Source organism: Idiotropiscis lumnitzeri, chromosome 9 (genome assembly GCF_059441095.1).
Source record: "Idiotropiscis lumnitzeri isolate Australia: NSW breed Sydney's pygmy pipehorse chromosome 9, RoL_Ilum_1.0, whole genome shotgun sequence".
In the NCBI taxonomy this organism is placed as follows: domain Eukaryota; kingdom Metazoa; phylum Chordata; class Actinopteri; order Syngnathiformes; family Syngnathidae; genus Idiotropiscis; species Idiotropiscis lumnitzeri.
The window spans coordinates 15,091,813-15,219,957 of record NC_142399.1 but is presented as its reverse complement, the minus strand read 5'-3'; the positions used below and the strand labels follow the sequence as shown (position 1 = coordinate 15,219,957).

Here is a 128,145-nt window from a genome sequence, read left to right as displayed (position 1 = left end):
AGTGATAGCACACTGAGCAGTGACAGCACCTTCTCAAGCGATAGTACCCTTTCCAGTGAGAGCACTCTTTCCAGCGATAGCACACTGAGCAGTGACAGCACCTTCTCAAGCGATAGCACTCTTTCGAGTGATAGCACGCTACCCAGCGATAGCACACTGAGCAGTGACAGCACCGTCTCAAGCGATAGCACCCTTTCCAGTGATAGCACCCTTTCCAGCGAAAGCACACTGAGCAGTGGCAGCACCATCTCAAGTGATAGCACCCTTTCCAGTGAGAGCACTCTTTCCAGCGATAGCACGCTGAGCAGCGACAGCACCTTCTCAAGTGATAGCACCCTTTCCAGCGAAAGCACACTGAGCAGTGACAGCACCGTCTCAAGTGATAGCACTCTTTCGAGTGATAGCACCCTTTCGAGTGATAGCACACTTTCCAGTGATAGCACACTGAGCAGTGACAGCACCGTCTCAAGCGATAGCACTCTTTCCAGCGATAGCACACTGAGAAGTGACAGCACCTTCTCAAGTGATAGCACTCTTTCGAGTGATACCACCCTTTCCAGCGATAGCACACTGAGCAGTGACAGCACCGTCTCAAGTGATAGCACTCTTTCGAGTGATAGCACCCTTTCGAGTGAGAGCACCCTTTCGAGTGATAGCACACTTTCCAGTGATAGCACACTGAGCAGTGACAGCACCGTCTCAAGCGATAGCACACTCTCCAGTGATAGCACACTGAGCAGTGACAGCACCTTCTCAAGTGATAGCACCCTTTCCAGTGATAGCACCCTTTCCAGCGAAAGCACACTGAGCAGTGACAGCACCTTCTCAAGCGATAGCACTCTTTCGAGTGATAGCACACTAACCAGCGATAGCACACTGAGCAGTGACAGCACCGTCTCAAGCGATAGCACTCTTTCGAGTGAAAGCACACTATCCAGCGATAGCACACTGAGCAGTGACAGCACCTTCTCAAGCGATAGCACTCTTTCGAGTGAAAGCACACTAACCAGCGATAGCACACTGAGCAGTGACAGCACCGTCTCAAGCGATAGCACTCTTTCGAGTGATAGCACACTAACCAGCGATAGCACACTGAGCAGTGACAGCACCGTCTCAAGCGATAGCACTCTTTCCAGCGATAGCACACTGAGCAGTGACAGCACCTTCTCAAGCGATAGCACACTCTCCAGCGAAAGCACACTGAGCAGTGACAGCACCTTCTCAAGTGATAGCACCCTTTCGAGTGATAGCACCCTTTCCAGCGAAAGCACACTGAGCAGTGACAGCACCTTCTCAAGCGATAGCACTCTTTCGAGTGATAGCACACTAACCAGCGATAGCACACTGAGCAGTGACAGCACCTTCTCAAGTGATAGCACCCTTTCGAGTGATAGCACCCTTTCGAGTGATAGCACCCTTTCCAGTGATAGCACACTGAGCAGTGACAGCACCGTCTCAAGCGATAGCACTCTTTCCAGCGATAGCACACTGAGCAGTGACAGCACCTTCTCAAGCGATAGTACCCTTTCCAGTGAGAGCACTCTTTCCAGCGATAGCACACTGAGCAGTGACAGCACCTTCTCAAGCGATAGCACTCTTTCGAGTGAAAGCACACTGAGCAGTGACAGCACCTTCTCAAGCGATAGCACACTCTCCAGCGATAGCACACTGAGCAGTGACAGCACCTTCTCAAGCGATAGCACACTCTCCAGCGATAGCACACTGAGCAGTGACAGCACCTTCTCAAGCGATAGCACACTGAGCAGTGACAGCACCTTCTCAAGCGATAGCACACTCTCCAGCGATAGCACACTGAGCAGTGTCAGCACTCTCTCAAGCGATAGCACTCTTTCCAGTGATAGCACACTCTCCAGTGATAGCACGCTTTCCAGCGATAGCACACTGAGCAGTGATAGCACTCTTTCCAGCGATAGCACACTGAGCAGTGACAGCACCCTCTCAAGTGATAGCACTGTTTCGAGTGATAGCACACTTTCCAGCGATAGCACACTGAGCAGTGATAGCACCCTCTCAAGTGATAGCACTCTTTCGAGTGATAGCACACTATCCAGTGATAGCACATTGAGCAGTGACAGCACTCTCTCAAGTGATAGCACTCTTTCGAGTGACAGCACTCTTTCCATCGATAGCACGCTGAGCAGTGACAGCACGATCTCAAGTGACAGCACTCTTTTGAGTGATAGCACAGTTTCCAGTGATAGCACACTGAGCAGTGATAGCACACTGAGCAGTGAGAGCACCCTCTCAAGTGATAGCACTCTTTCGAGTGATAGCACACTTTCCAGCGATAGCACGCTGAGCAGTGACAGCACCGTCTCAAGTGATAGCACTCTTTCCAGCGATAGCACACTGAGCAGTGTCAGCACTCTCTCAAGCGATAGCACACTGAGCAGTGACAGCACCCTCTCAAGTGATAGCACCCTTTCCAGCGATAGCACGCTGAGCAGTGACAGCACCTTCTCAAGTGATAGCACCCTTTCGAGTGATAGCACACTTTCCAGCGATAGCACACTGAGCAGTGATAGCACCCTTTCCAGCGATAGCACACTGAGCAGTGACAGCACTCTCTCAAGTGATAGCACCCTTTCCAGCGATAGCACGCTGAGCAGTGATAGCACCCTCTCAAGTGATAGCACTCTTTTGAGTGATAGCACACTTTCCAGCGATAGCACACTGAGCAGTGATAGCACACTCTCAAGTGATAGCACACTTTCCAGTGTTAGCACGCTGAGCAGTGATAGCACCCTCTCAAGTGATAGCACTCTTTCGAGTGATAGCACACTTTCCAGCGATAGCACACTGAGCAGTGATAGCACACTCTCAAGTGATAGCACACTTTCCAGCGATAGCACGCTGAGCAGTGACAGCACCCTCTCAAGTGATAGCACCCTTTCCAGCGATAGCACACTGAGCAGTGACAGCACCTTCTCAAGTGATAGCACCCTTTCGAGTGATAGCACACTTTCCAGTGATAGCACACTGAGCAGTGAGAGCACCCTCTCAAGTGATAGCACTCTTTCGAGTGATAGCACACTTTCCAGCGATAGCACGCTGAGCAGTGACAGCACCGTCTCAAGTGATAGCACTCTTTCGAGTGATAGCACACTATCCAGTGATAGCACGCTGAGCAGTGACAGCACGCTGTCCAGTGATAGCACACTGAGCAGTGACAGCACCCTCTCAAGTGATAGCACTCTTTCGAGTGATAGCACACTTTCCAGCGATAGCACACTGAGCAGTGACAGCACATTCTCAAGTGATAGCACCCTTTCCAGCGATAGCACACTGAGCAGTGACAGCACTCTCTCAAGCGATAGCACTCTTTCCAGCGATAGCACACTGAGCAGTGATAGCACACTCTCCAGTGATAGCACACTGAGCAGTGACAGCACCCTCTCAAGTGATAGCACTCTCTTAAGCGATAGCACACTTTCCAGCGATAGCACGCTGAGCAGTGACAGCACTCTTTCAAGCGATAGCACTCTTTCCAGCGATAGCACGCCGAGCAGTGACAGCACCCTCTCAAGTGATAGCACGCTTTCCAGTGATAGCACCCTTTCCAGCGATAGCACACTGAGCAGTGACAGCACCCTCTCAAGCGATAGCACTCTTTCCAGCGATAGCACACTGAGCAGTGATAGCACTCTTTCCAGCGATAGCACACTGAGCAGTGATAGCACTCTTTCCAGCGATAGCACACTGAGCAGTGACAGCACTCTCTCAAGCGATAGCACTCTTTCCAGCGATAGCACACTGAGCAGTGACAGCACTCTCGCAAGCGATAGCACTCTATCCAGCGACAGCACACTTAGCAGTGATAGCACTCTTTCCAGCGATAGCACACTGAGCAGTGACAGCACATTCTTAAGTGATAGCACCCTTTCCAGCGATAGCACACTGAGCAGTGTCAGCACTCTCTCAAGCGATAGCACTCTTTCCAGTGATAGCACACTCTCCAGTGATAGCACGCTTTCCAGCGATAGCACACTGAGCAGTGATAGCACTCTTTCCAGCGATAGCACACTGAGCAGTGACAGCACCCTCTCAAGTGATAGCACTGTTTCGAGTGATAGCACACTTTCCAGCGATAGCACACTGAGCAGTGATAGCACCCTCTCAAGTGATAGCACTCTTTCGAGTGATAGCACACTATCCAGTGATAGCACACTGAGCAGTGACAGCACTCTCTCAAGTGATAGCACTCTTTCGAGTGACAGCACTCTTTCCATCGATAGCACGCTGAGCAGTGACAGCACGATCTCAAGTGACAGCACTCTTTTGAGTGATAGCACAGTTTCCAGTGATAGCACACTGAGCAGTGATAGCACACTGAGCAGTGACAGCACCGTCTCAAGTGATAGCACTCTTTCCAGCGATAGCACACTGAGCAGTGTCAGCACTCTCTCAAGCGATAGCACTCTTTCCAGTGATAGCACACTCTCCAGTGATAGCACGCTTTCCAGCGATAGCACACTGAGCAGTGATAGCACTCTTTCCAGCGATAGCACACTGAGCAGTGACAGCACCCTCTCAAGTGATAGCACCCTTTCCAGCGATAGCACGCTGAGCAGTGACAGCACCTTCTCAAGTGATAGCACCCTTTCGAGTGATAGCACACTTTCCAGCGATAGCACACTGAGCAGTGATAGCACCCTTTCCAGCGATAGCACACTGAGCAGTGACAGCACTCTCTCAAGTGATAGCACCCTTTCCAGCGATAGCACGCTGAGCAGTGATAGCACCCTCTCAAGTGATAGCACTCTTTCGAGTGATAGCACACTTTCCAGCGATAGCACACTGAGCAGTGATAGCACACTCTCAAGTGATAGCACACTTTCCAGCGATAGCACGCTGAGCAGTGACAGCACCCTCTCAAGTGATAGCACCCTTTCCAGCGATAGCACGCTGAGCAGTGACAGCACCTTCTCAAGTGATAGCACCCTTTCGAGTGATAGCACACTTTCCAGTGATAGCACACTGAGCAGTGAGAGCACCCTCTCAAGTGATAGCACTCTTTCGAGTGATAGCACACTTTCCAGCGATAGCACGCTGAGCAGTGACAGCACCGTCTCAAGTGATAGCACTCTTTCGAGTGATAGCACCCTCTCAAGTGATAGCACTCTTTCGAGTGATAGCACACTTTCCAGCGATAGCACACTGAGCAGTGATAGCACACTCTCAAGTGATAGCACACTTTCCAGCGATAGCACGCTGAGCAGTGACAGCACCCTCTCAAGTGATAGTACCCTTTCCAGCGATAGCACGCTGAGCAGTGACAGCACCTTCTCAAGTGACAGCACCCTTTCGAGTGATAGCACACTTTCCAGTGATAGCACACTGAGCAGTGAGAGCACCCTCTCAAGTGATAGCACTCTTTCGAGTGATAGCACACTTTCCAGCGATAGCACGCTGAGCAGTGACAGCACCGTCTCAAGTGATAGCACTCTTTCGAGTGATAGCACACTATCCAGTGATAGCACGCTGAGCAGTGACAGCACGCTGTCCAGTGATAGCACACTGAGCAGTGACAGCACCCTCTCAAGTGATAGCACTCTTTCGAGTGATAGCACACTTTCCAGCGATAGCACACTGAGCAGTGACAGCACATTCTCAAGTGATAGCACCCTTTCCAGCGATAGCACACTGAGCAGTGACAGCACTCTCTCAAGCGATAGCACTCTTTCCAGCGATAGCACACTGAGCAGTGATAGCACACTCTCCAGTGATAGCACACTGAGCAGTGACAGCACCCTCTCAAGTGATAGCACTCTCTTAAGCGATAGCACACTTTCCAGCGATAGCACGCTGAGCAGTGACAGCACTCTTTCAAGCGATAGCACTCTTTCCAGCGATAGCACGCCGAGCAGTGACAGCACCCTCTCAAGTGATAGCACGCTTTCCAGTGATAGCACCCTTTCCAGCGATAGCACACTGAGCAGTGACAGCACCCTCTCAAGCGATAGCACTCTTTCCAGCGATAGCACACTGAGCAGTGATAGCACTCTTTCCAGCGATAGCACACTGAGCAGTGACAGCACTCTCTCAAGCGATAGCACTCTTTCCAGCGATAGCACACTGAGCAGTGACAGCACTCTCGCAAGCGATAGCACTCTATCCAGCGACAGCACACTTAGCAGTGATAGCACTCTTTCCAGCGATAGCACACTGAGCAGTGACAGCACATTCTTAAGTGATAGCACCCTTTCCAGCGATAGCACACTGAGCAGTGTCAGCACTCTCTCAAGCGATAGCACTCTTTCCAGTGATAGCACACTCTCCAGTGATAGCACGCTTTCCAGCGATAGCACACTGAGCAGTGATAGCACTCTTTCCAGCGATAGCACACTGAGCAGTGACAGCACCCTCTCAAGTGATAGCACTGTTTCGAGTGATAGCACACTTTCCAGCGATAGCACACTGAGCAGTGATAGCACCCTCTCAAGTGATAGCACTCTTTCGAGTGATAGCACACTATCCAGTGATAGCACATTGAGCAGTGACAGCACTCTCTCAAGTGATAGCACTCTTTCGAGTGACAGCACTCTTTCCATCGATAGCACGCTGAGCAGTGACAGCACGATCTCAAGTGACAGCACTCTTTTGAGTGATAGCACAGTTTCCAGTGATAGCACACTGAGCAGTGATAGCACACTGAGCAGTGAGAGCACCCTCTCAAGTGATAGCACTCTTTCGAGTGATAGCACACTTTCCAGCGATAGCACGCTGAGCAGTGACAGCACCGTCTCAAGTGATAGCACTCTTTCCAGCGATAGCACACTGAGCAGTGTCAGCACTCTCTCAAGCGATAGCACACTGAGCAGTGACAGCACCCTCTCAAGTGATAGCACCCTTTCCAGCGATAGCACGCTGAGCAGTGACAGCACCTTCTCAAGTGATAGCACCCTTTCGAGTGATAGTACACTTTCCAGCGATAGCACACTGAGCAGTGATAGCACCCTTTCCAGCGATAGCACACTGAGCAGTGACAGCACTCTCTCAAGTGATAGCACCCTTTCCAGCGATAGCACGCTGAGCAGTGATAGCACCCTCTCAAGTGATAGCACTCTTTCGAGTGATAGCACACTTTCCAGCGATAGCACACTGAGCAGTGATAGCACACTCTCAAGTGATAGCACACTTTCCAGTGATAGCACGCTGAGCAGTGATAGCACCCTCTCAAGTGATAGCACTCTTTCGAGTGATAGCACACTTTCCAGCGATAGCACACTGAGCAGTGATAGCACACTCTCAAGTGATAGCACACTTTCCAGCGATAGCACGCTGAGCAGTGACAGCACCCTCTCAAGTGATAGCACCCTTTCCAGCGATAGCACACTGAGCAGTGACAGCACCTTCTCAAGTGATAGCACCCTTTCGAGTGATAGCACACTTTCCAGTGATAGCACACTGAGCAGTGAGAGCACCCTCTCAAGTGATAGCACTCTTTCGAGTGATAGCACACTTTCCAGCGATAGCACGCTGAGCAGTGACAGCACCGTCTCAAGTGATAGCACTCTTTCGAGTGATAGCACACTATCCAGTGATAGCACGCTGAGCAGTGACAGCACGCTGTCCAGTGATAGCACACTGAGCAGTGACAGCACACTCTCAAGTGATAGCACTCTTTCGAGTGATAGCACACTTTCCAGCGATAGCACACTGAGCAGTGACAGCACATTCTCAAGTGATAGCACCCTTTCCAGCGATAGCACACTGAGCAGTGACAGCACTCTCTCAAGCGATAGCACTCTTTCCAGCGATAGCACACTGAGCAGTGACAGCACCTTCTCAAGTGATAGCACCCTTTCGAGTGATAGCACACTTTCCAGCGATAGCACACTGAGCAGTGATAGCACCCTTTCCAGCGATAGCACACTGAGCAGTGACAGCACTCTCTCAAGCGATAGCACTCTTTCCAGCGATAGCACACTGAGCAGTGACAGCACCGTCTCAAGTGATAGCACTCTTTCGAGTGATAGCACACTATCCAGTGATAGCACGCTGAGCAGTGACAGCACGCTGTCCAGTGATAGCACACTGAGCAGTGACAGCACACTCTCAAGTGATAGCACTCTTTCGAGTGATAGCACACTTTCCAGCGATAGCACACTGAGCAGTGACAGCACATTCTCAAGCGATAGCACTCTTTCCAGCGATAGCACACTGAGCAGTGATAGCACACTCTCCAGTGATAGCACACTGAGCAGTGACAGCACCCTCTCAAGTGATAGCACTCTCTTAAGCGATAGCACACTTTCCAGCGATAGCACGCTGAGCAGTGACAGCACTCTTTCAAGCGATAGCACTCTTTCCAGCGATAGCACGCCGAGCAGTGACAGCACCCTCTCAAGTGATAGCACGCTTTCCAGTGATAGCACCCTTTCCAGCGATAGCACACTGAGCAGTGACAGCACCCTCTCAAGCGATAGCACTCTTTCCAGCGATAGCACACTGAGCAGTGATAGCACTCTTTCCAGCGATAGCACACTGAGCAGTGACAGCACTCTCTCAAGCGATAGCACTCTTTCCAGCGATAGCACACTGAGCAGTGACAGCACTCTCGCAAGCGATAGCACTCTATCCAGCGACAGCACACTTAGCAGTGATAGCACTCTTTCCAGCGATAGCACACTGAGCAGTGACAGCACATTCTTAAGTGATAGCACCCTTTCCAGCGATAGCACACTGAGCAGTGTCAGCACTCTCTCAAGCGATAGCACTCTTTCCAGTGATAGCACACTCTCCAGTGATAGCACGCTTTCCAGCGATAGCACACTGAGCAGTGATAGCACTCTTTCCAGCGATAGCACACTGAGCAGTGACAGCACCCTCTCAAGTGATAGCACTGTTTCGAGTGATAGCACACTTTCCAGCGATAGCACACTGAGCAGTGATAGCACCCTCTCAAGTGATAGCACTCTTTCGAGTGATAGCACACTATCCAGTGATAGCACACTGAGCAGTGACAGCACTCTCTCAAGTGATAGCACTCTTTCGAGTGATAGCACAGTTTCCAGTGATAGCACACTGAGCAGTGATAGCACACTGAGCAGTGACAGCACCGTCTCAAGTGATAGCACTCTTTCCAGCGATAGCACACTGAGCAGTGTCAGCACTCTCTCAAGCGATAGCACTCTTTCCAGTGATAGCACACTCTCCAGTGATAGCACACTTTCCAGCGATAGCACACTGAGCAGTGATAGCACCCTTTCCAGCGATAGCACACTGAGCAGTGACAGCACTCTCTCAAGTGATAGCACCCTTTCCAGCGATAGCACGCTGAGCAGTGATAGCACCCTCTCAAGTGATAGCACTCTTTCGAGTGATAGCACACTTTCCAGCGATAGCACACTGAGCAGTGATAGCACACTCTCAAGTGATAGCACACTTTCCAGCGATAGCACGCTGAGCAGTGACAGCACCCTCTCAAGTGATAGCACCCTTTCCAGCGATAGCACGCTGAGCAGTGACAGCACCTTCTCAAGTGATAGCACCCTTTCGAGTGATAGCACACTTTCCAGTGATAGCACACTGAGCAGTGAGAGCACCCTCTCAAGTGATAGCACTCTTTCGAGTGATAGCACACTTTCCAGCGATAGCACGCTGAGCAGTGACAGCACCGTCTCAAGTGATAGCACTCTTTCGAGTGATAGCACCCTCTCAAGTGATAGCACTCTTTCGAGTGATAGCACACTTTCCAGCGATAGCACACTGAGCAGTGATAGCACACTCTCAAGTGATAGCACACTTTCCAGCGATAGCACGCTGAGCAGTGACAGCACCCTCTCAAGTGATAGTACCCTTTCCAGCGATAGCACGCTGAGCAGTGACAGCACCTTCTCAAGTGACAGCACCCTTTCGAGTGATAGCACACTTTCCAGTGATAGCACACTGAGCAGTGAGAGCACCCTCTCAAGTGATAGCACTCTTTCGAGTGATAGCACACTTTCCAGCGATAGCACGCTGAGCAGTGACAGCACCGTCTCAAGTGATAGCACTCTTTCGAGTGATAGCACACTATCCAGTGATAGCACGCTGAGCAGTGACAGCACGCTGTCCAGTGATAGCACACTGAGCAGTGACAGCACCCTCTCAAGTGATAGCACTCTTTCGAGTGATAGCACACTTTCCAGCGATAGCACACTGAGCAGTGACAGCACATTCTCAAGTGATAGCACCCTTTCCAGCAATAGCACACTGAGCAGTGACAGCACTCTCTCAAGCGATAGCACTCTTTCCAGCGATAGCACACTGAGCAGTGATAGCACACTCTCCAGTGATAGCACACTGAGCAGTGACAGCACCCTCTCAAGTGATAGCACTCTCTTAAGCGATAGCACACTTTCCAGCGATAGCACGCTGAGCAGTGACAGCACTCTTTCAAGCGATAGCACTCTTTCCAGCGATAGCACGCCGAGCAGTGACAGCACCCTCTCAAGTGATAGCACGCTTTCCAGTGATAGCACCCTTTCCAGCGATAGCACACTGAGCAGTGACAGCACCCTCTCAAGCGATAGCACTCTTTCCAGCGATAGCACACTGAGCAGTGATAGCACTCTTTCCAGCGATAGCACACTGAGCAGTGACAGCACTCTCTCAAGCGATAGCACTCTTTCCAGCGATAGCACACTGAGCAGTGACAGCACTCTCGCAAGCGATAGCACTCTATCCAGCGACAGCACACTTAGCAGTGATAGCACTCTTTCCAGCGATAGCACACTGAGCAGTGACAGCACATTCTTAAGTGATAGCACCCTTTCCAGCGATAGCACACTGAGCAGTGTCAGCACTCTCTCAAGCGATAGCACTCTTTCCAGTGATAGCACACTCTCCAGTGATAGCACGCTTTCCAGCGATAGCACACTGAGCAGTGATAGCACTCTTTCCAGCGATAGCACACTGAGCAGTGACAGCACCCTCTCAAGTGATAGCACTGTTTCGAGTGATAGCACACTTTCCAGCGATAGCACACTGAGCAGTGATAGCACCCTCTCAAGTGATAGCACTCTTTCGAGTGATAGCACACTATCCAGTGATAGCACATTGAGCAGTGACAGCACTCTCTCAAGTGATAGCACTCTTTCGAGTGACAGCACTCTTTCCATCGATAGCACGCTGAGCAGTGACAGCACGATCTCAAGTGACAGCACTCTTTTGAGTGATAGCACAGTTTCCAGTGATAGCACACTGAGCAGTGATAGCACACTGAGCAGTGAGAGCACCCTCTCAAGTGATAGCACTCTTTCGAGTGATAGCACACTTTCCAGCGATAGCACGCTGAGCAGTGACAGCACCGTCTCAAGTGATAGCACTCTTTCCAGCGATAGCACACTGAGCAGTGTCAGCACTCTCTCAAGCGATAGCACACTGAGCAGTGACAGCACCCTCTCAAGTGATAGCACCCTTTCCAGCGATAGCACGCTGAGCAGTGACAGCACCTTCTCAAGTGATAGCACCCTTTCGAGTGATAGCACACTTTCCAGCGATAGCACACTGAGCAGTGATAGCACCCTTTCCAGCGATAGCACACTGAGCAGTGACAGCACTCTCTCAAGTGATAGCACCCTTTCCAGCGATAGCACGCTGAGCAGTGATAGCACCCTCTCAAGTGATAGCACTCTTTCGAGTGATAGCACACTTTCCAGCGATAGCACACTGAGCAGTGATAGCACACTCTCAAGTGATAGCACACTTTCCAGTGATAGCACGCTGAGCAGTGATAGCACCCTCTCAAGTGATAGCACACTTTCCAGCGATAGCACACTGAGCAGTGACAGCACTCTCTCAAGCGATAGCACTCTTTCCAGCGATAGCACACTGAGCAGTGACAGCACTCTCGCAAGCGATAGCACTCTATCCAGCGACAGCACACTTAGCAGTGATAGCACTCTTTCCAGCGATAGCACACTGAGCAGTGACAGCACATTCTTAAGTGATAGCACCCTTTCCAGCGATAGCACACTGAGCAGTGTCAGCACTCTCTCAAGCGATAGCACTCTTTCCAGTGATAGCACACTCTCCAGTGATAGCACGCTTTCCAGCGATAGCACACTGAGCAGTGATAGCACTCTTTCCAGCGATAGCACACTGAGCAGTGACAGCACCCTCTCAAGTGATAGCACTGTTTCGAGTGATAGCACACTTTCCAGCGATAGCACACTGAGCAGTGATAGCACCCTCTCAAGTGATAGCACTCTTTCGAGTGATAGCACACTATCCAGTGATAGCACATTGAGCAGTGACAGCACTCTCTCAAGTGATAGCACTCTTTCGAGTGACAGCACTCTTTCCATCGATAGCACGCTGAGCAGTGACAGCACGATCTCAAGTGACAGCACTCTTTTGAGTGATAGCACAGTTTCCAGTGATAGCACACTGAGCAGTGATAGCACACTGAGCAGTGAGAGCACCCTCTCAAGTGATAGCACTCTTTCGAGTGATAGCACACTTTCCAGCGATAGCACGCTGAGCAGTGACAGCACCGTCTCAAGTGATAGCACTCTTTCCAGCGATAGCACACTGAGCAGTGTCAGCACTCTCTCAAGCGATAGCACACTGAGCAGTGACAGCACCCTCTCAAGTGATAGCACCCTTTCCAGCGATAGCACGCTGAGCAGTGACAGCACCTTCTCAAGTGATAGCACCCTTTCGAGTGATAGCACACTTTCCAGCGATAGCACACTGAGCAGTGATAGCACCCTTTCCAGCGATAGCACACTGAGCAGTGACAGCACTCTCTCAAGTGATAGCACCCTTTCCAGCGATAGCACGCTGAGCAGTGATAGCACCCTCTCAAGTGATAGCACTCTTTCGAGTGATAGCACACTTTCCAGCGATAGCACACTGAGCAGTGATAGCACACTCTCAAGTGATAGCACACTTTCCAGTGATAGCACGCTGAGCAGTGATAGCACCCTCTCAAGTGATAGCACTCTTTCGAGTGATAGCACACTTTCCAGCGATAGCACACTGAGCAGTGATAGCACACTCTCAAGTGATAGCACACTTTCCAGCGATAGCACGCTGAGCAGTGACAGCACCCTCTCAAGTGATAGCACCCTTTCCAGCGATAGCACACTGAGCAGTGACAGCACCTTCTCAAGTGATAGCACCCTTTCGAGTGATAGCACACTTTCCAGTGATAGCACACTGAGCAGTGAGAGCACCCTCTCAAGTGATAGCACTCTTTCGAGTGATAGCACACTTTCCAGCGATAGCACGCTGAGCAGTGACAGCACAGTCTCAAGTGATAGCACTCTTTCGAGTGATAGCACACTATCCAGTGATAGCACGCTGAGCAGTGACAGCACGCTGTCCAGCGATAGCACACTGAGCAGTGATAGCACTCTTTCCAGCGATAGCACACTGAGCAGTGACAGCACTCTCTCAAGCGATAGCACTCTTTCCAGCGATAGCACACTGAGCAGTGACAGCACTCTCGCAAGCGATAGCACTCTATCCAGCGACAGCACACTTAGCAGTGATAGCACTCTTTCCAGCGATAGCACACTGAGCAGTGACAGCACATTCTTAAGTGATAGCACCCTTTCCAGCGATAGCACACTGAGCAGTGTCAGCACTCTCTCAAGCGATAGCACTCTTTCCAGTGATAGCACACTCTCCAGTGATAGCACGCTTTCCAGCGATAGCACACTGAGCAGTGATAGCACTCTTTCCAGCGATAGCACACTGAGCAGTGACAGCACCCTCTCAAGTGATAGCACTGTTTCGAGTGATAGCACACTTTCCAGCGATAGCACACTGAGCAGTGATAGCACCCTCTCAAGTGATAGCACTCTTTCGAGTGATAGCACACTATCCAGTGATAGCACATTGAGCAGTGACAGCACTCTCTCAAGTGATAGCACTCTTTCGAGTGACAGCACTCTTTCCATCGATAGCACGCTGAGCAGTGACAGCACGATCTCAAGTGACAGCACTCTTTTGAGTGATAGCACAGTTTCCAGTGATAGCACACTGAGCAGTGATAGCACACTGAGCAGTGAGAGCACCCTCTCAAGTGATAGCACTCTTTCGAGTGATAGCACACTTTCCAGCGATAGCACGCTGAGCAGTGACAGCACCGTCTCAAGTGATAGCACTCTTTCCAGCGATAGCACACTGAGCAGTGTCAGCACTCTCTCAAGCGATAGCACACTGAGCAGTGACAGCACCCTCTCAAGTGATAGCACCCTTTCCAGCGATAGCACGCTGAGCAGTGACAGCACCTTCTCAAGTGATAGCACCCTTTCGAGTGATAGCACACTTTCCAGCGATAGCACACTGAGCAGTGATAGCACCCTTTCCAGCGATAGCACACTGAGCAGTGACAGCACTCTCTCAAGTGATAGCACCCTTTCCAGCGATAGCACGCTGAGCAGTGATAGCACCCTCTCAAGTGATAGCACTCTTTCGAGTGATAGCACACTTTCCAGCGATAGCACACTGAGCAGTGATAGCACACTCTCAAGTGATAGCACACTTTCCAGTGATAGCACGCTGAGCAGTGATAGCACCCTCTCAAGTGATAGCACTCTTTCGAGTGATAGCACACTTTCCAGCGATAGCACACTGAGCAGTGATAGCACACTCTCAAGTGATAGCACACTTTCCAGCGATAGCACGCTGAGCAGTGACAGCACCCTCTCAAGTGATAGCACCCTTTCCAGCGATAGCACACTGAGCAGTGACAGCACCTTCTCAAGTGATAGCACCCTTTCGAGTGATAGCACACTTTCCAGTGATAGCACACTGAGCAGTGAGAGCACCCTCTCAAGTGATAGCACTCTTTCGAGTGATAGCACACTTTCCAGCGATAGCACGCTGAGCAGTGACAGCACCGTCTCAAGTGATAGCACTCTTTCGAGTGATAGCACACTATCCAGTGATAGCACGCTGAGCAGTGACAGCACGCTGTCCAGTGATAGCACACTGAGCAGTGACAGCACCCTCTCAAGTGATAGCACTCTTTCGAGTGATAGCACACTTTCCAGCGATAGCACACTGAGCAGTGACAGCACATTCTCAAGTGATAGCACCCTTTCCAGCGATAGCACACTGAGCAGTGACAGCACTCTCTCAAGCGATAGCACTCTTTCCAGCGATAGCACACTGAGCAGTGATAGCACACTCTCCAGTGATAGCACACTGAGCAGTGACAGCACCCTCTCAAGTGATAGCACTCTCTTAAGCGATAGCACACTTTCCAGCGATAGCACGCTGAGCAGTGACAGCACTCTTTCAAGCGATAGCACTCTTTCCAGCGATAGCACGCCGAGCAGTGACAGCACCCTCTCAAGTGATAGCACGCTTTCCAGTGATAGCACCCTTTCCAGCGATAGCACACTGAGCAGTGACAGCACCCTCTCAAGCGATAGCACTCTTTCCAGCGATAGCACACTGAGCAGTGATAGCACTCTTTCCAGCGATAGCACACTGAGCAGTGACAGCACTCTCTCAAGCGATAGCACTCTTTCCAGCGATAGCACACTGAGCAGTGACAGCACTCTCGCAATCGATAGCACTCTATCCAGCGACAGCACACTTAGCAGTGATAGCACTCTTTCCAGCGATAGCACACTGAGCAGTGACAGCACATTCTTAAGTGATAGCACCCTTTCCAGCGATAGCACACTGAGCAGTGTCAGCACTCTCTCAAGCGATAGCACTCTTTCCAGTGATAGCACACTCTCCAGTGATAGCACGCTTTCCAGCGATAGCACACTGAGCAGTGATAGCACTCTTTCCAGCGATAGCACACTGAGCAGTGACAGCACCCTCTCAAGTGATAGCACTGTTTCGAGTGATAGCACACTTTCCAGCGATAGCACACTGAGCAGTGATAGCACCCTCTCAAGTGATAGCACTCTTTCGAGTGATAGCACACTATCCAGTGATAGCACACTGAGCAGTGACAGCACTCTCTCAAGTGATAGCACTCTTTCGAGTGACAGCACTCTTTCCATCGATAGCACGCTGAGCAGTGACAGCACGATCTCAAGTGACAGCACTCTTTTGAGTGATAGCACAGTTTCCAGTGATAGCACACTGAGCAGTGATAGCACACTGAGCAGTGACAGCACCGTCTCAAGTGATAGCACTCTTTCCAGCGATAGCACACTGAGCAGTGTCAGCACTCTCTCAAGCGATAGCACTCTTTCCAGTGATAGCACACTCTCCAGTGATAGCACGCTTTCCAGCGATAGCACACTGAGCAGTGATAGCACTCTTTCCAGCGATAGCACACTGAGCAGTGACAGCACCCTCTCAAGTGATAGCACCCTTTCCAGCGATAGCACGCTGAGCAGTGACAGCACCTTCTCAAGTGATAGCACCCTTTCGAGTGATAGCACACTTTCCAGCGATAGCACACTGAGCAGTGATAGCACCCTTTCCAGCGATAGCACACTGAGCAGTGACAGCACTCTCTCAAGTGATAGCACCCTTTCCAGCGATAGCACGCTGAGCAGTGATAGCACCCTCTCAAGTGATAGCACTCTTTCGAGTGATAGCACACTTTCCAGCGATAGCACACTGAGCAGTGATAGCACACTCTCAAGTGATAGCACATTTTCCAGCGATAGCACGCTGAGCAGTGACAGCACCCTCTCAAGTGATAGCACCCTTTCCAGCGATAGCACGCTGAGCAGTGACAGCACCTTCTCAAGTGATAGCACCCTTTCGAGTGATAGCACACTTTCCAGTGATAGCACACTGAGCAGTGAGAGCACCCTCTCAAGTGATAGCACTCTTTCGAGTGATAGCACACTTTCCAGCGATAGCACGCTGAGCAGTGACAGCACCGTCTCAAGTGATAGCACTCTTTCGAGTGATAGCACACTATCCAGTGATAGCACGCTGAGCAGTGACAGCACGCTGTCCAGTGATAGCACACTGAGCAGTGACAGCACCCTCTCAAGTGATAGCACTCTTTCGAGTGATAGCACACTTTCCAGCGATAGCACACTGAGCAGTGACAGCACATTCTCAAGTGATAGCACCCTTTCCAGCGATAGCACACTGAGCAGTGACAGCACTCTCTCAAGCGATAGCACTCTTTCCAGCGATAGCACACTGAGCAGTGATAGCACACTCTCCAGTGATAGCACACTGAGCAGTGACAGCACCCTCTCAAGTGATAGCACTCTCTTAAGCGATAGCACACTTTCCAGCGATAGCACGCTGAGCAGTGACAGCACTCTTTCCAGCGATAGCACGCCGAGCAGTGACAGCACCCTCTCAAGTGATAGCACGCTTTCCAGTGATAGCACCCTTTCCAGCGATAGCACACTGAGCAGTGACAGCACATTCTCAAGTGATAGCACCCTTTCCAGCGATAGCACACTGAGCAGTGACAGCACTCTCTCAAGCGATAGCACTCTTTCCAGCGATAGCACACTGAGCAGTGATAGCACACTCTCCAGTGATAGCACACTGAGCAGTGACAGCACCCTCTCAAGTGATAGCACTCTCTTAAGCGATAGCACACTTTCCAGCGATAGCACGCTGAGCAGTGACAGCACTCTTTCAAGCGATAGCACTCTTTCCAGCGATAGCACGCCGAGCAGTGACAGCACCCTCTCAAGTGATAGCACGCTTTCCAGTGATAGCACCCTTTCCAGCGATAGCACACTGAGCAGTGACAGCACCCTCTCAAGCGATAGCACTCTTTCCAGCGATAGCACACTGAGCAGTGATAGCACTCTTTCCAGCGATAGCACACTGAGCAGTGACAGCACTCTCTCAAGCGATAGCACTCTTTCCAGCGATAGCACACTGAGCAGTGACAGCACTCTCTCAAGTGATAGCACTCTTTCGAGTGACAGCACTCTTTCCCTCGATAGCACGCTGAGCAGTGACAGCACGATCTCAAGTGACAGCACTCTTTTGAGTGATAGCACAGTTTCCAGTGATAGCACACTGAGCAGTGATAGCACACTGAGCAGTGACAGCACCGTCTCAAGTGATAGCACGCTTTCCAGCGATAGCACACTGAGCAGTGATAGCACTCTTTCCAGCGATAGCACACTGAGCAGTGACAGCACTCTCTCAAGTGATAGCACTCTTTCGAGTGACAGCACTCTTTCCCTCGATAGCACGCTGAGCAGTGACAGCACCTTCTCAAGTGATAGCACCCTTTCGAGTGATAGCACACTTTCCAGCGATAGCACACTGAGCAGTGATAGCACCCTTTCCAGCGATAGCACACTGAGCAGTGACAGCACTCTCTCAAGTGATAGCACCCTTTCCAGCGATAGCACGCTGAGCAGTGATAGCACCCTCTCAAGTGATAGCACTCTTTCGAGTGATAGCACACTTTCCAGCGATAGCACACTGAGCAGTGATAGCACACTCTCAAGTGATAGCACACTTTCCAGTGATAGCACGCTGAGCAGTGATAGCACCCTCTCAAGTGATAGCACTCTTTCGAGTGATAGCACACTTTCCAGCGATAGCACACTGAGCAGTGATAGCACACTCTCAAGTGATAGCACACTTTCCAGCGATAGCACGCTGAGCAGTGACAGCACCCTCTCAAGTGATAGCACCCTTTCCAGCGATAGCACGCTGAGCAGTGACAGCACCTTCTCAAGTGATAGCACCCTTTCGAGTGATAGCACACTTTCCAGTGATAGCACACTGAGCAGTGAGAGCACCCTCTCAAGTGATAGCACTCTTTCGAGTGATAGCACACTTTCCAGCGATAGCACGCTGAGCAGTGACAGCACCGTCTCAAGTGATAGCACTCTTTCGAGTGATAGCACACTATCCAGTGATAGCACGCTGAGCAGTGACAGCACGCTGTCCAGTGATAGCACACTGAGCAGTGACAGCACCCTCTCAAGTGATAGCACTCTTTCGAGTGATAGCACACTTTCCAGCGATAGCACACTGAGCAGTGACAGCACATTCTCAAGTGATAGCACCCTTTCCAGCGATAGCACACTGAGCAGTGACAGCACTCTCTCAAGCGATAGCACTCTTTCCAGCGATAGCACACTGAGCAGTGATAGCACACTCTCCAGTGATAGCACACTGAGCAGTGACAGCACCCTCTCAAGTGATAGCACTCTCTTAAGCGATAGCACACTTTCCAGCGATAGCACGCTGAGCAGTGACAGCACTCTTTCCAGCGATAGCACGCCGAGCAGTGACAGCACCCTCTCAAGTGATAGCACGCTTTCCAGTGATAGCACCCTTTCCAGCGATAGCACACTGAGCAGTGACAGCACATTCTCAAGTGATAGCACCCTTTCCAGCGATAGCACACTGAGCAGTGACAGCACTCTCTCAAGCGATAGCACTCTTTCCAGCGATAGCACACTGAGCAGTGATAGCACACTCTCCAGTGATAGCACACTGAGCAGTGACAGCACCCTCTCAAGTGATAGCACTCTCTTAAGCGATAGCACACTTTCCAGCGATAGCACGCTGAGCAGTGACAGCACTCTTTCAAGCGATAGCACTCTTTCCAGCGATAGCACGCCGAGCAGTGACAGCACCCTCTCAAGTGATAGCACGCTTTCCAGTGATAGCACCCTTTCCAGCGATAGCACACTGAGCAGTGACAGCACCCTCTCAAGCGATAGCACTCTTTCCAGCGATAGCACACTGAGCAGTGATAGCACTCTTTCCAGCGATAGCACACTGAGCAGTGACAGCACCCTCTCAAGTGATAGCACTCTTTCGAGTGATAGCACACTTTCCAGCGATAGCACACTGAGCAGTGATAGCACACTCTCAAGTGATAGCACACTTTCCAGTGATAGCACGCTGAGCAGTGATAGCACCCTCTCAAGTGATAGCACTCTTTCGAGTGATAGCACACTTTCCAGCGATAGCACACTGAGCAGTGATAGCACACTCTCAAGTGATAGCACACTTTCCAGCGATAGCACGCTGAGCAGTGACAGCACCCTCTCAAGTGATAGCACCCTTTCCAGCGATAGCACGCTGAGCAGTGACAGCACCTTCTCAAGTGATAGCACCCTTTCGAGTGATAGCACACTTTCCAGTGATAGCACACTGAGCAGTGAGAGCACCCTCTCAAGTGATAGCACTCTTTCGAGTGATAGCACACTTTCCAGCGATAGCACGCTGAGCAGTGACAGCACCGTCTCAAGTGATAGCACTCTTTCGAGTGATAGCACACTATCCAGTGATAGCACGCTGAGCAGTGACAGCACGCTGTCCAGTGATAGCACACTGAGCAGTGACAGCACCCTCTCAAGTGATAGCACTCTTTCGAGTGATAGCACACTTTCCAGCGATAGCACACTGAGCAGTGACAGCACATTCTCAAGTGATAGCACCCTTTCCAGCGATAGCACACTGAGCAGTGACAGCACTCTCTCAAGCGATAGCACTCTTTCCAGCGATAGCACACTGAGCAGTGATAGCACACTCTCCAGTGATAGCACACTGAGCAGTGACAGCACCCTCTCAAGTGATAGCACTCTCTTAAGCGATAGCACACTTTCCAGCGATAGCACGCTGAGCAGTGACAGCACTCTTTCAAGCGATAGCACTCTTTCCAGCGATAGCACGCCGAGCAGTGACAGCACCCTCTCAAGTGATAGCACGCTTTCCAGCGATAGCACACTGAGCAGTGAAAGCACATTCTCAAGTGATAGCACCCTTTCCAGCGATAGCACAGTGAGCAGTGACAGCACTCTCTCAAGCGATAGCACTCTTTCCAGCGATAGCACACTGAGCAGTGATAGCACACTCTCCAGTGATAGCACACTGAGCAGTGACAGCACCCTCTCAAGTGATAGCACTCTCTTAAGCGATAGCACACTTTCCAGCGATAGCACGCTGAGCAGTGACAGCACTCTTTCAAGCGATAGCACTCTTTCCAGCGATAGCACGCCGAGCAGTGACAGCACCCTCTCAAGTGATAGCACGCTTTCCAGTGATAGCACCCTTTCCAGCGATAGCACACTGAGCAGTGACAGCACCCTCTCAAGCGATAGCACTCTTTCCAGCGATAGCACACTGAGCAGTGATAGCACTCTTTCCAGCGATAGCACACTGAGCAGTGACAGCACTCTCTCAAGCGATAGCACTCTTTCCAGCGATAGCACACTGAGCAGTGACAGCACTCTCGCAAGCGATAGCACTCTATCCAGCGACAGCACACTTAGCAGTGATAGCACTCTTTCCAGCGATAGCACACTGAGCAGTGACAGCACATTCTTAAGTGATAGCACCCTTTCCAGCGATAGCACACTGAGCAGTGTCAGCACTCTCTCAAGCGATAGCACTCTTTCCAGTGATAGCACACTCTCCAGTGATAGCACGCTTTCCAGCGATAGCACACTGAGCAGTGATAGCACTCTTTCCAGCGATAGCACACTGAGCAGTGACAGCACCCTCTCAAGTGATAGCACTGTTTCGAGTGATAGCACACTTTCCAGCGATAGCACACTGAGCAGTGATAGCACCCTCTCAAGTAATAGCACTCTTTCGAGTGATAGCACACTATCCAGTGATAGCACACTGAGCAGTGACAGCACTCTCTCAAGTGATAGCACTCTTTCGAGTGACAGCACACTATCCATCGATAGCACGCTGAGCAGTGACAGCACGATCTCAAGTGACAGCACTCTTTTGAGTGATAGCACAGTTTCCAGTGATAGCACACTGAGCAGTGACAGCACCCTCTCAAGTGACAGCACCCTTTCCAGCGATAGCACACTGAGCAGTGATAGCACTATTTCCAGCGATAGCACACTGAGCAGTGACAGCACGCTCTCAAGTGAAAGCACCCTTTCGAGTGATAGCACACTGAGCAGTGACAGCACCCTCTCAAGTGATAGCACTCTTTTGAGCGATAGCACACTTTCCAGTGATAGCACGCTGAGCAGTGACAGCACCGTCTCAAGTGATAGCACTCTTTTGAGTGATAGCACACTTTCCAGTGATAGCACGCTGAGCAGTGACAGCACCGTCTCAAGTGATAGCACCCTTTCCAGCGATAGCACGCTGAGCAGTGACAGCACGATCTCAAGTGATAGCACTCTTTCGGGTGATAGCACATTTTCCAGCGATAGCACGCTGAGCAGTGACAGCACCCTCTCAAGTGATAGCACACTGAGCAGTGACAGCACCCTCTCAAGTGATAGCAGCCTTTCCAGTGATAGCACACTGAGCAGTGATAGCACTCTTTCCAGCGGTAGCACGCTGAGCAGTGACAGCACCGTCTCCAGCGATAGCACCCTTTCCAGCGATAGCACACTAAGCAGTGACAGCACCCTCTCAAGTGACCCCACCCTTTCCAGCGATAGCACGATGAGCAGTGACAGCACTCTCTCAAGCGATAGCACTCTTTCCAGCGATAGCACACTGAGCATTGATAGCACCCTTTCCAGCGATAGCACACTAAGCAGCGATAGCACACTCTCCAGCGATAGCACGCCGAGCAGTGAAAGCACTCTCTCAAGCGATAGCACTCTTTCCAGCGATAGCACACTGAGCAGTGACAGCACAATCTCAAGTGATAGCACTCTTTCGAGTGATAGCACACTTTCCAGTGATAGCACACTGAGCAGTGATAGCACCCTTTCCAGCGATAGCACACTCTCCAGCGATAGCACATTGATCAGTGACAGCCCCCTCTCAAGTGATAGCACACTTTCCAGCGATAGCACGCTGAGCAGTGACAGCACCGTCTCCAGCGATAGCACCCTTTCCAGTGATAGCACATTGAGCAGTGACAGCACTCTCTCAAGTGATAGCACCCTTTCCAGCGATAGCACACTGAGCAGTGACAGCACTCTCTCAAGTGATAGCACCCTTTCGAGTGATAGCACACTGAGCAGTGACAGCACCCTCTCAAGTGATAGCACTCTTTCGAGTGATAGCACACTTTCCAGTGATAGCACACTGAGCAGTGATAGCACCCTTTCCAGCGATAGCACACTTTCCAGCGATAGCACATTGATCAGTGACAGCCCCCTCTCAAGTGATAGCACACTTTCCAGCGATAGCACGCTGAGCAGTGACAGCACCGTCTCCAGCGATAGCACCCTTTCCAGTGATAGCACATTGAGCAGTGACAGCACTCTCTCAAGTGATAGCACCCTTTCCAGCGATAGCACACTGAGCAGTGACAGCACTCTCTCAAGTGATAGCACTCTTTCGAGTGATAGCACTCTTTCCAGTGATAGCACACTCTCCAGTGATAGCACGCTTTCCAGCGATAGCACACTGAGCAGTGATAGCACTCTTTCCAGCGATAGCACACTGAGCAGTGACAGCACCCTCTCAAGTGATAGCACTGTTTCGAGTGATAGCACACTTTCCAGCGATAGCACACTGAGCAGTGATAGCACCCTCTCAAGTGATAGCACTCTTTCGAGTGATAGCACACTATCCAGTGATAGCACACTGAGCAGTGACAGCACTCTCTCAAGTGATAGCACTCTTTCGAGTGACAGCACTCTTTCCATCGATAGCACGCTGAGCAGTGACAGCACGATCTCAAGTGACAGCACTCTTTTGAGTGATAGCACAGTTTCCAGTGATAGCACACTGAGCAGTGACAGCACCCTCTCAAGTGACAGCACCCTTTCCAGCGATAGCACACTGAGCAGTGATAGCACTATTTCCAGCGATAGCACACTGAGCAGTGACAGCACGCTCTCAAGTGAAAGCACCCTTTCGAGTGATAGCACACTGAGCAGTGACAGCACCCTCTCAAGTGATAGCACTCTTTTGAGCGATAGCACACTTTCCAGTGATAGCACGCTGAGCAGTGACAGCACCGTCTCAAGTGATAGCACTCTTTTGAGTGATAGCACACTTTCCAGTGATAGCACGCTGAGCAGTGACAGCACCGTCTCAAGTGATAGCACCCTTTCCAGCGATAGCACGCTGAGCAGTGACAGCACGATATCAAGTGATAGCACTCTTTCGGGTGATAGCACATTTTCCAGCGATAGCACGCTGAGCAGTGACAGCACCCTCTCAAGTGATAGCACACTGAGCAGTGACAGCACCCTCTCAAGTGATAGCAGCCTTTCCAGTGATAGCACACTGAGCAGTGACAGCACTCTCTCAAGTGATAGCACCCTTTCGAGCGATAGCACACTGAGCAGTGACAGCACCCTCTCAAGTGATAGCACTCTTTCGAGTGATAGCACACTTTCCAGTGATAGCACACTGAGCAGTGATAGCACCCTTTCCAGCGATAGCACACTCTCCAGCGATAGCACATTGATCAGTGACAGCCCCCACTCAAGTGATAGCACACTTTCCAGTGATAGCACACTGAGCAGTGACAGCACTCTTTCCAGCGATAGCACGCTGAGCAGTGACAGCACCGTCTCCAGCGATAGCACCCTTTCCAGTGATAGCACATTGAGCAGTGACAGCACTCTCTCAAGTGATAGCACCCTTTCGAGTGATAGCACACTGAGCAGTGACAGCACCCTCTCAAGTGATAGCACTCTTTTGAGTGATAGCACACTTTCCAGTGACAGCACCTTCTCAAGTGATAGCACCCTTTCTAGCAATAGCACGCTGAGCAGTAACAGCCCTCTTTTAAGCGACAGCACACTTTCCAGTGACAGCACTCTTGCAAGCGGTAGTAGCGGCCTTACCACCAATGACATAGCTACCACTGTCAGCACCGGCACCGCAGATGAAGTCACAGTGATTGAAACAATAGCAGAAGTTGCAATCCGAAGATCAGCAGAGACAGCCGTGGCAGCATCCACAACTGCTGCTTCAGCAGCAGCATCATTGGCAAGCTTAGCTGCATCAGCAACAGCTGCAGTATCAGGAGGATCTTCTCAAACAGAAGCAGGTGTAGAAAATGCTTCATCTGCTGCAGATGAAGCAGCCACTGCTGCATCTTTATTTTCACTTGGTACAATCAATGCAGCTGCAGCAGCAGCAGCAGCAAACAATGCAGCAAATGCTTCTGAAATTGCTGCAACCAGAGCACAAGAAGCTGCGGAGGCTGTGAGCGGGGACTTGGCCCTTTTTGCTCGACAACTCTCTAGAGCAGCACAAAATGCAGCATCCGTAGCGAGATCAGCCGCAACTACAACTGCCTTAGCAGTGGATATCATCACTACGTCTTGTTGTGCTTCTGCAGAAAACGTAGAATCTGTCATAGAAGATGCAAGAAATGCAAACCAAGAGGCTAAGATAGCGGCACAAGAACTACAAGCTTTACTCAATATGGAGGACCTACCAGCAGATGTAGAGGCCAGCATAATACAAGCTATAAAGGCGGCTGAAAGCTCAACTGTTTTGGCAGAACAAACAGCAGCTCAGGCTCAAGCTGCACTCGACACAGCAGAACAAGCTGCTGCACCGATTGAAGGAGATACAGAAGCAGAGTTAGCTGGGGAATTAGCTATCCTACAAATACAAAATGCAGCACAAAGCGCAGCTGCAACAGCAGAAGCTGCGGGAGTACCAACAGCAGTTGTCCAAGCTTCAAGACAAGCCTCCCTGGCGGCAGCAGCGGCGTCCCTTGCAGCTTCAGCAGCGACGGTTACCGGGGCAGTTACTGGAGCAGATCTAGACGATCTCATCAATACCGCCTATGACAGCGCAGAGGCAGCAAATCGTGCAGCTATATCAGTTGTAAATGGAGAAGCAGAGCCAGGGGAGGCTAGAGATGCTGCAGCAAGGGCAGCAGACGTGGCAAAAGCAGTGTCTGAAGCAGCAGAAGCAGCATCGTTGTCAGGAAGGGTTGATGTGGAAGCAGCACAGGTGTCGCTCGACGCAGCAGCGGTGGCCAGACAAGCGGTGACAGCAGGACCAGATGAATTTTCCGACATTGCGGCACAATTTGTGACGGCATCCAGAAATGCTGCAGAACTGTTTGCAAGTCCGATGCCATCTATGCTGACACCAGAAATGCGTGCAGCAATTCGGAATGCAGAACAGGTTGCATTATTGGCAGAAGCTGCCGGAGTTGTTGCAGGAACCACTAACAATTTTGAGGGCGCAAGACTCTTGGTGAGATCGGCAAGCACAACAACGCAGGTAGCGATAGAAATTATGCGAGACCTTCCGGAAAGAACGGCATTCAGCTTGGCACAAGACTCATTAGTGGTCTGCTTGACAGCCTCAGCTGCAGCTGTAACTGCAACAAGCTCAGCAGCGGCAGCTGGAGCCGGGCCGGGGGCAGAATTAGCAGCCAGAGCCGCATTAATTGCTGCAGAGGAAGCTGCGAGAGCCGCCACCTCACTGAGTAACAGGGACATCACCCTGAACTCAACAGTGAATGCCGGAATTGCAGCGTCAATCGAAGCCAATAACGCAGCCGATGCAGCCATCACAGCATCACAAAATGGCTTGGCTGTGGAAATGCAGTTGGCCGGCCTGTCGTTGGAGGCAGCAGGAATAGCGTCAAGAGCAACAGGAGCTGCCCAAAACGTCGCCTCCGCTGAAGCAACAACGCAAACAATAATGGATGCCCGCCAAGTGGCTATAGAAGTCGACGACGACTTGAGAGCATTGACTTCAAGGGTGCAAGACATGCTGACAGGTGCCTTGCAGGAATGCTTGGGGGAGCGAGTGGACCAGCAGGCGATCCTGAATGTGGCGTCTACAGGGCAGGTGGGCACTGACTTTACCAGACAGGTGGCAGAGTTGGCTGTGACGACAACCATGGCGGGCCAACGCCTCAAAACAGAGACGGACACGATGCAAGCTCTGGCATCTGCGACAGCCTCGGCCGCAAATGTCGCAGTACGAACAGCAAACATATCATTGGCCACAGCTTCGCAGGGAAATGGAGCTAACGTCCAGATGCTCTCACTCACTACCATGCTCGCCACCACTGTGCTCACACTGATATTGTAAAGTGTGTTTTAAATCAAAGACTTGTGAATTTAGTGAAGACATCTATTTATTCTTGTGACATAATGTATATTTCATATATTCACCTCATCATATATTAAGAAACGCCAGCTAAATGTACTTATCTGTTGTCATGAAAGCCAGTACAAATAAAAGTAACAGGGAAGCACATGAATTGTGCTTCAACTTCTTCTGTGAGACACTACAAAGAGTGTTTTGCAATTGTGTGTAAAATGAAAATCCGACTAAAGAAGTGATAAATTAGTGATAAGCGACCCCACACAAGACCGTGAAGCCACGCAGCGCATCTCAAAGGATTATATGCGTTTGCAAACACGTCACGTGAAAATTGGGTGACGTTCAGCTGATCTGTTTCACACATCTGCATTTTTTGTAGCATTCTGGCACTGTTGTTCCTTTTGTGACACACCACAATAAAAAACACTGGACTGATTGATTCCTGTCTGCCTCTGCATCCACACCACAGTGACATTACTGCAGCTGTCGCTACATCAAAGCTTGCTAACCTTTTGAAAAGGAGAGCTCATTCATACTTACTTCCAGAATGCATGGCAGAGAATTGTTAGGGAGTGTCAAGCCTGGTAAGCATATTGACAATTGGGCTGGTTCTGTACTGATTTTGCCACTTCCTAACCAAGTGTGTCAAACAGCAGACCCGCTTCTGTCTTAAATTGTCCAACAAGATGATTTTTCTGCCTAAGGTAGGAGAGGATTTGCCCCGATAGGTCCAAAAAAGCTTTGGGTCCAACAATCGCAATAACCAGTCGGCATGATGTCAATTGTGATGATTTGGACGTCATTATGATGTTGAATTGGCAGTCATGAACCCATGAACTGTTACGTGAATGGACAGTAGCCAATCAAAGAAACACCCTAACTGGTGAACAGGGAAGCTGCAGTAAATGAAATATACAAGATATATATCTCTAAGGTCTAGTTTAGAGATTAGTGGTGATAGATGATCTTAATGTGTGTGGTGGTCTGTGTTTAGATTATCGGAGCTCACTATACAAAGTACAAGCAAAACTGTTAAATGTCTGATTTTGTTTTCTTTGTAAACTGTCTTTTAAGATTTGAAAAATCCTTACGTGTGCGCCAGGCCTTAGACTTCCATTGGGTTACTTGCGAACTTTAATTCTAGTTGGAAATCCATCTTTTATGACCCACCTTTTCTGCGTTTGATTGACAAGTAAAATATCAAACCAAAGAGTTAGTATTGTCATATGAGCGCAAACTAGGAATAGCTTATCATGAGTTTAGGATTCACCCGTCAATCAGGTAAACCCATCCGTCTATGGAGAAGCACACCCTCTAATTAAAAAAACAAAAACAAAAGACATATTCACTACCAATTCTACTGTGAAAGATGATAAATTATATTTTGCCTTATTGTGGCCTAAGATTACCTTTGGGGTAAATTTTGTTTGAGTTGTCTCCTTGTGGGCGATCATTTTCTTTGCTGAAAAATGCTTTGTCGTGGAACAAAGGCATCGGCTTGATAAGCTTTAGCTTCATTCTACATCTTTCCATTGGCTTGTTTTCTTGAAAAACTCTGTATTGCCTATTCTGTTCTCTGTATTTGAAGCTGATTGAATAGAATAACCAAACATAAATATCAGAGAGACGGCTTTGTCATCTCTTGTTGGGGTGCTGCTGAGTGTTATTCCTTTTAGCTGGAAAAAAAGTATTAAGTATTTTCTAATATGGCGGAAAACAAAATGCAAAATTTCCTCAGACAATGGTCTTCCCAGTTACAATATCAAAGACCCAATCTGACCAGTAAATTGAATTGACCAACAGTAAGAACATAGATTAAGTAACTTGCTTGGAATTTGCTTGTGTGACTTAATCTGATCTTTGCTAATTTGTCAACATGCGATCATATTCAGGGCCCTCGAGCTTTAAAGAGTGTCACCTTGTTTTGGCTCTGAATGTGGAGATCTGCTCAGGGGCAGACATATTCCTGTGAGGTTCAGGGCCACGGGGGAGCCACCCAAAAATCGTGGGATTTCCAAAACCATTAGCTTTATCTATCCACAGTATCTAGTCATGCATAAGTGTTTGTAGTATTTGTTTGCTTTTGCTTAGACTTACCCAACTGCACTGACAGCACTGTGGATTTAAATTAGTACAGTGTCTTAGTGTCCGTGTAAAAATTAAACATTCTGTGGTACAGGACTGGGGCCACATAGCCACACACAGCAATTGAGGCCTTTGTAGATGTGCACGGACATGTGTAAGGGTGTGTGTGCCTGTGTGTGCACGTAGGAGTGGTTGCCGTTAAACTGCATTCTATAGATTGTAATTCCATTCTAGTCTTTTCATGTGATGAGCCCCAGGTACACACCTACGAGAGTCATAAATAGGTACACAGACACACGAGCCATACATTGGGGAACTCAACAGCCAAGATTTCAAAATGAAGAAAGGCTTTTATTGTCATCCCGCAATACGTGAGAAACATAGAGAATAGAGATTACATTTTCAAGGGCTTTAAAACAAACAAAAACATCACAATTATAACCAACAAAATTACCTTCATTCAGATATTCTTGGCAATTTGAAGGAGTTAGTGATCAAAGGTGTTTTTTTTTTTTTTTTGGGTCAGTGAAATTGCAATATTTTCAACAACCAAAAAGTTCAATTTATATTAAGGTTGGAGCACTCTTCTAGCCAAATTGTCCAAGAACTCCTCAACCATAATTTCATTGAATGTTGTCGCCATTCACAGGGATTTTTCTTCAGAAATTCGGACAGCGAGATGGCAGCGTACTAGGACGCTAGGAACCCAATCCTGTCCTGAAAAAGTCGACAACTCATTATTATCAGATATCGTGTCGCTTTGTGGCAAGATCGGGTTGGCCTTAGTTTACCCACAGAATCATGTGATCTCTGGGACGTCATACCGGCACATTTGTTTCTCCGTTCAGTTGTCATGGCTGAGGATTGTTTTTCTTATGTCGCGCATTAGCGGTTCAGAAAATGAATGAGTGCGTCAACAAATATTCAAATGCCACCTGCAATTAAGTGGAGGAAGGCCACCAAACTGGTTTGCCATTTCTTTCATGTGTTGAAAAGCACGTTCTCCATCTCAGCTGTAAATATTCTTAGGTCGGCTACTGCACCCCAGGCTACTGGATTTGATTTCCTTTTTGATCTGTCATTCGTTCTTGCCTTGAAATTACTCTGAAGGACTTCTTGCTCTCCTTGACCTTGCTGGGTGTTTGGCCCCATGTTGTCTTTCGGGTGGTCTTCCTTGCCTTCATGGCTTTTCGATACAATTTCTGCCAGGAACAATACAACATATGTGAAGTATTAAAATACCTTTCTGACACAAGTTCATTTAGACTAAAGTTAACCTTGCGTCCTTTGGCTACCGTTTTAGAAAAGAATGACTTCTCGCAGAAATTCCGGCTAATCTTCATCTACATTTTATGTTTACTCCAACATATTGTTTATTATAGTCTCATAGATTGGTTATCGGCATGTGTGATAGAAGTATTTCCTGAAAGAATTATTTAGCTTTGATACAATTGGGTAAAAATTTAGGCATGAAAACGTCATTTTACATGCAATACAAGTCATTTACAATTTCTGTCCTTACTTTACTTTGATGACTTTGATGAATGGAAACAGCCAGGGATGGAGTCCGGACAGGTCCTGGTGATAGCGAGCCGCAAGCGCATTTCAATGAACATCAGTCACATTGCAACGGAACTTGGACTTAATGTTTTTAATTAATGGCCTGAAAATGCTACTCCACATTTCCTTCCTTGGGCGGGCCAGCAAGCGCACCAGTCAAGCCGATCATCCCAGTCACCACCCCCACCAGCACTTAACCATCCAGCAGCCGCAATAAGCTATCGGAGGGATCGGGCCTCCGTCCCACGAGTCATTCTCCAGCACCCGCAAAAAAACGAAAAAAAAAAAAAAAAAAACTCCTTTTACTCTGTAGAGAATTACTCGGCTTACCTGGTTCCCTGGTTATTTTATACTTCCAAAGGGTTCAGGCACACCACAAATGTGTGGCGCAGGTCGGCACAATTTTCTTAATGTGTTACGCATCTAAATATTATCTATGTTGTTGCCAAATCCTAATGTGATTTTGTTTTCCCATTTCCACTCTTGTTCCGTGTGCTGGTCATACTACTGAGAATGGCACATGCACAAGATTGAGCCAGCCTGGTTGTTGGAGCTGAGGGTGGAGTGGGGAGAGACTTCATAATGAAAAAGCTGTTGGTGAGTCTGGTGGTGCGGGACTCGGTTTTCCTGTACCTTTTCCCAGAAGGCAGGACACTGAACCTATTGTGTGTGGGGATGGCTTATATCACCTACGATTGTGGTCGCTTTTCAGATGAGGCGGGTTATGTGTGTGTCTTTCAGGCATCGGAATTGTGTACAAATTATTTTTCCAGCTGTGTTCACTACTTGCTGCAGGGTTTTTCTGTTGTAGTGAGTGCAGCTCCCGCCCCACACAGTGATGCAGATGGAAATATGCAATGGTTTGTCTGTAGAATGCAGAATTATGCTGTCAAAGGTTCTACAGAGGGGAGAGTCTGAACCATAGTTACACCAGCTGGAGAAATCACTGATGCGAGAACCTATTTTGCAGAGGTGGGATTAAGTCAGAAATAAATCTCAAGTCGTAACCTTCAAGTGTCAAACAAGTCCCAAGAAAAATACAAATCGAGCAAGGCAAGTTTAGCGGCCATCAAATTTCAAGCAAGTCTAGTTGTTACTTGGTTCAAGCCAGAAGTTGTCAAATGTTGGAGTAATATTATTTTTTTCCACTGATCAGATGACAAAGAGTGCATTATCTCTAAAAATTCAATAAACTTTTACACCTCTCAAAATTAAATGTAAAACAATTTAACTCATAAAATGGCACATGATATATAAATAAAACATTTTTTCAGGCTAAAATGTATGAGTGGCACACTGCTCATGTGGTGATAAATATTGAACTATAATAAACAATATGTTGGAGCAAGCATAAAAATGATGCGTTTCTGGTGCAAATCTGTTACCCAAATCTAATTAGTGTGAGTAAATGAGTGAAGGAAAGGCATTCACTTTGTAGGTGGTCACTTTTTGAAGTTAAGTGAAGGTGGCTCTGCCACATCAAATATGGCGGACGCACTCAGACCCAGAAAAATACTTTATGTAAGTACCCTATGCCAGAAATGGACTGTGTATCGATGTCTGTGCTTGAATAACGATTGCTGTTTTAATGAGATAATTACAAGATTACAGTCGCCATGGTGTCTAATCTCCCACTTTATTGGCTTTTCAATTAAATGCAGAACTGACACAAAGAATTTGACCAGCGATTGGTGAGCTGAATTGTCGAGCTAACCTAGCTATCTTAAATTAACCTACAAGCCAACCTATGAAAAAAGTGTGATTTATAATCCGGAAAAGTAACAGTTCAAAACTACTAATGAGGCCACTTGAAGTTCTACACTAAGTCTGTGCAGAATGACACGTTGAATAGTCTTGTAAACAGTCAAATGTCACATCTGACTCCTCTTCCAACTCGTGAACAAACCACAATATACACCCAACACTAAAACACCACTAGAGTACTTCACAAAGAACGCTGACCACAAGAGCACCAGCCACCATGAAAACAACGACCAGAACACCAGCCACTGAAAGACCCATTACAAGAACATCACTGAACCACCAAGGACCAGACCAACCACCGTTTAAACACCCACCGTTATGACGAGGAGCACCGCTGCCCGACATGATCAGCATTACACTTTTGTGGTCACGCCACCTGAAATTCTCCAGGTGCTCCAACCTCAGATGAGGACAGACAGTCCTGTTACTGAAATAATAATGAACTGAAATAAATCACATCAAATAGGGCATCATAATATCGTACTTTATTTGACATGCTTAAGTTTACTTGCATTTCCAAATGATTTAGAGCGTCATTTTTGCCTTAAAGGCTTACGCTTTTGTTGCGAATTTACTATCTATCCATCCATTATCTGGGCCGCTTATCTTCACAAGGTTCGCTGTCTATAGGCAGCAGGCGGGATGCACCCTGCACTCTGGACTGGCTGCCAGCCAATCACAGGGCACACACAGACAAACAACCACGCAGGGACAAGTTAGAGAATCCAATCAACCTACCATACCTATCTTTGGAATGTGGGAGGAAACTAAAGCACACCGAGAAAACCCACGCATGCACGGGGAACACATGCAAACTCCACACAGGAAGGCCGGAGCCCGGAATCGAAACCTGCATCTCTCTAGTGTGGCCACCGTGAAGCCTCTATTTATTATCCATTATATATTTATTTACAACGAAACTTAATGATCTGTTGTTACCCACCTCTTAATTTACCTGGCAACAATTCGAATAAGTGGAGTACTGGTACTTTTTTGCCATTTAAAGCACTGACATAACCACATTTCCCGAACATAACTAATGAATGCTAACAAACTTGATTGATTGATTTATTGAACAAATAAACATAAGATAAAAAACAAAAAATGGAGGAAAGATAATCATCAGTAGATGTTATAGCTCAACTCGGTTTGCATGTTCAAAGGAGAAGGAAGAAGTACAATTCTTTTCTAACTGTAAAAACAAATTTGAACTAATTGAATTTACAAAGCAAAAGTCAAAAAGAAATACAAACGATACTGCAGAATTGGAAACTCTTCTAAGCCTGGTGTACGTCAGCTTTGTGTCTTCATTCAGCTGTGACGCAGTGCAGCTAAGATGTGCTACGTAACAATGCTTCTCATAGTTTAGTTGAGTTCTAACCAGATAATGAGAGGCAGAGCGCAACATTTTTTTTAAGAGGGCGGTTTATTCAAAGAAAACGATGAAATGACAAATGACTGTGATTTTACTTCTTGGAGACTCCCACAGTGCGATTAGGGCGGCGGTTAAATATGTGTGTTGATAACAACAGGGTTATTATAGTTTTGGAATTTCAATAATGGTTAGTTTTTATTTCGTTTTGAGTTATGCTTTGAGTAAGTATTAATTAGTTTTCAGGACGGGTTTATGAGTTTTAGTTCTATCAAAAACACTTAGTTTTAGTTTAGTTTTAAATAGTTTTACATGTGTTGCATTTTTTTCGTGTATGAAGCAAGAAAAGAAAAGCAAGTAAACAACTTAGCGTTGCGTTTCGAGTTAATTGACAAGAGCAGGTGAGCCTTTCAAGCCAATGTCACACACAGACTTGTCTCAGAGGAGCAACGTTATTATTTTCTTCACTGGCTGCAGCTTGAAGATGTCGATCCTGAGCGAAAAACATTAGGAGGACAACTCTCAGTTGACTTTTCGACCTTCTCTTCTTCCGGGAAATGGCCGTGCCATTAAATATTGAAATAAATGCTTTTGAAAATCAACCCCAATGGCTGGTGTATCAAATTAATTTATTTCGTTTGTTTTCGTTTAACAAAATAACCTTGGACCACAAATGCATGAGCTGGAAGGGAAGGGAGAGTGAGCGAAGAGGAGTGCTCCACAGGGTTCAAACCCCAAAATTGTCAGAGCCCACGATGAGCTTGGATCTTCTTCAGCCTCTCCAGACATGGGCATCACCAGACCCTTTTTACTGAGGCACATGCCGGAGTGGGAAAAATATATATTTAAATTGTTGCACAGTGGTTCATGTCAAGGGCAATCACCCACAATGATTCTCGCCATTCGTTAATTTGCGACCTGTTCGCGATGATTGCTCTGTTTTCCCCTCCACTCCCCGGCTAGTGGTGTGGAGAGCAGCGCTGGCAACTCTCATAAGTAAAAAGTCATTGTGCAGAAATGATAAGCATTGGCAAATGCCATCCTTGCAGGGTTGCTGAAAATACATTAGCGCATCTAAATTAAGCAATTTTAAAGATCGTTGCGTCCAAAAAAAGAGGAAAATCCCAAAGAGGATGAAGAAAAGAACAAAGAGATGGTAATAAGTGTTTCGCATAAAAAAAGTACTGCTGCCAGTTTGTCCGAGTATCAGAGTATTGTCTCCTCCTGAGTTGCTCATATTTAGAGGTGGGCATTCCATCCCAGGGACGGAACGGTCCGTACGGCTGTCCCAGACAGATGCCCAATTTCCTGATAGAGGGCGAGAAGTTTATTTGAAAAGGACAGACTAAGCAAGAACGGAAGTGGGTTTTTATCTCTCCCTGAAATAGTCCCTTATCACGTCAAGTACCCATGGACGTGTTGTGTTGGGTTCTTTTAAAAAGAAAAATAATTGTTCCCTTTTACTTTATCAGGAGTCGCTCTTATTAACTGTATTGACATTTTCTTTTTCTTGTGCGTTCCTTTCCCCAGTCACAATGTACTCGCATAGTCTGCCCTCTAGTGGGCCAACACATGAAATACACCACAGAACAACACGCCCAGCCTGTATTGTGTGTGTAATTACTTCAGACTGTCTGCATGACTCAGAATGTATGGGGTGTAGGAAAAAGGTGCTTTATAATTTTGTTTTCTTAACTAATTGTTAACACTTAGTACATACCTTATCCCTTTGCATGTGAATTGTCTGGGACAGCTCTTGAGTCTACGTGGAAGTCTTTTGTTCTCATTTTAAAGTAATTGCGTTACAAGATACCCCCAGCAGATAAGTGGATGTGAATAGGAACTAGGCCAGCTAATGAGATTTAAGATGCATTGGACACGAAAAAGACTTACCCTACAATATATTAGGGAGTAGTGCAAATACCAATAAGATTCCAATGATTGCTTTGGTAAAAACGAAATACAACGACCTTAAAAACTCAACATTCTAGTGAGCTGGGTCCACCCACTGCCCAGTTGACACGCTGCGTGAGCGATGTCACTGGCCCAACGGGCTGAAGATGGCAATGACTAGCTGTCAATAAGTATTGGTCACTCCCTTTTTATCGTTTAAAGAAGAAACTAAATGAAAACACACAACGAGCACACTTCACAGCCAGAAAGTCAGAGATGATGTCACAGTCACTTTTTTTCCCCGGACGATGATGATGTATGGACGGAAAAGGTCGGAGGATGGACCGGCAAAATGGGGTAAAATGCCCATCTCTGCTCATATTAAACAGTAAGTATGGAGTAATAAATGTATTTATTTTGCCCTGTAAGACCACTGTTACTGGAAAGAGCTGGAATACATCATTTTCCGCCGCATTGTAAAGATTTGATTAAACTTCATCTGTATGACCCCAAACAATTACGGTAAACAGGTCACACTAACCAGCGCCGAACTAGTTAAAAAAATAAAATAAAATAAAAAACAGCACGGAATTTATTTATACTATATGCAAGTCCGCACACAGCAACAGCGACGAGCTACGTGATGCGGAACATCTCCAACGTGACAAATAAACGATCACACTAACAAGTAGTGTTTTCACCGAGGAGGCGCTAAGCGTGCTAATTGCAAAACCGAAACGCAAAGTCGGTAAAGACTCATAATAAGTGCTTTGGTGTACAGTCGACTTTTAACCGGTTTGACTAGAACTGCTTTCGGGCGGAGAGCCAACAGCTATAAACAGACATTTTGTATTACAATAAATATCATCAACATCAACATAAAATAAGATGACGGCTACATTAGCAATTTAGCAGGCGCTCTTAGACCGGAACACGTAACCGGCTGACGTCATCATGATGAAGAAGTTTGATATCAAACAAGTATGAAATGTTTATAATCTCCTCGTTATTTGCACTATTTTACTCCAAAGAGTACTGAGTTTTGAGATCTACACAGTAATAGATTGCAAAATTATACTTTTCAGTAATAGATCGCAAAATTATACTTTTGATCAATTTAGCTCTGCTAAAGGACTTTGTTTTTTGACATCTGTTTTCATTTATGTACAAAGAAAATGTACATTAGTACAAAATGTAAAACAATTTTGGGTGTAAAAAAAAAAAACTGCATGTTCATAAACAGAATTAGAAATTCAAAAGTCGACTTGACGGCAAGTAGTACAGTAGGTCTTGCCTTACTTGAACCATCTTTCACAACTTGAAAAAGGACTGCCTCCCAAGCAAAACGTCTTTCCCGTCCATGCGGTTTTTTTTTTTTTTTTAGAATAACAGCTTTCATGGTCTTTAATGGTATAATAGCATTTTCTGTCATGTTTATAAACGTCACTGTACATTATGAAAAAAATAGCAAAAAAAAAATCAAAATCGAAATATCTGTCAGAAAATCGCAATACTATTTTCTCCTAAAATCATTCAACCCTAACGGACACATGCATGTGTAAATGTAAACATGAAAGAAAAGCAGGTTGGGGTTATTCAAATGAAAAAAGAATGCTGATGGAACAAAAAATACACAAGGTAGTGTATTGCACTCATGGCGAGGAATTCCAGTTCCACTGCAGCTATTCACATTTAAATAACCACCTCAACGTAAAGTATGTGTTTGTTGTAAATATGTATGTGTAAAATATGGCATATTTTGGAGAGAGTTCGATTTGCTATTTATTATGATTAATTAATTTTTGAGCTGTGATTACCTCGATTAAAATGTATAATTGACACTCCTAATGTTTGTACATTCTTTAATAGTTCCAAGTATAGTTTTACTGAAACTGTTTTAGTAAGAGTGCAGCAGTGGGATTTCGGCTGTGTGTGTGTGGGGGTTAGGAGGGCAATGGCTAGATTTATATATATGCCCTTTTTTTCCACCACAGCCTGGTTCATGGCCCAACTCATTCCTTCCATGGCGATTAGGTACTTTTATGGCATATATTGTCCATTAGAGAATTGTTATTATTTTTCAAAAATCTGTGTGGCGGTGGTTGCGATTGGCCTGCAGACTGGTCCCAGTGGTTGTGGATCACTGTATGGTGACTGTACTTGCCTGACTTTGTACTGTTGTTGATTCTACATGGTCACCACTCGCTCTACCAGCACAGAAAGTGCTCATTCCGGCCGGGCATTGCGCTGTTCACCTCCTCTTCGGCCAGGACCACTTGCTGAGAAGAAAATAAAACCACACCAATGGATGCGCACCAAAAAAAAAAAAAAAATACAACAACAGAAGGACAGATCAGCACCAGCAGCCTTCTAGCTTTCTTCCTCACCTTGATGGCAGTGACTGTGTCATCATGTGGTACTGCTGTGACTGTTTTCCGCAAGTCAAAAAGCAGGTTACACTTGCGTCATACTGACAACAATTGACAGTTCAAACCACTTGCCACTCATGCGGACCACCTGTGAAACAAGTAAACCTCAAACTGCACAGACAGTCTTCACTCAACAAAGCTTTATGATGACAATTAGGATTTCAACACATTTATTTAAATGAAGAAAAATATTAATGCAGATAACATACCAATAAAACTGAGTCTAAAACAGAAATTAAAAAAAAGAAAAAAGTAAATCAGCATGTGAGTACCCCTGAGATGTCTTTTTGAAACTACCTTAAGTTGAAATTAAAAAAAATAATAATAAATTATTTTTTTATGGGTGAGGTTCTTCATGGTAAGCTGATTAAAAATAGCTCAAAAGGGTCCCAACATTTTAATAGATTAAAAAGAAAATCACGCGAGGACTAAAACCATTGCAATGAGGCAGATGACGAACATGACGATGAGTAAAAAGTTCTTTGTCGGGTGATGTCTAGCTCCTCTACAAAAAGCTTATACAGGACTGTGACATCATTATTGAAGTGTTGCATCTCCTGTTCAACTTGAACATGAGGCTCTACCATAAATCACAGCAATGGTGACCTGTGTTTCTCTATTACGCACATTTGTTTCCAAGCATCTCCTTCTAGTGGATCCAGCCTGCTTGCTCACACATTCATATGTACTCCACTAAACAACACACACACACATGCAGGTTCAGTCAGATCCGAGTCTTCCCGACATTGCGTGGCGGCACGGACCCAGCGCGTGGACGCGCCCTGGCTTGCTCACAGTTTGGCTGCCATTAAGTTGATGTGAGGCCTGACCAGAGGAAAGAGAGGCAGACTCCTCTTGAACTCCGTCATGTCCCGGACCACCAACGGCTGCAGAAACACATCAACAGATCCATCTTTAAGAATTGTCTTTTTTTTACTGCAGAGGCCATTATTACTATATTGTTATTTTTTTTCAATATATTGTGCAGCCCTAGATCTTTCATAAGTGGACCTCGTTTAGATTGTGTACTTTAGGTTGGGGCTGGTGGGAATACATAACCATAACACTAGGAAGAAGCTTGGCATGCATTCATTCCGTTTTTTGCGTTGGTGTAAATAGTGTTCACCTGGGGCAGAGAGGGCGCAGGGGCCAAGTTGACATCATTCTGAGCAGGAAATTCTCCAACGAGGGGACCTAAGAGACACATGGTGAGGTCATCCCAGACTGTACTGGGTGTTGTCCTTCCAATTGGTCAAGAGACAGATACTTACATGTGTCCATCTCTCTGGACAATACGTGAACTGACATCTTGTGTCTTTTGGGGGCGTCCAGGGTCAGGCGCTCCTGTGGGGTTGGAGGCACGAAGAGTCAATGAAAAATGAAAATGAAACAGTCAGCCCTATACAGATCCATGGAGATTTTGTTAGGGAAAAATACTGTGTCTCCTTGAGTGAAGGATTATATTGGCTTCATCACAGAAAAGGACTGTCACCAAAAGCAAACACAAGCATCAGGTGCTATTTTAAAAACATTAATCAGGGGAGTTGATGGGAAGGTGACTGGATTGCCTATAGCAGTGGCAAATACATAATGCTTTTTTTTTTTGCTGTGGGGTCCTAACAGATATACTTGAAAATTTTGAACAGTCCGGCTGGGTGCGAACCCAATCCGAAACATCTTAACAGGGTAGTTACAGTTTAATATTTGAAAGAAAGACGAAATAAAGTTTTGTTCTAATTCCAGCGAGGCTCGTTCGTATTTTTTGGGCAGAAAGCCTGATATGACCTTCAGCACTGAGCATGAAAATAGGGGCCTCCCAGACTAACAAAGGAATGGTTTAATAGTTAAATTAAACACCATTCAGACATTTGTCTCACTCTCAGTTCACATTTACTAATGTGCAATGGAGTTAAAACTTTGTTTTCCAGGACATTTTTACTTTAGAGTATTTTTATAATGTGAATTTATTACATGTGTGGTCTGGAATTTCTGGCATTAGTGTACTCTCAACAAGGGGTGGAAGTCATTCCGTCACTTATTTGATAGCAGCTTTGCAATTCTCACATCCATTGAAATCCATTTCCAGGATGCCAGAAAAATCGCAGATGTGAACATCTCTCCAACCTCATAGATGTGCTACTACATCCTACCCTCATAGAACATTTGCATAAGATTGCTTCAAAAGTTCTCATTAGGATTGATCGAGAGGGGAAGTTTCAAGAGGCTATTTTGATATCTCTCCAAATAAACTCAAGCAGAGAATCTGCAAAAACTCTTAAGTTCAATGGATGCAAGCCATGGAGTGCCTTGTAAAAGTATTCATCCCATTTGAACTTTTGCCACATTTCAGGCTTCAAACAAACATGTTTTTTTTTAAATAGAAAAACTGAAAAGTAGGGCATACAAACTCCTTCGTCAGCCGCACGACAGGATGAATAGAAATGAAAAGATCTACTTACACGGTAGAATTGCGTAATGTCTTCTTTAGTTAACGTCTTCAGGTGGGCCACCTCAATATTATCTGTGACAAGACAAAATTGCCCCCCGAAAAAATAAGTGACCAAAATGAATCATTTTGAATGTTTTTCTACCTTTAATTCTACGTACTGCATAACTAATACAACTCAACAGGAAAAAAAGCGAAATCTTTGAAAGGGGGGGGGGAATAAACATGATATAACCTGGTTGCATAAATATACACTCTCGCAAACTCATACGGCACTTGATTGGCTTTTGCACCTTCATGATGGCACTCAGCCTTAGGGGAAGGAGTCTATCAGTGTCATATCTTGATGTGCCAACTATTTGAACTCTTTTTTGAGGAGACACTGCCAGATTGTGAGGGCATCTTCAAAAAAAATAAAAATAAAACAGCATTATGCTGCTATTAACGCTCTTTTCTGTAGCTATGGTGTTCCTTTGGTGTTTGTGCAAAGCATATCTGTTCCTGCTTTCGTGTGGTTTTGCATACTGTTGACATGCTTGGATGTTTTTCTTTTGTACATTAAAGCTACTTAAAGCTGATACATGTGCTGGAACAGTGGTTCTCAGATGGGGGTACTCGTACCGCCATCGGGGGGCTACGCAAGATTTTAAATAAAACAAACAAACAAACATGCAAAAATCCTAATTATTAAATTAAAATATAAGCTCATAAAACAAATTTTATGTTCAGTAGGTTAATCATTGTCATTATTTTAAAAATGCAGATTCCCCGCCAACCTAGAATGGCTCGGCCCAACTTGTCACGTGCCACCTCTTGTTACCTGTCAATCACTTGAAGAGGGGTACTTTGGCTGGAAAAAAAACATTTCACGGGGGTACATCACTGAAAAAAGTTTGAGAACCACCGTGCTAGATGATGCAACTAAAAATGTCAAGAAAGCCTACTTAAACATCTGAACTTGGTTCAGGGCTAATCAGAGGTACCGTAGATGGTGGCACGTGCTTGATTGGTTTACTCTAAACACGGCCACATCCTCATTAATAAGGGTGTGCAAATTTGTTTTTCAAATAAGTCGAAAAGGTTTTAGGCCACCTTAACAATGGAAAAAGCTCAATCATCTTGGTCTGACTTTTTTTTTTTTTAAATCATAAAAACCTGCCATTTGAACCGGGGTGTGTAGACTTTGCATGCCCAGTGCACGGACGCAAGTATTGGGGCACCTTCTGGAAAGAGTTTCCAAGTTTGAGTGTGTCTTTAGGACACTGCATCCAGAAGAATGTTTGTGAAGTCATTAATGGTGCCCCTGAGAGGGTGTGGCTCAGTTTCGGTTCGCCCGCATCAAACTCATCCAAGCATGCCTTTGCGGAGTTTGCCTGGTACATTTGGTGGCCGTAATGCTTCTACAGAAGAGAGACTTCCACCAACTGTTCAACTGTTGAAGTCTCAAAACATTTGTCCATGTAATTCGTGCAGTTGTGCATTTTTTTTTTTTAAAAGCTGAAGTAAATAGAAAATAGAAAAGAGCAGAAGAACTTTCTGTTAAGCATCTTAAATCTTTTCAAAACCAGGGTAAGTCGTCAAACCAGTTATTAGCCTTTGCCTACTTGACTCATTGTAAAAGATTGTACAATAACTTGGAAACAATTCAAATGAGTTGATTATAATTGCACAAGTAGTAATTTTCTCCAAAATGAAAAGTCTATTCGTCATCTCACAGCAGAAGTGGGCAGTGGCTGACTGTTTCATTAATCTGCACAGGAAGATGAGATCTGTGAAGATTGGTTTTATTTTAAAGGACCAGTCAATCACAGATCCCCCAAAATTAAGAAAATTGGCACCAATACCACTCCCGTTCGATCGATCGGTGCACCCCTAACTGTAATACGATACACAAGCTCCCATATAAGAGCTCGGACAGGATTTTAATTAAATCTATTTGACTCAAATGGAAGTCATGTGACAGAAAGGTGAGGAAGACCCTTTGCAGCAGCTCACCTCGATCAAAATTATACTGTTGGGAGATGATCTCTCCCCAGTACTTGGCACACTCGGCAGAAAGCTTTTTGGGCTTGTCCAGCCGGCGGATGGCCAAGGCCTGGATGTGCTTCTGGAAGGCTTCCTCACTCATCTCCTCCACTGATCTCTCCATGGTGCAAAGGAATGCCTCGATACGGCTCTCCAGGTAGTGCGGCGCCTTTTCTGACTGGATGATAAAGCGAAGGCCTTGGACCCCATTGGCCCGCCTTGGACCGCTGAACACAATGTAGCCTTTGGAGTGCAAAGGAGAAATTGGGTTAGGGGTCATAGTGTAAAGCGAAGTTAACATAAATCATCAAGCGCCTTTTCAACAGTAAACGCTGATCTCGCTATTCGTTTCCCATTGCAAATGAATGTGGTAAAATATGATAAACACAGAAATACAATGTGTAAAGGCCATCTGATCAAGTGTTGGCTTCTCACCCAGCTGCTCTTTAGTTCGTAGCGTGTTGAAGCACGGCTCAGAGATGATCTGACAAAATAGCTCCAGCAGCATGTTCTCGCGGGTGGTCTGCATGTCAGTCTGGTAGTAGATCTCAATGCCACAGTTGTTATGTACCTCATTCCTCTGCTGATAAACGTACCAGCCACCTGCCAGGAACATGATAATGTTCACTTTTTTAACACCAGTGTGAGTATCAAAAAAGAAGCAACATGCTCTTCAACTTCATTGCATTAGCGTTGAATGCATATAACTCGTTTCCATTTTTCCACACATTGTTTTGGTACAGCTTCATTATACAAAATTGAATACATTCATTACAATCCTTAATATTCTACACAATACACCCCCATATAGACTATATGCATAGAGTGATGTGACATACTTCTCGTAAAATCTAAGGCATTGTCCTTTCCGGTAATGCCAAGCCCCATTGTTTTAAAAACCCTTTACTTCAGATGATTTATTTTACAGTTGTTAATGCCTTGGGGTATTTCTTCGGTCTTGTTTTTTTGTATGTGGTTGCGAGTATTCGTGAAGAAGAGAAGAGAGAACAGTAAATCGAACTATCAGTGCTGCTGCAGAGAGCACTAAAGTCTGTTCTCAGCATTTTCTTCCCACTGATAATTTTAATGCAGCCGTGAACACCACATGGGCCCCGTTTGTTGACACTAGAACTCCAGCTGCCGTATTTTGACAGTTGTCAAGCTTCATGTGTTATTTTGTTTACATATATTGAACATGTTCCTGGACTTTTAACTGGCCCTTTGAGTATGTCTATTATTCCCATGCTGCCATTGTACCTAATAAAAAAATGTGAAGATATTTTAGAGGCCTTATTCCTGCCCTGGGTTTCCATAGCAACCACTTTTCAGCGTCAGAATTGATTTTTGAGAAGTAAATCAATTTGAAAATACTGTTAAACAGTAAAGGACGCATTACATCTGTTTCAAAATGTTGACCAGGCTAAGTCTAAGGAAGAAATTGAGACAGCTCGTCCAAGCAAAAGTAGCCTCTCCCCAGCGAAGGAGACGTACAGCGTCAAAGTTCAAGGTATTATTGTCTTGTAGCAAATTATTGGCTAGCAGATGTGACAGAGGGGACAACGGCAGGCAGGAGTTATCATTTAAACGTGGCTGAAATCTCAAACAAGTTGATTTCGCATGATAAAGCAATCTAGACAATTTTGTGGGATGGTTTGAAATACCGCAAGACAGTTCAGCAGTGAATGCCAGCATCATAGGTTCACTCCCTAGATGCCATCAACTCATTTGGAGGCCCAGGTGGGGTCCATGTTCGTCATTTACAGTCCGTGGCCCCCCTTTTTAGAAGCTTCACATTTTCCTTACTAGGTCTAATTCAGGTCAACAGTTCTTTTTTGCAGAGCTTTTTACTGCAAGGCAGCAACAGACCGTTTCAGGTTCACATTCACAGGACACACCGGTTCAGATGGCGGACAATCGTGACTAGGTACGCTTAACTCAAAAAAACAGTCCAACAAAAAGTGGACTCTAAAGGCTTTACATCTGACAATATTTTCTTTAGTGAGAATTGTGGCGACATGCTGGGTAAATTAGGTCCCTTTTGAACTCAACTTCACTTAGCGACAGGCACTGTGATCAAACTCGCTGCCGTGGAATAGAGTTTCACTCATGCACTCTACAGGCATCACGCTCCCTAACATCCTATGGTACTTTAGTCAAAATATAATGAGGTGAAAGACCGGTTTTGCAGATGTTTATTTGAATTTCATTAAATCACTCAAACTTGAGGACAGTGCGTTGAAACAAACTTCTAATTCGTTGTTTTTTTTATTTTATTATTTTTTTTTTTTTTACATAGCTAGGCAGTGACTTGGCAAAGCATCGTTGGGTTTACATCCTGTATTGCTGCCACCTGGAACCAAGCAAGGAATCCTCTCTCCTTCCCTTGGTGGAACACAGGATGTCTCCTGGTGGCCCCACACAACCCTGGTTGTCCTCTACAAACCACTCGATGTGCTTAACATGATCAGGGCCGCAGCAGAGGTGACTTGCTTCGTGTGTGAGTGTTATTTGCCATGTAGAATGTGTGTACTTGTTTTGGCTCAATGACGTCAATTCACACTTTGTGATCAGGAGTCTCCTCAGTTAAAAATCCGAAATTTCAATTGAACTGAAACAACGTAACGCTTCGTGACAAACACGGATGATGTGAACATGCAAGCGGGATGAGGGGCCTTCTGTGGGGCTGCAGTGGAGACTGACTGGGTGTTGATTACGAGTACTTCACTTGAGTGGGATGGTGTACAAGACCTACCGTCTGGAACCTGCACCTCTCTGTAGCGAATCAGTTGGCTCGGTAGGAGTGGCTTTGTGCGGGCGTGCTCAATGAGAGTGTCCTCCACCATTTGTATCATGCCAAGGGCAGACTAAAAACATCACAAAGAGGAGGGAATACATAAACATCTGTGATGAAAGTTTTACAACCAGAAAACATCAAGCAACAAACACGGGGCTCCCATTTCATGTTCTTCCTCAATTCGGCACCGGTTTGTAATGATGAAACTCTTAAAAAAAATAAAAATAAAAGGTACCAACACTATATAAATGGTCTAAGAGTAATTGAAAAAACTGTCTGCGTGGGCAAAGGTTTTATTTACCATTAAGTGGGAACGCAATGGCTAAGAATTCATATTGTCTCAAAGGTTCGGTGCAGAATCTGTCCTGATTTGAATCCATCTACATTCATATTCAAGGTACCTAATGCTGTTGGTCTTCACCAGCAGCTATTCCACTTCTACATTTCACTCCCTGGCCAAAATACAGCATACCTTTAAAAGTGTTCCATTACTTAGGATTATTATAAAGGCAGCCAGAGCTCAGGACGTAGAGTGGGCCATCCAGTAACCGAAGGGTCCGCTGTTAAAATCACGTTCTGTCTGACACATGCGTCGGTATATCCTTGGGGAGGACACTACACCCACCTTGCCACCAGTGCCACTCACACTGGTATATGGCTGGATGTGAATGTTTGATAGTGGTCGGAGGGGCCATAAGCGCACACTGGCAACCACATTTCCGTCAGCCTCACTCTGGGCAACTGGGGCTACATATGTAATTTATTATAATAACATATATTATAATTTGTTTAATGTTGTGAATGTGCAAGTGCATGATTAATGTATCCATTAAAGGTGCTTTGAATGTGTTACAGAAAAATGTTATGTAAAGCTGATGCGTTATCATCATTATCATAACAATGACAACGATTATTATTATTATTATTATAAGAATGGTATTGAATTGTAGGAAACAGGAATACTGATGACCAAACTGAGGAAGACAGTCAGTCAGTTTTGCTGCAGTAATGCAGATAATATTGCACCATAATTGTGTTCATTTGATCACTTCTACTTTTGATGAGTTTTATATAAATATCACGAGTCATCTTTGTAAGGTTGTCTATCAAGTGAATGTTCTCCAACAAAATATTATTTTCCACAAGATTGATATTCAATGTAAAGACCAGAAAGTTAATACAATTTTTATAAGGAGTAAAACAAAAACGAACCTTCTTGGTGATGTTGCCATGGAGAAGGGCTTCAATATGTAACCGTGACAACAGCTGAGGTATGAAAGCCTTCAGGAGCGGGAGAGTTACATCTAGAATACAGATCACAGCTATCATTCCAAGAGCAACAACACAATGAAATGACCCACTTGTTGCAATCGGTTCAGAAAAAAAAGAGCTCAACTTTTGTATTTGAAGATGAGCCTCTATATCAGGGGTCTCAAACTTAAGTTGACAAAAGAGATAGGCATGTATTGGCCACATCCATGTTCTCCACAAGAGAAGGTTCCAAGTTTAAAAAAAAAAAAAAAAAAGTATAGTCAGCGTACAAGTTTGAGCTGCATTTACAGCAGAGAACTCACTTCGGCCGCAGTAGTAAAAGATCAGCTATTACCACATTCCAGAAAAACGAAAATGTCACTCCAAGTATTACTTACTTGTGAAATCTAAATAGCCTGACTTCACTAAGACACTGATTAATTTCAAATTGAAAAAAAAAAAAAAAAGCTCAGCTGACATGTTTATTTTTGTTTATGTACAACAGTTATGCTTTCCAGTCAGACCTTCGAGGAATAAATATTTGAATATTGACAGGATATTTAGCATTCTTGCTCTGTACAACACTTAAATTAATTAGAAATGAATGAATCAAGAAGTGTAGACTATGGGCTTTATTTAGATGGTCTTTACATCTAAATCAGGTGAACAGTGTAAGAACTACAACACATTTCATATGTGCCTTTTAGACTTTTAAAGTGACCAAAAGTATTTGGACAAAGTCATGAATCAAATAATTATTCTTCAAAACTTTGTTTCAAATCTTTGCAATCAAGGACAGCCTGAAATCTCAAACACATGGACATCACCAGACGCTGGGTTTCATCTCTGCTGACGCTTTGCAGCTTCTTGATTTTTCAGCCTAATGAGGGTTTGCTTCACTGATAGTGACAGCTCTTTGGATTTTATATTGAAAGATGGTCTCACCAGACTCCAAATAACTATTCCACACATGAATGAGGGAATGACATACGTTTGTCCATTGAACACAGCCGAGTAGCCAATCCTCCAAATACCTTTGGTCCTTTAAAAAGTGGAATGCACATAAAATGGGTTGTAAACCCAACAAAGTTAATCTAATTTGGATGTAAAACCCCTCAAATTAAAGCACAGAGTTTGCACTTTGGGGGCGATTGTTTCATTTCAAGACAAATTAAAATCAATTGGGGTGTTGTAAAGAGCTGGAATGCTGAAAATTGGGTCAATGTCCAAATAATTATGGACATGACTGCATTTCCTAATTTCCAGCTTTCTCAAAAAGAACCTAACAAAGGAGTAATAAGATTGTGAGAATAAAAAAAAAATAGGAATTGTTTAAAAGTAACATTTCAGAAAGAAAATATAAAATATTGATTGAAGTGTCTACGGACCTCCATCAAGTAGCCAGTGTTGTCAGACTTAAATTGATTAAAGTATAAGCCTTTTCTTTGAGTTTGTTTATGACTGCTAGAAAAAAAATTGTTTTGAGGATTTTATTATTGACATTATGTATAAAATAACTTCGCAATAAAAATACATTAAAAAAAAGTTTTATTTCACCTTCTAAAGCATCTCTCAGTTCATCTTTGGTCCAAGCCACCTCAGTCATAAGTAGACGAAGGTAGTACATGGCATGCTGGTGCGGTTGTTCTGCTCTGAAGTTATTCAAAGACCTCATGTACTGAAGAAAGAAAATATTGTAACGTAGGATAATGGCCTCGCTTGAACACAGCAAATGGTGATAATAACAAGAGTGATTACCGCTTCCTTGATGATGTCAAAACGCTTCTCATCGATCTCAAATGTGGCCATCTTCTCAATGATCTTCTTCAAAAGGATGTCCTGCTTGTCATTGTAACCTTTAACAGAGAGCTGGCACAGTGACAAAGAGCAAAGGGTTTAACATCATGATCAATTGGGGTGTCATTCATTTATGAATTTGATGGTCATCTCTTGCACTATGTGGGACTATTGGGTCTCTAGACTATACAATACAACTTTATATATAGCACATTTCAAAACAGCAGGCTAGATACAGAGCTGATACAGAAGGCGACGAATAAAATGGCTGCTCAACAGCTTATGTACACAGTCTGTTGCTAAAGACAATAGGTCTGTCTTTCATGATCTGACTTTTTTTTTTGGATAGCTGTTCATAGGTAATCTTGTTATGGTCAAATATACAATTTTTAACATGGTGGTTTGCTGTATAGGGAGAAAGAAACATCACTTGGAAACAAAAAATTAAAAATTGAAGAACCAAGGAGAGAAAAAAGGGAGAATGACACATTACAGGGTCATCTACACCCTTCAAGAGCCTTCATGATTCAGCAATTACACCAACCTAATTCCGACCAACATCAAAGTCCCTTAGGGGATATCTGTTTGGGTGATTCATGTTTCAAAGTCATCTCTCCTAACGTCATAAAACTTGACAAATGGCCAGCTGTGCACATTGCAAGCGCTGATTTCAACCAATTAGTCACAGCTCACAGATAGACCAAAGTGATGCCCCCAAGGAGAGACCACCATCCTTTTCAGTAAAAAGTTGTTAATGATCAATACCAGCAAACAGAGATTATCGGGTTACTCCAAACAATGCAGAATATTAGTGATAGAGAGAAGTTACTAGTAAAGCACCCTTAAAATGCTGAGGATCATTTTGTGTTGTTAGGTGTAAGAGAATGAGCCCAAACAGAACAAAAAAAAAAAAAAAAAAATCACAGTGACTTCCCAGCAAAGTGAAGCAAGGAGATTTGAAATAAAAAAAAGGAAAACTCCGAAACTATTTCAAAGCTACGCTGGCCAGAGATGACGTGATAATGAGAGGGAAGTTGATCAAAACGCGGATGACAAAGCGAAGACATTGGTGCTGATGTGAAACATAAATCGAGACAGTGCAGTGGACTGCTAGCAATATGTGTTGAGACAAGCATTTTGTTGTTTAAAAGTTTTGCAGTACATTGGTGGTTAATTTTGCACAATTGTGTGACAGTTGATGTCATGAAAACTGAGACAGGCTATCGAAACATTTGTGACTGCAAATGTTATGACCCATCTCAGTTCAAAAGTCATAAAAAAAAGAGAAAAATGTTATTGTAATTAATGTTGTGGCCGACTGGTTATCACAAAGGCGTCACAGTTTAGAGGTCGAGGATTCGAGTCCAGCTCCGGCCTTCCTGTGTGGAGTTTGCATGTTCTCCCCGTGCCTGCGTGGGTTTTCTACGGGTACTCCGGTTCCCTCCCACATTCCAAAAACATGCATGGCGGGTTGATTGGGCACTCTAAATTGCCCCTACGTATGAGTGGGAGCGCGGATGGTTGTTCGTCTCTGTGAGCCCTGCAATTGGCCAGCAACTGCTTCAGGGTGTACCCCGCCTACTGCCCGAAGATAGCTGGGATAGGCTCCAGCACCCCCACGCGACCGTTGTGAGGAGAAGCGATACAGATAATGGATGGATGAATGTAATTACTGTGACAATGGTTGACTCACTTTGACAGTAATAGTACAATAGTAAAGAAAATTATAACGTTAAAAATCTAAATAAGAAAACAACAAACCAAAGTAAGCAAGGCCAAGCAAGCAATTTTACTTTCACACACTTGAAATGCCTCAAAGCGCTCCACAACATTTGCTCCACTTCCCAGCAGGACTCAAACAGCTTACTTACGAGGATGGCATTCATCCCTGAGGCTATGCCATACACCAGCCCTGCCAGGCGGGCTGCATATGTATACTCTCTTAAATCATCCTTCAGTAACCTGAGCAACAGGTAGGTCATATTGCAGTGCAATGGATCTACATAAAAGGAGCGACTACAGAAAGGGGTGGGGGTGGGGGGCAAAAACAACAAAAAAAACAATGAGAGATGTGAAGAATGACAGAAGAGTATGTATATGCAGCCTCGTGCCTGGCTTTGTGTGCCGCATAAACATCTGAAGAAGCCTTAAGCTTACTTTGTTAGTTTCACAGCACAGGTATAACAACTACGCTGTTCCTGACTATGTGAGGCACGAAGAAAACGATTCATAGGAATGAGTGTTTTGTGGGAGGTGAACGATTGAAGAGGAGGGAAAATGATTGATGAAGGATGAAAAGATGGGAATATAACAAAGGCTATACTGACATTAGCCAGGTCTGGGTTGTACAGATTAATTGTGTTATTTGTCACAATTAATGCCATTGAGGCATGGCAAAGCCACTATAGCCCAGTCGGGGGAAGTGTAGGAGGGGGTTCTTTAGGTTTGGGATGCAACAGGAATCTTACAGCAAGGGAATCAGAATACTTACATACATCCCATAGACTGTATTTTGAAGGTCATAGTTCAAACCAGCTAGCTCAGCTGCATATGCATACTCGTTGAGCGAGTCCTTCAGGAGCTCCAGGTATAAATAAGCCATGTTACAATGTAATGGGTCCACATAAGCAAACGGGCTGTAGGAAAATAGCAGGGGTCAAAAGAAAGAAAATTCACTGAGTACAAGTTGCAAGAATTTGCTTCTTTGGCCTAAGGGACAAAATCCAGCAAAAAAACATTAAGCACATTTGGTTCCATATTCAGCTTTTGCATGCTTTGAACCATCCAAGAATGAAGTGGTTAAAAAAATAAAAAACAGATACATGAAGAAATCAGCTGTTAAATGAAGAAAGAATAGGCCTGCACGTCCAAATAAAAGTTACATTTTGGATGCTTGTACGTTTCCTTGGAAATGTTTTATTGCTGGCAGTATTTCAATGAAAAGTGAAGCGCCCACAAAAACAGAGGTGAGGAATGAAAGCAGATTTTCTGATTGTGCTAAAACCAACTAATTTGCAATATAAATTAAAAAACATATTTCATGTTCTTAAAAAGATGTTAATTTTACTGGATAGTTTGTAAATGTGCAGTACTTCCATCTGCAACTAAATATTGACATACCTGAAGAACTCAAAGTTCAGACATGCTTTGGGAAGAAAGAATTTATCATCCTGCTTGAACCACACCTTGCTCATTGCTGTGTCCTAAAAGAAGACCGCACATAAGTGAGTCTCATTCAGATACACCATGATCACAAAGGCAGAAACCGAGAATGCAGTTTCAGTTAAAACTAATTGTGCAAAATTAATTTGGTGAAACATAAAACATGCCTTCAGCATTATTTTATCAAAATGAATAACTCAGCGTATTTATGTTTTTTTTTTTTAATTCAGCAGTTAAAAATCAGGCTCCTCGAGTATGTAATGAAAAGTGTCACTACCTGGCAGTCAAACACAGCAGCAAACACACTTACCTTGATTAAAGCAGGGACGGCAGGAGAGTCTTTCTCAAGAGGGTAAATTTCAAAGTTGGTTGGGATGAACTCATTTTTCATTGGTAACTTGAACTTGCCATTGAGGTCCGCACCGGCCCATTTCTGAAACAAATGCATGACTTAACCTTATGTCGTTCATCAAGAGCAATTCTCTCAAGAAGAAGAATTAGATTGCCAGCAAACTGATTTGATTGGTACTGTATTTGCAGTGGCTCACCTTGATGGTCTCCTTAGAGATAGCCTCCTGTTTGTATTGCGTACCATACCATTCTTCTGCCTTGTCTGTTTGACCATCAAATGATTTTGATACCAAAACAACCCTAGAGGGAAAAAAAACAAAAAAAAACTTAAGTAACTCATATGCAACATGACACACTCATTTACTGTTGCGGGAATTCATGTGTAGTTAAGTCGTATTAATAGTGTTGCAGCCAAATTAGCTGTAAAGTGCAGAAATATATGCTTGTTACTGAGTAACGTTATATGTTGACATGTGTTTTTTCTACACCACTAAGACTTGTCGCCAGTCAGTCACAGGGCATACCAAAGTCATGCGAATGTATCACTGTACCATCAGGGAGGGCCAAATTTCAATTGGTTTACAAACATGAACACATTTGAAAACTTAAAAAGTTGAATTGAGCTCTCACCAATGGGGGACAAATAATTGTTTCTACACTCTATAGCATATATTTTTTTTATGCACAGATAATGAGTTGCAAGCTTATAATGGCACTTTGGATCTCCAACTGGCCATGACTGACAGGGGAAAGACAAAAGAGTATTTTCAATTTGTGACAAATTAGAAGTTGTATTTTTCTAAATATTCTTGTGCTGACCTGACATATTCTGGTCTCAGCTTGTCCAGCACCATTTCAATTAAGTCTGGCCTAAAGTCTTCTAAAAGGTACTCAGCTGCTAGAACCTCCTCAAGCGGGTAATACTGAAAAACAAACAAAATATTAACATAAACTCGCTTGTGTCACAGAGCCTCCAAATTAAGAGCAGCATTAGGCGGCATGTGACAATCAGGATATGAGCCATAAGCTGCAAACTTTATTCAATGAAATCAACTTTTACAGGTGGAGAGGACACGTACGTGTAGTAAACCTGACACTTTGGAGGTATAGCCACGGGGTCGCTCCTTGTCTTTAAACCGGAAGGCTACCTTGTTTAAATCCTGCAGAGAAACACAAAACTTGAGTCATACACGTTGTGATTTCAGATTTAGAGTCAGTGACATTACATTCTCCAAAACAAAAATTATAAAATAACGTGTGCAATACTGTTACCTTGCACTCCTGAAAAACCCACTCCTGGGGGCCCTCTGTGCGCAGTTTCTGGATATACTGGAACATGTGAAAGATGATGTCCTCCACGTGCACTGTTGGTGACACCCACACAAAGAGGTTATTTAGAATTCAGATTCATCCTCAAACACCAGACTGGAAAACACTCCTTGAGTAAACACCTAGCTACTAAACTACTTACAAAGGCCTTCTTCAGTCAGGTCTACATTGATGATGAAGAACATGAAGCCTCTGGCCCCTTCTTTTTGACCTCCGACAAGAGTATTCACCCATCCTTAACAGAATGACAATTTCACTACTTGTGCATCACTTTTGATGAAACATTTTGAACGCTCAACTTCTCAAACGTCTGACTATGTAAACATTCTTTGTGCCGCACCTTTACTTTTTAGTTCAGATAACAAACTTCCAGGTCCTTCATGACCTATCAGATGTCCCAGATAATGTCCTGGGTTTGATTTATAGTATTTCTGCAGGTCTGGAATGGGGAACGTCACATACAGATTCCGTATGTCTTTTATGGGCACCACTTTGTAGAATTGCTGGCACATCAAACAGGAAAATTAATGTGAATTATTTAAACGTTATCTGAAAAAAAAAAATTAAAAGCTAGGACAAAGAACAGATGCTCACTTTTAGATACTCATCTTGAAAGGGGTGATCAGGAAATTCCGGGATAGGCACATTCTTGTTCTCCACTTCAGCAAATAACTTGACCACCATAGACGTCAGCTCATCGAGAGATTCTGTGGATGAGGACATGGTTTAACACTATTGTTTTCGAGTAACCAAAGTTTGTTGAAATGGAAAAAAATATGTATCCTCTTACCAGCAAAAGGACTTTGCTGAACTATTTTGATGACACGAGTTCATTTTCTTTGAAATGCATTATCATAAAATTACGATTGCTGTTTAACATAAATATTGTGGGGTAATTAAGTGGTACCCAACATATTTTCCGCCGCGGACCGGTTCATACAACTCCATAACTTTTGCGAACTGGGTGCTGGCAGCATAGCTTGACGAGCAAAAAAAAACTCTTATTTAAAAAAAAATGAATGAAATCATAAAGTTGTCCTCCCTGTTGTCGTACCTCTCCCTAAAACGCAGAGGCCCATTAGATTTGAGGAGTAATATGCAGAGTGAAACTCGAGGAGCTCCTGGCGGACATCAACGGCGTCATTAGATGGTCTCGTCTCAAGGGTCAGCTTGTTACCTAGAACAGAGGAGTACATTTTATTTGTTCCTTGAACGCACTGGTATATTTGCAAATGAGCATAAATGCTACCTAATGTCCTTACAAGACACATGAGCAATTTGACAGGTCTTATTTGTAAACAATTTTTAATTTCAAGCTCTTAGATTGTTAAACCACTTACACAAACCTTTTTTTGGCCATATCTAAAAACTACTATGGATCTGATCTTCATAATGGAATTGCAAATATCAAATTGGCTTAAGAAATGATAAGAACCAGTGCACATGGCGCAAATCTCTGCCGTAGAGATAAGGACCAAACCCATCTACAATTTCTTCCATGTAGTATTGTACCGTACAACTTACTGGCATCTCTTAAGGTACAAGACTGCCTTCAGGTGTTCATTTACAAGTATAACGTTAAAGGGACACTTGGATGAGCTCAACATTGGCACTTATAAAATGGGTTTGCGTGTAAAAATGACATTCGTACTAAAAATGAAGTCTCCTCAAGAAAGGTTACCTGTCCCAAATTTACTGAAGGGGTGATTTGGGTTGCCAGTGGCCTTCTCAAGTTGAAAGAGCCTCCAAGCATCATTCATCAGGTTCTTGTCATGCTCAGAGTCAACAGCATTTACCTCACGGTCCTTACAGCTCTCATCAAACAGCGGGCACAAGAAGAACTGGGCAAACCTAAAAATTACAACATGTCAACTGATGTGATCACTATACAGAAGACACTTAATGGCAGTAGTACTAAACTGGGAATGACATTTAAAACACTGAAGTGAAGATTTTTTTCAGTGGAAGCCAAATCTTTTTTTGTTAAGAGAGCGTTATAATGCAAGTCTGCTTAGACTTGGTAGATATAAAGTACCCCAAAAAATTAACAAAATGAAAGAAAAAAAGATGTTTAGTAGTGCTGTCAAGTGATTTTTTTAAACTAATTAATCACAAAAAAATTCCATGATTAATCGGATTAATCACAGTTTTCAACTACTATATTTTGCAAAGCTTGTAACAGGTATTTACTTGAATAATATCTTGGAATTGATGCAAAATCACCAAAATATTAAGTATATTTGACTGTTCTAATAGCGTTCTTTGATTGTTGAAAACGATCTAAATGGAGACATCTTTGCAGGCATATTTCTCTGAAACATTTCTCAAAACTGCCCATAAGCGCCACACTCCGGCAGTGTTGGTTTGCAAGGCTAATATGGCACAATATTTTTGAAGTAAACCAAACTGAGTTAACTGAGTTAAAATATTTAACAGAGTTAAAAAAAATTGGATTAATCACCTGAGTTAACGCTTTAATTTTGACAGCCCTAATTTTTATGTTTTATGAGTCACACAACTTGATGCACATCAAGATGTGTGTACATAATTACATAATTAATATTTCATTATCGACTGCAGCTTCCACTATTGTATTCCTGAGACCGCAAGGGCCACACATTACACCAGTACTGGACAACAAGTACTGAGAGCCCCTTCCAAACAGGTGTCAGCTAGAATAGCGCTCATTTATAAAGAAGGTAATCCAATATCCCTCAATTGAGTGAGTGCCTATTCCAAAAAAACACAGCTGATATGTGAGCAGAACCCCCTGCAAAGCGGAGAACATCAGCTTCACCCTGAGCCTAAAATGGTTGGTAGTGGCAGGATTCAAAGTGGAAAATGAAGACTAACAAGTGAATTACAAAGTATAACATGTTCACCGACTATCCCTTTTTGTGCTTCTGAGTATTTTTCAAACTATTGAGATAGCATGAGCTCCAAGCTCATATAAATCATTCTACAAGAACAAACCGAATTAAAATAATCCTGTGACAAACATAAACAAATTACAACAAAATAACAAATAATGGAGGACCATTATTTGCTTTTGTTTGGTATCTGGCTATTCCCTGGTTCATGGCTAGAAGTGACTTTGGCAAAAAATTCTTTATGGAAGACTGAATACTATTTTAAGGATGAAACAATCATATAAATAGTCCATTACCTATCCAGAGCTCCTTCTAAGTGCTCATGAGACACGTCAAAGTAATAGTTCGTGTGCTCTCCGCTGGTGAAGGCATTGGAGCTGCCAGCATGTTCACTCAAGAACTGGCTGTACTCATTCTCTTTTGGGTATTTCTTTGTCCCCAGGAACAGCATGTGTTCACAAAAGTGCGCCAGACCTGCGATATTCGCCGGGTCAGATAATGAACCTGAAATTTGAAGGGAGAGTGATTACTGAGATACAGTCAAACAAGCCGTGGATACATTTTCAATTTGAATATACTAGAATTCGTTAGTTTTAGTAGTCACCTATTTATGATGCACACAACTAAAATGCAACAACATTGCAGCACACCAAAATGAAATAGAAATGTAGTAAATAAGTGTGTTCCATTCCAAAACATTTCAATAATAGAAGTATGCATATCTACAAATAAATAACGACAAAAGACTAATGCCTGAAGAGTCTTTACTGTGCAATACAACTGTTGGTTGTACCGCATAGCAGTGTTCTTCATTTCTTACCGATGTGGACATCCAAAGCAGCGGAGGATTTGTCAGTCGTTGGGTCACTGATGAGCATGGCCCTCAATCCATTGTTAAACTCCAGGCCTCTGTAAACTCTCTTGTCCTCCGGAGAACGAATTATGTCTGCGACCACACTCTTTAGAGCTGGGTCAGCCATTCTGAGTGGAGAAGATGACACCAACCTATCATAGAGACAATGACATGCACATCATTTGCACATGTATTCATACATACATGAACCCGAATTCCAATGAAGTTGGGATGTTGTGTAGAGTGTCTGTATTGAACCGAATAGTAGAAAAAAACATTTAATGTTTAAACTGATAAACTTTGCTTTTTTGCAAATATTCACTCATTTAGGGATTTCAGCCATTGTCAGTGAACACCGTTTAACGCTACAGCTACAAGTACAAGTTAAAACTTTAGCATGCAAAGCAAAACCCACATACCAACAACACACAGAAACGCCACCAGCTTCTCAGGGACAGAGCTCATATGAGATGGACTGAGGAAAAGTAGAAAAGTGCGCTGTGGTCTGACGAGTCCACATTTTAAATTGATTTTGGAAATCATGGCCGCCATGTATGACGGGCGAAAGAGGAAAAGCACCATCTGGATTTTTATCAGCACAGAGTCCAAAAGCCATAATTTGTGATCGGATGTGGTATCTGTGAAGGCAACATTAATGCATATACAGGTGTTGGAGCAATATTGTGTGTTAGACCTTTGTCAGTTAAGCAAAACCCAAAATTGCAAACCTGGCCAGATAAGAGATTTCATTAGTTTCTAAATCCTGGGATGGCCACGTCGTCAATATGTAGGGAGTGGAGGGATGCTCGATTTTGAAAAAAAATATATAGATATTTTAGTAATAACTAAAATCACAATTATTCAAAAGCTATTTTTTTGGATGGGGCAACAAAAATTTTTTTAAACGAAAACAATATTAAGACAAATCAAATTCTTTGAGACAGGATGATTAAGATTGTTTCTAAAACTCGTTATTTTAATAGAGATGTCATAGGCATTCGCCTTCCTATTACAAGGGATATAACATTTGTTGAACTGAACAGTGATTACAACAGCTTACTTTGCAAATTACCACTGATCAAGTTATACACTCTTAAGAACACAACGTCTGCAATTAAAGCTTGTATGTAATGATTAAAGCACGGTGTAGGACATTGAACTATACTGTGTACAGAGATGTGGGGAACCACCCACTGTGGAGCGAGTACCTGACTCATCAACAATAATGTTGGGCCATCACGCGTGAAACAAACTATATGACAGTCGAATAGTATAATGCAGTTCACCGAAAAATATAAACACACGAATGCTTAAGAGTTTTTAAACCAAAATCGATATAAGGCAGACCATTTATAAAGTAACACATTCGCGTTTAAGATAGAGAGCTGAGGTCAACCACCCGGCTTAGCGGCCCGACCGGTGCCTTCCATTGGTTCAGTAGCTAGGACAAGCTAGCTTGACTAATGCGATAACAACACATTTACTCCTAATAACTGCATAAATCGCCAGTCAACACTTACGTAGTTCCTTTGTTTAGATAGGGGCCGCTTCCAGCTGCTTGGAAATATCTCGTGCAGTGTGCCGTTCGGTTGATGCATTTAAACATACTTCGACAACAAACCTTGCCTTTCACACCGCCATCTTAAATCAGACAAAAGAAGTCGATCTCAGATGTCAATGGGAATTTGTGAAACGTGTTAAATATCCCAACGTTTATTCTTGTAATAATTAGGCATGCCTTTGAAGGTAATTAAAACTTGATCCTAACATACGCAAAAATTTACGAACCAATAAAACGATATTACTTACGTGCATATCGATTACAACGCCTGCACGTCGAGTGTAATGTACAGGTCTGGTTTCAAAGCTTTGTCTTGTCCTGCGCTTTCACCAGCCATTTCACAGTTGCCAACAGACAAATGAATTGGTCACGTACTTCTTGAATATACAACGCGACGTTTATAACATGGAGTCGTCATAAATTCATAATCTGTTGCGACATGTACAAATGAAAAGGATCTTAGACTGTCAGTGACTACAGTTGCGTCCAATTTGGCGAATTTTCTTTGTCTTTTGAGCGCATTAAGAGGCTGCAAAATTAGCGAATCATACTATGAATATCTCGAAACCACAGTGCAATGAAAGAAACATTTCATATTTGCCTTGATGTAAAAATAAGTAAAGTATACACCTATATTCTCTGTTCACAATGACCCTGTATTACGGCAAATTACTGTGTTTAATCCCCCACATGGAAACAATAATTATAACATAATCATCACAAAAAAACAAACAACAACGATTAAACGTTAATTTGAAACTCTAAAAATCCCTTAAAATGGGTTGAGTTTGCTTTAATGGACGTCAAGACACGTCATCGTCTCACGTTACCACACTTAACCACTAGATAGAGACATTTCATTACTGTCGCAAACCAAGACGAATAGTTATACCTCAATGAAACTGTACTAACGCTAGTCTGAGGAAACCTCTGAATATCCAGAGAATAATTATGATAGCAAACAAGTACGGTACACGTGCAGTCCCGCATTTTCAAACCCACAAAAAGCACCTCTGTTTGTGGCTTCATATCAAATAAGCACAGTCTAATGATTAAACTGTACTAAAGTTAGTCTGAGGAAACCTCTGAATATCCAGAGAATAATTATGATAGCAAACAAGTACGGTACACGTGCAGTCCCGCATTTTCAAACCCACAAAAAGCACCTCTGTTTGTGGCTTCATATCAAATAAGCACAGTCTCATGATTAAACTGTACTAACGTTAGTCTGAGGAAACCTCTGAATATCCAGAGAATAATTATGATAGCAAACAAGTACGGTACACGGGCAGTCCCGCATTTTCAAACCCACAAAAAGCACCTCTGTTTGCTGCTTCATATCAAATAAGCACAGTCTCAATGCCCCCCCCCCCCAAATTCCAATTAGGTTAAAGTACAAAGAGCAAACTAAAGTTGGGCAAGCAGAGTTAACATGTGTGTTTACTTTTAAAAGGCTAACATTAATGTCATTTACTTAGCTCCTCCTCTTTTAAAAATTTACCCTATGCTCAGCTCAGTCACTCAGAAGAGGACAGTCAGCGGACGAAACGTCCTGACTGAGTGAGAGACCACCTGAGCAAGAATGGAGACATCAAGTGAGAGTCCGAAGAAGAAAAAAGCCGTGGCAGTGGCGGGAGGTGGATTGGTAAGACAAAGTGAAAGTAAATACCCATTGTTTTTCTTGAGCTTCTTTTCGACCAGAGCAATTTTTGTCACACAGTGCTTCAACACTCTTGGTACTTTGTGGGTCAAATTCACCCTCTTCAAGTAAAAGTATCTGCAGATTAATAGGTGTGAACTTATGTAATGACAGTTTTTTATTTTATATGTTTGCAATGAAATGAAAGAATTCAAACAATACCTGGTTCAAATTGAACCAGGAACATTTATAGTGTTCCTGAGAAACAAATGCAACATGAAAGCTGAATAAGCATGCACGAGTTGTATAAAAGCCAACGAATAATTTCCATTTCATTTTTGGCAGTCTGCCAGTGTTGACAACACCCATCTTTTTATTCAGGTTGGTGCACTGAATGCCTGTTTCTTCGCCAAAAGAGGTTTTGATGTGCATGTGTTTGAAACTCGAGATGGTATGATAATTGAATCTCCCTTGACACATAGATCAATACTTCATCTGCTACTATGACAAATGAATTAATTCTCTGAACTTTTGTCCAGATATCCGGCAAGCAAAATACGTAAAGGGGAGAAGTATCAACCTGGCTTTATCTCACAGAGGCCGTCAGTCACTCAAGCATGTCGGAATGGAGGAGAAGGTTTGTTGACACAATTGATTGCTATTGTAGGACATGTAGAACTGTTATGCAGAGACATTAGCATGGCAGTTATTTTATTGGAATCAATTGACCTTTTGTAAAGGTAATTGAATATTCCTATACAGGTAGACAACCAACCATCACACTCATATTCACACCTACTGACAGTTTATTAACCCTAGAGCATGTTTTTTTAAATGTGGGACGACAATACTATGGAAGCATGGGAGAAAATGCAAACTCCACACAAGAGGCCTTGAACTGAGATTTGATCACCTCTTTATTGTGAGCAGGGGCGTAGCCAGAACGTTTTCAGTGGGGTGGCCAGGGTGACACAATACCTGAGTGACAGGTATTTTGTTTGAAATGGCTTTTCTCATAGTGTACTTCTATCTCTTGCACTGATTCACAAGCTAACAGCCAATCAGAGTGATCAATTGTCACTGATAGTCAACATCATTTTGCGTCTTGCGACCGATGGCTCATTCATTGAAATCAGATTTAAAAAGCACAATGACACGAAAGTCTCTTAATTCTTCAGAATTCTAAATGCTGCTTTTTTCCTTATATGTTTGTTCCTGCTTGTGTTATGAGTCTGTGTGCAAGATAGGTTTATGAGTGAAACCATGTATGATAAACACAATGATGATAATGATTTCTCTGCGATGTTCTTTGCGTGCTATGGTGTGAAAAAAAATATTTTGATTGACATTGACTGTAAGAATTGAATATTCTTTACTAATAATTGATTATTTTGAAGTTTGAGTTCAGCTCAATTGTACATTTATGATTTAAATATACAGTTCATCTAAAAACTTGTGAACGAGTATCAAGGGGTCTACGAATATTACATTAAAATGGCAGAAAAATAACACATGTCCAAAAGCCACCCCTCTGGACACCCCGTAGTTCTGCCCCTGATTGTGAGGCACTGTAGATAAGCTTTAGATATGCACACTTTCCCACTGTGCTGCTTATCTTATACAATTAATACAATTTAGATTATACATGTTTTAATCTGCTTTTTCACACAGACACACTCCCATGCCTATTGGTCATTGGTTAAGAATTGATTAATCGATTAATGGACTCAATAATTCCGCACTGTGTTCCGAGCAAGGTGGAGTAGCATTTTTACTTCTGGTTGGCATGGAAACACAAAGGGCTATTTTTGTAGACCGCGCATATGCCGGCGGGGCGCAAATGATTTTCGTACAAGTGTAGGCCTTGCTGCTCCTGTTTGCCAATTTAGTAGACAGGTCTCCGCCAGACTGGCCATTCCTGTACAGTGAGGTTGTGCCTTACGCCCACTCAAGTGACAATGTGGTAAAAGTCGGTCTAAAGTTAGGCCTCGTCAGAGTCAGACCATGGCTAAATTCTGACGTAGCTGGTTGATCTGGTCACAGGCAGACAGATACCGAGCTCCGCGGTCATATTAAAGTTGCCAGTGGTTTAAACCAGCTCCTTTTGTACACCTATTAACCTTGTCTGTTGCCATATTATGGCGAGAACAGTCACAATGCTCCATTCATGCATGGATCGCTGCGATTACACATTGTCTGCACAGAGATGTCCCCATTGAGACTGTCAGTTGCACCACATATAAAGGGAATGAGTGGAGCCGCTGATTTTCACGTTGACTTTAATTAGAGGCAAACGGTCCCACTGTGGCGCAGCATGCCCACTCACAGATCCGCCGGGCTGCGCTTGTCCTCAAAATCATCATCACCAGTCTGACCCACCCATGATGCACAGTTATGCCGGCGGCCGACCAACAAGCTGCATTTACGCCGGTCACAAAAATAGCTAAAAATGTGTTAAAATTCCAAATGTAGTCGATCCTGAACATAGCAGCACATCGCAGTGTTGGATGGAGGAGCTATTACCCCGTCTCTGAAATGTAAAAACATGGTCGTTTCAACCTCAAAAAGTACGGAAACTTAACTTTTGAGTCAGGTTCGCCAAATTGACATATAGGGTTCATAGCTGAAAGGAGAGAACAAACAGCTCTTGCGGAGACAGAAAGGTTAACAAAGTTTATTTGACAACTTTATCTCCCCCCTGTTCCTCGATGCTTTTCACACATTCCCTTTTATAACATCGGGGAATCAGATTACACTTCAAGAAATCAGATTACAGGGTGGTACAGTTCGTCTTCTCAAAAGCTGGTTTGGTCCGGTTTATCATTGGCGTGTCGCCATGGGTCGCAGCTGACTTTGACGTCAACATCCTTTATCAGGACCCAGTTGCTTGCTTCAGACTTCGATGCCAACTTATCAGGGCTCTTCACGATGTTGTTTACTTCGATGCCAACTTATCAGGGCTCTTCACGATGTTGTTTACTTCATCCTCACTTCTGAAGAAGTGCCACCGCCCTGCCAATTGCAGACACCTCTCTGCAGTAGAGATGTCCTCCTGTACCTCCACTCTGACTGTAAACACTCAAGCATAGTCCACTCCACTAATTTGCAACATGATATGTGCACCATGTATTGAAATAAAGTTGCGTCATGGCAAATGTATAATAACCTCCAAATATTATTCTAACAATCTACAAGTTGTAGGGGCGGCACGGTGGCCGACTGGTTATCACGATGGCCTCACAGTGAGAGACAGCATCGGGCGTGGGTTCGATCCCGGCTCCGGCCATCCTGTGTTGGAGTTTGCATGTTCTCCCCGTGCCTGCGTGGGTTTCCTCCGGGTACTCCGGTTTCCTCCCACATTCCAAAAACATGCATGGCAGGCCGATTGAATACTCTAAATTGCCCCTAAGTATGAGTGTGAGCGCGGATGGTTGCTCATCTCTGTGTGCTCTGCAATTGGCTGGCAACCAGTTCAAGGTGTCCCCCGCCTACTGCCCGAAGATAGCTGGGATAGGCTCCAGCACCCCCCGCGACCCTAGTGAGGAGAAGCGGTACAGAAGATGGATGGATGGATGGATACAAGTTGTAGGCTACAATGTGTAATAACCTGGTTATTACAGATTTCACGACAGAGGTTATATCTCAGTCTGATGACCTCCTATTAACTTGTAACATATTGACAATGGAAACTGTTATGCTATATGCTGTTTCTACCAGAAATGCTGAGTGTTGTCATGCATGAAGTCAATTGATTTTATAGAATTTTTGGAAGAATAAATTCAGGAATGTCTTGAAACAACTGAGGTATCAACATCAGATACATGAAGATATTAAATAGCTTCTAAAGACCTCTGCTATGTTACATCTACTGCCAGCAGCATGTTAATATTGCTAACGCATCATTGGCACTGCAACAGGAAGATTCCATTTATTTCAGGGAAAAATATATATATATATTCAAAGCTACGTGGTGCTGTCTGATAAAAATGCATGCCCTTTAAACCTAATAATTGCATTTTACATTACTGGCAGTGAGATATATTTTGCCCCGCTCCTCTTTGCAGAATTGTTTTAACAAAGCAACACAGGAGGGCTTTTGAGTATAAACAGTGTTTTTAAGGTTATAGCATTTCAGCCAGATTCATGTTTAGGCTTTGACAACTTCAAAGCCATTTAGAAGTTGACTTACTGTGTTTTGCATCGTTGTCTTGCTATAGAACCAGAGTGTGATTCAGCTCGAGGTCACAAATTCATGGCAGAATATTCTCCATCAAGATTTTGTTTTCGAGAGCAGAATTCATGGTTGCATCAACCACAGCGAGTTGTCCATATCCAAGTCCTGAAGAAGCAAAGCACCCCCTGACCATTACACAATCACCATCGTGTTTAAGTGCTGATATAATGTTATTTTGCAGAACTGCTTTGTTTCATCAGTCCATAAATTCTCCCCAAATTCTTGGAAATCATTTAGCTGATTTTATTTGTTTGTTTGTTTTTTGCTAAAAAAATAAGCGGAGTCTTTTTTCATTTTGGTCAACTGTGGTTTCCACCTTGGAACTCTTGTCATGGATGTCATTTTAGCCCTGACACCTAATTGTTTAGTCATAAACACTGACCTTAACTGAAGTGAGGTAGGCTTGCAGTTTTTTAGATGTTGTCCGAGGTTCATTTGTTACCTCCTAAATGAATCGTGACTGTGTTCTTTGTGTTGTTTGTAAGGTGGTTGTTCATCACTGTTTCATGTTTGTGGCTCTACAAAATCCATTTGCAGATAATGCCTCTCGCCACGATTTGCAAGAGTCCTAATGCTTTTCGAATGGCTTTCTAACCCCCTTTCAGACAGACAGACAGTCAGTTACTTTATTTCTCATCTGTCCTTGACTTTCTTTGGACCATGGCATTTTGATGCAGACATTTTTTTTTTGTCTTTTGGCCAACTTTATTTTGTCAAACAGGTTTTATTTCCTGATTTTAACAGCGGGCAAGTACTTTTTCACACAGGGCCAGACAGCTTTGAATAGTTTTGTAAATGAAAAAAATGATATAAAATTCATTTTATGTTTAGTTTGGTTATCTTTGTGTGTATGTTTGTTGACATGTGTTGCTTTGTCTTTTAGATTGTCTCCCAGGGAATTCCCATGCATGCAAGAATGATCCATTCACTAAATGGTGTGCAATCTCCAATTCCATATGGCAAAAAGGGCCAGGTGAGCCTTTACATTTTACTCTTTTCATCCGGGTTCTGCTTTGACACATTTTCTTCAAATATAGAGAATCTTGAGGCAAATCATTTATCCTGCGGTCTATATTCACAACACGCTAATCAAATTGATGATGCTGATGTTTGCATATTCATTTGTGTATTATTAAATTAATCAAATACTGCTGGGTTAATCACACAAGCCTCATTCGCTGTGTGGTATCCATTGTTGATTGTTACCACTGAATTCATGAACTGCGACAGTTTGAAGATCAAAAATTTAATTTTGTACATGTACCAAGATAAGCATGTTTACTCCACTCTGCCATCGTTATACTTGTTCAGAATTTAAAATAATTACATTTCACTTGTCTTTCTAAAATTTTCTATGTCACTGAGGACAAATATATTGAAATGATCATTAATATGTGGAGCCCAGAGGCATCTGTTTTTCTATTTCCAGTTAACAGTATGCTGCCTATTTGTGGAGCTGTAGCTGCAGAATTTCACAATAATGAGACTTTTTTTTTCACTTCAGTACATCCTCTCAGTAGACCGAGCCAATCTGAACAAAGAGCTGCTAACAGGTAAGACCATCATCTGCCTTTCCGTGGTTCTGCCAGAATAACTCAATGCATGAACTGAGCAGAGAAATGTGACAAGACTGCAGTCCAAATGACCAATATAAGGTAGCGCTTTAATTTCAAAGTGGAATTAAACAAAATTTGTGAACCCCTTGTGAAACATCTTGTATAGTGGTTGATTAAACTTTTGACATTATTCCGGATGCTACAACCATCCATTCTCTATACCGCCTCTCCTCACAATTGTCGCAGTTAGTCCAGCAGACTTTGGGTGAGAGGTGGGTACACACTGAATTGGTTGCCAGCTAATCATGGGCCGCAAACAGCCATTCACATTCATACCTACGAAAAATGCACCAGAGAATGTTCACACAGTCAACATGCAAACCCAACACAGGAACACTGTAGCCTGGATTTGAATCCACAACCTCTGTACTCTTAGGCAGCTACGCTAACCAGTCAACCAGCCGCCCAGTATGCTATAGTTTACAGAAGAATAATTCATACCTATAACAAAATGTACAGAACCGTACTTTTAAGGCTTGTTATTGGGTGATTTGGTTTGGTATGACTCTTTTACAGCTATCAGCATGCTGTATATACTGTATTTTCCAGACTATAAGAAGCACCCACATATAAGCCGCAGCAACTCTTTTTCGGGGAAAACAAAAACATTATATACAAGCCGCACCAGGCTATAAACCGCAGTTTTCTATATTGAAAAAAAATGTGTTTATTGCATGTACAGAACATTTTTTTTACTGTGAATGCACATAAAGAACTGATTCTTAAAACAGTGCCTTTCAACACAGCAACTACTTTGCTGATTAAAACAAAACTGACCCAAGGGAAAAAAATTTAAACAATCTAAAAGGATTTATTTAGCGTATTTTCTGAACTTCAGAGCGCCCCTACCGGTGAAAGAAAAATCGACAGAAAAGCCGCACTGTTGTATTAGCCGCATGGAAAATACGGTATTTATTTGGGCCTTTAAACTTGACAGGCTTTTTATTAATGTATTCATTTTATGAATGTCGTGCCTTGGTTTCCGCTGTGAGATAATGTGTGGCAACATGGGTTTGTCTTTTAATTAAACTTGAACTGATCAGGATAAATCAGACTCCTGCAAAGGAAACAAACATGTCTAAACCAATAAAGATAAAGATAAAGATGTCCTTTATTAGTCCCACAATGGGGAAATTTGAGGTGTTACAGCAACAAAGATATAGATCACACAGAGTCGGCGGCGTAATGTAGCCGTTAATGTATAACATTAGCAGCAGACATTCAGAAAAAGCATGCAAATATACACAGTATAAACGTATCTAGTGTAAGGAAACACTCCTAATGCCTGTCCATTATACAGAGGGGGAAACGCTGTAATGATAAAAACTACTGAATGATTGAAAATACTGCAATGATAAAAATATTGCAATGATAAAAGTACTGTAATGGTAAGAGTACTGAAATGATAGAAAAGTACTACAATGATAGAAAATACTGCAATGATAAAAGTACTGTAATGGTAAAAAGTACTGCAATGATAAAATATACTGCAATGGTAAAAGTACTGTAGTAGTAAAAGTACTCCAACGATAGAAAAATACTGCAATGATAAAAGTACTGTAATAGTGAACGTCCTGCAATGGTCGAAATACTGCAGTGATAGAAGTACTGTTATAAGAATACTGTAATGGTAAACAAAATACATCATTGGTCAATATTTAAGTACACCATTGGCTGAAAGTACAGTAGTAGTATATATTGCATCCTAGGACTGCACAATTGCACTAATGCCCTCCCGTTTGTAGGCCTGACCCAATGTTCTTGTTAATAACTCTGACAGCAGTCGGCAGGAAGGAGCGGCGAAATCTCTCTTTGGTACAGCGAGGGTGTAACAGTCTATCACTGAAGGAGCTGTGGAGTGTTCTCAGAATGCCATTGAGTGGGTGGGCTGGGTTGTCCAGCATTGATGACAGTTTTGCCGTCATCCTCCTGCCCCCCACTGAGTCCACAGAGTCCAGGGAGCAGCCCAGGACAGAGCTGGCCCTCCTCACTAGTTTGTCCAGTCTCTTTTTGTCCCCGCCCGAGATGCCTCCTGCCCAGGAGACCACTCCATAGAAGATGACTGATGAAACCAGCGAGTCATAGAAGTTCCTGAGGAGTGTTCCCCGAGCGCCAAATGACCTCAGCCTCCTGAGTCGGAAGAGTCTGCTCTGACCCTTCCTATAGAGAGCGTTTGTGTTGTCGCTCCAGTCCAGTTTATTGTTCAGATGAACACCCAGGTACTTGTAAGTTGAGACCCTCTCAACGTCTGTTCCCTGGATATTCACTGGTGCAGGTGGAGAGTGCCGACGCTTGCGGAAATCCACCACCAGCTCTTTGGATTTCCCAGCGTTGATTTGGAGGCGGTTTTGCTGACACCAGTCCACGAACCCCTGCGTAACCCCTCTGTACTCCCGATCGTCACCGTCAGTGATGAGGCCGACAATCGCAGAGTCATCAGAAAACTTCTGCAGGTGACAGGTTGTGGAATTGTATTTGTAGTCCGTGGTGTAGAGAGTGAACAGGAAGGGAGCCAGAACAGTTCCCTGCGGCGCTCCCGTGCTGCAGAGGAGCACGTCAGACACACATAGTTTGCACATTAACAAATCCACTGGAAGTATACTGCTGTGTGCTATGTGTGTGTGTGTTTTTTTTTTACGAGCTTAAAAGGAATCAGCTTGGGTGAAATTCCTTTTCTGCAGGAGAATGTCCCAAAACATTTTAGGTCATATAAAAATGCTCCCAGAGTTGGACGGATAGAATAAAATCACATGCAACAGTTATGCCATGCAAACAAACAAAAAAACAAAACATTTTACTCCAACAGAGGCTGAGACCTATGCAAACACCAAGTTGAACTTTGACCACAAACTACAGGACTGGAGTGCTGAATCAGGGCTAATGACCTTTATCAGGTAACTTTTTATATCACTGAACACAGGTGGGTACACACACATGACCAGAGGCACGCAATACTTCCATGCATAATATATTATGCTCATTTGGCTTCTTTGTTGTAACTCTGGTTTTATTGATCATGCTTTGTGTTTCTGCATGTGGCCTTGCATGTTTACTATCGAGAGTGTGGTAATCATTCAGCAGGTTTTGAACCGTTTGACTTTTAGCAACCTTCTAATTGCTTGTTTTGGAGATAAATGCAAAACACAATTTACAACCTAATTAACAGTCAAACACCACAAGGTCTTTTTACTCAAGGGAATTGCAGTGAACACAACACCGGAGGGCAACACATCTAATTGATTCAAAGAATTTAATTCATCCTTCTACATCCTGTTGTGGGCTCATTTTTATTTGTTGATTTAATGTCTGGTGGCCAATAATGTAGTCAGTTGAATGAGTCATGAGTGAATGCATTTTGATCAGGTTCTACACTGAAGCAAATGTGTAAAGTGCATTATAAAAATCACACACCTCTCACATCTAGCCACACTGGGCTCACTTTACATCCTCAACAGTGAAAGCTAATTTGTTGTCTTCAGCTTGTATAATTCCATATACAAGAGCCTCTTTCCCTCCATGATGGCATGATAGGATATGATAATGGATCATTGGAAGTAGATGAAATAGTTACAAATGACTTCTTTGTATATAAAAATGATGCCTTTATCACTGAACTCTAAATATAATCTTTTTATTACCGTATATACTCTGCTTTTACCATTGAAGGAAACCATGACATCCTCAATGTTCATCTTCTTAATTGATTAGAAATAAAGTGCATTTTCACAATTTTCTACACAGTGATATTTGAAATGTTGAGAAACAGCTTGCCTACACAACGATAAGATAATTACTATTTGTAAATCTATTATACAATTCGTGGTGTGGCAAAACACATAAATGATTCATTGAAACAGTTTGTACTGCATGTATAATGTACATGTACTTAAATAAATGGTTAAAAACAAGTAATTCCTCAAGATCAAATGCAAATGTGTTGTCCTAAAAAGTTAAATACAACTGACTTGCACTTTGACACTGCTCATGTTGTGTACCACTGCAAGAGCAGGGGTCTCCAAGCTTTTTCTTTCAAGGGCTTCATACTGAAAAATGTAAGGAAGCAAGAGCCACTTTGGCATTCAATACCTTTGATTTAGTTAACATCTTGAAAAGAATCGATCAATGTGGCTAAATCTATGAGAAGAATGAGTTAATATTGCTTTTGTATACAACATAAAGTATACAGTGGTACCTTAAGATCTCAATGACCTGACTTACAGACCTTTAAAGATATGAGTAAAAAATTATAGGATAGTGTCATTGCGCTGCTGTTGCCTTTACAGTTTTTACATGCAAAAGGAAAAACGAACGGCTTTTATTGGAATTGATTGAATGCTTGAAATGCATTTCTCTCACCTATTAGATGTGCTGATAAGATATTGCCCAATTATGTCTGTATGTGAAATATCAATCAATCAATCAATACTTCTTGTTACAGGCATATATTCTTTATCCTCTGAAAAAATTATTAATATTAGTGCATCTTACTGAGTTCCAGTCGTGTACTTCATTTGTGTCTGCATGACTCTATCATACTGCCTCTCTGTGGCCGAGGCAGGCACACGAGTAGTTGCATCATATTGAATTACAATACATTACAATACAATAAAATGTTATTTATGTAGCGCATTTCACAACAGCTGGAGCTGTAACTAAGCGCTTTCCATATGGTGTCATATCAATTAGCGGGTAATTGGAACACAAATTAAAACACATGAAATCATTTACAATAGTGAACAAACTGTTTAATTCTTTACATGTGTTAAAATATGTTGTAATATGTAATATTTTTGTTTTTATAAAGTACAAAATGTTACATTTATTTATTTATTTATTTATTTTTCTGAGGAGACAGGAACAGATGAATGTAATTTCCATTCATTTCCCGGGGGAAAAATTATTTGAAATGTGAATGTTTTGAGTTACAAGTGTGCTCACGAATCAAATGACTGTAATCGTTTATCTCAAAGCACCATTGTATTAAAATGCCGGCAAAGGACTCTGGCTACATTTGATGTTAATGCCAGTAAACTGTTTGGCGTGGGCCACTAAAAAACAGGCTACAGGCCACAAACGGTCTCCAGATTATAGTTTGCCAACCACTGCATTAAAGAGATACCACACTCTAATAATCACAGATTTAAACTATTTAAGTATGATACATTTACAGACAAAAATAAATAAATCTGAAATTAAGACAGCGGCAAATACTTTTTCACTGCGCACCATTGGCACCTTACACATGCTAATGAGGTCCAACACAAGAGCTCGATGAAAACATCTGCTTCTATGAAAGTATTAATGAATACATTTGAGCTATTAATTTATACTATTGGGGTTTCAGTGGAGCTGCATTGTATCATACTGGGATATGTGGCAATTTAAACGAAGCAGTCTCATCTGGATTAGATTTAGATAGATTGTTAGAGTCTTGCATTGAATCTCATTAGATGATACAGGTGTACATAATGAAGTGACTGATGTGCATCTGTGTGTGAGGGTTTCCACGGTTTCGTGTGCTTTTCAGGCCGGACGGATCCAGAAAGCAGATAGAAGCAGACCTCATTGTGGGTTGTGATGGTGCCTTTTCAGCTGTACGCAAGCAATTCCTCCGTCAAAGCCGCTTTAACTACAGTCAGACTTACATCCCCCATGGCTACATGGAGCTCACCATGCCGCCTGTGAATGGAGAGGTCAGTTGTGCTTCCAGTGCAATCATCAAACTTTTCAGACTCAAATGTATTCATGTCCATCCGCAGTTTGCCATGAAGGCCAATTATCTCCATATTTGGCCCCGGAACACTTTCATGATGATTGCGCTCCCCAATTTGGTAAGTGGGATTTGTGTTCTTCTCCTTGGTGTGGATGTATGATTAAAAATATTATTACATGACATTATTTGCATACACATAATCAGGATAATCAGTTCAGAAACCTTCAAGTGATGATTGACCCTTTATGATGCACTGGTTGAATAACATCATTTGCCATTATGGACTTAATAAGAGGGAACGTTATCTTACAAAATGTCAGGCACTTTGTGGTTTAACCTACTTTTTACACAACAGTGTTATCCTACATGTTATATCTCAGCCCCCACCCCCCACCCCTCCCATTAAAACCTTTCTCTGTCTCTCCAGTCCTTTGTAATCCTGAAATGATTTTTCTGCATGGCTGTGTCAGAAACTGCTCCTTTACTATCTCGAGGGAGACAAGGTTAAAGCAGCAGACTAAAAAGTGCATCTGCGCTGTCACTCACTGTCCTTAGCACCTAGAACGTCTTTGTGGATACATGCTTACAGAGACAGTCAGTCCTGACAGGGAAGAACTTCACTGATGGCAAAAAATGCAAAAACTGTGAAAACGGCAGCCATTACTTAGACTGGGTGCGATTATCAAATTCAAACTGACTAATTCAATTTGCAGTTACAGTACATGGATCAGAGCCATGTGTTTTACCTTACAACAAAATATACAGGATGTGGTGTGAATTTATGCAAATGATGAGGCACTTCAGTACTTCCTTTCCATTTCGTGTTTCATCATCTGATTCCAGAAAGAACGGAGTTGAATTTTAAGTGTCATGTACTGCTAATTAGTACTGCCAGTATTGCTGTTTTTCAGAGCTGAATTTTAGGCCGAATCAGGACTGTGACTACAATTTAGGAATGTAAATACTGTGAGACTAAAATGTCACTCAATCGAGTGCTGACGACTAGGCGATGAAAAAAAAAAATTATTTTTCATTTTTTTAACAGTTTTTTTTTAACACTTCTTCCTTGGCGGGGGAAAGAATTACAGCCAAACAGTAAAGTGCAAATACATTTTCTGTGGTTTGTGGATTAGGGGTGTTAATTTACCACAATGTATTTACTTAACACTGTTAAATGTATGCGCAATAGGGGTTGATCGACTAAATACATTTTGTAGTCAAATTTAATGTGATAAAAGTTGAGTCCAGGTTGATTAATCAATGACGTCAATGAGATATTTTTTCGACACTACAGCGATCCGCAAGCTGTTTTGTGGTACTAACCAACTTCACATAGTTTGATTGAACACCATAAAAACAAATAAAGTTGAAATAATACAGCCATCCATCCATTATCTGTACTGCTTCTCCTCACAAGGGTAGTCGAAATAATGGTTTAAAAATACAACTAACCATCACTCTGAATCTACAAACCCCATGTAAAATGTGAATAAAAACAGAATGATTGTGTTTCCTTTTGAACCTAAATATTCAATAGATTAAACTACAAAGACAGCATTGTTATGTTTGAACTGATTAAGTTGTTATTTTTTTAATGAAAATAATAATAATAATAAAGAATAGACGTCAAGTGACTCTCATGATAGGGTATAAAAGGAGCATCTATGAAATGTACAAGACCCGCACATAACTCAGGCGGTTGTACCACTACACCATCAGTGACTCCTACCATATAGTATAATATAACTTAATATTTGAAATAGTTTTGTATCAATTTTCACTTTTGGAATGTCTCTGTGTCGCATCTATGTTATTTAACTCAATCACTAGTAGGCCAGGTGAAAAGAATGCAGTTTTTGACGTCTATATCCGTCAATGGCAGTGAATGAGTTATTTGCAATTTTTGACATCTGTGCATTTGGGTTGTTTCATGCGTTTCGTCAGTATCGATGCAGCCATACTGGATAAAAGAGAGTTTAGTATTCTCTCCTGAATGAGAATCATCTCATAATGCCTCTCCCTGAATGAAAATATCTGTAATCCTTATGAATCTCCTTTATTCTTTATAGGACAAGACTTTTACTTGCACTCTCTTCATGCCCTTTGAAGAATTTGAGAAGATCACCACAGGAGACGAAGTCATTGAGTTCTTCCGAAAATACTTTCCCGACGCCATACCATTAATAGGAGTGTAAGCGACTTGCTCTTCACCTTCACCCTTTGCTCACTCTTTCCTCCCTGACTTTACCATTTCATCCTCCTTTGCTTGTCTTCCCATCCGACCAAGCCATGTCATCCTCAGAATATTTCCATCTCATCAACTCCATCCAGACAAACTAAGTCTGTCAAGTGTGAAATTGAAGTCTGACTCTTACATGTCTTTGTGCTAGCCGCTTTTAATTGAAGTTGAAGCATTTGTTGTGGCTGACAGACGGAGAGCACGTAAGCATGAGCTCCATCAAGGCTCCAGGCTTTCTCTAAGTCCTTGACTTCATTTGGCGCATGGGCAGCATACAACTGAATGTGTGATTTAGTTCCCCTTTAACTCCACAAACTCTTGCTTCAGCTTACTCAGATGGAATGACGATGCAGTAAAAAGCAAGTACTGTACAACCCATGTGTGCATTGTTAACAAGAATGGAGCTGTCCAAACAAAACGAGTAAATAAATAACACGAGTCCAATAATATTTTTTTCACATTTATGTTTCCCAGCGATGCTCTCAAAAGAGATTATTTTCGATTGCCAGCCCAGGCCATGGTGTCTATCAAGTGCTCCCCATATCACATTGGAGACAAATGCGTCATTATGGGCGACGCCGCGCATGCAGTGGTGCCTTTCTACGGACAGGGGATGAACGCTGTAAGTAACACCAAGGGAATTAACAAATATAAGCAAAGAAATACAAATATGGATTTGTTCATCCATTTATGTTTCGCAGGGGTTTGAGGATTGCATTGTCTTTGATGAAATAATGGAGCAGTTCAATGAAGATTTCAGTAAGTGCATGTGATTTGGACAGTGGTTTTTGATCAGTCCCCAAAAAGTGTTTTACTTCTGCTTTGTACACAGGTTCTGTACTGCCTGAGTATTCCCGAGTACGGGTTCCGGATGACCATGCTATCGCAGATCTGGCCATGTATAATTACATCGAAGTAAGACATGTTCATTTCATGTGTTCAGTGTGATCTCGTCCTTTAAAATGCAACAGAATAGCAACTTAAGAGGTGTTAAAACATGACCTTGTCAAATGGTGAATAGGGGTTGTGACTGGATGAAGAGAGGTGTAAGAATAGTCAGATATTTATTGACACCACTGATACTGCCAAGGATCCCAGGCAGCCTGTGGAGCGTATCCCCGCTGGCACTACTTAATAATAGAGCAATCAACACCTCCGTGAGTTGCCGTATGATACCGAATAACCCCTGGTTTCTTAAAATTAAAACAAAATTCATTAGGCTTTTCATAATCAAGTCTTGAACTCTGTATGTTGCATTTTGAAGCATTATATTATATATATATATATATATATATATATATATGTATGTATGTAAAACTACAGTATGTATCAAAATATGTAGTCACTATCAAGATTTATTACAAAGTAACTTCTTTTATGAAATACATTGTGTATTATAATATTCTGTTTTCATCTGAGTAAACAGCAGATGTTGCTAAATTGGATCAGAAGTACGGTAATGAATGCGATGACTCTGTATGCTAATTCATGCAATGCATATCTGATAGGAAGACTGCAAATGATGTAAAATTCAGATGAGAAGCGTAATAATGATAGCAACTGTCTCGAATATTATGAACTTGATGGGCACAAAATATTAAGGAGACCAAACATCAATGAGAATTAAAAACTGAAATAAGCCTTATCTCATTTTATACAATTTTGATCCGCTCGTTCAAAATTTATGGAGTCAGATTTTTGAAAAATGACAATATATCGTACCTTAATAATCTGATTCATTCAAATAACTTGGAAATTTAATATGCTTTCGCTGCGGTATTTATTTACAAACCCGCTTGCTGTTTGGTTTGCAGATGCGAGCGCATGTCAACTCCAAATGGTTCCTTTTCCGAAAGCATGTTGATAACATCCTCCACTTCTTTATGCCAAAGACAGTCATCCCACTTTACACGATGGCAAGTACAAAATATACAGAATCGGTTGCAATTTTACGTGCATTTTCCATTCAAAACCAAATAATCCATATTCCTTAACGCAATCAGGTGACATTCACAAGAACACGGTACCATGAAGCTGTGAATCGCTGGCACTGGCAAGACAAAGTAAGTCCCCGAACTCCATATATCCTCATGTTATGGCACCCGCTAATAGACTCTGCACCTCAATTAAGCGTCGTAGTGACACTTAAAGTGACAAAAATAAGTGTTTCACGTCAAATGGACGTGCTCGATTAGGCACAAATAATCACATAGGTGACTTGAGCAAGGCCGTTATGTCGCTGTGACCTTTCCCTCCTATCTAGCTGCACTCTAGTTGGAACCATTTTTAGAGTCACATGGGCTTGGCAGAGTTGCCCTCGTGCGTGGGTGTGGCTCAGGGAGTATAAGGAATGGGAACCTCAGCAGCTTTGATTACCTTTATTGTAAAAATAAATAAAATGAAATTCTGCCACGTAGTACATTTGTGTTGAGTACACCGCACCCTGGTTCACCTCTGGTGTGTAGCTGCACGTCACTGAATTAAGCTAAGAACAAAACTGTGGCTGTGTTTGGACTGTGAAAATGCCTGTAAACAATAAAGACAAACATCATCCTCTGCCAATGCTTTTTTCCCCCCTCCCATTCTGTTGTGCTCCCGACTGGCACACATAGCAACATGGGTCACGTAATTGAGTAAATAAATACAATTGAACACATGAACAGGATATGCGGTGTTGAAGATGATACACGACACTCTTTAAGGAAATTCAGTATTTTATATCAACACCTTGAGATGGGAAGAGTGTGTGTGTATTTGAGTATTTTTATTCATTTCTTCAAACATCTTGGCAATCAGCACAGGAAACACTTTGTGAACTGTTTGAGCTCACCCTTACTGATGGATTGTAAGCCAATAGATGGAGTAGGGATATATCCGCCTTTTTGTAAACTGTTTGATCTCGTAGGGATGTGGGAAAAGGAGTCAATGACTTAAGTGTTGCGATGGAGCAAAATAACCCGAATCCACAGTCCAGTGTGGCTACACTGCGTTATCTAAGGGGTATTGCGATTCCTAAAAACACTCAATTGTCAAAGTGTTAGCTATCAGAATCAGTTTTTACAGAGACAGTAATAGTTTGTTTGGATTATTTGAAAGTGGTATTCATATAACTATATATTTTTCATTGGTGTTTGCTGTTTGTAGTGACGTGTACGGGGCATTATTCGGAGGGGAAGAATGGGAAAACTTTCTGGTGGAGCGGCCCTGTAAACATCCCCATCACCACCTGCTCCCTGCCATCCACACCTTAGTTAAAAATAAATAAATAAATATGTTAAGTAACTGTCTGCAAACTAAATCTTTATTGGATTGGAAATGTAAAATTCAGGAATAGTCAAAAGGTATCACACCATTTCCATTAAATGGATTTAATGGCATTCAAAATGTAAATATTGTACTGCTAATATTTTTAATAATTGATTTCTTTCACAGGTGATAAATCGTGGCCTGTGTTTTGCTGCTACAGGAGCAATGTTGGGAGGCTCATTGCTGCTGATTAAAAATCCCACATGCATCAAGAAGCTCAGCATCCCCACTGAGAAAATGTGGAACAAGCTTGCAGCATTTGGGACCTCCTAAATACTTGGCATCAGCTCTCATGTCTGACTGCGAGAATTCGAACCTCACTCACAGTGATGAAATGGAAGGAATTAAATATCGTTCTGGAAGACATAATGTCATAAATCATGCTCAATTAAATTCATTATTGTATTTCATTACGTGAAAGTGGCATTGATTAGCGCCCAGCAATCCACATTGTAGGATTAGATGAATTGAATATTTAAACATATATATATATCAAATCATCAATCAAATACCACAACATCTCTTTTGCGACGTGCTGATTGATCAGATACGCTATGAATATAAACGCAGGTGGAAAAAAATTCAATGGCTGCAGCTCACATCGGCACAAAAACAATTCATATGCCCACAACTAAGAGGCTTTCAAATAGCCTTGGAAATCAATTCATCAACCTTTTCACAGCATTCAACCCAGGAGGTTATGTAAGGAACCGCAGACACTTTGAGGTCCAATTCTTCTCTTATCTAGTTCACAGTCCTCCTCATACGGTACATATTGTATAATTCAGCCATTTTCAACAGTGACAGCCCTTTTCACACTCGAGAGCTCGATTTTGATTGATAAGACTGAAAGAATGGGAGTCAGGTGGTAGTCAAAAATATTATCTCTTTATTGAATTAATTTACACAGCTTAATAGTGTCGTACCCACTCGTATGACTGAAAGTAAAGGCTCATCTTATTTATATTCAAATGCTTTTGGATATCAACCAACTTAGTCACTACTTGATCAAGGCCTATAGTTAGTTAAAATATGCCCAAAAATATGTAAATGTGTTTTTACAGCATATATGTTAAAGCACCACGCATGAGTAAGACTACCATACTTTTAAACCCTGTCAGGTGTAGAAAGCAACATGGAGATATGCTGAACTTGCACATGGTGAAGATTGTTGAAAAGCCCGACTGAAGATTATGTTGATTTTGACTTGGAATTGGATGCCCGGTCAGAAAGCATTCTGCCGCACAGGATGAAAACTGTAGTCTTAGGGGGTCACAGAGGCCTCACTTGAATTACATTAGCGGAGGACTCTGCAGGGGGTGTCACATCGAAGCGGTGGAAATCATCACTGGTAATGATGAACACGATGGAGGAGGAGCTGAAGGTCACCCTCTTTTTGGGTCTTTTTCTGCTGCCGCATGAACTTGAAACAACGATAGGCCTGATGGGGCGCTCGACCGGAGCCAGGGGCCGCTCTTTGAAGCTGTGCTGCAGCCAGGACAACCTTGAGCACAGCAGCTGCAGCAAACAGCGCCGGAACTGCGAGGCAAGTAGGAGGAAAGAGAGGAGTGTCTGGTGCTTAATGTGACAATGACATTCACCCCCTCATTTGTATGCCAAGCACACCAGACATCTCTCTTAGGATAACAAATGAAAGTGACAATTTCCCACCCACATACCATTGTGCCTGTTTACTTAAAACATCTGCTGTGCCCTGTTTTCTGCCTCAATCACAAGTGGAGAAAAAAAAATACCCCTTTTGATGAAAAGACATTCATTTGCTCTACTTCGGTAAACTCAAAAGAAGAAAGGGAAAATAATCAGGAGGCGCAGTAGCACATCTCTCGCAAGGCATATCTGACCCAAGGATTAAATTAGGATGACGCTACACCATTTGGGGTCTCTCGTTCCAGAATACAAAATTGCCCCCACACACACAGAGACAAATTAAAAAAAAAATCACGAATACATGATTACCAACCTTTATGCTCATGAATACATAGATGAGGGGGTTGTAGGCAGTGCTGGACTTGGCAAAGAAAGAGGGGATGATGGCCACAGTGGGCGAGACCATGCTCTTCCTGCCAAAAGCCACCATCATAGACACAACAGCGTAGGGCGTCCAGCATACCAGGAAACAGGAGATCATGAGAAGAAACATTGCGGCAACCTTCTTCTCGTATCGCAGGATCTTGATGATCTGGACCGTCTGAAGATCCTGGATGGAGCGCAGCTAATGAAAACAAATCAAAGGCAAAGACTCAGTTAATTTCTCGATGGAAATTTCACTTATCTCCTTGTACTTGTGATGGCAGCTGGCTTCTTTCACCAGTCCACAAAAATGGTACAATATAGCATATAAAATTGAGTGGCTCTATTTTCATGACCGGCTCAAATTCACCACGGCACGCTGTCTAAATCTGCAGAGAGGCGAGTTAGACTTGGTGTTGGTAATTTCGCAGATGCAAACAAGCTGGCATGTATAAAAAAAAGAACGCAGCCTTCTCCATTGACAGTCAACCGAAAGCGGCTCCTCTCATTTCCTTGAAATATGGCGCACATACATCTCTGGTCAAAAATGGATGCAGTGATCCATGCTGCACTTGGCCGAAATTTGACATGTTCATATTACAACTTCATTTTTATAATATAACTATTTATATAGTCTTGTAACGGTTCAACTTTAATGGCATCACATTTTGATTTTATAATCACTAGTTTTGTAATTACTCTTTTTACTCCTTTACATTCGAGCAATGAGCGTCACAATCCTGATTTTTGTCGCCCTCTGCTGGTTCTTTTTCTGTAGTTGTTTCTCTCGCATCTCAACTGCCGGCTGTCATCAAGAGCAGGACATGTAGTCGCAGGATATACATAAGGAAGATTGTTGTGTATATTGGTGTTTGTCACTATTGTAATATAATTGTGTTTACCCTTGTGCTTATTCCCATATTCTCCCAGTACCAGCCAGTAGTACTTTTCGTCTTCTGGCTATTTCCAGTAAGCACTTCTGTGAACTTCTTTTATCGATTTTTACCTCGCCTTGTGTAGGAATTTCAGTCTAGTGTATTATTTATTCTTGTATTCTGCCATGGCTCCACTCTTGGCTGTGGTTGAATGCCCTTTTCCTAAATCAAGGAAGCCCTTCATAGGTTCCTGGCATTCGTCAGTTTCTATCGGCGATTTATCCGGCATTGTAGTTGCAAGCAAGAACCATTGACAATGGTCACATCAGTCAAAAATATCACCACAGAGGCCATTGTGACAGTGGACTGAGTGAAAGGTAGAGAAGAAGATATCCAATGCCTTGAAAGACATGAGTCTCCCGTGGGGATGTCCGGACAAGTCTTTGTTTCTCAGGAATTGAGGTCTGAGGTGTTGCAGTGTTCATCCTTCTCCATTGTCCTGGTGTTACCAAGGTAATTTGGGAGTTTGTCCTAGCCTGCTCAGTGTTTCTCAGTCCTCTCACAGTCCTCTTGAGTTTCTTCGGCACGCATTAGCCATTGCGTCCTGCTGATGGCCCCATATTGTGCTGAACTTCATCATGCCTTCTCATTCAGTCTTCCAATTTCCAAAACCAAAACACTTGTGCTCTGAGTTGACCATTTTTCCAAGATGGCTCATTTTATTGCTCTTTTGACGTTGCCTTTTCCCCTGGAAACAGCAAACCTACTCGTCAATTACATCTTCCGGATCCATGGCATGCCTTCTGACTTGGGGTCTTCATTTTTTTTATCCCAGGTTTGGAAGGCTTTCCACAGCAAGGCTCTCTTCCAAATGCCATCCCAGTCCAATGGCCTGACCAAGCAGGTTAATTAGGACCCGGAGCTGCCTCTGCCATCAATGCCAGTCACTGGTCGTCCTAGTTCCCCTGAGTGGAGGATGGATACTTGTGCGACAGCTCAACCACAGGAATGTTGCCTTTTAAGAGTGCTTGTGGCTATCATCCGCCAGTGTTCCCCATCACCGCGGTCCATCTTCACCTTCGGCGAATACATAGTTTCTGGTGGGACGCACTTGCTGATCTAGCTCAGAACCAGCATTTGGGTGACGGTTGCAGGATCATCTTCCATTCATTTCCAGAAAGTACAACTCTGATTTTTGTTGATTTTTGCCTTGCATCCGTATTTTAGTAAAGTAGCTTTCCTTCCACGACACGGCCACCTTTAGTGAGTTGGTTGTTATTTGTTCACTTTGCGTGTCAATCTTTTGTCACATTGCTTTTTATTTGTATTTATTCACACGAGTGTGCTTTTTTCCCCCTCATAAAATCTGCAAAACTGGCTGTACCCTGAGTTGCGTTGGAATTCATCAACAGCGTTTGTCCACACGTCTGACAATATTAGTGTCATTCTACATTGCAGCCAAATTCTTAATGATGCATAATTTATGCTCTTCCCCCCACCCCATCTAGTTTGTACTAATTAGAATGTGCATTTTATACAAATGATAAAACGTATGTCTGTTTTGATTGTGGAATAAAAAAACATATTTTTTAAAAGACATGAATAAATAAAAGGAAATAAAATGATACTGTTAAAATGAATACCAAGTGTGAAAGCTGTGTTTTTCTTTCTTTTTTTTAAATTTTCTATGGACACTTTTTGCTTGTGAGTTCATACTGAAATCTTATCCATCTGTAGTGAGATTTTTTTCTTGGCACCAAAAATACTCTGTGCTCGGAAGATATTTGAAGATTCTCCTCGAACCTTTCCCAATTGCTATGTGACTTGTCATGAGCTCCATTCATGCATCTGAGAGCTTCAAGGGCTTGACAGACAGCCTGGGAGCTCAGAGCTGGGAGTTGTTGTAGCTGTCACCTATACAAATTCTTGTGTTTTTTTTTTTAGGAGATATCTAACAGCCTCCACCTCCACAATTGCTGCAGGTGACAGATGTTTCACCACTGTCATGCTTAAGCAGATTTGCTACATACCCACACAACAGACAATTCTATCCAAAATCTGCCATGTGCTTTTGGAGGAATTCTCAAGCTTAACACAAGTAGCCTATTTAATTGTAATCATCACAGCCCACACACTTGTCCCTTTTATTACCAGGCGACAGACGAAGTAAACCTAGCAGGCTCAAATTCTTCTGATGATAGAGCTGGGAAAGAAAGGGAAACTCAAGTCTGTCAGTGAAGGTCGCAGCTCCTTTTCATTATATAAAAAGTCCGCAGTGTGTGTGTTCCATAGCCAGCACATATATTTATTATTAAAATTTTGTATTTTTCATTAGGAACACAGTTCATTAGCACATAATAGAGCAACTCCTCAACAAAGATTTGTAGCATTGGATCAAATTTCTTTGATTGATTAAAAAGAGTGATTAATACGTTCGATACTCTTGTGATCGTAGCCAAGTAGAGCTGTCAATTTTGACACAGTTTCTTGAAGACACAGTTAATAATCCCACACAATCAAGACAATTCCTAATCGATGATCAATCAATTATTAGAACCATTGTCGTCTTTCTAAGTAGACTTGCATGTTTTCATTTTTTAATTGTGTGGAAATAACCTTGCCAACCGCATTTATATCAGCAAATTTCAAATGCAGGTGAAACACTTGAGTAGAAAATTGTAGGATACAATAGCTGCAAACTACCTCATATGCTCCAGAGTGATTGCAAAAAGTTTTCTTTCAGCAATGCTTCAATGACCAAATCTCCCAAGAAGGTCGCTGCACAGAGCACAGACCTCTGTCAAGGCTTGAATTTAAAACTAAAATTCATAGAGAGTCAGTTTTATTGGTTAGCAGACTACTTACTGTGTCATGGAGGATGGTGAAGAAATGTGTATTGTCATCGTGACCTAAAGGGTGAAATTTTATCTTTAATCAGATCCTCACCAAAATGTAACTGGTTCTTCGTCAGCCACCCTTCTAGAAAGTTTTGAGGGATTTTTTTCTTTGTTTTTGTTTAATGCTGTGAACTATAGCCAGCTGTCATCACAACTTTTGGACTATGAAGTGTTTATTTTTTCTGAGGACTAAGGTAGTGACGATAACCGGACTGACAGATTGACCGACTGATGATTACCGTTAGGTTCGGCTTGAAAAAAATGAAGGACCGACTCTGACGGACAGTAGCTCAGACTGCTGACGGATGACAAACGTTGGACTGGCAAAATTTTGTAAATCGGCCACCTGTGATAATACAGACTACTCGTACGGCACGTAATTGTGCCCATTCATCTAATTATTTAGTTTTACCTTGGAAAGTCAGTTCATTTTTGTCGTCCCCTTACAAGAATTTTAATGAGCCCTTCCCGACCCCATTTTTTTTCATTCATAATTAATGTTGTAGTATCACATCAGATTAATAAAAAAAATCCCATTTAAGTGTCTCACCATTTTTACTGTGTAGAGGATGTTTCCATAGCAGTAAATCATGATCCCAACAGGAACGAAGAAACAAGCCAGGAGGAAGAGAAGGATGAATGAAGCATCATTAGGGTCCTTCGATGCCCAGTCCAAGGAGCAACCCAACTGGTGGATCTCCAGTGTGTAGCGGTTCCAGCCCAGCAAAGGAGCCCCAGTCCAAGCCAGTGAGTAAAGCCAGATGTGGCCAATGGCTCGCCACGCCCAGGGAAAGTCCACCACCTGGGCGTGGACTACCCGGATGTAGCGCTCATAAGCCAGCGCTGCCAGCGTCATGATCGATACGATGCCTAGCGATGGGAGTAAGACAGACCAGGAGTTAGGATGTGGGTTAGCATCTTGTTGCATAAACAGCATCCATTTTCTGTGAGGGACATCATCTTCTCCAATCTATTCGGGACAGTTTCATAAATCAGTATTTACAATTGATTCTTTTTTTCCCCATTTATATAACCTTTGTCAAAGCTGTCAAAATTCATTAATCTCCTCATGAATGGATGAACCACTGAACCGATGTCAATAAATGGACACACAAGCGTCGAAGGGAGTCGCCCTTCATCCCACATAAAATTTTAGCAGGATGGGCATGTTTGTCCAGCCGTAACAGCCATTATTGCTGCAGCTCCCCTGGCTTGCCTTTATGGCAGTCAACAACCTCCACTGAGTAATACTTTGGATGTGGTACAAGTATATGTCATATTTGTCGACAGAGTACAACAGTGGAGGACACAGAAGAAGGATGCCAGCTTTGTTTGTATTTTCAGTGCCAACTGTCAGCAAGGATCTGTACACTGTATCAAGACTCCATTATGTACTTGCAGAATCGAATGAAAACCAATAGAGTTCCACCAAAATGTGAGACTTTACCAGAGTAATAGTTCTCTGATTTGATTGTTTGTTCTATGCATTACGTAATGCGACAATGTAAGACTGCACTGCATCATACTGAGAGATGTTGCTATTAAATCCATTTAAACCTTTTCGTAAAACAATATCAACATAAACATTTGAAGATTTGATCATGATTTCGTGTGAGGCAAAGGACAATCTCGATATTAAACATGTTAAATTCCTAACTGTATGAATGTGAATGTTAGGACTGTGGCAAAGGATGGATTTGACAGGACTCTTTGAGAAAATGTATTACTACTAATAATAATCATAATGATAATCATAATGTTAATTGCAATAATAATAAATGGTTACATAGATCACATCTGAAAAGGGTAAGGGGTGCATTACTATTTCTCTAATTGAAATCGGCATTGAAAAACCGGCCTGTCCTCTCATCTGAATGTGGGCCAATTCTACAGGACATTTCAATGTCACTCCATTGAAGACAAGCACAATTCATTAGATGAAAAATAGAAATTAGACATCCACTTTCAACCAGCCTTGCGAGCATAACTTCTCATTCGTGTCCATAATTATAATACAAGTCACACAAGTTGGTGTTTCCAATTATGAAGCCAAGTAGATTTCAGCTTCCTTCGAAACAGTAGAGTGAATGTAAATTAAAGCAAAGAAAAAGAAACGAGAAGGTAACAAGATGACTCAGCTAATAAATAACAGTTGTGGTGATGGGGTTAGTATCATCACACATCAGTCTCCCTCTTGGGCTATAACTCCTACAGTCTGGGTGGATTTGTCAGGATGACCCCTGTGTATTCATTCACACTTCACCGCCACACTGGAGTCAAGATGAACGTGCCGAAAGTATTCCCATGCATGAAGCAGTAGATTCCTACATAGTAATTTATAACAACAGTGTTTTACTTTTGCACAAAACATTTAGTAATATTGATGCATTTTTAGATGTAACTTTCATCAGTCATCACTCAATTAATGAATTATTAAGAAGATCTTGAAGGTCGTTTTCAGTGTGGCTCGATAGTGGAGACTAAACACCATTGACATCACACATTTTGTGAAGGAGGGCATGATGACGGAGACTGAGCTCCGGCTTTGACCTTCAGTTCTTTTACATGAATACAAAGAAAAAGTCAAAGTCGGAGACGCAGTAGCACTCTGCTAGTTTAACATATCATTGACTTACATTTTTTTGTGTATTGCTCAAAACAAAAAATAATTACGTGGAACTGCTTGACTCAGACATGAAGTAAAGGCGGAGTTTTTATTTAGTGCATTTGGAAGGTTTATTCATTTCACCCAACTTGCATCATACAGCCATTATGTTTGTAACTTTTTATATGTCATGAACATAGACTACAATATTTCTGGAAATAATAAACCAAAGAGGACATGCAGCCTATTAAATTAATTAAAATAAATAATTTAATAGGCTGCATGTATAATAATAATAATACCAATACTACTACTACTAATAATAATAAAATTTACATTTATTAATATTATTATTGGGAAACAAATTGACACTTTTGTATTTGAGGATAGGATCTTACCGAATAAACTGTTACTGAAGCCGTCCCACACGCATGTTGCTTGGCTCCAAATCCACCCGCCTTTGACGCACGAAACAAATGTAAAGTTTATTCCGAGGACAGAAACCAGCAAATCACTCAAACTTATGTTGACGAGTAACAAATTGGTCGGCGTCCGAAGTCTTTTGAATTTGCAGTAAAGTAGAATAACAAGAACGTTGTTGCCGAAGCCAAACACTCCAATGGTTCCGATGGCAAAGGCCAGAAGTTTGTAGGTGCCAAAAGCAAACAGGTCATTTTCGGCGGTTTCGTCGGCTCTCGTTTCATTGTAAGGATTCATTGCGGGGATAAAAACGCGGTTCCGTGCATTGTGGTGGCTTCGGTGTGCGGCTGGCGCGCGCGTCCTGCACAGAGCACGCTCCTGATAGCGAGCGCGCGCTGCTCATTCAGAGGAAACCCACAAGACAGCACGCCTCCTCAGAAACTGGGTCAATGTACCACTGTCACATGACACACATAAGTGATAATGCATCTCCGACCACAGTGAAAACGCATTTGAATTCTTTTCGTTTTGAGCTTCAAAAATAAAATAATAATTAGTCTTTGGTTATTTTGAAAATGTTCTCTATTGTTGTTATTAACCGTGCAGAGTCAATTTCTTTTGGAGAGTCTTATGAGAGCCAACAAAAATAATTGTATTAAACGTTCTGGTTTTTTTAAAACTCTGGGAACAAAACATACTTGGGATGATTTTGGTTGTAAATAACTATGTCGTCTAGAATAGTTATTTTTCTGCTGTCTTTTTACAAAGCTCTTTTTCTTATTATTTGATAAGAGATGTCCCTACTTTAGTTCGTTTTGTCAATCTCAGCAGAAGACGTAAATAAATTGAGTCAATCACTGCGTGCTTAAGGGGAGCCTGATTGATACTTAGGAGAGGTCTGAGAAAATCATTTATGTTTTGAAAATATTAAGAAATTGCTGGACGGGCTTAACTGGGGCTAGAAAATTTTCTGACAAGGCAAAAGCACCCCCTAACCCAGGTGTGGGCAAACTATGGCCCGGGGGCAACATGCGGCCCGTTAAACGTTTTGATCCGGCCCGCCGGACTTGAAAGAAATGAAATGCATAAACCTTGTTAATGTTTTATTTTCTAAAAACTGTGGATTTTCAAGGACATATATATTATTGGAATGCTTTTGTTCCCTTTCATTTACAATTAAATGTATTTTCTTTCTCTGATGAGGTGAGGTTACCAAAACACTCCATCCATCTGCTCCTGCTCCCGGTCCATTCCCAAATGTAAAAAAAAAAAAACATGTTGAATTACGTTTGAGCCAAGAATGATTTATGTAAAATAGATGGTAAAACATTTTTTAACTTTTTGCTTCTGTGCATAAGTACATTTTGTGTCATGATTCTGTTTTTGTTTTCATTGCATTTGGTTTTGTTCCATGGGTCTTGTTTCCTCTTGTGCTTTTTTGGTCTTCCTTGTCCAGTTTTGTCTCCACCTGGTCCTTTGTGTTGGCTAATTAGCTCCCTCCAACCCTTTGTGTCTTGTCCAGGTGTGCCTTGTTGTGTCATTAGTTTGCTTGTATTTACATCCCTGTTTTTCTTTCTTGCCGTCAGATTTGGTACCCTTAATGGTGTGTGTTTTTTTTTTCATTTGGTCTTTCAAGAAGACTTTGTTAGCACTTTCGATTTAGTTTTTACATAGTATCTCTGCTTGTCTTTTTGTTTATACCTTTTGTTTCAGTACTGCCTGCCTTAGCTGGCTCCCTACTTTTGGGTCCAAACTCCGCAATATCGTGAAAATTCGAGACTCTATACTTTTTAACCGACTTTTATTTACTGTAAGTTGAATCAGTAGTACTTCTTCACATTAGTTTTTTTACGCAAATATCTTTAATTCTACTTGCGTACAATGTAAGTACTTTTGCTGATCCAAACATGTACAAAATGTATGGATATTGACGTAAACGAAATGCCACTTGGTTAACTGCTTAGTGCAAAATCTCTTGTGATATTTGTGACATAATTGGGAAAAGTGGGAGCTTTGTGAGCGAACAACTTTCCTTTAGAGATCAGGCTCAACCGACGTATATTATCATGTGTGGAGAAGATGACACAACACAAAATGTCATTTTCTCGCCCCCATACGCCTCACTGAAAAAATTGTGTGACGTATTAACTTGTCACCTCAATGAAATAACAGACTTATGGTGTTTCTACAATTTAATTACAGTGGCAAAATTTTAGACAGCCTGCAAGATGGCAAACTGAATACCAAGAGGCTGACTAATACAAGTGGTGACACCCGAAGGATAATGTGCGTTTTATCAACCGTTTAAGTGTGCAAGAGTTTGATACAAAAGTATTATTTCATATTCCGGAGACACAGTTTCACATTCACAGGGTTTAAAATGACCACCACAAGGACCTCTTGTGACGTTTTTCGCGTGTCCTTAATTTTGGTGACCTTTTGAGGAGATCCTCATTTTGTCTACAGAGGAAGGCCACTGTGGCAAAAGGTTGGAATCCTGCTGTCATGTGTTCTTTATGCCTGACATCATTTTCATGAGCCTTCAGGTTGGTTCAAAATAGCAGATCTCTCTTGAATAACACATGTAATAAAGCGCCCTTGAAATGCATGACACAGAATCTTAGAATGATGTGTGCATAAGGCAAGCGTACACAAAGAGAGCGATTGGTTTTCCGAATTGAACTGTTTTCCGAACTGTATGAGATGTGGTAGCAAATCTAAAATACGAACTACAAGCTTTCCCCTTTGAAGTAAACTCTTTCTCTGCCATGCCTTGATGCACTCCTTGAAAGCATTCTTCCAAGATCCGCCAAGGAAATAATGTCCCTTTTATGTCATCAGTGTCTTCAAAACGGGTCCCCTTGATGACCCCCTTGAGGTTTGAAAAGATGAAAAATAAATAAATCACACAAAGCTGTCATGATCCGCGTCGGACATGACCGGGGTTTTGTTATTGTTTTCATGTTCATGCGGTTTTATTATTGTTTTCATGTTCATGCGGTTTTGTTATTGTTTTCTTCACCTCCCGGCCATGTGCACTTGTTATTGTTTTGATCTGCTGAGTAGGGGCGTTTCCCCTCAGCACCTCGCCCTCACCAGCCACGCACCTGTTCCCCGTCAGCTCACACACCTGATGCCCATCCGCACTCCTAATGACTGGACTATATAAACACCTCATCCCAACAACTCATGGTCGGAACATTGCCCCTGCTACGCCTGCCCTATGCAATTGCTGCTGCACTTTCCGGACTTCCACGACCACGTTGGTTCCTGTCAAGTTCATGCTCTTGTTCATGTCCTCGTTCCCGTCACGCCCCTCAGCGTTTTGCCCCCGGCTTATGTTCCTCGTCTTCCTTTTCTGTTAGTCACGTTTTGGTTGCGTCCTTGTTATTTTTCATCCTGCCACGTTTGTTTGTCCTCGTTAGATTTATTTAATAAACTCCCTTAGTTTACCCTTCTCCTGCTTCCTCGCTCTTTGGGTCCACCCACCTCCTCGCCGTAAGGCGAACCGTGACAAAAGCAAGGTCAGGTGAGTAAGGAAGTTGCATCAGGACGGCCATGTTGTTCTTGGCCAGGAACTGTCTGATGCTCCAGACATCATGAGCAGGCGTGTGATCATTGTGAAGCAATCAAGAGTTGTCCGACCACAACTCTTGCCTCGACACGCTCGCTGAATGAAGCAAATGGCGCACAATCTCTGCGTAAATGTATTTGGCGGTGAAATTGGTCACACCGTATACTGTATTTCGGAATATTATTATCTCCACCAAGGATGTTATGTTTTAATGAAGCTTAAAAAAAAAATAAAGTGGTGTCATCACAGTAAAATTCCCTGCAATTAGAAGCGAGGATTTCATAGAGACATCCTTTCATCTTCTTCTTTTTGCTGTTATTCAGCATCTTGCTACATTTGCAACAATAGCCTATTTGCTTTGGTTAATTACAGGCAATGTGACAATTCCAGACTGACTGGACTGTCATTAAAGGACAGTTTATTCACATCCTCGACTCTAAAATGAAAATTCATTGTTTGACGCTTTGGACAAATTTCATTGTCATTTACAATGTCAGCTTTTTAAATACAACACATTTCTAGAAAGCCAAGGGTTTGAAGTAATTTAGCCAACATTGAAATACCTCTTACTTTCATTCTTCTGGCTTTGCAGGTGTGTTTGAGTCATCTCACAGGGCATATTGCAGGAGTTGTGTGCATGTCAGCCAGCTTGTTTGCTCATTACACATTTTTTATCACCGCCGGGAAGAATAAAGGTGTAAATTTGTTGACTTGTCATTTGGAACTCAGTGGTGCAAATGAATATGCAGAGACATTCAATTATTGCACGTCTCAATTGTTACCATGCAAAGTACAGTATTTATAGCAGAGAGTCATAGAACTAGGAGGATTGATTTTCAAAGAATAATGTGCATGTTCAAAAGAAGCTCAAACTTGTTTGAAAATACCTCATTCCTGTTCAAGTGGTAGACATGACTTTTTCCACCTCACAAGAGTGCAATAATTCCCATGACCGCAGTTTTACAGAATATTCTTATTATTAATTGTAAAAAAAATAAAATAAAAAAAAGTTCAATTATTTTAGGTACACAATCCTCAATTTAAATTTTATCAGGCATAATAAACTCAAATGCTGAATGACCTGCATGATGAGAATGAGCAGAAAATAAATCATATCCAGTAAGGGGACCTTTGAAGAACAATTTATTTATGTGTCAATACTCCATAATTGAAACTAAACCTCATTATAATTCATCTTCGTTAGTTTCTATGCATCGTAGTTTTTTTTTCAAATACCTTTAAAGAGACATTAAATTCACACAAGAGGTTGGTATTTTCATCAGTACACTTGGAGTCACTGATTCTGGCAACATTCCCAGATTTACATTCTTTAAAAAGATAGGAATAAAATCTGCTGTCAAATGAGCAGTGTGTAAATATCTGAATCGCAGGATGTCCCAACGAGACATAAAAGGGTACTCCAGTTTGAAATCAAATAGGGATTTAATCTTCAGCCATGTGGGCACAAAGAACACGCTCAGAGAACAAACAATCTGCACTTTGCAAATGTCTTTCCTCGAGCCATTATTGGAGATCGATAATGGAAATTATTAGTGCATATTCAAAAAATGGTCTCGCTGTTCCTTTCTACCCGAGACCTACAAGGGCACTCAATATTAACATCTAATCGCACTCTCACCCTGATTGGTGTCCCATTTCCACAACAGCAAAACAAACAATGTCAGTAAATTACACAAATACACCTTTAAATTGAAGTTAAACAGTGATCATTTTTTTAAATGACAGTTAAAATACAGCTCTATGAGTTTACTACAATCTTTCTGCTCCGGTAAATGTTAGATCCCATGAAAAAGAGCACGGCATCAAAGCTGAAAGATCACATTTGTAGACTAAAACTTGTGTTGTGCCCTTAAGCACGTCACTATGTGACACCTTAAAGGTTAACACTGTCACCAGTTGTTTGTTCTTCTCACGTGGTTAGCGAGAACAGCGGTATTATTGGATGCTTTGTATTTCTTTTCTTCCCCTATAGTGACTTGTGTATGCTTCATTGATGGTGCACATCCAAGCAGGTGCCTTTTAGATATAAATACTCAAATCATCCCCCGTTAAAAATAAATAAAAGAACCAAGGTAGATCAATCCAAGAGATTTTGTGCTAACACTGACCAGTATTTGGTACTGGCCAGAATAGTCTCAATCTTGACTAAGGCTCCAGTTTGAAGTGAAGACAAAAGAGCCCAAAGCATAATGCTGCCAACACCATGCATCACTGTAGGGAAGGTGTTCTTTTGGTGATGAGCACTGTTGGTTAAAACTGAAAATCGCACATTTTTCTGCACGCATTTGGGAGAGTTCAAGTGTGTTCTTACAAAATGTAGCAGACTCTGATGTTTTTTTTTTTCATTTTGTAGAATAAGCTTGCTGTCCTACACAATAAGCCAGACATACAGAGAAGATGGGATATTGTTGTCACTGTACAAAATAGCCAGTACACGCCCGAAATTTCTGCAGCTCCTTCAATTGCGGAGGGATGTACAGTATTGTCACTGCTGTGCCATATTTTCCAAACTTGACTATTGTGATCACTGTGTCGTGTGGTATATTTATTACATAGGAAATTTAAAAACAAATCAGGAAAAACAAACTAGCAGCAGAACTCTATTTGTGGTTATTCCGAGAGGTTTTATAGAGTCACTATTTTTTAATAATCCACATACTGAAATTCCTATTACGAAAAAGAATCCTATAATCTCAAATGGACACTAGTCTGCAATTTGATCTGACAATGCTGCGGCCGACGATAGATGGGGATTCGGTGGCTTCAATTCCCAATGCGGAGACCCCACATGGTTGGAAAATGTAGCCATTTGGTGGGTTGAAACCAGAGAAGACAGTGAAAGGACTGTGACAGATAGAGGCCATCCAATCCTGTCTGTGTCAACATCTCTCAGTGGGGACCGATTTCCTGCTTAGGTTTAATTTGGGTAAAGGTCAGATGGAGGTTTATGTACAATGGGATATCCAATAATTATTCGGAGAATAATTGGCTTAAGAATTGTAAAATTAATGGCTAATTTTATCTTCGCAGAATTCATTAATTGTTGATTTAAGTTATATAGGAAATTTGAACGTATCAGTCCAGTTTCCGTTTGATTGAAAGTTATAATACTTTTCTGGTAATTTTAAAATATAAGCTTTAAAGTCTTTGGTCACTTTATCTACTTTAAACCTATATTGCACAACAATGAATTTACCTGCCTCGTCATTGCTGTGCAATAAGTAAACATTTCCATTTTACGGCAGTATAAGAGAAATTTGATCTGAAAACAGTGGCAACAATTTTTGGCAGTGAAATACATCATCAGGTTCCGAGATCAAACTCAGTTCAAGCCCCCCAAGCTCTTGTATGACTGAGAAGTGTGCAGACAAAGACACATCGCATTCTCGTGTCTGCACTTTAAAAAAAAGGTGAAATCTATATCTGCTCTGATTGCAACTGAAAATGAAATTTGATTATATATGCAAATCTAGAATCAATGCAACGTATACAACCAGTATTTATGAAATAAGAGAGAACCCTGGGAATTGTGTATTTGCCATGTCAAAAATACTTGCTTCACCAGACTCCCACTTGATCTAAATTGTGAACCAAGTTAAAATTTGCACATTTTTGCCTTCCATTTTTATAAAGCCCATGAACTGAGAATGAAAACCAAAGTAAATTAAATTCCGACTTAATGAACTGAGGGACTGAACAGTGGCTAATACTGCTAATAAGCAATTAGGCCAATTTGGCTGCACTTTCGGGTGCAATTATTAACAAGAACAGCCCTGTTCTACGTATTTGCACACGGTTTGTCATGCTAGCAAGCTGGTACAGCTGGGACCAGTGTTGGGCAGGTTATATAGTGAATTAAGCTACAGTTTATTCTATATTAAATTAAGTTTCACTAAATTGAAGCTACACGCCAGAGAAATATAGCAAGCTAAGTCACAATAAAGTGCCCAAGGACTTAAAGTACACCAACGCTTCTGTAGTTGGGTGGATTTTAAAATGTTGCAAATGTACCATTAGTGTAAATGAAAAATACTCAATTATTGCACAGCTTGTTACTGTAAGTGGCATACAATTTTTGCAAGCAAGCCGACCAAGTAGCATAGGCCACCATAATTTTTCCTGGTTATGTCCCATTTGCACAACTAATTGGTACAAGTCAGAATTATGACTCAAAGCCACTGCAAAGATTGGCAGCAGTTTCTATGCGTCTTTGCAAAGGGCTGCACAGCCACACAAAGCTAATTGAAAGACAAAGAGAGGCAACAGGAACAAGACAAATTCAAGTGCCGACAAATGAAACTCAAAAGCCCTCCACAGTCTGTTCTGTGACACTAGTTGACTTTCAATTTCTGAAGAATAAAGTGTACTCACACAGAGATTCATTTCACATTAGAACCAATACTGTGTGGAATATAAAATATATGCATCCTCACGAAAATTAGCGTAGCAATTGATGCATCTGGTCATTTGACGGTTTCTGTGGTGTTGAACACTCTGATTAACAACGTCTGTTTTTCACAAGGCCACCAGAATGCTGTTCATTTGGGCAGACAAAAACTTCCAAAAATTTCTTCTCTAATACTCAAAGTTTAAATTTAGATAAGTAGACTCTTTTTGTCTTCTCTTAATTGGATTTGACCTTAAGCTTGATCACTGAATATTAAAACACAGAATTTCCCCCAAATTGTATAAATACATATAGAAGTTCTCTTTAGAAAATTTAAAGTAAGTTGCTGGCATTACTTCAGCACAGCTTCAAAAATAATGTTATATTCTCACATAAACAATCATACGAAGCCCGCCAGGGGACATCGGGAAAATATTTCAGATTGCGTTAAAATGCAATAGTATTGCGTTTTTTTTTTTTTTTTTTGCCATAACTATTGCAATATATTGCAAAGTAATGCATTATAACGCAATCTTAAATATTTTCCCGATGTCCCCTGGCGGGCTCCGTAATATCTGGGTCGGGTGTGAAGGTAGGTGTTGACTGCTGACTCATCTGAAAGTGCAGAGGAAAAACAGCTAAAGGACGATCAGTTCCTCTCATCTTTTCTGCATTAACCTTGGTCTTTGTGGGAGCAAGGCTAAGTCAGAATTTTGTTTGAAGTTTCCTTCAATTGATTGTTTTTTATTTTATTTTTTTGTCATGTTGAAAGAATGACGCACACTTGCAAAGTCATCCCTGGCCACTCTACTGATAAATTTTTACTCATGTAATAAGAGTTACTGTCATGATTTGTATTTGTTATTTTTGGTTTAGTAGTTGGTTTCATGTTTTGGCCTTGTTCATGTGTCTTGTCTCGTCTTGTCTATTGTGTCCACCTGTGCTCGTTTACCCAATCCCTAGTGTCAACCAATCCGGTCCTTCCAACCCTCCATGTCTTGTCCAGGTGCTCCTCGTTGTCTCGTCAATTTGTGTGTATTTAGTTCCCTGGTTGCTTTCAGTTCTTGTTGGTTCATTGGCATTTTCACTGTCGCTTGTCCGTCGCTTGTCCCTGTCGCCTGTCGCCTGTCCCTGTTGCCTGTTCCTGTTGCCTGTTCCTGTCGCCTGTCCCGATCATTAGTTTCCTGTCGTTGTCTAGTTTTTCCAAGTTCCCTGTTTGCCTTAGTTTTCTGTTAATTAAATGCCCTTTAAGTTACCCCTGCCTTGCTTCCTTGCGTTTGGGTCCTCACCTTCCTCAAGCCTGACAGTTACTTTGATAACTCTTAATACTCTCTTCTTAGTAACGTGCAAATTGGTACAGGACTGCTTATTCTTGTCAAACTCGGTTTTCTCTGACCAACCAATCTGTGGGCATAAAAATGCTGATGTTACCTCTGCCGTGAATTTGCAATGTGTTTGGTTCGAGAAACAGTAGCATTTCTAATAAAGTTACAGGAGAGATTAGATTGACTTGACGACACATCACAAAATCTAACATCTGCATGAAGAGAACAGAGCGTTGCGAATTTATGCTGATAAATCAATTGAACACATATTTGAAACGAGGTTACTGTAGGTCAGTGCTTCTGAGTGTTTAAGTCAGCAGAGAAGACCAGACGGTCCTCGACTAACCACATATATTGGTCATATAATGCACACCCTGTTGTTTAAACACTTGTTAATAATTTTTTTTAATCCAATCTTCTTCTTCTTTTACACCTCTAGTTTTTCCAAATCTGTCAAAGCAACAATGTCCACCCCTGACTCGATTTGCGTTCAGACAGCAACACATTATGTGGTCCTAAATGCATGAGAACAAAAAATATCACATTGTAAAGAGGATTGCTGGACAGAAGTAAAAAACCAACAAAGCAGAAAAAATAAACATTAAATGAAGAATTCTATTAACCCAGTTGCAATATTGTTTGGAAGATATATCCGGTCAAGCAGCCCATTTTTATGTCTCGGAGATGAAATTCAAACTGGTCCTGGCATAATTTCTAAGCGCAGGTTTCATATCTTGGTGTGACTATGTGACTGCTGTGTGATGAATAAGAATTACATTCCAACATCATGAGACTGCAGAAGAAACAAACTGAAAGAGATTCTGCACAGCTGGAAAAATAGATGTTTTTGCAGGAAATTGCTCGTCTGTGCTGAAAAACAAATTCTTTGGGTGTTATCACTGATTATAAAGAAGACGTTTTATTTTCTTTGCCCTTGGAAACGTTCTCCAAAGACACATCATGTTGTGTGGATTGTTTTTCTGAGTTACATAGTTGTTGCTTTCATTCTACATTCTTTTGGATCACATTACAAATCCTTAACTCAAGATGACGAGGAGGAAACAAGGTTACATTGGTTATCATTTCACAAAACCAAACTGGCTTTAAGCCACGTTTTTCCATCTTTTATTTTGTAACCTATTTAGAGATTCATCTCGCAACATCCTTCATGTACATCATTTCGGAATGAGATTTCGTTTCTGTGAGATTACCTTTTACGCAGTAATTACCAAATGTCACTGAGCTTGATTGCTATTCAAACTCAATTTGAGCAGTTTAACAGATCTATAGCTAAATGCCACCGTGTCATCTTCTGTCAGTAGTATTCGAGCTGCCTCAGGCTCAATACACATTCCGCCTGATTTGCTAAAGGATTGGGCGTACAAATTTAGCGTAAACAAACAGATGTGGAAGCTGATCTACTAATCGAGCGAATCCAAGTCTGCCTATGCGTCCTAAATTGCCACACAGTTCTTTTTGAGCAATGTGGGAGGAAAAATGCAAACAGATGAATTTAGGACATGCAGTGATTTATCAAACCTGAGACAAATTGCATCTTACCGGTAAGTTCTACATCTGAAAGGTAGCTGAAAAAGGAGTAGTGGTGCCAGCATAATGCAGGCAAAATTATTGCAAGCAGTGACAATGGATCTTTTCCAGTCATTTAGACATTTTTCAAATGTCAATGCAAATATTATGACACTATTCAATCTATTTAGCATTGCAATTTTGGAACTTCTAAGGGCTGACTCGGAGCCAGTCACAAGAAGGAGTCATGCCACTTTAAATATCAGTGACAGCTTCTCCACCAGCAATTTCTCAGTTATAATGTCCGAATATTTAATGGTCACAATTACAGCACACTCAGGGCGAGTTAATTCACGTAATTATGCAGCTACTGACTTTGAAAAAGTTATCACAGGTGTTGGTTTATTTTCTGTAACTCTGTAATATGTTTGCCTCTTTCGCGAAAACAATTCTGTCACTTCAACTTAATTTTGTGCTCGTAATGGTCTCTCCAATTTTCTATGGTAAAAACCACCACAGCTACCTAAAAGACTGTCTCAACCACTTTTTCACCACCATTTTTACTCAGCCGTCCATCAAATCACCTTGATGCATGCTGCTGCTGCAAGACTCAGCTAAAATATGCATTTTCCCCAGGTTATTTGCCTCAGTGCTGTTCTGTGAGGATCACAGACTTATCCTGTGCGGTTCTGTGGAAGCATACACATCGAAATCTTCATATTGTAAAATATGTGGCACTGAAACAGTAGTTTAAAAAACATTTTAAAAAACCGTCGGAAAAAAACACTTTTAAAAATTTATTTATTTTCTTGTTTATACGAGCCGTCTCATTTTTTTTAACTGGTGAATTGTATTCTGTTCCATTTTGTACGTTGAGCCACCGTCACAAATTGTCTGAATAAAAGGTGACTGGGTGTTTCTGACTGAGTGTTCCTGTGTGCGTGCCAAAGTGGTGTTAGGGACAGCGGTGCAGTGTGTGTGGAGAAGGTAATTCAAGGAGAGTAAGGAAGATGGAGCAGAGTGAGGGAGTAAGGAAGAAAACACTAAAAGGGAACAAAATCAACCAAATTGATTACGTAAATGGATTGCAGTAAAAGTACAGCACAGCTCAAGGTTACATTTCACTACGCTGTGATTTTTCTTAAAGCAAAATTGTACTTTAAAAGGAAGTAAGTGCAAGGTCAGAATCTTGCCTTTTTCTGTATTTTAAAGACCTAATTTGAGGTTAACTTGACCTACCATATTTTGAGTAAAAAAATCTATTTTAAGAATACTCACTGCTTGTGTGCTTGCTGGATGATCGCCTTGTTGTTGCTGTTTGTTCATGGTGAAATTTGTAGACGTGGTTTGTTTTATAATTTTTTTCATGGGCTTTGCCCAGTTCCGGGCAGCCTGTGGTTATCTGTCTGAAAGCAATTTACCTTGTTAGCTGTTTTTTTTTTTCCAGTTTCTTATTTTTCATTTCAATTAAGAGTGTCCAATCAACCTGCTATGCATATTTTTGGAATGTGGGAGGAAACGCAGGTAGGCCGGAGCCGGAATTGAACCCACGACCTTTGCACTGTGTGGGTATCGTAAGACATTTTGATCAAAATGAACTTTCACAAACATTGAAACATTTTATCTCCCAATGTTTTGTCGTCATTGTACTGCTGAGCGAGCCGTGCTTGTCGAGTGGCTGAGTGTTATAAGTCTTTCTTGAACTGTCCATCAGTCCTATAGTTTTCCCCAACGCATGACCTTTGTTGATGGACGGGCACTTCCCCCGGTGATCGCTGTTTGAGCAATCTCATTTTGTCCTGCTTTTCTCTGGCAACCTGGTGACAGGTCACTAATGGAGCCCTTAAAGTGGAGAGGAATGCTACCATCTTTATTTTAGCACCTTTTCCCACTTTGCTTTTTTCTTTCATGGGTGCATTAACCTCTAATTTCCATGAATACGAAGATGATGAAAAACTTGCATGTATAATGTTAAACTTCACCACAGCCCCAATTCAATTTAGAGCACTTTAAAATCTCGGTACATTCATTTTTCAAGCCCCCATACCAAAGCCTGAAAGATTCCGTATCTATCTATCTATCCGCCCTTATAGTCCCTAACAGTAAACATTTGCTTTATCACATTTTGTTCAATTCCTGTCAGTTGTTTTTGCCAGTTCTGTTGTTTTCAGTTTTCATTTGTGTCATTCGGAGTTGTGCTTTTGAATGAACTCATTATGTTTGTAGGTACGAGCAGCTTTCAGGAACAGTCTTCTCTCGGTCATGGAATATTACTGCAAAGGCACAGATTGAACTCTGGGTGAATTCTAACATGGATGCTGCAGGCTGCGTGTGTGTGCTGCATGCCAATGATGCATGTAACAATCACAGCAGACCAGACAGAGCAGGTACAGTATCTATAATGGCGGTGTGAGTCAGCACTGCGCTTCTCTGGGGATTTAGATTTCCATTACTGGACTTTGAAAGCCTTTTTAATATGGCAGATAATAGTAAAACCCTCTTCAGCCGGACTGTGAAGTAAGCAAGCAAATTGGCTTGTATGAAGCGCGGAGTTGCCAATGTGGGATAAACATTTTTGAGTGGTAAATACTTTCGTTCATATTTGCAAGTACATTCAAGCGTTTTTAAATATGTTCAATTGTACTTGTAGGCTAAAACATAGTGATTACAAAAGTTCCCAAAATACGATGAGGTATTGATTGACCGTTTTTTTTTCCACATTCAAAATAAGTAACTCAACTTTGTTTATTCTTAATTTGGTATCATGTCTGCAGTGTATAATCTAGATTTGACATTCTTTACCCATCATGCCACGCAGTATTGACTTGGACATCTCAGACTTGCGCAAATTATATGAAAATAAATAAAAAAATATTAAAAAGCGTATTTTTTAGCATTTGGCCCTCATTTAACTAATGTGTTCCAAAATTATATGCGCAAATATTGCATATTCTGAGTTTCATAGTTTAATTATGTTTTCAGGGCATGCTTTCCATTCTGTATTTTTCCCAAAATGCCATGCGGTATGCGGTATGCGGAAGTAAATACCTGTACAGAAAAATTGATTCTAGACATAATGATAAAATCATAACAATTATAAATATGTTCCCTTAAATTGCTTTCAAACATTTTGGTATTTTTTTTCTTTTGGCATTCTTTGCCATTATGCCATGGGGGTAAGTGCATGCAGAAGGCAACACGTTGTGGCCAACTGGTTAGCATGTCAGCCTGGATCCAATATTCATGCGCACACACTTTCTCACTATGTTTAAACAACTTATGTGGCCACAGCTACCCTGGGGCAGGCCGACGGAAGCGTGGCTGTCAGTGTGAGGCTATGGCCCCTCTGATCACCACTAAATATTCATACACAGTGGTCCAACGAGGCAAAAGGAAGTAAAGCGGGTGAAGTGTGTTGCCCCAGGACACAACAACATATGACTCAGTGAGAGCAAGATTCGAACAGTCGACTCTCCGGTAACGGTCCAAGCCGATCTACCTCTGAGCCACAGCCTGCTACATACTGGACTTCACTTTAGGAACATCACCGCCGCTAATGCTAGCAGTCACTATAAAAAAAAAACATTCATCCATCCATTATCTTTACTGCTTCTCCTCACAAGGGTCGCGGGGGGTGCTGGAGCCTATCCCAGCTATCTTCGAGCAGTAGGCGGAGGACACCCTGAACTGGGGCACACAGAGACGAACAACCATCCGCGCTCACACTCATACCTAGGGGCAATTTAGAGTGTCCAATATGTTATTGGAATGTGGGAGGAAACCGGAGTACCCGAAGGAAACCCACGCAGGTACGGGGAGAACATGCAAACTCCACACAGGAAGGCCGGAGCCGGAATCGCACCCACGACCTCTGCACTGTGAGCCCATCATGCTAACCAGTTGCCCTTCGTGCCGCCTGTAAAAACTCATTGACAGGCTAATAGAAAATAAGCGTTGGATTCAGGAGTGATATTCCTTCAAATACTGAATATTCACACTGAAATAATGCAGTACAGTACATACAGACAATTATTACAAGAATATTTAAAGGCATATTTTTTGTAATTATGAAGAATTAAATGCTAGTTGAATAAAAAAAAAACTAATTGTTAATTGAGGTTATCAATATCAATGAAAAGAATTGTGATAATTATTTTTGCCATCACCCAGCCCTACATTGAGCTGCACTTCTTATGGGATAGGTTTCCAAGAGGCTGGATATTGATGTCACCTCTAAGAGTGACTCATCCGGATCGACTGGAAAAACATTTGTGTCTCCTCGTGGCAAGCTCCTGTCCAACGTGTTAGATTTTGTTTTCAGCTGACGGTTGATGTCCGCTTTTGGCAGTAGATCTGTTTTTGGAGCGATTGATATGAGGTGTGTACTGTAACTCAACCATTCAGTGCTTAAGTGCCTGTCATTTGGGATGTGTCGGCGTCAGAGGTCATTTCTCTGATGCACAGCAACACCACTGATTGGTGATGGACAATATGAAAGCTTGGACAAAAAAAGAAAATGTCTTCAAATTTCCTTGTGTGAGCTGTGGATGTCAAATCTCATTTTTCCTGCTTGAGTGAAGCTGCAGGGCAGGAGAATTTGACCCTGTGGTGGACCGTGGATTCTGGGGGATTGCTCTGTGGTTGTCTGAAAGGATTTTGAAAAGGCGTTTAGATAAGTGATTCTATATGTTTTTGTCATTCCCTCAGGTGCGCCTTTTCCTTTTTACTTCTAAACGGCAGTCTGGCAGGCACTAGAAAAAAGAAAACAAACTTCACATGCTACTGAGTGTCAAACAGGGCACAAAAAGGCAATGGAATTTCCTCGTACTCCGATTATGAAAAATGAAGAAGGGCGGGTAAATAAACTGTTGTGTTAGAAAAAAAAACATGCAAATGCTTGATAGCAGTAATTGATGCTTGAGAGAGTCATTATGCAATTACAGTGTGATATTTCTGAGCAACCTTACAGCTATTTCGTTGCTATATACAGCATTAATCTTTTCCGGTGTTTTCTTTAAATTGGGTTGAATGGAATACTTTTATAATACTTTGCAAGTAGAATGTGAAACATTACTGTTTTGGGAGCAGTGCAGTGCCACAACAGTACCAACCCCATCACCTTACCTTCCATCCCTCGTTGGTTGGAAGATGCATTGGGCTACAAGGTATTTCTGTGGTCATTTAAGCAGGTGTGTATCAAACTGCTCGCCCTTTGCATTAAAAAGTAGCTCTCAGCTTCAAAAAGGGCGGTGACCCCTGCTGTAAATTTGTATCATATGAATTGTTAATTGGCTGAGGTATTATCATTTTGGTCAGTTGATCGTTTGTCACAGATGTCAACTGCTGTCATTTGAGCAATCATTGCCTTTTTCATTCCTCGAGCTAATTTGGTGCTCAGCGTAGCTCATATGTGCATCCATTGCGCGAATGCATGCCCCTCAAGCAAAAATGTGGCCCTCCATGGAGGATGAGGTCCTACACACAGTGGATATTCTGTTTTAGTGAGATGAGTCCATGGAGGAGTGATTCAAATTCATGTCACCATAGTAAATTACTGACTGATTGAAATAGCTCTTTACTCATTCACTCTCCATTTTGTAGCAAGTTGGCTTTGCACCAGCAGAGAGATTACTCTTTGATTGCGTTTTTCATTTGGGGAGGAAGACAGCTGGATACTTTGACAACGGATTCACTGGTAAGAACGAATATATGTAAATCCATTGGCCGTGCTGCTCTGCTTGGCAGAGGTAAAAATTCCAGTCACTCTGCAAGATGGATGAAACCAAAAATACACACCTGGGGGAAATATGCAGAGTCCTGTCTGTGTGGATCTTGTTGTTCATCATTTGTAGAACACAAGTCGCTATGCACCGAAAATAAGTCAGTCGAAACTCATGGGGGGGTAATTCTAAGTAATGAAATCAATTATTGGACTTTTATTTATTTATTAATTTATTTTTTTTAGAGTTTCTGCTGTCATAGCAACAATTTTACCGGAACAAGTCAACATTTCCTAAAAATAAATAAATAATAAAAACGTTTTTCTGAAGTGCTGATGTCACGTGCTTGCTCCTGAACAATATCTTGATAAAATATTTCCTGCACCGCCTGCTGTCTCCGTAGGTGCCACTACACCCAGCAGGTAGTTGCAGTGTATTGAATAGAGCAGAAGCAAATGTATTGTGAAAATGTGATAAAACACAGGGGAGGTACTTAAAACAGGTGGCGTAGTCTGCCTTATGGTACATCAAGCCCATAACCTCCTTAAAGTGCATTTCTATTTCTGGTTCCTTACTTACAGTCATGTACCAATATGGCATAATTAGACAGTTTTAAAAATACCAGTTTGCCTTTTAAGAGGGGCCTGGTCCACTCATTAATCAAGGATATCCAGAGATAGGTATACATTACCTGGCGATCGTGATTGATTACTCCACAGTTGCCATGGCTCAGCAGGAAAGATGGCAGTCTTTGCCACTCCCATTGTTACTATAGATACTCTGCTTGACGGGTGGGATGGATGGTGTTATAGTGACTCTGCCATCCCCAGCTAGCCTTTAAAAGACATTTCCGTGAGTGAAGCCAAAAGGTTAATGGCATTGCCTCCCATCCTATAGCAAAGCCATGCATTTAATGATCTACTGTGGAGCCATGCAGAGGGAATACTTGATGACCTCCAACAGGGGACACAATAGCTGTCAAAGGGAGCATAAGGTACAGCCATAAGCCATACTGTGAAACTTTAAATCTGTTGGCTGCATGAAAAATGTACATATTAAGAGCATTTCATATTGCGGTTTAATTATTATTTTTTTGCACAAGGAAACATTACATAAACGCTACCTTGAAAATTTGCAATAATGAACTGTCCCCATTTCCTAAAATTAGACTATACCACGATATATGTTAATTTAAATCCTTTATGAATATGTTTTTTTTACATAATTGTTAGTCCTTATTGCAACTATACTTAAAATGTATTATATATATATATATATATATATATATATTTTTATTTATTTATTTATTAATTAATTCATTTATTTTTTAATGTTGTTGAAATATACACTTTAGTGTTGTGCGTCGATTTTCACCCGGTCCTGTGCATCAACACATTACCCACTCTTAAAACTTTTTGACAATCCCACAAATCACATGCTCCACAGGATCATCCCTGTCTCGATTCGTTGAAGCGGCTAACACCCAACTTTCTTGCTTGTGTAACCTTCATTTTGTGTGTGGAGTGCGTGTGGGTGCGTGTGTTTGGGGGTGTGCGAGTGCGCGTGTGTGTGTTTTATTGATCCATGGTGAATTTGTATGCTGGGCACCGAACAACTCCAAACACTTGACTTTCATCACAGTCTGTACAGCAACATGGTTTTGTCATGAAAAGTCACCAGGGACAGAGACTGACAGAAACTGCAAACCTCGAGTATAATGGAAGACAGACACGCACATGCATGCACAGGCATACATGCACGCGCGCACACACACGCAACACACACCGATACACTCACAATATTCAAAAGCAAAATTTTCACATTATGTAAACTAATGTTTTAAAGGGCCAGTGTGAGGAATGTTTAGATTTTTCAAGTCCATCCATTAAAAGAACTATTAATCATATATAATATATATGATATACAAAACAAAATATGTGCCAACACATCAACGTACATTTATTTTTATAATCCTAAATCTAGTAATCGCAATGCATTGACGTCACCACTAGAGGAAATACTAGAAGTCATTTGTGATGACATTTAGCTCATGAGTATGTTTATGCTAATTTTAACGAGTAATTGAGTTGTGAAATGTATTAAAAATCTGGTCCCCTTTATGAAATGTATTTTAAGTTCATAGGCAGTTTTTTACATGGGTGCCTGAGTCGAGTCCTTGAGATTACGATTTTAATTAATTGAATCAGGTATTTCGTAAAACAGGCTGGAGGATCTACCTCACATTTTAGAGGTTGCGGCTTCAAATCCAATTCTTTGAGGTTAAACTGAAAACTATTCGGAAAATAAAATAATTAAAAAAAAACAAAAAAAACAATAATTTTAATTGAGGATCAGATGCTTTGGCCAATTTAAGGAATTAATTTACATAATGTTAAAAAGTTTAAATTGTTTTTTCAGCGCTGGTAACTTGAAGCCTATTACACCTGACATTGTGTGGAAGACAGGGTACACCCTGGTCTGGTCAGCAGTCAAATAACTTGATTAATGATAATGAATTGTATTTAGTGGTGAACATACTGCAGCAAATATGCACAAAGTACAAAAGACAGATTCAGTGAAACAAAATCAGTACTATCAGGAATTCAACTCAAATAAAAGCATTTCAATCATGGAAAATTAATTGTGTCTGCTCCGCTCTGACGTATTAAACACAAGGGAAGCAAGAGTTTCTCTTTTGAAATACATTTTGGGGGACTTGCTCAACTATAACTTCATGATTAAATAAGGCGAGTGCAGCATGTAACCACTTGGACCGGATTTATTAACTCAAGGACGAGATGATAGAGCTGGGCACAGCATATATATGATTTATGTCTAACCACTATGAATACTTTTCCAATTTACCCTGAACAATTTGATTCGGAACTGGGGAAGGAAAATGCAAATAATGACAACACTGTATTTCATCTTTGACACGGTGTAAGAGTTTTGGTGAAATAACAGGAAATTAAATCAATGAGTACAATGTGTTCATAACATAACAAAGTGAGAAAATGAGCTCCAGTTTGTATGCAGCATGATGCCATTCAATTGTTCACGCCTGCATGGGATAAGCTGTTCAGTAACGCTGCTATGGTATCTTTAGAGGTTCGCGTTGGAAAAACTAGGCTCAAGGTCGAAGGATAATGACATAAGAAATGCTGCATTTATAGTTAGCAAACTTTGCAGTAATATATTCCATGTGCCTTCACTAAGTCGAAACATGACATTATGATTAATACTGCATTTGTGTAATAAGAGTTAAGCAGCAAAACCCACTTGGTTTTTGCCATTTTATCATTTCTGTCAACTGAAAATGACATCTGAGTTGCTTAGGGCTCAGTGAACGACCAATCATGGCTCACCTGTTTTCTGAAGCGGAGCCATGATTGGTCGTTATATGAGCCTTGAGCAACTGTGATGTCATTTTCAGTAGACAGAAGTGACTTAATTCTCGCCCTCCAAGATGGCTTAAAACGGGTGAATTTGACTCCTTAATTCATATTCCGCAACCGGAATATTAATTAGAATGCCATGTTTCAACTAGTGGGCATGGAAATTTTGGGGTTGACTTCCCCTTTAAGACAACCACTGCTGTATATAAAGTGCTGTACATCGAGCAATAAAATGAAAAAAAAAGAAAACCAAGTCATACAACAGCAAATTAATAATGAAGACAAGCGAAAAACAATAACAATATGAGAGGTGCTTGCGCTGACACATTAATTAAAAGTGTTAAGGGCTTGTATGGCTCTCTTGATTTTTAATCAATAAGGCGTCTTAATGGGCAGCTCACAATGCTAAACAAATTTCACACAATTATCATGTATTTAAAAAATAAATAAATAAATTAGAGAGAAGCGAAGAAAAAAAATGTTAATTAAAGACTTGCAATGCACACCCATAAACTTTCCTCACTTTTCTCACCATCTTAAAAGTACATGTTCCAGTTTAGATCTGAGACACAAACAGCATCACAAGCCCCTGAAAAGTGACAATGCTGAGCTGGGAACATTGTGGATATGTGTCGTAAACCAATACAACTCTGTAATATGTGATGTTGACACAACAAAGACGACTGGTCAAAGAATTCAGTGCTGGCAGTGTGCCACCCAGTGGTTCCTCACATGTCAGCAAGTACACTCCAGTAGTACTTTCTTTTTAGCTCACAACCACAAAATAGAGTAATTACTTCCCACAAACATGTTCGGGTTTCACACAAGACAAGAACCAAAGTCTGCGGTATTCAGCATAGGAATAGTGACTATATAATTAGAATTCATGGGCACTTAAATGACCAAAACATTTTCAACACAATGGATTTCTTTTTTTTTTTTGTTGCTTCTTATGAAACAAAAATAGGATTCTCACAAGTTGCTTTTCATGGACACAAACCTTGAGAGCGAAGAACTGGCACTCAAAGAGCTTCATCCTAGTTGAGAGAGGTGCTGTTTTATTAGTTTTTATTGTTTATTATAATTATTATTAGGTTGTGTACAAATAGTTGACTCTCTGGAGTGCCTGCCCATGCAAGTTTGAAATTAATGTCTGCCTATTTCTGAAAATGTGACTATTAGCAAGCCATCCTGCATTTTACAAATTGCATCAACGCAATTTTGCAAATTTCCACATTAAGTGCGCACGCAATGAGTTTGTAATTTGTAATTTCATCTCCAAACGGGGGGGGGGGCGCTTCAAAAAGGTTTGGGACCCACTAAATTCACGAATTAAGTTTATCTTTCATGAGTAGAATCGTGACCATTTAGAATTACAAAGCAACAAGGTACCACTGAAAATTGCCCAAGTATTATTTTAACATCTGTTGTATTTGCCATACACCCTCGGATTTTGTTTGTTTGTGCGGATTCAATAAAAACTTCAGAAAAATAAATATACAGGTATCACCAGATACAAGCCACTCATCAATAAAAAAGAATAGGAAGGCAAGATTGTATTTTGCAAAGCAGTATATTGATGAGCCACAAAAGTTTTGGAACCACGTTTTATGGCCTGATTCGATGGTCCCATTAATCTCTGCCAATTCTAAGACTGGCCAAGTCAATCACTGGACCTTAACCTAATAGAAAATGCAATTTACCTGCAGAAGAGGAGACTGAAGGGAGAAACCCCCAGAAACAAAAAAGAGAAGAGACCCCAGTAAAGTCCTGGAAAACTTTCAAATGAAGAAAACAACAGTCTGAAGTCAACAGGTTGCATGCTTGATGCGGTTGTGCATATTGTAAGTAAGGGTTTTTAATAAGTCCCTCCATCTATTTTGTCACCTAAGTAGAACTTATCCCAACCGAATTTAGACAAGAAGAGGGGAACAACCTGTGCTCAGTGGCAGTTCTGGACCGATTTTACTGGGGGGGCTCTTGGCTGAGAACAGGATTTTATTCATCCCATTTCTAGCTCACGTTAGTTAACTTTACCGCAACACAAAACCAAGCAAGCCCACAATAAAAGCCTGTTATAACCTAATGTTATTTATATACTGGCTTGCTGCATTGTTGGTTCTCCCCGCAATTGCTTTCCCCCACCGGTGGTTTAAAATTAAATGGCAAGAAAAGATGCTTGTGGCCGTCATGCACTGCGGCTTTAGCAGGCATCAATTTCAAAATGAGAGAATATCTGCAACCATAGTTTGTACCGGATTGTTTAAAAAAAATACAGTCATTTTGTATAACATTAATAACCAAAAGGGTATTGTATTTGCTGCGATACTAAGGAATGAAAACATATAGGCCTATGGAGAGGGAGATTTTTTTTTTATTTGTTACTGATTGCTTTTAATAATTGCAAGTCAAAGCGCATCTTTAGACACAGGCTGATGAATGTGATGATGAATGTAATGTAATGGAGAAAGCTAACAGTAGAGGGCGCTGTTCACCAGTGTGAAACAAATCGTTTGGTTAGTTTTTACATTTTGACGTTTAAACAGTTACTGTTTTTAGTGAACCATTCAGAAACTGAACATGCAAATGCAATGAAATCAAACTTTTGTATTAAGTCATCCACTACATCAGGTTTATGAAGAGTATTGTATTTATACTTCTTACAACAAAAAACCAGGCAAGAATATTTTGCAAAATCAGTTTTGTAATATGTTGTTGAAAAATGCCTTCACAAAACATTTTTGGAAGGATTCCAAATGCCACAATCCACATAGACCAGACCAACAAACAACAGTTGTCAGGACAAGTTGGAACCAAAGAGCTGATTTTGGAATTGAGCTTCTTTGTCACGCAAGATAATTTAATAGCATTTTATGTTCCCCTCACTTGCTGAAAACATGAGACACAAGACGAGTACTGGATTTGTATTTTCAACTCATGTCCTGTCACTAAAATTGAAGCTTGTGACCATTCTTCTGCCACAGCTGTATGTGTCTACTTTGGGTCTTTTTCATGTTTGTCTCAAAAAAAGACGAAATTGACAAGTTTTAATTTGATAAAATCTGCAATCATTGCCTGTGGCAGAAGCTTCTGCAGACTGAACTAGAAGATAAAGTCAGGCTGAAACAGTAGGAACAAGACAAAGTCAGACTGGTCCAGGCAATAGAACAACAGGTGCCAACATCAGGTCATGCCCTAGTCCTTAACTATGTGGACACAGAAGTTGTTATACTGTAACTGAGTGTGAGATTAAAATGACATTATAAAAAAAGGTATCTGTCTTCTCTGTCATGACATGTCATCTATTTCAACTGGGAAAACTAATGTTGGCCAATTGCAACAATTGACAATACAGGACCAAAAGTAAGTTTGATGAAATTGCTGAAATTGAGACATTGAGTCAAATATTGGCATGTGACTATTCTCATCAATCCATTATATATAGCTTCATCACCTTTACTTAGCATATAGTAACAGTATTTATATTACTGGCACCCAAGCGTTTCACTTCTGAGACATTTCCTGGGATGCAGCGCAGTTGAAAAACATTGTTTTATTTGATTTTTTGGGGAGGCGGCACGGTGAACGACTGGTTAACACGATGGCCTCACAGTTCAGAGGTGCAGGTTTTGATTCCGGGCTCCGGCCTTCCGGTGTGGAGTTTTCCTGTTCTCCCTGTGTCTGCGTGGGTTTACTCCGGGTACTCTGGTCTCCTCCCACATTCCAAAAACATGCATGGTAGGTGGATTGGACACATTGAATAGCCCCTAGGTGTGTTTGCGGCAACCTGTCCTGGGTGTACCCCGCCTAACTGCCCGAAGCCACCTAGGATAGGCACCCCCCGCGACACTCCTGAGGATAAGATGGATATTTTTGATGAGAGATATAACAGACAATCATTAGTCTCATAGGATTCCACGTGTTTAGCTAAAGTGAGGATTTGATGCAGTAAAAATGCAGATTTGGAAACTGAAGTCTTGCTATTATATTGCTTTGCTCTCAAGTGTCAAATGGAAATTAGATCATTTTAAAGATACACGAGTTTTGCTTGGCGTTTCAGGCACAATGGAACCTCTGACAGCAGGTTATTGGTCATCGTGTTACAAGGGTATGCTTAATTAATCTTCTTCATAATTGATTGGGATTTCAAATTGGGATATTCCGGTTCACTTTTCAGCCACAATTCATCTGGGTATGACGGTTTAAAAACTCCCCTAAAGAACCATAAAATAAAATCTCATGCGCTGATGTTTAGTGGCGATGGAGAAAGAACCTGTCTTGAATCTTCCTCCTGATGTGTTTGTATGGCTGGTTGGTGACAAAATATTAACGGAGGGTGCGGGGTACTCAGATAACCAGAGGGATTACGCTTGTAGTGGGGAATAAGGGGAATCAGAGTGGGGTCTTACCTTAAAAGGCAAAATCTTGAAGCCCACTGTCCTACACATAAGGAATGGACTCCTCTGACCTGAACACTTAACATGTGCATAAACCTCATGTTTTACTGCAGCGATAATTTGTACAATACCCCATCTGTAACATCTGAATCAGAAAAAAAACGGAAACATCCAACTCAGAAGTCTTAATACAATATATTGGGAATTCACCATTACAGGGAGAGCAATGCTAAATATGTGTAACCTTAGGCTGTTCAAACACCAGAAAAGTGCTGCTATAAACACGAGAGCCTAGAAATTATAGTGCAATGAAAAACTTTTCCAGGTAAACAACCCCTAACTTTCTTATTGTTTTCTATTCAGTTTACCATTATAAAAACAGAGAGTCATAACATAAAATGCAATCATTCCAACTTGCAAAAACTGTCAAGTCTCAGATTGAGCTGTTATGCTATTTGGAGGAAACATAATTGGTTGACTTAAATCAAAATGAATATAAATCAGGTAAGGATATCAGTAAAGGAAAATAGTGATAATAATGGAAAATGAATAAATAAGCGCATATAATAATTATAGTAATGATAATAACAATAATAATAATAATAAATGAAATACATCGACCTCAGCGCTACTATAATGTGCACACATACGCACACCTAAACACACACACACACACAAATAATTATTTAATATATAATTCAATGGTCGCGGGGGGCACTGGAGCCTAACCCAGCTATCTTCGGGCAGTAGGCGGGGGACACCCTGAACTGGTTTCCAGTCAATTATATATATATATATATATATATATACACACACACGCACACACACACACATTTACATATTCATCAGGTAGAATGTATCATTGTATTTTTCAGTGGCTGGTACAATAATTTGTTATCTATTCTATTATCAAGTGCAAATTAATTTCACACTCTGCTGTATATTTTGTTGCACACCACTGTGAAAACTAGATCACACCCATGCAAGCATGCGGGGCGAAATGTCAGTGTGGGGTGAAAAGGGCTCGAAAACAGTGCTGCACCTCTTGAGCTGTGGGGCCTTGCTCAACGAAACCGACGACATCTCTCCAACAACTCGTTTGCATTTTTACTTTTTGTCAGAAATGGAACTCCAACCGTGATCCTCAGGCTCAAAAACCAAAGTCATTACAGATGACCGACTACCGCCCCACTTTCAGCGCAATGCAACTACTTTGCTGCCAACAAATTAGATCATAGATCTAAATTTGGGCAATTTTGTTGGCATCAGCTATCCTAATTATAGGACAGGCAAGAATCTGTCAATAGATGCCCCTCCCACTCATCCTCACTGACCTGACCGCGTTACTGGATCCAAGGAGGTGACAGCAGTCATGTCATCTGAATAGAGGGAGAGGCATGCTGTTGTTAACCCACCAAATCAAAAGATCTCACATGATGTCACCCAGCATCTATAAGGGGAGACACTCCCTATGGTCAGCGCCACTCCTTCTGTATGGCATTAAGGGAATTCAGAGACGGCTGCTTGGAAGAAATATAGCGAAGAGCAAATGTATAAATACTTTACGTCCTATTGATTATACGGGACCCTCTGCAGTAACATGGTTTGCTGTTGCTGCACTGCTCTGGGGGCATGTGAAATATAAAATGAACATAGTGGCATGTGACGATAGCAAGATGAGATTGTGTCACAGTGTCAAGCTTCGTTAATGCCACAATCCCTATAACACCACCGGTACGTATTTAATTACATTGGGAAAGTTCATAGACAGTATAAATAATAAGATGGAGATGAATAAATCCATAATACGCCCATAATAAGGTAAGCGGATTTGAATTGTAAATTAGCCAGAAAATGATGTGTAAATAAACCCCTGCTGTTAGCATCTCTCCCGCAACAGGGTCATACACGGACATTTTTTTTTTTTTTTCAGGGCCCGACAATTTTTACGAATAAAGCCAGAGGTTCGAGGCCAGAACTGTACCGAAATAGCGGCCGAATGGTTGAGTACTGACCAGCAAAAAAGGGTCAAGTGCCCAGCTCTGAAAATTAGATTGCAATTTGAGGCGTAAGCAAATGCTGCTCACTATGATGATAAAATACAAAAATATTATCAATATTCTGCTTTGGCAAACATACTCAATGACAAATTTAAAGGCTTTTTAGGTGGCCCTAATAAATTGGCTGAAAAGCGTGTATGTGGCCTACGACTATTTTGTGAATAAAACAAACTCCTCTTTTACTTCAGGTTTCAATGAAATGCAACCTCCCACCATGCGTTTAGACTTCCTCGTGTTTGACTCAACTTGCAGGGCACCTTGGCTAAATGCGTCTGGGTTTTGTCACAGAGGTATTCTGGTGCCTTAGAGATGACAGCCCCATGTTTAGCTCTCGCCCTCGTTCCTGTGCAGCCCTCACGTGCTGAAGATACAAACCGAATTTTCCATGGTTACAGTCAGACAAACAGCAGTCAACAGTGCAGGGAACTCAAGCTAGCCGTAGTCCGCCATACTGCATGAGCTTAACTTGCATCTGCACTGCATCAACTCTGACTCACACGCTTTTTGTTCAGCCCTGAGAGGGACCTCACTTTCAAAAACCCTCCTTTTGTTGTCTTTTGAAAGGGATCTCTACATTGGCTCTGCTAATTCAGCGAATATCTAGCACACTTAAGTCTACATTTCTTGTGTGGAATCCTGAAGTAAATTTTCTCAGGTTAAGACTTCTAGTCAGGTATTATGGTATTTGCATTTAAATGCGGAGCATGAAGACTGAATCAACAATCAAACTGTCTGCCTAGTAAGAATGGAAATAGATTAACAGTCATGAGAAAATCTATAGGCGACTAATCAATATTTCTTGAAGATTTTCTTGTAATGCGGAATTTAGCAGATTATTGCTCCAATAGTAGAAGAAATGAAATTGGCCCAGTGAACAAAATACTGTATATCAGTGTACCTCGACTCTTGCCTGAAACCAGCTGGGCTAAGCATCATCGAGGGAATTAGTGGCAGAGAAAAATCTAATACTGCATTTGAATATACTGTAGTGTTCACAAAACTAGTGCTCTATTTACTCAACTCTCTTTGGGGGAAATACATTTGGGCTCACACTCATACCTAGGGACAATTTAGAGTGTCCAATCAACCTGCCATGCATGTTTTTGGAATGTGGCCCGTTGGTTGGGGACCGCTGTCTTAGAGTATTTAATTATTTAATGAACGTCTTTCTTTTGTATGTCGTGTCTTCACTTTCAAATCATATATTAAAATAATGTTTGTTTGTTTTTCTTTTTTTACATGTATTTATTTATTTTTTTAATAATGTTTAAAACAAATGGATAATGTTCCAAATCTCCGAGCAAGGAAACTCTTGTTACATTCCACAGTGTGGACAGTACTCACATCTTAAGAGCGGAAGCCTGAAGGACCATGGGCATGTCAAAATATTGAAACCTACCTAATTAAAATGTATGTAAACGCCTGTATCTGACCTTGTCAGACTTTTTGAAAATTGGATTTCCCCAGCCCCCATCCCATGACTAATGAATTGGAAACTGCATTCCTCCAGCATGGACAGTACATGTCCACTGAGAGCAGCTGAATAAAAGAGAGACTGTATGCTACATTTTGTGTCTCTGCTGTCATCATTCATGGCCAACTTGCAGGGAAACAACTTATTAAATGTTCCCCTCTCATCAGTCATTGACGTTTCAGGTCCACATGAGGGGCTCCTTCACTAATTCCTCCATGTAAAAAAACAGTCCACACACTATGCACCTCTGTTCAAAGGCTTGAGTGGAAATATTTGGTCGATGCTTTCTTTGGCTCTGGTGGCCCTTGGCCTTCAGCTTGTTCATCTGTGAAACGACAACTTCACCTTAGACGGGAAAACTGAGGTACTGGTTTGTTGGCTTGCCGGACAAACAGTTAATACAGTGTCTCTGTTTGAGGAAGGTAATTCATTGGTTGGAAAATTCCAGGGTCACAGGTAATGACAGCGTCCTTGGCCCCTGCTCTACTCTTTGATGTAAAAAAGGTGCAGTCAAGACCTTGTTTGAAATTAAAGTGACATTAAATTATGCATTTAATGAAGTCTTTATTTACTCAAAGTAATATTTTGTACACTACATTTATGGGACAAGCAGTTAGTCACACTTTCCTATTCTCTGTTGAAACACAAAAATAGCCCATTAATGTTGAATGCACTGCCATAAAACACAGACATGGTGTTCAGAGTCAAACACATGTCAAATATTTGTACTGGATTTCATAAAACACTGGTATTTCCTGGAATTTTCCATCCAAAGATCTCTGGCATCTCCACAGAAATTCTTGTGAAACATTACAAAACACACTACAGCGGTGTGGCGACGGCTTCTTTTTAAAACCAAATGCAGCTTGCTTGGGGTCCATTCTGAAGAAAGCTGTCATTAAGCCGCAGTGTAAAAATAGTAATTACATCGACAGCAAAGGTTTTCGTTACTCAAGCAAGGAGGTTGCATGCCTGTTCAAAATTTTTGTACAAATGCCGGGATTTTCCAATGGCTTCGCCTGTCGTCTGTGATGATATGGGTTTTGTTTAACATCTGGTTCTATGACTGATTCAAATTCCTTCAGTGAGCCGATTGTGGTTGTTTATGAATACTTGAATAACCTTTGGGGGATGAGACAGGTTTGCCACAATGGCCCGGTCAATGTATAAAGAAGAATTTAATTAATGGGTCAGGGTTTTGTTGATTATTTGCACATGAAAAATGTTTCCTATCTCAAACACAGAGGATCTTGTTTTTTTTCTACACAAGCATGGCCACATAAAGAAATGACTTAACGGCTACTGCTGAGTTGGTAGTTGGGCTCAACAAACTGCTGCCACTGCTCTGCCCTTCGAGACCGTTTGTTTTAACACCGTTGGGTCAACATATCTTTACTGTGACTGGACCGAAGGAACGGATGCATCCAACGCTCGGCATTGAACAAAGTTTGCTTTTAGGTTGTATTTGTGTCATTTACGACCCCCAGGGAAGCAAAGTTTGGCTGATGGATTGTGTGCATAGGCCACGGCCGTCCCTCCCACCCTCCCTTCCTCACTTGAAACAGCTGATTTATGTCTTGTCCAGGACACTTGTGCACTGCGGCTGGAATGCAGAGAATGTCAAAGACCCCTCCTCTGCATGTCCCCGCTACACGCAAACAAATGGTGCAGGCGCCGGCTGAAGACCCACCGGTGCTCCCACTGCAGGGCAAGGAGGCAGAATGTAAGGAATGTTAGAGGACAGAAAATAAATTCATTCTGTCCTTCTGTCAATCTACTTCTTTCCCAACTCCGTATGTTTCTAATATCCCCTTGTGTGCTTCTTGTTTTTCAACTTCTCACTTGTATTCTAATTGTCAGCCTTTTTATTGTGGTGCATTCTCACATTTGCGGTTATAAAGTGGACATGATCCAAAACAAAAAACATTTTATTTGTGTTGAAATCCAAAAACACAATATGCATAATACTCATGTCATAGAAAAGGGCAGATAATGAAGAGACAAAATCAAAGAGTGCTTTGTTTAAACCCACATAAAACAGTGTTTGACACTCGAATCTGAAAAAAGAAAAACATGTTGCATATAGGTATTTAAAAAATTGTCAACTTGAAGGGTCTCCAGCATACCCGTGACCCGAGTCAGAATAAGCGGTGCAGATGTATGGATGAAGGCACAATACTGTCACTCTCAGTACTACATGCATATGAACATGCCGGCATGGCCAAAAAAAATTATAATAATAACACTCCATAGAAGCCAAAATACATGTAAGTTTTGATAATGAAAACATAGGCAGCTCTGTCTAACATAGCTCACATACAGTAGTCCTTTGTCTCCTCCTTGCTAGAGGCTGATCATTGGATCGTTCCCTTTCTCCTCCAAGGGCCTCAGTGCAGCTCAAGGCCTGCTTTTCACTGCGGGTTTATCCATTATGTTGAGCACATCATCCAGAATGGATGGGCCCAGATCAAGTTCAAGGGAGAACAGGGACCCTGTGATCCGGGTAAGGGACTCCTGTGATGTGCTCTTCTCTTTGGAAAACTCAAAGTCAAAATCCCCGACGCGGCCTTCCTCCACCCCGCTGTCTCTATCCACCCACTCTCCATTGCACTTGGAGAGCTCTTGCTTGAATTCCAGGTTAATGTTTTTGCAAAAATGTCCTAATCCGTTGCTCTTGCTCTCAGTGAGACTTGTGTTGTCATTGTTCATTTTGGCATTGTAGTCGTCTTTTGCATAACTTTCAAAGCTATCACCGCTTGTATTGCTGTGAAGGCTTCCATTAGCTTTGTAGCTGGTGTCGCTATGTCCATTAATGTAATAAGAAGATTTTTTCTCAATCCTGCTCTCTTTTTTGTTCGCTACGTTGGTCTGGATAACTGCTTTCGTGTTGGGCTTTTTCATGTTCTCCAGAAGATCCAAAAGGACGTCAGGCTTTGACTGGATGTCTCTAAAGTGAGGCGAGGCTTTGCTACTGAAGTTGTCCATTGAGTGCATCAAAGCATCCATCTGCAGGATCTCCACATCGTCAATACTGTCAGGTTTCACGGGGGACGTAGGCCTTATTATGTCCCCTAGAGGTTGGGGGGGCATTGAGAATACAGTCGAGGAGATCAATGGTAGCGTAAGTGCTTGACAGCCGCCAATGGTCGGGAGGGAGATGGCATTCTTAAGAACAGGTGACGGGGTCTCCGCAAAGGAAGCGTCGCCTGTACTGTTCGCTCGCAGAAACTCACTTTGGACGCCATACTGAGGTCGGAAATCTCCCTTCCCCGGCAAGAGCTCATACTTTCCTTGGAGGAAGGACATGTCTCCAAATGCATCTCTCTCTCCACCTCTGCCGATGTGAATGGTGTGGCGAAAATCGCCGAGTGGCGGACTGATCATGTCTGGTGACAAAATATCGCGCAGGCGACATTTTTTCCCTTTCTTACTGTTGGTAGGTTTCAGGTATATTGGTGCTTTTGCTGGCATGGCTGTGACGTCAGGGTTCAGGTCGTAGTAGGAGAAATTCTACAACTTGAGAATCTTGAGTTACATTCTCAGTATGACGTTGTTCATGCAGCTATCACCAGTCTTTCAACAACTGTCGCACAGAACAGGCGATGGGAATCCAGTGAGCACTGTTGTCTGAAATCAAAGAGAAGCACAGAGAAAGTCAGCATTTTTTTTTGTTTGAAATAAACTCAACAATTTCAAGCCTCTTATAAAATGTGTTGCGCTACTTATGCTTTATAGCAATTTTCTTTCTGCTGACTCTGTGTCCAGGGGCATGTCACCACCACCTAGTTTGCTTTTCAAACAACAAAAAGAGGGCCTAACTGGCGCATTTTTTTTATTGGCCTATGAGGCCGATCCCAAGCGACTCTGCTCGAAAGCAATTGCCCAGGCAAACACATTAAGAAAGTCAGAGTATGTTGATATAGCACGGTACTTTTGCTCAATAGAACATTAAAGGCAGTAATGACAACAACACGACACAGTCAAAGAAATGCAGTTGGGATCCTGAAAGAAAGAATAAACATTTCATTGCTCAACTTGAATCCACTGCCCTTAAAAGCCTGAAGAGCAGAGGAGGATGAATGCATCTTTTTTCACGTGAGCCTCCTTTGGTCTGCACCACTGTGGATGTGCTAATGTAGAACAGCTGGCCCACAGATTGGGAGAGGGGTTGTAAAAGGGGAACTTTAATAGGATCAGTGGAGGGCACCCTGCTTTTGAGAAAGCGCTACTGCGCACGCACGCACATGATGGACAAGAGCGGAGAAAAAGATTCAAGGGTTTTAGGGGGATTGGTGGGAGCCATATAATAAGGGCAAGTGGATTTTAAAAAAGAAGGCGATGCAGATTTGTCAAGAGAAGTGATTTAGCTTTGATAAGCACAAGATTGACTTTAATTGAAAAAGCGCAAACCCCATCAGAATGAGTCAACATTATTAAGAGGTACTCATTTTGATGAAGTTACTGATTGCTTTCTGCTCTCTCTGAGGCTTTTCCATTACTGACAAACCAGAGAATGTCGCCACAAGCTTAGTGTGGAATGAACTCTGTAAAAAAAAAAAAAAAAAAAAAAGGATGAGGCCACATTTGGTTTGGCTGATATAGTGAGACATTGTTAAGACGAAACACTGGAGCGGAGAAAGGGGTAGATTCAGTCTCTCACTCTCTTTGAGTGCACGCGTGCGTGCGATGAGTGGCAATCGAGAGAGCTTGCCCATTTATAGACATTTACTTATGAGGCCTGTCAGCAGTTAACATCTGACAGTACATCACTGAAAACGGTCAGGTTTAGTTTAAAAAAAAACCCGAAAACACAAGGTAAAAGGGAAAAAAAAAACATCCACATTCCTGCTACAGTGCACGCCACAGATATACTGCATCAACCTTATCAAAGACACTTTTGGCAGGCTATGTTTATTCAGCATACACATTAGTGCGGAGCCAGAAAGACCGGCGGCACTCGCTGGGACTTGAAACTGCTGCTCAGACATTTATAACATGGAGTCCAGTGTTTCCTAGAAGTGCTGTTGAAAGTGTGGATATGATGTACTACACAAAAGAGAGAATTTGAACTTTGGGGAAGGTCATGTTGACTCAAACTTTACCAAGCAATTTCTGTACTGTAGATATATGCAGAAAGGTGATGACAAGCACTGTGTGGTGAACAACAACACTGCTCAATGGTTCTTGTGTACTGGACATGCTTGACTGCGCTTTTGACTGATAGCAGATTTGAATGTACGCCATGTGTGAGAGCTCGACCATGTTTGTTTGCCCTGAGTTTTGTACAAACAAAGAAGAGGGAGGGACAAGAGGACAGACTGTTCGATGAAAATGAGCACATGATCCGTGACTTCTTTAGTTCATACTTTCCATTAAGGTTTTCATTCTCATCTTCACAGTGTTTGTGCCCACTCGCCTTGTCCATTCTCTGCTGTGGCCACAGGCCAAGACACAACAATGGTGCGCGAGTCGCCTCAATTTTGTCCCTTTGCGACCAAGGACAACAAACGGGAGATTATGCTTCATAAGATTGTCCTGTATGATTACGTTGTAGTCTTTATTTAGAATGGTCTTTTTTCTGATAATGGTGTCCGGAATGGGTTGATGCTGATAATCTTAAATATCAAACGTGTTCACTATTTACAACCAAAAGTCTTCATGTATGGGGAAATCTGAGGATTCCCAAATCATAAAGTGACCTGTCTGAGGAACAAGCAAAATGAAAACAAACATGTTGTATTCCCATGATGATCATATCCCCTGCCATTAGCTTAATTTGAGAACTCACCTTTAGCTTGTTCAGTAGACTATCAAGGATTTTTCCAAAATGTTTTCTTTGTTTAGTCTGGGATTTTTCATAAGAAATCCACTCTACGTTTCGGCCGTTCGGGACGAAAGTGTTCACTACAGTTATTTTCATCTTTTAGGCAAAGTCCATCACCGACATTCATTCAGTCATTCTGACTTTGAGCAGGAATCTTGAATCATGAATTTGATCCTGGAGCCACCCAATCACATGGCACTCATAAAGAAAGAACCAATCACACTCACCTATGGACAATCTTCAGTGAACCTTGCATGCATGGATTACTCCGATCCCACCCACACATGTGCAGGGAGAACGCGCAAAGCCCACACTGGCCACAGCAGCCAGAGCTGGGATTTGAACCACATCCTCTGAACTATGAGGCGAATGTGCTCTCATCACCATTAAAATCGGCGCCCATCACAAGACTCTATCTGCTTGAGAACATTCTGAGCTTCAGGAGCTCCATCCGGAAGTTTCTTCTATTTCACATTCAACCATAACCACTAATTACATTGATCATAACACCCTCAATTGCTAATTTCAGCTCTACTGCAAGAAAATATCAACATCGTCATTGATTACTCGACTCCTAGATGAATTTCACCGTTATAGTTGTCGACAAAAAAAATCTTTCCACCCCTACTCTGCGATGTAGTCCAAGACAAGCAATAAGTTCGAAAAAGAAAGCCAACTTTAATTGAAGATTTTTCGCGCTACCATTTTAGTTTCCATCTAAAATGAACTGAACTGTTTCTCAATTCATTCTAACCATGACAGTTGAAGTACTTGAGGCCCAGGAGGCTAAACATTTGCTCCAATCTAAAAGCGGCGTCCTGTGGACTAACTCTGGCTGCATGCTTTAAGCATTTTGCAAAGCCTCTACCATGCTAGCTATCTAACAAAGAACTGCAAAGAACCCTGACCTCAACCCTATCAAACACCTGTGAGTTGAACTAGAAGTATAGGAAGAGCCAGGCCTTCTCTTCCAAGGGCAGAGACTTCTGACCTCCCGATTGTTGAACACAAATTCTGTCTTTATGGAAGAAGGGAATTGTTCTAGCCAGGTGTGCCAATAACTCATCATTATTGGTTAGCCAGATGAAATGGCAAAATGCTCTGGCTTGCATGGACCTAACATGGTAGTATCACTTGAAGGCCATCCCTTATGCATCCTATCCAAGGTCAACATTTGTGGCCTTTGAGGAGTCAGCTGGTGTGGTGAAAGCCTGAGGGCATGACCTTCACATCAGACATCCTGCTGGTCGCTCATTTTGGCTTATATGGAAAACATGAGAGGAATTCCAGAGGCCACACGCAAATTACTGGGAAAAGAAATCATGCAGCTTTTGGCTGCTGCTGCCAACACACCTGCATGAGGTGTGGTGAGGTGAAACTGAGCTCACTGGGGATGATTCACACATTCAGAGAATCTCAGGAATCAGAGCAATGCTCACCAGGCTCGTTCAGGGTTAACAATAATTGACCTGAAAGTGCAACAGTTCATGGTACGCAAAAATAGGATAATGTTTGCTCTTCAAATTAATCTAGAGTTTATAGAGCACTCCGATAAGACACAAAGCCAGGCACAGATTTGCACCCTGCTTTTGGTACTTGTTCAAACAGGGCTAGTGTTGCACGTGTTGACCACTCCGAGCCAAGCAGTGCTGCCACAACAGAATGCGGTCACGGTTTTCATTTATACCTCTGGGGAAGTTGGAATCTGATGGCACCCCTTCCTAAATATACTTGCATGAGAATTCATCCAGCACGATAAACCAGAGTGTCATTGGGTCAACAACAGCTAGCTGGGTGGGCATGGAGGGATCTGGATCCATTCCAAGCTCTTTAAATACTGAGCTTTGCTTCATCAGTCCCCGCTTGGGGACTTACTTATTAGCATGGGGGCATAAAAAGGAGCAAGGTGTTGAAAGATTTTGGCGTCTGGCATTCAACGTGTGGCTCGTGATTTGTGTGGGCATTCAGGGCAAGTCACGTGCAATACAAATGGGTCACTATATTATTAGTGGTGCAACCCTATGACAACATTTCATATTCCCGGTGGCACCACATCCAATAAGACGAGCAGCTGTTCAAAATATGACCTGCATGTGACTTCCCTATTTGTCCAAAATAGAAGTTATGCCCCCCACTAAATATTCCTCTTGGTGATTGGATTAATGTGCTGATAGGGTTAATTATTGTCAGACAGTATAAAAGAGCACTTTAAATTACTGGCTTTGCTTTGGTGTCTTTGAACAGTTGAAAGAGCTCCTTCTACTTCAAGTGAAAATAGTAGCCTCAGAATAGTCTGAAGTGTTTGTTTCATAAAAAAAAAAAAAAAAAGGCTCAATTATAGGCAAAGGCCTTACTTGTGAGGGGCCGTGGTGGCAGTGTGAATAGCAGGGTGGGGTGTTTGTTCTGTCTATCTTGCTCCCCTTTTGCTCCCATCTTGTCAAGATTAGCCTTGGTGTGTGATAAGTAGGAAATCCAAAAGCACACAAAACATCACACGGATTCACACATAAACTAATTAGAAATGGGTTCTTTCTTTCAATTTATCTGTTGAATATCCTCTAATGTAAAGTGATAAAGATAAAGCCAGCGTTGCTTTTTATTATAGATAAGGGGTCTGCAACCCATGGCTCCAGAGCCAAATGTGGCTCTTAGATCCCTCTGCTGTGGCTCTCTGTGACGTTGGAAAATAATGGATACTTTATTTCAATTTAAATTACAGTAGTTTGTTTATTTTCTGAATTTTATTGCAAATATAAAGATTATGGTGGTAAAACAGTTGTAGATATTTCATTTTTTAATTAAAATATTTGTTACAAGTGTGTAAAACATAACGCAAAGATTTATTCGCTACTACACATTTGACCCCCGATAGTTAAACCATAAATCCAAGAAAAGAAAAGTTTCTGAAAAAGCAGAATGCTTAATTTTTATGCTACATTAACTATATTAAAAAGAATCATCACGCACATAGCCTCACAGCTGGCAATCCTTAGTTAAGCTGAAAGTGAGGTTTTACAGCCCTGATATGTCGCCGCTATATGCTGAGATTCACGAGCAAAAATTACATTAATCCGGTAAAATAAAAATTTTACTAGGCTATTATTTTGAAAATAAATTACATTAAGTGAAATAGTCTAAAACTCATTTGGACAGCTTACTGCACGATCCACAAGTGATGAAATTATTGCGTTTGTAGCAATTTTGGTTTATATTTTCGGGTGGCTACAGATGGATCATTTAAGACTGACTTTCATTTTATGAATGAGAGGAAGACTGACTTGTCAAAGGATATTTTATAATTTTTTTTAACATTTTATTTTCAGTAAATGCATTATCCTCACTTTAGACATCAAAGAGGTTGTGTGAGTCGTAGAGTTTTTTTATTTCCTGTAGGAGACTGTCAAAATGGCTCTTAAAATTAAAGGTTGCCAACTCCTGCAACTGATGTCCATGCCTCACTCTAGATGTATAGCGGGACTACCCTTGATGGAGCATATTATTTTGCTATTGGCAGTCAAGAGTCTGACCTTAAGAACCTGCTTTACACAGCTTGCAATGAGTCACACGTGTCAATTCAAGTCAACAATCTGCTTAAGAGATTTGCTGAAAATGTCAAAAAAATAAATAAATAAATAAATTGGACACCTACAAATTGTAGAAGCCTGCACACCACATCTACATTATGACATTCAGCGATTTGAAGATAGATGGAAAAAAAGCACTTGTGCTCACTCACCTTCTCAGTAAAGATTGAGCCTCCCAAGGTAGAGCACTTTCCTTGCTCTGCTGGCTTCTTTTATGTCTTGAAGACACTGCCTTGCCTCAGCTTTCTGCCTCAGGGCTGCACTTCTGTCGATGGGGACGCCTGCTGGACAGCTGTTTTTGAATTGCTCTCCGGCTCCTGTTCCTCTCTGAAGTCTCCTCCTATACCTCCCTCACACCCTTCCTCCCTCCTCCTCTTCTCACACGCTTCTCATTACTCTCCCTCCCTCTCCTCTCTCTCTCTCTCTCTCTCTCTCTCTCTCTCTCTCTCTCTCTCTCTCACTGCTGAGATTCTTTCATGTTATTGCTTCTCTGTGAAATGTTGGAGCTGTAATAATCACAAGCTTTAGCTCTGCAACCAACAGCATGTGGATGTCTCGCTACATGATATGAGGGAGAGCATGCGTCTTTAAGCTCACCCGCCCTCATTTTATCTCTCTGCCTGTTTAAATGCTCACATCTGATAAGAGCTATTCTGTAAATTCAGTGGACAGCCTGCAGACATTTGACTAGATTGGACTATTTCTTAGCGTCTTTATTCTTATCTGTCTGCCAGATGCATGCTTTGCCAAAACACCATCACGCATTTCCTGTTAGAATACTGTATTTGACTAAATATACAGCATACCCGCATGCACTGAAGCTATAAGTTGCAGCAGGCTGGTGCGACAGTGTGAGTCGGCTAATTGCAGCAGAAGACTGCAGCAATGCAGTATCTGCAGAGGACATGTAGGTCACAGGACAGCACTTCAGCCACGCTAGTTTCTTGCCACATGCATTGAATGTAGAGGACCTCTTGAAAATAATGATGTGTCCGATTTTTACGAGACTAAAATCTCATCACCTTGGTAACCAGTGCAGCTCACAGACTCACAAGTGCTGAGTACAGCAATGAGGCATTTTTTTAAACATCTCGCAGTGTCAGTCAAAATTGCATGTTGTTTTTTTTTTAACATAGTCACAGCTGAATTTTTCATTTGGATTTGTTTCATTCCCAGTACACTGCACAAGTGTACCTATACGTATCTGACAAATTGTTGCGTAACATGTACTCACAAGCAATAATGGTACTTAAACAATATTGCTTCACTGTCATTCACATGATGCAGTACATCCTTAGGCAAACACACTCCCTCACCTCCTTAGTGATAGATTTGCTCTTTCTTTTCCACCCTACTCTATCTTCGATGAGCAAAGTCTATTAGGAATGACAAAATACTTGTACAGGCCATATGACAGAGAACAGTTGTGAATGAAGCCCTTGAGTGAATAGTTACGCCTTCCCCAATGATGTCATCATAGTACCCATGGTCAGCACATGATCTGTGGGTGGAACACTCAACACTGTCTTTTCATTCATTCATCATGCAGTACTCGCAAAAAAGATCACACTCTATCACTCTCTTTCCATGTTTAGTTTTTGTTCCTCAAGATAGATAACAAGAAACTTCAAAAATGAATTAACATGCTTTGAAATTAAATCAATCTTATCTTTAAGGATGTATTTATAATTGGCGGATTGGGGACATTCTGTAACTCAAGGGTTCTTTCTATACATTTAGTAAAAAACTGTTGAAAAGTTGGGAAGATTTTATATTAAGTGCACACTAATAAGCATTAACTGAGCATTTGTAAATACTTAAGTCCTCATTTATAAAGCATGTCTCTCTAACCATTTCAATTTAGTTAGTAAATACCTTACTGTAACGTATTTTCCATCCTTATTTTGGAAGGTACCACCTGATATTTCTTTCCTGCTACCCAACTACTGTAAACAGCATGCATGCTGTTACACGCTGAATAATTTTGCAGTTTAGTGCGATGTGAATCTCAGCATTACCGTTGTTCTATCAATAGCGTTTATCTAAATGCCAAAAGAAAACACTTGGAATTATGTCATATTAATAAGGTATTTACAAACTGTATGCAAATAAACATTCATGTCATAAAGATGCTTTATAAATGATAACTTCAGTATTTACAAATGCTTATCTAGTGCTTCTTAGTGTGTACTTATAAAGTGTTACCAAAAAGTCTTGCAATTACATGAAACTGATACTATGGCAGAAAAGCGGAATTGATTAAATTTATAGAATAGGTTTACTTCTTGCTCTTAATCTCTGTTGTAGTTTGGGTATCTAATTTGTAGTTTTATAACAAAAAGCGTCCACTTCAGGTACATTAATGACAAAAACCTAATTACTGTGTGATATAATTCGCTTATCATATTAATTTAATTGTGGTGATATATATATTTTATGTTATAACCACATGGCAAGATTTTGAGTCAAAACATTAAAACATTTTCATATGTTCTCTTCTGGCTTGAAATGGAACAGGAAACCTGTAAAACAATATATGAAATACTATAACTATATTACTATATAAATATATATATATATATGTATATATATATATATATATATATATATATGTACATATATATATATATATATATATATATATATACAAAAAGGTGTTAAATACTGAAAACTTTTCATTTTACTGCATTCCAAAAGATTGCGATAATTTCACTGAGAAATAGTCTTTCCTTCCCCGTATCAGAGTGCTACGAGGTGTGTGCTACGGGAATGAATAATGTCCATAATTTCGCCATAACTGTATGTCACATGGACCCATAAAGAATTATTAATATTAAACTTTAACACCTATGATTAGGACAATTGTTGATTATCTGTTGCATACTAGCAACTAGCATGCATGCATGCTAACAACAACTTATTTGTGTGTTTTTGGAAGGCATTTTTTTCCCTCACATTTCTCTAATTCAGGAGAACTCAACAATGAAGCTCTCTACTCGCTATGTCTAAATTGTTCCACTGAAGTCACAGACACACAACACATTGACTCAGGTCTAATAAATGTAGAAGCATTTAAGTGTAGACATCTTTTTTTTCTTTCTTTCAATCACTGAGGTGACTTGAAAAGGTACAACAATGTGCGGTTGATGACACGCTGACAGATTTAATTTTAATCACGTTACCGTCTGACTCATTTGACACATCAGCTGACTACACCCTTCCTCCTCCAGTTGCAACCATACTTGTTCACACCCCTTACGGTGCAAGCTTCATCAGTATCACTTCTTGTCTTAGGAAAACAATGTGGGTGAGGTGTTTTCTCACACAGTCAGATATTTGGAAATGTGCCTTATTGTTAGGCTAAGTTGTGTTTCATATGAAGTACTGACGGATGGACAGATATTATACTGTGTTGGTGTTTTATTAATGGCATCCATTACTGGTGCAGCTATTTTCTGGGCCAAGTGACATCATGTAATATCATCTCATAAATTATAATGCTATGGTGATGGTCATTTAGAAAGGTTCTTTTCCAAAGGGAATGACTTTAAAATAAGAAAAAAAAGCATATCTTGCAATAACAACTCAGTTCCTCGTTCATTCCGGAGACCAGAGGCCATTGCATTTGTCAACGTGCATGCAATTGTAAAACTTGGCGCCACATGCTAACAGTTTTGTCTGCAACTCAACCATTTATTGACTTGTTAACACATTCTCCTTTTTTCATTAAAAACATCATTACCCGGGGAGAATTCTGATGCTAAGGGCATTGCACAGATCCTTACTGGATGAGTTGCCGTGTGGATGAGACGGCCTTGTGGGAAGTCTAAGCACTGTCTTGCTCTGTGGCTATATCCCAAAATGTATCCCGTACATGTGCGTGTGAGTACATGAGCATGTGAGATTATTCATGGGAGTCATTGCAGTAGACCACATGCACCAAAGTTAGCGCCTTCACTTGGGTGTCTATTTCAGCCATGGAACCAGGCCAAAGGTGAAAAGGTGGAGATCGCAATGGCAAGAACATTTTAATTCATGGTATTTATTTTCCAGACAAATTGGCTGCCATAAATTTCAAAATTTATTTTAATTCAAGACCATGTCGTCCATGTTTACACACTTTTGACAAATGCAACAAACCTATCTAACTAATACTGCTTATCTTATTCAGGGTCACAGGGCAGCTCTTGGTCTCTATGTCAATAAAAGGCTAACAATCAATGAAACCAATTGATCAATTTGTTTTTCCACTGACTGCAGACCTTTGACATTTTGTAACTCTATGTCCAACAGCAACAATTTAGGGAAAGACGAGTGTATGTCTTCGGAATAATTGACACACAACAATAGACATTTTACACTTTCACATTCACATCCTCAATTAAGTTTGTAGTTTTTTTTAATGAAACTCCTGCACCCAAGGAAAAATAATCTATCAGAGACAGAAGGCACGACCGACGAGGTGTCAATCCTTTGCCTTGCATTACCGGGCACACTTGTAGCTGGTCACCTACTCAATCTGGCATTTTTGCTCTAACAATGTGGAAATATCTACCTAGGGGAAAAAACACCCATTCCTAATTTCCTAACAACCGAGCATAAAAATAGCAAGAAGAAGCAGGGCGAAGGGAGCTCTCATCACCTCCTTTCAAATGTTTAATCGATTGTACATTCCAAAAAAAACCACACAAACTCTAACCATTAAATGTAGTGTTATAGATATGTCAAATTGTTCAGCCCGACCATATACATTGTGAATTCAAGCTGAGATGTTAAACGGGAGGAAGAGAGATGTACAGTATTTCTGTAGACTGGTAAAATAACATACTGTAAGTTATATACTCTGGCCATTTCATACATACATGGTTATGGACA

The 128,145-nt window shown here is 41.9% G+C and overlaps 5 protein-coding genes across 7 annotated transcripts; 2 read left to right on the top strand and 3 right to left on the bottom strand.

Moving 5' to 3' along the window:
- Window positions 1–24,904: 24,904 nt before the first annotated feature.
- LOC148330406 (uncharacterized) lies at window positions 24,905–29,644 on the top strand. The gene is made up of 4 exons (XM_088305316.1): window positions 24,905–24,990; window positions 25,032–25,276; window positions 25,436–26,604; window positions 29,600–29,644. Exons 1-4 carry the CDS (start codon window positions 24,905–24,907, stop codon window positions 29,642–29,644), a joined length of 1,545 nt encoding a protein of 514 aa, XP_088161442.1.
- An 8,477-nt stretch (window positions 29,645–38,121) lies between these two features.
- On the bottom strand, window positions 38,122–58,525 carry ide (insulin-degrading enzyme). 3 transcript variants are annotated; one of them, XM_088304476.1, is made up of 26 exons: window positions 58,367–58,494; window positions 57,051–57,093; window positions 56,814–56,974; window positions 56,290–56,497; window positions 54,805–54,974; window positions 54,178–54,300; window positions 53,718–53,830; window positions 53,464–53,626; window positions 53,266–53,358; window positions 53,067–53,158; window positions 52,874–52,954; window positions 52,614–52,717; window positions 51,992–52,094; window positions 51,754–51,876; window positions 51,402–51,484; window positions 50,773–50,917; window positions 48,243–48,353; window positions 48,042–48,162; window positions 46,446–46,537; window positions 45,192–45,303; window positions 42,875–43,042; window positions 42,410–42,682; window positions 40,428–40,489; window positions 39,240–39,312; window positions 39,095–39,162; window positions 38,122–38,855 (listed from the first exon to the last, which is right to left on the bottom strand). In XM_088304476.1, exons 3-26 carry the CDS (start codon window positions 56,971–56,973, stop codon window positions 38,760–38,762), a joined length of 2,937 nt encoding a protein of 978 aa, XP_088160602.1. In that variant the 5' UTR covers window position 56,974; window positions 57,051–57,093; window positions 58,367–58,494; the 3' UTR covers window positions 38,122–38,759. The 3 variants fall into 3 exon arrangements, with proteins under 3 accessions (XP_088160602.1, XP_088160600.1, XP_088160601.1); XM_088304474.1 differs by lacking the exon at window positions 57,051–57,093 and having other exon boundaries at window positions 56,814–56,998; window positions 58,367–58,525; XM_088304475.1 differs by lacking the exon at window positions 57,051–57,093 and having other exon boundaries at window positions 58,367–58,513.
- Window positions 58,526–59,900: 1,375 nt separating this feature from the next.
- Window positions 59,901–77,564, top strand: kmo (kynurenine 3-monooxygenase). Its single transcript, XM_088304478.1, has 15 exons — window positions 59,901–60,052; window positions 60,428–60,497; window positions 60,586–60,683; window positions 65,164–65,253; window positions 65,785–65,833; window positions 68,703–68,790; window positions 71,424–71,589; window positions 71,656–71,727; window positions 73,679–73,800; window positions 74,323–74,470; window positions 74,550–74,607; window positions 74,681–74,763; window positions 75,663–75,764; window positions 75,852–75,911; window positions 77,281–77,564. Exons 1-15 carry the CDS (start codon window positions 59,990–59,992, stop codon window positions 77,425–77,427), a joined length of 1,416 nt encoding a protein of 471 aa, XP_088160604.1. The 5' UTR covers window positions 59,901–59,989; the 3' UTR covers window positions 77,428–77,564.
- A 456-nt stretch (window positions 77,565–78,020) lies between these two features.
- Window positions 78,021–86,385, bottom strand: opn3 (opsin 3). Its single transcript, XM_088304477.1, has 4 exons — window positions 85,961–86,385; window positions 83,508–83,827; window positions 79,136–79,387; window positions 78,021–78,693 (listed from the first exon to the last, which is right to left on the bottom strand). The coding sequence occupies exons 1-4, from the start codon at window positions 86,277–86,279 to the stop codon at window positions 78,427–78,429; spliced, it is 1,158 nt and encodes a 385-aa protein (XP_088160603.1). The 5' UTR covers window positions 86,280–86,385; the 3' UTR covers window positions 78,021–78,426.
- Window positions 86,386–115,534: 29,149 nt separating this feature from the next.
- On the bottom strand, window positions 115,535–123,634 carry cdc42ep3 (CDC42 effector protein (Rho GTPase binding) 3). Its single transcript, XM_088305019.1, has 2 exons — window positions 123,423–123,634; window positions 115,535–117,489 (listed from the first exon to the last, which is right to left on the bottom strand). The coding sequence occupies exon 2, from the start codon at window positions 117,331–117,333 to the stop codon at window positions 116,260–116,262; it is 1,074 nt and encodes a 357-aa protein (XP_088161145.1). The 5' UTR covers window positions 117,334–117,489; window positions 123,423–123,634; the 3' UTR covers window positions 115,535–116,259.
- Window positions 123,635–128,145: the final 4,511 nt, after the last annotated feature.

Coding starts and splice junctions, on each gene's coding strand:
- LOC148330406 (XM_088305316.1), top strand. CDS start 24,905: ATGCAGCTGCAGCAGCAGCAGCAGCAAACAATGCAGCAAATGCTTCTG. Junction 24,991..25,031: donor CACAAGAAGCTGCGGAGGCT/GTGAGCGGGGAC, acceptor ACAACTCTCTAG/AGCAGCACAAAATGCAGCAT. Junction 25,277..25,435: donor TATAAAGGCGGCTGAAAGCT/CAACTGTTTTGG, acceptor CAGCTGCAACAG/CAGAAGCTGCGGGAGTACCA.
- ide (XM_088304474.1), bottom strand. CDS start 58,452: ATGTTTAAATGCATCAACCGAACGGCACACTGCACGAGATATTTCCAA. Junction 56,498..56,813: donor TGCTTTGGATGTCCACATCG/GTAAGAAATGAA, acceptor TTCAAATTTCAG/GTTCATTATCTGACCCGGCG. Junction 39,313..40,427: donor ACATTACGCAATTCTACCGT/GTAAGTAGATCT, acceptor CCAACCCCACAG/GAGCGCCTGACCCTGGACGC.
- kmo (XM_088304478.1), top strand. CDS start 59,990: ATGGAGACATCAAGTGAGAGTCCGAAGAAGAAAAAAGCCGTGGCAGTG. Junction 75,765..75,851: donor TCATCCCACTTTACACGATG/GCAAGTACAAAA, acceptor TAACGCAATCAG/GTGACATTCACAAGAACACG. Junction 75,912..77,280: donor GCTGGCACTGGCAAGACAAA/GTAAGTCCCCGA, acceptor TTTCTTTCACAG/GTGATAAATCGTGGCCTGTG.
- opn3 (XM_088304477.1), bottom strand. CDS start 86,279: ATGAATCCTTACAATGAAACGAGAGCCGACGAAACCGCCGAAAATGAC. Junction 83,828..85,960: donor CTTCAGTAACAGTTTATTCG/GTAAGATCCTAT, acceptor TCCCATCGCTAG/GCATCGTATCGATCATGACG. Junction 78,694..79,135: donor ATGTATTCATGAGCATAAAG/GTTGGTAATCAT, acceptor CTTGCCTCGCAG/TTCCGGCGCTGTTTGCTGCA.
- cdc42ep3 (XM_088305019.1), bottom strand. CDS start 117,333: ATGCCAGCAAAAGCACCAATATACCTGAAACCTACCAACAGTAAGAAA.